The 133,954-nt window shown below is 42.5% G+C and overlaps 4 protein-coding genes across 26 annotated transcripts; all 4 read right to left on the bottom strand.

Annotated features, from left to right (window-relative positions):
* Window positions 1–21,943: 21,943 nt before the first annotated feature.
* Window positions 21,944–40,984, bottom strand: cers2a (ceramide synthase 2a). Of its 4 annotated transcripts, none has more exons than XM_020500662.2 (12): window positions 40,751–40,984; window positions 40,484–40,621; window positions 34,223–34,405; window positions 33,848–33,965; window positions 33,459–33,577; window positions 32,879–32,936; window positions 32,682–32,732; window positions 32,303–32,395; window positions 30,114–30,242; window positions 29,718–29,824; window positions 29,220–29,373; window positions 21,944–23,824 (listed from the first exon to the last, which is right to left on the bottom strand). In XM_020500662.2, exons 3-12 carry the CDS (start codon window positions 34,402–34,404, stop codon window positions 23,675–23,677), a joined length of 1,161 nt encoding a protein of 386 aa, XP_020356251.1. In that variant the 5' UTR covers window position 34,405; window positions 40,484–40,621; window positions 40,751–40,984; the 3' UTR covers window positions 21,944–23,674. The 4 variants fall into 4 exon arrangements, with proteins under 4 accessions (XP_020356251.1, XP_020356250.1, XP_020356249.1 ...); XM_020500661.2 differs by having other exon boundaries at window positions 40,770–40,984; XM_020500660.2 differs by having other exon boundaries at window positions 40,484–40,984.
* Window positions 40,985–48,497: 7,513 nt separating this feature from the next.
* celf3a (cugbp, Elav-like family member 3a) lies at window positions 48,498–110,186 on the bottom strand. Of its 18 annotated transcripts, none has more exons than XR_004202825.1 (16): window positions 78,785–79,117; window positions 71,959–73,878; window positions 70,118–70,726; window positions 69,319–69,590; window positions 68,677–68,759; window positions 54,079–54,127; window positions 53,255–53,383; window positions 52,930–53,009; window positions 52,601–52,744; window positions 52,251–52,386; window positions 51,904–52,044; window positions 51,629–51,688; window positions 51,413–51,517; window positions 51,077–51,220; window positions 50,143–50,859; window positions 48,498–48,876 (listed from the first exon to the last, which is right to left on the bottom strand). XR_004202825.1 is itself a non-coding variant. In XM_031788510.1 (16 exons), exons 4-15 carry the CDS (start codon window positions 69,461–69,463, stop codon window positions 50,732–50,734), a joined length of 1,344 nt encoding a protein of 447 aa, XP_031644370.1. In that variant the 5' UTR covers window positions 69,464–69,590; window positions 70,118–70,726; window positions 71,959–73,878; window positions 78,785–79,117; the 3' UTR covers window positions 48,498–48,876; window positions 50,711–50,731. The 18 variants fall into 18 exon arrangements, 9 of the variants coding, with proteins under 9 accessions (XP_031644370.1, XP_031644372.1, XP_031644371.1 ...); XR_004202827.1 differs by having other exon boundaries at window positions 53,255–53,380; XR_004202826.1 differs by having other exon boundaries at window positions 70,122–70,726.
* A 7,481-nt stretch (window positions 110,187–117,667) lies between these two features.
* On the bottom strand, window positions 117,668–122,536 carry LOC109903758 (uncharacterized). Of its 3 annotated transcripts, none has more exons than XM_031788506.1 (5): window positions 122,409–122,536; window positions 120,773–121,134; window positions 120,499–120,653; window positions 120,241–120,385; window positions 117,668–120,116 (listed from the first exon to the last, which is right to left on the bottom strand). In XM_031788506.1, the coding sequence occupies exons 2-5, from the start codon at window positions 121,130–121,132 to the stop codon at window positions 119,700–119,702; spliced, it is 1,077 nt and encodes a 358-aa protein (XP_031644366.1). In that variant the 5' UTR covers window positions 121,133–121,134; window positions 122,409–122,536; the 3' UTR covers window positions 117,668–119,699. The 3 variants fall into 3 exon arrangements, with proteins under 3 accessions (XP_031644366.1, XP_031644365.1, XP_020356258.1); XM_031788505.1 differs by lacking the exon at window positions 122,409–122,536 and adding an exon at window positions 122,237–122,344; XM_020500669.2 differs by lacking the exon at window positions 122,409–122,536 and adding an exon at window positions 122,024–122,263.
* A 6,739-nt stretch (window positions 122,537–129,275) lies between these two features.
* On the bottom strand, window positions 129,276–133,923 carry mrps21 (mitochondrial ribosomal protein S21). The gene is made up of 2 exons (XM_020500670.2): window positions 133,792–133,923; window positions 129,276–129,846 (listed from the first exon to the last, which is right to left on the bottom strand). Exons 1-2 carry the CDS (start codon window positions 133,872–133,874, stop codon window positions 129,666–129,668), a joined length of 264 nt encoding a protein of 87 aa, XP_020356259.1. The 5' UTR covers window positions 133,875–133,923; the 3' UTR covers window positions 129,276–129,665.
* Between the last annotated feature and the right edge of the window lie 31 nt (window positions 133,924–133,954).

Raw genomic sequence — 133,954 nt, 5'->3', positions numbered from 1 at the left:
GAGTTGCTGGGGTATCACTAGAGCCTGAGGCTTCACTTGGGACAACAGTTACAGTAGGGGTGGTCACAGCTAAAGAAGATGGCATGCTCTCCGTGTCATCTGCCATGTCATTGTACTAAGGAAGAATGAGAGAAGAGCATGTCAGGAGCATGGCCGAGACCACACACGTACAAGTGTGTGTGTGTGTGTGTGTGTGTGTGTGTGTGAGAGCACATTTGAATCCTATCTGGCTTAGTTCTCACATCTTCTGTGTCACTGTCTGTAGCTGTGCCTTCTTCAGGAGCAGCAACTGAGAAAAAGATAAGAGGTGGAGGAAAGAATAAAGCAAAATGGATTGGGATTGAGGGTCACGCCAAAGACTGTGTTCCCATTCAAACAACATCTCCCTCAATCCCAATCCGTTTTGCTTACCCTTGCTTTCCCTTCTGTCTTTTGTGCTAGCACTACACAGCCGATTCAAATAACCAACTCAGCATCAAGCTTTGACTATTTGAATCAGCTGTATAGTGCTAGGGTGAAAGACAGAACGTGTACCCAGGGGGAGGCCCCAGGATAGAGTTTGGGAATAGCGGGAGCCAGGTTAACGAGGTTTACCGGCCAAACCCACTGCCTTTTCCCGGGATAAATAACTGAATAATTAGTCAATTATTTATGTGAACAGCATGATTAAATGATATGCGATGTTTAAACCTGGCCTCTCTACGACCTTTCTATTACCGGGCGGCAAGGTAGCCTAGTGGTTAGAGCGTTGGACTAGTAACCGGAAGGTTGCAAGTTCAAACCCCCGAGCTGACAAGGTACAAATCTATCGTTCTGCCCCTGAACAGGCAGTTAACCCATTGTTCCTAGGCCGTCATTGAAAATAAGAATTTGTTCTTAACTGACTTGCCTAGTTAAATAAAAGTAAAATAAAAAATAAATAAATACCTGCATGATCAATCATCAACGCTCAGGGCGGGGACAGACAGCGCATCTCAGTATGGAGTCCAGTTCACAATGCATGCAAGATTTGTCTTGTGACAGGTAGGCCTACATAGGCTAGCCTATGCTGTAGTTCACAGGAGGCTGGTGGCACCTTAATTGGAGAGTGGCTGTAGCAGAATCAGTGGAATGGTATCAAATACATCAAACATGGTTTCCTTGTGTTTGATTCCATTCACTCCAGACATTAAGAGGCAGCCTCCACTGCTATAGTTATATGAAGGACAGAATGCGTGTCTAATTTACAAATCTCCGTCTGGCTTTTGGAGGGGGCAAATTCATTTTTGTGTAAAGATAAAACATTTGCAGGTAAATTGCAGGTGCAGAGTTTTAAAAGAGCCTATCACTCGAATATTTTTGCTCTAAAATCAACTCCTGCAGACAGCCAGCCACGTGACTCACTATCTAAAGCAGGCAGACAGGCATTCAGTTACTGTTTAATTGAACAAGTGACCTAAGCTACTGAGCGTGGAATCGTTGTTGTTGCCAGATGCGCCGGATACAGTATATCAGAAACGGCCACCCTCCTGGGCTTTTCAATTTAATGTCTTTGGCATCATTAAATTGAAGACTTATCTTATCAAATCAATTCTCTGGAATTAAAATTACGTGATTAAACTAACTACATGTAAATGTAGTTAACTAGGAAGTCGTGGCCCCAAGGAAAATCTTCAGATGACAAAATTACAATTTTCCTAATATAACTCTACAGATTATTTTAATGTCTGATTAATTAGTCTTCTAATTAAGGAATTATTCTTTACCTCACGTTAGTCTCATTCCAAACGTCGTAAATTGTTGGTTATCTGCACGAACCCAGCCTTCACTATGAATCATCCATACATCAATTGTCTTAATCATTTATTTACTAACTAACTAAGCACAGAAATGCATCACCAAACAGTAGATATGGTTACAAGGAAATGATAGGGGATGTTTCCTAGTGGGCTAAGCCGATATGGCGACTTGCTAGACAAAGGGAAGTGGGTGTGGACTGAAAAGGGCGCGAAAGACAAGAGTCACTACACAGTTGATAATTATATTGATTGAAATGCTAATCCTTTGCACATGAACGCTCACTCATTTGGGAATAATTGCAATCAATATATATTTACGCTCAGTGTGTCGTCGTCAGCTCTGTTGGAATCATCCGTCTTTCTGTTAGAAAGTTCATCCGCTTGTCTCTCCATCTGCTTCCAAGGAGTCTTACGTGGTTAGAATGGATACTTCAGAGTCCCATTCAGAAATGTTCTTATAGAATACATGTTTCGGCGGCTGTCCGTCTTCACATTCAATGGTACATAATTCCTAGCTGCAGACTAGTAATTAGTATCGAAGGGTTGCTCTTATTCTGTTGGAATCGATAGTCTCAGAGTTAACAACAACCATTACAACCTTAGCTTATACTGAGATTCTTGTGGTCTCTACTCAACCTTAGCTCCCTCAGCTGAACGAGGTAGGCATGGTCTAAAGGGAATTCCTTCAGGTGGGGTTTATATTCGTAACAGTAGAAAAGGGCTGTCCCATGACGCCAGATCAATGTCTTTGCTCATGGGAAGGGCCAATGACAAAAATTTATAAGGGATACAATTCTCTCACATTAACGGTTTAAAATCACATGGCACAATTTCACAAATAGTTTAATCTTTACTCATTCATTTTATACAATAATTAGATGCAAGCCTCATAATGGAGGCTCCTGTATAAACAGAGTTATGGTAATGTGGCTGTATCGTCTTTCCTGAGGTCACAATCATAAAACAAAACGGACCGGTCGTAGCTGGTTTCTCCACCGACCGTTTACACATTCTCCAAAATAAGGATATTGTTCAGTTCCCAAGTTCTGTGATGTAGAAGAAGTTCCTTTGTTCTACTATGAAACTGCCTGGCCCTGAGGAGAGTCTCCTCATGGAATGTATGACCTAAGACAACAGAACCTGGGTGTAGGGGGAAGAGAGAGGTGGTGACAGAGCGGGGGAGGGTACTCGCTATGCCCAAAGAGGGCCACGTCATGACAACAGTGTCTTGGGTTTACAGAGAATGGTGCGACAAACAAAAAACATCCAGTCAGCGGAGTTCTGAGGGGCAAAAACAGCTTATCAAATCAAATTTGATTGGTCACACGTGTTTAGCAGATGTTATTGCGGGTGTAGCTAAATGCTTGTGTTTCTAGCTCCACAGTGCAGTAATATCTAACAATTTCACAACAATCCACACAAATATAAAGTAAAGGAATGGAATTAAGAATATATAAATATTTGGACGAGCAATGTCGGATCCGCATAGACTAAGATATAGTAGAATAGAATAGAGTATATACCTGTACATATGAGATGAGTAATGCAAATATGTAAACATTAAAGTAGCCAGTGTGCCAGTGATGGCTATTTAACAGTTTGATGGTCTTGAGTCTCTCTGTCCCAGCTTTGAAACATCTGTACTGACCTCGCCTTCTGGATAATAGTGCCGTGAACAGTGGTGATGTGAACAGGCAGTGGCTCGGGTGGTGGTTGTCCTTGATGATCTTTTTGGTCTTCCATTGCTCATTGATGAGAGGTCGAAGGAGAATGGCAAGTATCATGCAAGCTAACAGGAGGGCCACAAACGGACAAATAACATGGCTACAGTGGTGTTGTGGTGTCGGAAACCACAACTCGTCGATCCTTGTCACAGATAGGCAATTGCAGCAGACGACCACACCAAATTCCACTCCAATCAGCTTAAAACAAGAAGCGGCTCCAGTGGGCACACGATCAACACTGGACATCTGAGGAGTGGAAAATCATAGCCTGGTCGGACGAATCCTCTGGTGTTAACGGTACAGGCTGGTGGCAATAGTGTACTTGTGTGAGGAATGTTTTCCTGGCACACGTTAGGTCCCTTGATACCAATTGAGCAACGATTGAATGCCGCAGCATATCTGAACATTGTTGCTGACCAAACTCAAGAGCATCTTTGATGTGAGATGGAAACAGGTCTTGAAGGAGTTCCCACATATGCTGAGCACTTATTGGCTGCCTTTTGTCCACTCTGTGGTCCATCCCCGAGCTGAAAAGGTAAAAAGCTACAGGGAGACATCACGGACAGCTGATCGTCCTCTCAGTGGCAGACCATGTGTAACACCTGCTCAGCATCGGTACATCTGAAAATCACACCTGCCGGACAAGTACAGGATGGCAACAACAACTGCCCGAGTTACACCAGGAACACACAATCCCTCCATCAGTGCTCAGACTGTCCGCAAAAGCCTGAGAGAGGCTGGACTGAGGGCTTGTTGGCCTGTTGTAACGCAGGTCCTCACCAGACATCACCGGCAACAACGTCGCCTATGGGCACAAACCCACCATCGCTGGACTAGACAGGCCCGGCAAAAAGTGCAATTTGCTGACGAGTCGCGGTTTTGTCTCACCAGGGGCGATGGTCGGATTCACGTTTATCGTCGAAGGAATGAGCGTTACACCGAGGTACTCTGGAGCGGGATCGATTTGGAGGTGGAGGGTCCGTCATGGTCTGGGGCGGTGTGTCACAGCATCAATCAAACTGAGCTTGTTGTCATTGCAGGCAATCTCCATGCTGTGAGTCACAGGGAAGACATTCTCCTCCCTCATGTGGTACCCTTCCTGCAGGCTCATCTTGACATGACCCTCCAGCATGACAATTCCGCCAGCCATACTGCTCGTTCTGTGTGTCAGTGTTCTGCCATGGCCAGCGAAGATCCGGGATCTCAATCCCATGGAGCACGTCTGGAACCTGTTGGATCGGAGGGTGAGGGCTAGGGCCATTCCCCCCAGAAATGTCCGGGAACTTGCAGTTGCCTTGGTGGAAGAGTGGGGTAACATCTCACAGCAAAAACGGAACAATCTGGTGCAGTCCATGAGGAGGAGATGCCCCTTTCAATACGTTTCTACACTGAGTGTACAAAACATTAGGGACACCTTCCTAATATTGAGTTGCACCCCATTTCACCCGCAGAACCTCGTCAATTCGTCAAGGTATCGACTCTACAAGGTGTCAGAAAGCATTCCACAGGGATGTTGGCCAATGTTGACTCTGATGCTTCCCACAGTTGTGTCAAGTTGGCTCTGATTGAGAACCATACCAGGCCAAACACAGAAATAGCAAATCATAGAAAAACTAACATAGACAACCCACCCAACTCACACCCTGACCATACTAAAACAAAGACATAACAAAAGAACTAAGGTCAGAACGTGACAGTACCCCCCCAAAGGTGCGGACTCCGGCCGCAAAACCTGAATCTATAGGGGAGGGTCTGGGTGGGTGTCTATCCGCGGTGGCGGCTCTGGCGCGGGACGTGGACCCCACTCCACCATAGTCTTTGTCCGCCTCCTCAACCGCCTCTGTGGCCTCTTTCGAGCGGTGACACTCGCCGCCGACCTCGGACTAGGGACCCTAGCAATGGGTCCCAAATGGACAGGAAATTCTGGCAGCACCAGACAGGTGGGAGACTCCAGCAGTGCCAGAGTGAAGGACGACTCCGGCAGCACCGGAGTGACGGGCGGGTCCGGCGGCTCCTGGCTGACGGCCGGCTCCGGCGGCTCCTGGCTGACGAGCGGCTCCGGCAGCTCCTGGCTGACGAGCGGCTCCGGCGGCTCCTGACTGACCGGCGGCTCCGGCGGCTCCGGACAGACGGGCGACTCCGGCGGCTCCGGACAGACGGGCGACTCCGGCGGCTGCGGACAGACGGGCGACTCCGGCGGCTCCGGACAGACGGGCGACTCCGGCGGCTCCGGACAGACGGGCGACTCCGGCGGCTGCGGACAGACGGGCGACTCCGGCGGCTCCGGACAGACGGGCGACTCCGGCAGCTGCGGACAGACGGGCGACTCCGGCAGCTGCGGACAGACGGGCGACTCCGGCAGCTCCAGACAGACGGGAGACTCCGGCAGCTCCGGACAGACGGGAGACTCCGGCAGCTCCGGACAGACGGGAGACTCCGGCAGCTCCGGACAGATGGGAGACTCCGGCAGCTCCGGACAGATGGGAGACTCTGGCAGCGCTGGACAGGTGGGAGCACCTGTAGGGAGGAAACGGAGAGACAGCCTGGTAGGGGGGCTGCCACCGGAGGGCTGGTGCATGGAGGTGGCACCGGATAGACCGGACTGTGAAGGCGGACTGGAGGTCTCGAGCACCGAGCCTGCAAAACCCTACCTGGCTGAATGCTCCCCGTAGCCATGCCAGTGCGGCGAGGTGGAATAGCCCACACTGGGCTGTGCTGGCGAACCGGGGACACCATGCGTAGGGCTGGTGCCATGTAACCCGGCCCGAGGAGACGCACTGGAGACCAAATGCGCTGAGCCGGCTTCATGGCACCTGGCTCGATGCCCAACCTAGCCCGGCCGATACGATTCGCTGCTATGTACCGCACCGGGCTATGCCTGTGCACCGGGGACACTGTGCGCCTCACGGCATAACACGGTGCCTGCCCGGTCCCTCTCTCTCCACGGTAAGCACGGGGAGTTGACGCAGGTCTCCTACCTGACTTCGCCACACTCCCCGTGTGCCACCCCCAATACGTTTTTGGGCTGCCTCTCGGGCTTCCAGCCGCGCTGCCGTGCTGCCTCCTCATACCACCGCCTCTCAGCTTTCACTGCCTCCAGCTCTGCCTTGCGGCGGCGATATTCCTCAGCCTGTGCCCACAGGGTCCTTTGCCGTCCAGGATCTCCTCCCATGTCCAGGAGTCCTGAGATCGCCTGCTGCTGCTGCCCGTTACCACGCTGCTTGGTCCTTTGGTGGTGGGTGATTCTGTCACGCTCGTCCTCTTCTTCTGACGAGGAGTAGCAAGGATCGGACCAAAGCGCAGCGTGGTACGTGTTCATGACGATATTTATTCAACTCAGAACACTAAAACAAAAATAACAACGAGAATGATACGAAACGAAACAGTCCTGTCTGGTGACATACACAAAGACAGAAAATAATCACCCACGAAACACAATAGAAAACAGGCTCCCTAAATATGGTTCTCAATCAGGGACAACGATTGACAGCTGCCTCTGATTGAGAACCATACCAGGCCAAACACAGAAATAGCAAATCATAGAAAAACTAACATAGACAACCCACCCAACTCACGCCCTGACCATACTAAAACAAAGACATAACAAAGGAACTAAAGTCATGCAAAAACTTTATTTACAAAAGGATAGAAAGGAACAGTGCAACTCAGCTGCCACTGTGGAAATTATTTGTATTCTTTCCCCGGCGATAATCTTGGATTATACACTGGCCTGCGTAGGCTTAGCCTACGGTATAAGCTATTTCTGCTGCATCTCCCAAATAAACCAAAGTTTGTTGCTAAGTCAAATGACATCCCTCATTTAGGCTATCTTTTCATAAAGCTTAGGGATTCCTGCTGTATATCTTCAGCATGGTGAGTAGCAGAATGTTAACTCTCTCCAGCACATGGTTTGTGAGTGCCTCTTTTTTTGCGTGGTACTTTCATCTTAGTTGGTTATCTGTTCCTCTTGATAGGTGGAGGTTGAGATGGCACCATAAGGGTCCACCACTGTCTGAGCGCAGCGCACCACCGTCAGCAGCAGGAAGAAGCAGAGGAGGGCAAGAAAGAAGAGAGCAAAGCCCAGGTCAACGTCCACCTCCAGCATGGACATAGAAGGAGCTGGCTGGTGCTGGTCCATGTGGCTGATCAAGGTAAGGCTCAGTAGTAGCTTGAGAGATGCTCGTGAGCTTGTGTTGCAGATCCTGGATGAACAGGATAAATGAAGACAACAGAGACTTAGCTGCTTTTCCTATGACTTGTCTTCCAATCTACGAGATCAGTTGCCAGGTAAGTTAAAGTCTTCTCAGGTAGATATTGTCTTGTCAGGAATTTGCAATGTAATTCATATGATTGTATGATATCTCATTAAAGATCCAAGTTAAGTCTTGTAAAGTGAGTCACTTGCAGCATAAGTGAACTCCACATTGGGCCCCAGCCCAGCGTGTGTCCTCCTGTGAGAGAGGAAATATCATTATCAGCCTAAACTTAACCAAACACACTCCCTGGCTCTGAGGTGTACATGTACCCTTGTTAACGTATTGCTCAGAGAATAAACAAAGAAGACATACATACACTCATACAAAAATGTTGCTCTGACCGAGAAGAAATAGACAACAAAAAAAAGAAAACTGGCCAGTACAGCACTTTGTATTTACGAGCACCCATAGGTATTCCCAAAATCCCAATAATGCTTAAATGTGTTTCTCTTTTCAATATTTTGCATACACGTTTAAGACAAGTATTGTTTATTTTAGCATATTTGTGGGTTATACATCACACAATTTGAATACATTTCACATGAAAGTTCATAGCTGTTAATACGTTTAGTTTGTGTTTTCATCAGTGCTTGACATGGACTAAAATAGGTGCCGGTACTGTTTATATTTAGGTGTAGGAGCTCCACAATACTTTTGAGCTAATATTCTTTAACAGGGGTTCCCAAACTTTTTCACTCGGGACCCTTCCAGCATATGGGAACATCCTGCATTTTGCAGTTTTAAAGCATATTTTCTTGTCATTCTTTACATTTTTTCATGTCTAATGTATTCATGTGATATTTGAGTGACAAAAAATTTACAACTATCTACGGGCTAAAAAAACTACATAAATAAACGTTAACTGACATGGGCTATATGATCTGGAGTTATAAATAACTCTCTAAAGGTATGCAATGACTAACATGACAAGAGGAACTGATGATGCACTACCTAATCCGGACTAAGTTCCTTCATTTTTTAAAATACAAAATTAAAAAAATGGTGGGGGGGGGGGGGTGCACCCCACAGTTTGGGAACTACTGTTCTATAAGAGGAACAGGAGCTCAAGCAGTAGAACATTTGAGGTGACGGTACTCAGCTCCAGTGAGCTCTTACCCATGTCAAGCACTGATTTACACAAAACAGTAAAAGTACTTAGCAGTAGTCTTATAATAAAAATGCACACATATGAAAATCTCTAACTGTGGCAAAAGAGCAATCGAATGGACTCAATTAAACAACAGACTAAGCTACGCACATACCACTATATATACAAAAGTATGTGGACACCCCTATTTCAGCCACACCCGCTGCTGGGAGGTTTATAAAATCGAGCACAGTCATGCAATCTCTGTAAACAAACATTGGCAGTAGAATGGCCTTACTGAAGAGTTCAGTGACTTTCCATGTGGCACCGTCATAGGATGCCGCACACAAGCCCAAGATCACCATGTGCAATGCCAAGCGTCAGCTGGAGTGGTGTAAACTTGCCACCATTGGACTCTGGAACAGTGTAAACACATTCTCTGGAATTATGAATCATGATTCACCATTGGACGAATCTGGGTTTGGTGGATGCCAGGAGAACGCTACCTGCCCCAATGCATAGTCCCAACTGTAAAGTTTGGCAGATGAGAGTAATGGTCTGGGGCTGTTTTTCATGGTTCGGGCTAGGCCCCTTAGTTCCAGTTGATTAGCATTCATGGAAATCTTAACGCTACAGCATGCAATGACATTCTAGATGATTCTGTCCTTCTAACTTTGTGGCAATAGTTTAGGGAAGACACTTTCCTGTTTCAGCAAGACAATGCCCCCATGCACAAAGCGAGTGAATTGGAATGCCGAATGCGACCCAGGCCTAATCGCCCGTATCAATGCCCGACCTCACTCTAGTGCTCTTGTGGCTGAATGAAAGCAAGTCCAGCAGTGGTGTTCATCTAGTGGAAAGCCTTCTCAGAAGAGTGGAGGCTGTTATAGCAGCAAAGTGGGGACCAACTCCATATTAATGCCCATGATTTTGGAATGGGGTGTCCACATACTTTTGGTAAAACAAATACAATCTCCCAATTAAATTCAAATGAAAGAGCATAATTCCCTATGAATCTGAATAACATAAAACATTGATTATTACACATTGTTCACTACGGTTTGAGTTTTTCAAACCGTGCTAATGATTTAAAACTCACCATCCTCTCACCATCCAGTTTTATCGATCTCCCTGTTGTTTCACAGAACCTTTCCCTACCTGTCTGCACCCCTTTTAACATGAGCCACCCCCACCGTCAAGCGCCCTCATGTATCGCTCCCTTTGAGCTCCCTTCTTAAGTTCTCTTATTGCTTTTTCTTACATAACACAGCCCTGAGTCCTCTATTACAAATCTCTTCATCCTCCCATCCTGTCACGATCAGAGGAAAAATGAGCACCCCACAAAATGCTTCTCTACACATACACATGCAGACACACACACACATCCGTGGGCACATGCGACCTCCCCTTGGCACTAAAGTCTTCATAAATAGTTTAACAGGAGTTGAATAACAGTCGCTGCAGTTCACATGTGAATCAAACACCCCCGTCCTTTGTTTCCCTGTCAGAAAGACCTTAAGCCTGGTTTACCTGCTAGACTCGACACCTCAATAACTCCAGCCACATCAAGAGTCAACGCATGTGCCTTCATCATGGAAGGGTTACTAATGAGGCAGGGAAAGCTTGACTTGAATGAAGGCAAAGATTGAGGAGGAGCAAGAGACAAGAGGCCTGGCGTTGGAAATGCGCTAGAGAGAAAGACGATACACATGAGCAATTAAATTCTGTAGCTGGGGGCATGACCAGGATGAAATTGAGATTGCTTCAGTGGAAGCGATGGAGATTGTTTCAGTTAGGCTGCCAGTCAAGAGGAACGATATACAGTAGAGGCTGAGGGTGCAGGCGTAAAGTGATCCCGATCCTATGCAATTAACTGAGGCCTTTAGGCTGCAGCCAAACAGAGGGAGAGAGAGGAAAGAGACAGAGTATGGTATCTACATTGAACAAAGATATAAACACAACTTGTAAAGGGTTGGTCCCATGTTTTGGGGCGGCAGGTAGCCTAATAGTTGTGCTTCTACACCTGCATTGCTTGCTGTTTGGGGTTTTAGGCTGGGTTTCTGTACAGCACTTTGAGATATCAGCTGATGTACGAAGGGCTATATAAATAAATTTGATTTAATAGTTAGAGCGTTGGACCAGTAACCGAAAGATTGCTAGATCGAATTCCCCAGGTGACAAGGTAAAAATCTGTCATTCTGCCCCTGAACAAGGCAGTTAACCCACTGTTCCCCAGTATCTTGTCATTGTAAAATAATTTGTTCTTAACTGACTTTCCTAGTTAAATAAAAGTTAAATAAATAAAACATGTTTCAAAAAAATCCATGAGCTGAAATAAAAGATCCCAGAATGTTTCCATATGCACAAAAAGCTTACTTCTCTCAAATTTTTGGCACAAATGTGTTTATATCCCTGTTGGTCAGCATTTCTCCTTTGCCAAGATAATCCATCCACCTGACAGGTGTGGCATATCAAGAAGCTGATTAAACAGCATTAATATTACACAGGTGCAGCTTGTGCTGGCCACTCTAAAATGTGCCGTTTTGTCACACAACACAATGCCACAGATGTCTCAAGTATTGGGGGAGCATGCAATTGGCATGCTGACTGCAGGATGTTCAGTAGAGCTGTTGCCAGATAATTTAATTTTAATTTCTCTACCATAAGCAGCCTTTCAACATCATTTTAGAGAATTTATCAGTATGTCCAACCTATCTCACAACCGCAGATCACGTGTATGGTGTCATGTATGGTGTCATGTGGGCAAGCGGTTTGCTGATGTCAATGTTGTTAACAGAGTGCCCCATGGTGGTGGTGGGGTTATGGTATGGGCAGGTATAAGCTACAACAAACGCAATTGCATTTTATTGATGGCAATTTGAAAGCACAAAAATACCGCGACGAGATCCTGAGGCCCATTGTGAGGCCGATTTAAAAAAAAAAGGTATCTTTCAGTACCAGTTAAAAGTTTGGACACGCCCGTTCATTCCAGTTTCTTTATTTTTACTATTTTCAACATTGTAGAATAATAGTGAAGACATCAAAACTATGAAATAGTCAGGCAATCCAGGAACATTTCAAGAACTTTGAGAGTTTCTTCAAGAGCAGTCGCAAAAAACATCAAGCGCTATGATGAAACTGGCTCCCATGAGGACCGCCACAGGAAAGGAAGACCCAGAGTTACCTTTGCTGCAGAGTGAACTGCACCTCAGATTGCAGCCCAAATGAATGCTTCACAGAGTTCAAGTAACGGACACATCAACATCAACTGTTGAGAGGAGACCGTGTGAATCAGGCCTTCATGGTCGAATTGCTGCAACGAAACCACTACAAAAGGACACCAAATAATAAGAAGAGACTTGCTTGGGCCAAGAAACAAGCGCAAGGGACATTAGACCGGTGTAAATCTGTCCTTTGGTCTGATGAATCCAAATTTGAGATTTTTGGTTCCAACCGCTGTGTCTTTGTGAGACGCAGAGTAGCGGGTCTGAGTTGCACCCCCCTGTGTATATTGCTATTTTTTACTGCTAATTACTTGTTACTTTTATCTCTTATTCTTCTTTTTTTTTAACTGCACTGTTGGTTAGGGGCTCGTAAGTAAGCATTTCACTGTAAGGTTGTATTCTAAGTAAGCATGTCCCGATCTTCAGGAAAAAGTTTGACATTTCACCTGGATATCCCTAATATGATGACTGAGGTGTACAACATAGAAGCTTATCAGACCCTCTTACTATGCTTCTTCACCTGAGATTGGCCCCCGATTGCTAATCAATAAGTTCTCCATTCTCCAGGCTCCGCTTTGTCATCAACATGGACAACCTTGCAAAGTGTGACATTTATCCATCGTGATTTTCCCTGGACTTTTACTGCTGACCTCGTTATAGGTCCCATTTTGGTCCTAATGTGTCTGGTACATATTTTGTTTACCATCATGGGTAACACTGAAAGCATACCTTGAGTCTGTGTAGATCTTAGCTGTTTTTCCTTCAGCCTGTTTGCATGCTTCTGTCAAAGCCACCAATTCCGCAACCTGTGCTGATGTTCAGGCAGGTTATGGTGGAAATTACTAGATTATGTCATAATACTATTAATTCATCAAATGGTTGTTTTATGCAACAGAATAAGGGGTTGTTAGAACGCTCATCTGTGTGTGTTCTACTGAGGATGGGCCTCTGGGAGATAACACTGACAGGAGATTTACGAGATTTACGCATTCCAGAGCATGATTTAATGTTTAAGTTCTATATGGTACCAGGAAGAGATGACCCCAGGGCCAGACCTTGGTCTCTACACAAAGAGTACTGTTTTTACAGCAGAAATCTCAACCATACAAATTTCAACCTATTTTTCATACAAATCTTAACCTTGTGACCCATTCTATACATCTGTTGTTCGTCATGTAGGTTGAAAGGGGTGTATCTTGGCTATAAAATACCTATGTACTTTTGTTTTGGGGCTCTCAATGAATCATCTGAGGGCGATTTGTCGACCAGCCATCGTTATCGTAGAGCACTCAATCAATAGATTCTATATGTGTGCATTGTATTGACCTGCTCCCTTATTAATAAGTGAATAAAGATTTAAGTATAACTCTGACTTGTGTGATAAGTTTGTCTCTCCTCATTTGATAGTAAAGAAAATACCAGAAATTGACCAGAAATCCCGCAATAATGATATACACCAGGTTTCTCTTCTGCTGAACGAATCATGTTGTTTGGTTTCACTCGGAACCTGCACAACAGCCGGTTTATCATGTTGATTGATGTCTCTGTCCAGTTGTGACAACCTGTCGATGATGTCACCGTAGTTTTGTCTCTCCCAATCAGTAGTTGTGGAAACAAATCATCATGTATGGATTGTATCAACTGATGGGTGATTGCCCCATTTTTGGAGGAATTGAGTGCATCTTCATCTTCCATGTCAGGTAACCCATTGTGTCTGACCACCTCTGCTCTAAACCTTTCTTCAAATTCAACAAACAGTTATTTTGGTTTTTGGACACATTTGGTTATCTCTCCCTAATTGGTGGTTGCATTGGTCAGAACCTTAAGGAAAACATGTATGGCTCTCCATCCATCGGCCACATCTTGCTCTTCACCACCGACAGCTCCATAAACCTTTTCTTCAAGTACGCCAAGTTCACGGTTGTTCAAAACAAAGGCTAATAACTGTAACCCATCATAAGGATTTAGATTGTAGAGTTTCTTATATCGCTGCAAATGGTCCCACGTCTTCATACCCACGTCTCGTGGATGCTTCAAAGTCTTTGACCATTCATCCAACTGTTTTGGAGATGCTGATTTATGTGTGATTACTGTCACTGGAGGTCTGGCTTTACTTCCTTTAACAGCCTGTGTTCTGGTTGGCCTAAGACAAAGTTCGTCACCGCTGTCAAAATCGGTTTACTCAAAGCCAGGCTGTGCTGACCAGATGCTTGAAACCTGATCTGCCTTGTGCAGTTCAGTGTGAGGATAGATGGAAGGAACAGATGGGGGTCAAGTTTGACTTTTTCACCTGTGTCTCCTGCAATAGTTGAATTTCTCCTTTTAAGGATTCTATCTGTTCACTAAGAGCTCTCAAACTCTCTTTATCTCTCTGCAATGTCAATGAGTTAGACATTCTTTGTATTTTTCCCCAAGCTTTTTGTATATCAGACAGGTTCCATATTTGTCAACAATGACAGAATATTTCTTTATTATCTCTTGCCTACACTCCACTACTTTGTAATGGTTCTTCACATCCCTAGACAGTGAATTTAAAATATTTTTTATGTTCACATACGGAGCAGCCGTTCCGCCCTTTTCCAGAATGGGTTTCTCACTTAAAAATGGCATTACATTAACTTCAAAAGTTATTATCTATATGTTTATTTAACCCCAATATATATATATATATATATATGTGTGTGTGTGTGTGTATAACCCCTTGAGGTCTCAAACCTCATCTTCTAGAACACATTGTTTCTGTAAGGCCTGGATACCCATAAAACTTGCGTTCACTTCAAAAGCTTGTTCAATGCTCACAAGGCTTACATTTCCCACACATGTAAAAATCGCTACTCAACTAGCAACTCACTTCTATGCAACAAGAAGGTTTCACACCCAAAAATCAATTATGGCTTATTGAACTGACAGGGCTTCAACAAAGGACTCAAACCTTTAATAGAGGACCCAAACCCCTATACATCACAGATACAGTTGAAGTCGGAAGTTTACATACACATAAGCCAAATACATTTAAACCCAGTTTTTCACAATTCCTGACATTTAATCTTAGTAAAAATTCCCTGTCTTAGGTCAGTTAGGATCACAACTTTATTTTAAGAATGTGAAATGTCAGAATAATAGTAGAGAGAATGATTTATTTCAGCTTTTATTTCTTTCATCAAATGTGGGAATGCCCAGTGGGTCATAAGTTTACATACACTCAATTAGTACTTGGTAGCATTGCCTTAAATTGTTTAACTTGGGTCAAACGTTTCGGGTAGCCTTCCACAAGCTTCCCACAATAAGTTGGGTGAATTTTGGCTCATTCCTCCTGACAGAGCTGGAGTCAGGTTTGTAGTCCTCCTTGCTCGCACACGCTTTTTCAGTTCTGCCCACAAATGTTCTATAGGATTGAGGTCAGGGCTTTGTGATGGCCACTCCAATACCTTGACTGTGTTGTCCTTAAGCCATTTTGGCACAACTTTGGAAGTATGCTTGGGGTCATTGTCCATTTGGAAGACCCATTTGCGACCAAGCTTTAACTTCATGACTGATGTCTTGAGATGTTGCTTCAATGTATCCACAAAATTTTCCTCCTCATGATGCCATCTATTTTGTGAAGTGTCCCAGTCCCTCCTGCAGCAAAAGCACCCCCACAACATGATGCTTCCACCCCCGTGCTTCACGATTGGGATGGCGTTCTTTGGCTTGCAAGCCTCCCCTTTTTCCTCCAAACATAATGATGGTCATTAAGGCCAAACAGTTCTATTTTTGTTTCATCAGACCAGAGGACATTTCTCCAAAAAATACAATCTTTGACCCCATGTGCAGTTGCAAACTGTAGTCTGGCTTTTTATGTCAGTTTTGAAGCAGTGGCTTCTTCCTTGAAGAACGACCTTTCAGGTTATGTCGATATAGGACTAATTTTACTATGGATATAAATACTTTTGTACTTGTTTCCTCCATCATCTTCACAAGGTCCTTTGCTGTTGTTCTGGGATTGATTTGCACTTTTCGCACCAAAGTACGTTCATCTCTAGGAGACAGAACGTGTCTCCTTCCTGAGCAGGATGACGGCTGTGTTGCATACTATTGTGTGTACAGATGACCATGGTACCTTCAGGCATTTGGAAATTGCTCCCAAGGATGAACCAGACTTGTGGAGGTCTACAATTCTTTTTTGAGGTCTTGGCTGATTTCTTTTGATTTTCCCATGATCTCAAGCAAAGAGGCACTGACTTTGAAGGTAGCCCTTGAAATACATCCACAGGTACACTTTCAATTGACTCAAATTATGTCAATTAGCCTATCAGAAGCTTCTAAAGCCATGACATCATGTTCTGGAATTTTCCAAGCTGTTTAAAGGCACAGTCAACTTAGTGTATGTAAACGCCTGACCCACTGGAATTGTGATATAGTGTAGTCTGTAAACAATTGTTTGGAAAATTACTTGTGTCATGCACAAAGTAGATCAAATCAAATCAAATGTATTTATATAGCCCTTCGTACATCAGCTGATATCTCAAAGTGCTGTACAGAAACCCAGCCTAAAACCCCAAACAGCAAGCAATGCAGGTGGAGAAGCACGGTGGCTAGGAAAAACTCCCTAGAAAGGCCAATACCTAGGAAGAAACCTAGAGAGGAACCAGGCTATGTGGGGTGGCCAGTCCTCTTCTGGCTGTGCCGGGTGGAGATTATAACAGAACATGGTCAAGATGTTCAATGTTCATAAATGACCAGCATGGTCGAATAATAATAAGGCAGAACAGTTGAAACTAGAGCAGCAGCACAGTCAGGTGGAAGTTGAAACTGGAGCAGCAGCATGGCCAGGTAGACTGGGGACAGCAAGGAGTCATCATGTCAGGTAGTCCTGGGGCATGGTCCTAGGGCTCAGGTCAGTTGAAACTGGAACAGCAGCATGGCCAGGTGGACTGGGGACAGCAAGGAGTCATCATGATAGATGTCTTAGACGACTTGCCAAAACGATAGTTTGTTAACAAAAATTTGTGGAGTGGTTGAAAAATGAGTTTTAATGACTCCAACCTAAGTGTATGTAAACTTCCGACTTCAACTGTACGTATCACTCAAAGCATGCGCTAATTTGAACTTGATTTGGCTCTTTTAAATGGCATAGGTCTAGACTCACCCAGGAATATGATATGCCATCAATCAGGAGATTAAGAGTTGACACCCGTGGTGGGTTGCGCTCAGCCCTCTCTCTTTCCCCTGGATCAACACACAGTTGATGAGTTTTTCACCAAAGGGACAGGATATAATTTATAACCCCCAACCCTAGCCTGTGGTTGACCAATTAGAATTCCTTGCAGTAAAATTGGACAAATGGCCAAATAACAAGTATCCTGTTTCAGGCCCAATGTAGACCATTTAAATGAAAACTTGCCACATGTAGCTATGAGTCCAGGACTGAAACCCCTACACAGATTCTAAACAGATGTTGAACTGAAAAACAACTTTTCCATTGATCGTCAATTCCCTATTGACCTCTAGTCCTCTGCGTTGTGTATTATCTTAAAATATTCTTAAACTACTTTGAAGAATCTGAACTATAATACATTTAGATTTGTTTAACACTTTTTTGGTTTCTACATGATTCCATATGTGTTGTTTTGATGTCTTCACTATTATTATACAAATGTAGAAAATAGTACAAATGCAGAAAAACCCTAAAATGAGTTTGTGTGTCCAAACGTTTGACTGGCACTGTATGTATTCCCAGTCATGTGAAGTCCATAGATTAGGGCCTAATGTTTTTTTTCAATTGACTGATTTCTGGATATGAACTGTGACTCAGTCAAATCAATGAAGTTATTGCATGTTGCGTTTAAATTTATTTTTTGTTCATTATAGTTTCATTGACGTATGGATAAGAAAATCATTGAAAAACTATATTCTTCAATAGTTCAACCACTATCTCTTGACTGGATCTGCATCTACTCAATCTGCCACTCAAATGCTGACAAGCTTTTCAAACTTGACTGTACCATTGTTAGGCAAGTCTGAGGATCCAAAACGTATCTTACAGTGGGGCAAAAAAGTATTTAGTCAGCCACCAATTGTGCAAGTTCTCCCACTTAAAAAGATGAGAGGCCTGTAATTTTCATCATCGTACACTTCAACTATGACAGACAAAATGAGAAAAAAAATCCAGAAAATCACATTGTTGGATTTTTTATGAATTTATTTGCAAATTATGGTGGAAAATAAGTATTTGGTCCATAACAAAAGTTTCTCTCAATACCTTGTTATATACCCTTTGTTGGCAATGACAGAGGTCAAATGTTTTCTGTAAGTCTTCACAAGGTTTTCACACACTGTTGCTGGTATTTTGGCCCATTCCTCCATGCAGATCTCCTCTAGAGCAGTGATGTTTTGGGGCTGTTGCTGGGCAACACGGACTTTCAACTCCCTCCAAAGATTTTCTATGGGGTTGAGATCTGGAGACTGGCTAGGCCACTCCAGGACCTTGAAATGCTTCTTACGAAGCCACTCCTTCGTTGCCCGGGCGGTGTGTTTGGGATCATTGTCATGCTGAAAGACCCAGCCACGTTTCATCTTCAATGCCCTTGCTGATGGAAGGTTTTCACTCAAAATCTCGATACATGGCCCCATTCATTCTTTCCTTTACACGGATCAGTCGTCCTGGTCCCTTTGTAGAAAAACAGCCCCAAAGCATGATGTTTCCACCCCCATGCTTCACAGTAGGTATGGTATTCTTTGGATGCAACTCAGCATTCTTTGTCCTCCAAACACGAGTTGAGTTTTTACCAAAAAGTTATATTTTGATTTCATCTGACCATATGACATTCTCCCAATCTTCTTCTGGATCATCCAAATGCTCTCTAGCAAACTTCAGACGGGCCTGGACATGTACTGGCTTAAGCAGGGGGACACGTCTGGCACTGCAGGATTTGAGTCCCTGGCGGCGTAGTGTGTTACTGATGGTAGGCTTTGTTACTTTGGTCCCAGCTCTCTGCAGGTCATTCACTAGGTCCCCCCGTGTGGTTCTGGGATTTTTGCTCACCGTTCTTGTGATCATTTTGACCCCACGGGGTGAGATCTTGCGTGGAGCCCCAAATCGAGGGAGATTATCAGTGGTCTTGTATGTCTTCCATTTCCTAATAATTGCTCCCACAGTTGATTTCTACAAACCAAGCTGCTTACCTATTCCAGATTCAGTCTTCCCAGCCTGGTACAGGTCTACAATTTTGTTTCTGGTGTCCTTTGACAGCTCTTTGGTCTTGGCCATAGTGGAGTTTGGAGTGTGACTGTTTGAGGTTGTGGACAGGTGTCTTTTATACTGATAACAAGTTCAAACAGGTGCCATTAATACAGGTAACGAGTGGACAGAGGAGCCTCTTAAAGAAGTTACAGGTCTGTGAGAGCCAGAAATCTTGCTTGTTTGTAGGTGACCAAATATTTATTTTCCACCATAATTTGCAAATAAATTCATTAAAAATCCTACAATGTGATTTTCTGGATTTTTTTTCTCATTTTGTCTGTCATAGTTGAAGTGTACCTAATGATTAAAATTACAGGCCTCTCATCTTTTTAAGTGGGAGAACTTGCACAATTGGTGGCTGACTAAATACTTTTTTGCCCCACTGTATCTGCCCACTAGCTTATCTTTACACCACTTATGTGCGTACTTAAACCAAAGACTGCTGGAGCCACCACCACCAGAGACACGTTACTCTTCTCCTCCTTAAAAGGAGAAGTAACATTTGGTCATGTAAACAAACCATGAATAACATGGCCAAAGGCATATTCATTCATATGCCTGAAATATCAAAAGTACAAATATAGTAGGTAGAAAAGGGAGAAGCCCCAAAAGTGGCAGCCATGTTGGCGAATAAGTGACCTCGTCCCCAGGCTCAATTGCTCCTGCACGCAAGTTTGACAGAAAACGAGAGCCGGCTGGAGGACAAAATGAGTGAAAAAGATCCTTTCATCCACAAACCTGTATGGAGGATGAGTAAAAGAAGATGGGGATGCTAGATGCAGCAGTAATCGTTCACTAAGAGCCAATTTATGCTTGATCCGAAAATGTGGTCGGAAGTGCCCGTATGGATGGTGTGATGCAAGTGCGGCATCTCCCAAAGCACTCAAATGCCAAATTGAGCTCCGTACTGCATCGCTGAGCGCCTCTCAAATTTTACATTTTGCGGAGGACGACGTTATGTCCGCATTAACATGATTGGTTGACGGTAGGTGAGGGCAGAAGGTCCTGTATTAACACTTTACATTTTTTTAAATTTTATTTCACCAGGTAGGCTAGTTGAGAACAAGTTCTCATTTGCAACTGTGACCTGGCCAAGATAAAGCATAGCAGTGTGAACAGACAACACAGAGCTACACATGGAGTAAACAATTAACAAGTCAATAACACAGTAGAAAAAGGCATGCAAAAGGCATGAGGTAGGCGAATAATTACAATTTTGCGTGATAAATGTGATAAATGATCAGATGGTCATGTACAGGTAGAGATATTGGTGTGCAAAAGAGCAGAAAAGTAAATAATTAAAAACAGTATGGGGATGAGGTAGGTAAAAATGGGTGGGCTATTTACCGATAGACTATGTACAGCTGCAGCGATCGGTTAGCTGCTCAGATAGCAGATGTTTGAAGTTGGTGAGGGAGATAAAAGTCTCCAACTTCAGCGATTTTTGCAATTCGTTCCAGTCACAGGCAGCAGAGAACTGGAACGAAAGGCGGCCAAATGAGGTGTTGGCTTTAGGGATGATCAGTGAGATACACCTGCTGGAGCGCGTGCTACGGGTGGGTGTTGCCATCGTGACCAGTGAACTGAGATAAGGCGGAGCTTTACCTAGCATGGGCTTGTAGATGACCTGGAGCCAGTGGGTCTGGCGACGAATAAGTAGCGAGGGCCAGCCGACTAGAGCATACAGGTCGCAGTGGTGGGTGGTATAAGGTGCTTTAGTGACAAAACGGATGGCACGGTGATAAACTGCATCCAGTTTGCTGAGTAGAGTGTTGGAAGCAATTTTGTAGATGACATCGCCGAAGTCGAGGATCGGTAGGATAGTCAGTTTTACTAGGGTAAGTTTGGCGGCGTGAGTGAATGAGGCTTTGTTGCGGAATAGAAAGCCGACTCTAGATTTGATTTTCGATTGGAGATGTTTGATGAGTCTGGAAGGAGAGTTTACAGTCTAGCCAGACACCTAGGTACTTATAGATGTCCACAATACAAACTCACTTCCTTGACAACTACCTTCACAACAGCTTTGCACTGCTCCACGAAGCGCAAGAAGTATGAATGCCCTATCACTGTAAATTCTTCTTGCGCCTCGCCGAGCAGTGCAAAGCTGTTGTGAAGGTAATTGTCAAGGCAGTGCGTGTGTTTATACAGGACCTCCCGCCCCTCACCTACTGTCAACAAATCATGTCAATGCGGAGCACTATGGCGCCCTCCACATTGTTACAACATTTGAGAGGCGCACAGCAATGCGTGCCCCTTGAGTCGCCACAATTGCTTCACCTCAGACAACACTTTTGGACCAAGCATAAATTAGCACTTAAAGATTAGTGTGTCTTTTACTGCCAACAGACTCTGGGGGAATCTCAATTTCATACTCTTCACATCTCCTCTTTCCCAAAACCCATTGGATGAGAAAGCAGGAGGTCCCTGATCTTTCCTCCAATGGGTTTTGGGGAGGCGAGGAGAGAGGACCAGAGTAGTATGATATTGAGATTCTCCCATTGAGACTGCCACGGTATAATTAGCATGAGGAATGGAACACGGATGGGAGCATTCAGTCATCTACCACTTAAAAAAATACTTTTCAATGTTTGTACTTTGAACCAGGCAGCACACAAAGCGTATTCATAAAGAAATAATCATAGGAAACAACCATTTAAATCAAGAATAACCTTTATCTTATATCTTTGCAACATGTCAAAATAAAAACACTGCAGTAGGAGAAAAGCTGTTTTTTGGGAAGGGGGACCATATATGCAACATACAAGATCATTATAGGGAGTGGTCTTTACGTTGAGACGTGAAGAAGTGAATGGGAACAAAGGCCATGTTACAGCATTGTAGGTAGGTCAAGTTGCATGCCAAATGGTATACCATTTCCTATGCAGTGCACTACCTTAGACCAGGGTCAAGTAGTTGGAGAGTTTGACAAAAGGAAGGTGAAGAAATTCACAAAAAGTGCAAGATGGTAGACAGAAAATGTTTTTTTTTTTCAAGTAACAGATAGCTAAGGCACTTGCGAAACTAAAACATGCAAAACATACTTGTGTCCCGTTTTATTAAAGCTTCAATAAATTTAATGAATTGAATCAGAAGCGTTAAAAAGAAATTGAAAAGGGCTCCTTTGCACTTGTGAACATAATGAAATAAATAGGAAATTACCTGTAGTGTAATTGTAAACCCCAATCATAATCCAATTCACTCAAATACAGTATGACCTGGACGTTCATCTTTCTTTATATTGGGTCTATGCTGACCCATAAAGTACATCTTTGGACGAATGGGCAGGAAAAATACTGATTTGAATGAATTCATTCTCCTCCAGTCCGGTTGAATTAAGGGTTGGACTGGTTTTGGTAGGTTTCTGGTTGTCTGGATTAGTGTCTGGACCTCTAAAAAAAGATTAACAAAATAAAATCCGATAACTAAAAAGTTGTTTTGAAAACATTTTTAAAAAGTATTATTTAAAGCCATGTGATTCTGCTCCCCAAAGGCCATTGCATTTGGAGACCGGCATTAACGAAAACAAAATATTCACACAATGCAAACCGAACTCTCTAGATTTTCTTTAGACAGTTAAAACTTAATTAACCACCATATTCCCCCCCCCCCCCCCCCCCAAACAACATTTAAACCAAAAACATTAACACATTCCAGGTTGAATAGGAATGCCATGGCAATAATTGTAGCGACTGCTCCACTGCAATCCAATAACAAAATGGCAGGTGAAAAAAAATATATACATTTTCCATTATCACTACTGTATGCTTCAGTGGTCTGACATGGTGACTTGAACACTTTCACAGACCTGTACCAAGCTGTGGTCATTAAGAGAACCTCATCTCTCCTGGCAGTGTCAGGTGGTGGCGCGCTTATTATTTGGGACGGGAGTCAGCGTACAGAGAAGGCAGCGTTTGAACATTTGAACAGTCGAGCAGTACGCCGAGCGTTAACCAAGCATGCAAGAAAGGAATGCCCCGTGAACAACGATTCGTAATTGAGCTATCCATAACGCAGGGTGGAAAGCCGCGAGTAGGGCTAGGCACCTTATTGAATGATTAGCAATATAAGGACTAGAGGGACGGATAGAAATAAAATGGGGAATAACAGTTTGTTGCTAAGGCACAGTTTAACCATGTGTTTGGCTCTATTGCCATCTTTCCTGTACTCCCCATCCTCTCCCTCCAACTAGTGTGATCTACAGAGCAGTGAAACCCATCCAGCCCATGTAAGGAGTGTGTCCATGTGATCTTTAGCATTATTTGTGTATATATTATTCAGCGGAGTGTGTGTTTGTGGCCTTTCCACCAGCAATTCTGCCTTGCTGTAGCCTCTTGGACTAGGCCACCGTTGCAGACACATCCTCCTTGGTGTCTCTGTAACAAATCAATCCGTTTTGCTGTGGTGGTGGTTGTTGTTAAGCACCGTGTGGCCATTGCCATTCTGTACAAAGCCGTTTTTCGTTTTCTCATGGTCTTCTTCCTCCTCGTCTGAATCAGTCTCTTCCCTGTCGCTCCTCTCATCTTCAACGATATCCTGATGGGAGAGAGAGTACATTTAAATGTATAATTTAGCAGACGCTCTTATCCAGAGCGACTTACAAATCAGTGAATTTAAGTTAAGGTCGAGGATCAGACTTTTCTGGACCCCGCTTCCCGGCAACTGGGGATCCCGGGGGTTCTGCACATGTGTGGGATTCTTTACTTTGCGCACACTCTGTTCTACTCGTTTGTGTCAAATCGGAGGGCCTGTTGCCCGGACCTCTGGCAGTCTATGGGCGCCACAGGGTTCAATTCTCGGGCCGACTCTTTTCTCTGTATATATCAATGATGTCGCTCTTGCTGCTGGTGATTCTCTGATCCACCTCTATGCGTAGTCACTTTACAAATGACCTCGACTAACCTGTACCCCCGCACATTTACTCGGTACCCTCTGTGTATAGCATCGTTATTGTTGACATTTTCTTGTGTTACTTTTTGATTGTATACTTCTATTTTTTAAACTTGAGTTTATTTGGTAAATCTATTTCTTGAACTGCATTGTTGGTTAAGGTAAGGGCTTGTAAGTAAGTATTTCACGGTAAGGTCTACACCTGTTGTATTTGTGACAAATGAAATCGGATGGCAAGGAATAAGTTAGTCCTAAATAATTCAAACACAAAAAGCACTGTATTTGGGACAAGTCATTCACTAAACCCTAAACCTCAACTAAATCTTGTAATGAATTATGTGGAAATTGAGCAAGTTGAGGTGACTAAACTGCTTGGAGTAACCCTGGATTGTAAACTGTCATGGTCAAAACATACAAAAGTAGCTAAGATGGGGAGAAGTCTGTCCATAATAAAAAAGTTGCCTTCTTAACAACACTATCAACAAGGCAGGTCCTACAGGCCCTTGTTTTGTCGCACATGGACTACTGTTCAGTCGTGTGTTCAGGTGAAGATAAAGGTAAAGATGGATTTAGGAAAATTCCAATTGGCTCAGAACAGGGCAGTACGGGCTGGCAATTAAAATGTACACAAAGAGCAAACAATAATATGCATGTCAATCTCTCATGGCTCAAAATGACTTCTTCATTGACTTGTTTTTGTAAGAGGTGTTGACAAGCTGAATGTACCGAGCTGTTTGTTTAAACTACTAGCACACAGCTCGGACACCCCATGCATACCCCACGAGACATGCCACCAGAGGTCTCTTCACAACCCCCAGTTCCAGAACAGACTATAGGATGTGCACAGTACTACATGGAATTCTATTCCACATCAGGTAACTGATGTAAGCAGTAGAATCAGATTTAAAAAACATAAAAATACATATTGGAACAGCGGGGACTATGAAGAGAGACACAGGTACAGACACATTGTAATATCGTTGCATGGCGGTATTATACATTGTAGATATGTAGTGTTGTAATAAACGTTATAGGATGTACTGTTTTATGTGTGATATAAGTGTCTTAATGTGTTTGGACCCCAGGAAGAGTAAACTGCTGCCCTGGGGATCCCAAATAAATACACAACCGTGTGCTTATTCCACATGAATTATACTGTAATTTTAAAGAAGGATTAGGGAGGGGGTCCTATACACAGACAGAGAATGCAACATAATTGGAAAATGTAAAAAACTTGCAGGGCTGAGCTTGCTTTATGTGCATAGTCTAGTCCTAATTAAAAAATATACTCAGTCTGTCATCTAGTGTTTATTGATTAATTCAAGTTAATCATTTTGTATTTAAAAAGTGTAGGTAGCAGATATAAATATATAAACCAAATTTCATCCCATTCACACAAACAAATGGCCTATAAATACACAACGTTAATGCTTTGTTTAACCTGCCCAGAGGGACAGGGCGCATAGTAGGCTAGACTATGCAGATGCTGTTGTTAGTAGCCTACAGTTGATCAGACAGAATAATCTTATTGGTGTTTCCATGCAATACAGCATGCCAGGTTGCTGATGTTTAGGTGTATACTGCTACCAGGGCTCTAAATTAAACATTTTCATTGGTAACACTGGTTCTCCCAACATTAAAAAGTTGGGAGCACCAGAAAATGTTTTTTTTTTTAAAGAGCGACTGCCCCTAAAAAACAACGAATCCCTTTGAAAACGGCCTATGGCTTCGATATGAGTCAAACATTTAATCTGGTGTCAAAATTTACTACAAAGTGTAAATAGGATAATTTTGGCCATAAAGTCTTGTCCAAAACAGAGTTTGGAACCTCAGTGCGTCACAACGAGTAAATTAAGGTTGGGTTTGGATTACATTACATGGTTAGAGTTTGTTGGTCCCCAATGGTGGGGAGTATACCAATAGCTAGACCATAGACTGCTGGTTATGCATATTTTTTATAATCATTATCTCGATCGCTAGCATAGCTGACTTTAGCTAGCTAACTACCAACTAGTTAGCAAGCTAGCCTACCTCAATACAACTTGGATTTGGCTTGGAAACACGATAACATTTAAAAAGGTGGCAAATAATGAGTAGAAAAACCTTGTCATGATTTTGCCAGGTTGACTTTAGATGCAGTAAGTCTTTCGCTAACATTAGCTAGTAACAGTAATGGCATCGCTAAAGTAAAATTGTTGACATAATGTTTCCTACTAATTATTTGCATACTTTAGCAAGGTCATCATATTTCCATGCCACTATAAAATGTGTAATTTAGACAAAACATTCACATTAGCCTCCGAGGTGAGTTGCAACCCATGTCTAGGGCATAAATAAATATTGGATGCAACTATGATGTAACTAGCTAACATGTCTGACTACAACAGTGTACTAACTATCAGCAACAAACCAACCCAGGACCATCGCAAAACATGTCACAGTTGGTTGCATCGTCAGCGTCACCGGCCTGAATTTTCCAAACAAGATTACGTTATTTCTCAAGCTGTGTTTATAGTTGAGGGATGATGACAAATCATTGACCCTGATTTTCTGTTAGATAAAGTGCAGTTGGGTGCTAGACTGATCCCCTGGTCATGAACGGATGCCAGGACCTACCAGAAAGGCGCAAAGGTGGGTATCATGTCCAGCAATGTGATTGCAATGGTTTAACTACCTAGAAAAATCATTCCATTCACTGTTCACTTGCTATTTTCACAACTTGTCAGGCAAGATCTCAGAATAAAAGTGTAATGCGACAAAGTACCCTTGTTACACCTCCTCTGTCGCCAGTCTCCCTTGACTCTTATGAAAAGGACACGCCATCATGAGGCCTCTGATAGTGACCCGAGTTACTGCCCTATGGGTCAGATATTTTGACCTAGCTGGGCTAGAAACAATCCGTTTTTGCTGTAGTAATGGTGCAGCCATGACAATTGAATCTTTATACTCTTGTTTCTCTAGGGCACTCAGAAACAACAGTACTAAGCGAAGCCTTATCACAATAATTATTATCTGGGAGATGTTTTTCCTCGTCGCACAGTGGTCCTAAAATAAAACTTGTGGTCGCACAGCAAAATTTTGGTCACACTTTAGAGACACTCGCAAGACATTTACGTAAGAGTTGTTGCTTGTGTTTGTTGGGAGTGATGCGTTATCACGCTTGCTAAATAAATACCGAAGTGTACAATGCCTTGAGCATTGTGCCTGGGCCGTGCAACTTGCGATTTCCGTTAATCTGATTGGTCAAAACACGCAAAGAGCCTGCAGCAGCACTCCGATGTGAAGAACAGAGAAATTGTGCACGAGTTGACAAAAAAAACAAAAACACTTTGCATTGATATTTGAAACGAAATCATGTTCCGTGGCAAATGCCACGTTTTCAGGCGGCTCTGGATAGGAGTGGAACAAAAAGGTAGGTGCTCGTGCATTGATAAGCACACCAAAGACGCCATTAACGATTAGTAAAATAAAGACGGCCCTTCAACAAGCCTATTTCACACCAGATAGCCTGCTGAATTTGCAAGATACATTTCATTTCAGCACAAAGGAAAGTGTTGCACTGACTCGCCAATGGATCGATGTGTCAGCATTCTCTCAATGAAGAGTTTTGTCTTCGACTAGACACGTGCGACATGCCTGCTAGTAAAAATTAAGCACCGAAATAGCAAACATAGAACAGATCTACCGCTTCTTAGACTTGCTTTCAATGAGAATGGCAGATCTATAACACACATTACACATTATGTGAATTTGGTCGGGTCACCCAAAAAGCTACAAAAAGCTGCGACTAAGTCTTACACAAGTTTAACTGTGCTTGAAGTTTCAAATGGACTCTGTCATTCCTAAATGTGTAATGTGACAGGTATTTTAACAAAAAAAAAAAAAAAAACATTGACTAATAAAATATTTAAATCAGTCGTCCTCAAATATAGGAGATGATGACGCAATCTTTCTGAGAGTTAGCCTGCCCGGGAGTAGGTTCGTTCTGAAGGATTTGTTTCCATAGAAATGTATCTGGTACCAGTTATCCCGAGTCAAACTCAGAATTTACCAAAGTTACCAAGCTAACTCCTCAAACCACGTACGTAGTATAGGGCTCTGGACTAGGCTCAATCCGTGTCCAGGAAACCGCCCTATTTGTATTTATTATGGATCCAGCAGCTACTCTTCCTGGGGTCCAGCAAAATTAAGGCAGTTTATACCATTTTAAAAACATTACAATACATTCACAGATTTCACAACACACTGTGTGCCCTCAGGGCCCTAATCCACCACTACCATATATCAACAGTACTAAATCCATGTGTATGTATAGTGTGTATGTTATCGTGTGTGTGTATGCCAATGTTTGTGTTGCTTCACAGTCCCCGCTGTTCCATAAGGTGTTTTTTAAATCTTATTTTACTGCTTGCCTCAGTTACTTGAATTGGAATAGAGTTCCATGTAGTCATGGCTCTATGTAGTACTGTGTGCCTCCCATAGGACCTGGGGACTGTGAAGAGACCTCGTGGCATGTCTTGTGGGGTATGCATGGGTGTCCGAGCTGTGTGCCAGTAATTTAGACAGACAGCTCAGTGCATTCAACATGTCAATACCTCTCATAAATACAAGTAGTGATGAAGTCAATCCATCCACTTTGAGCCAGGAGAGATTGACATGCATATTATTAATATTAGCTCTCTGTGTACATCCAAGGGCCAGCCGTGCTGCGCTGTTCTGAGGCAATTGCAATTTTCCTAAGTCCTTTTCTGTGGCACCTGTCCACATGACTGAACAGTCAAGGTGTAACAAAACAAGGCAGGTCCTACAGGCCCTAGTTGATAGTGTTGTTAAGGCTGCAGAGCATCGCTTTATTATAGACAGACGACTTCTCCCCATCTTAGCTACTACTGCATCAATATGTTTTGACCATGACAGTTTTACAATCCAGGGTTACTCCAAGCAGTTTAGTCATCTCAACTTGCTCAATTTCCACATGATTTATTACAAGATTTAGTTGAGGTTTAGGGTTTAGTGAGTGTTTAGGCTTGTGAATACGTACGTTTCCAGGCAGAAACTTGATGGCCATGCGCAGGATGAGGACAGCCCAGAAGATGTGCAGACACTGCAGCACTAACAACAGCCCGTTGAAAAAGTAGAATCCAAAGAAAGGGGGATAGATGGTCAATGGGTACACCCACGTAGTATGTAGGATCCTGGGGTTAAGAAAGACAGATCCAGTCAATAGAGATCTGCATGAGCAAGTCAAAAGCATTTTGGCAAAGACTTAAGTAAATCACTAGAATGCATTGCATCCTGTACAATTGATAATTGAAAAAAAATGCCAGAAAATAATACTTTACACTAAAGTTATGGGTGCTTTAGACATACGGAGGCAGTTTCCCCAGACACATATTCAGCCTACTGCTGGACTACAAAGCAAGCGCAACGGAAAAGCTCAGTTGAAAATGCTTTTTAATCCAGGTTTAGGCATAATGCATGTCCGGGAAACCCTCCCCTAGGATACAGAGAAGTGTCATCCAAGATCTGAGCATCTTACCAGAAAGGGAGTATGACGAGGCGGGTAAGGATGAACACAGCTGCAAACAGAATGAAGATGTAGTTGCAGGTCTTTCTCCATTCTGCATAGTTGAACATCTTTGCTGACTAAAATGAACAGCAGAAAGGGAGGGGGGGGGGGTGAGTTAAGTATTCAGTTGCCGCTTCCTATATTCTCCTCTGGATGGCAGGCTCAACACTATGACCAGTTCTGTGAGAGTAGACATTATGTGAGCACCATTTATGACTATAATACAATTGTAATGGCCTTGACTGTCCATATAGTAATAACATTCCTCTATACTTATTATGGAATGGATATCGTTTCTTTAGGTTTGTAATGGTGACATTGTATTGTAGGAGTAATAAGATTGGGTATGGGGGGGGGGGGCTGTACCTCCAGTAGGTAGTCTGAGGCATCGTGCACCAGCATGATCAAAGTCCCGGCACGGATGTAGTTGACCAACCAAGAAAAACTGATCAGCAGAATAGTGGCCACATGGTGAACAATCTGCTCCTTAAAATCCTGGAAGAGAGAAAGGGGGAGTTTGTCAGTTACGCAAATGTTGTGTTTACTTTGTGCACTGAACATCAGCTTGAGTCAGTCAATAACAGGAGGGGGGGGTAGTTGTTCACTTTAAAATCTTGCTGAAATGTGTTCTAGTTCTGATGGATATGGCATCAGGGACATGACATTCCTCACTCGCATCTCTGATTATCAAGTTTATTTTGGATGCGTTGTTCTGAACGAGAGTTGTTTTAAATTAGAGCTTTAACACCGCTGAATATCAGCAAAACGTTCATAGCTTCAAATGTCTGTAGGGACACCTCTAAGCTACTGTTACAGACGCCTGGTTTCACCACTTATTGATTAATGACGGCGTAAGAGTGCGTGCATACCGATTCATCCAGTACTCACAAATGAGTGACAGGTGTCAGGTTCATTGACCCAGGTTTATTCTATAAAAACTGTCGCAAAAAAAAACAACAGCAAAAAAACATTGCGACATGTATAATGGAAACGCCATCTATAGGAGAAATGTTCTAAAGATCGACAAAATGTTACTGTTCAACGGGTGGATTACCGTTTGGTCTAACTTTCTTTGTGACAAATGATGGAAACTGTGTTTTTCAAATAAATGAGGATTGCCAAATACCTTAAGGTAGGCCTACAAGTGACATCTATAAAGCTCCACTCCACATTTAATTCTAAATGCCTACTGTTGTCAACAACAACAAAAATTCAAACTACAAAACTCAAGTCAGGACAAGGATTGTCTTTGACTTTCAAGAATGCCTGTATCGCTTCACCTTGCTTTTCTAGTTGGCTGGAAGCAAGTTCCACCAGCCAATTATTTCAGATCTAAAAAGGAGTGCAAGTTTCACCATGGCATTGGTTGTTGGTATGTTGGCACATGATAATTATTTGAATATGGCAAATTGCATTCTAACAATGCTGGCTTTTGCGGGCTACCTGAGACATTAAACAGTTGGGGGAAGGGCATACAGACTGTCGCCAATTTATTAAAGTGCAATTTGCCTAAATTGATCATGGAAACTCTTAAACCACTTAGTTTTTAATTCAACCATTTTTTTTGTTGGTGGGGCTGTGACATGACATCCAGCTGTTTTTATTGACACAAGAGACGGTTCAATGGAAACGCACCGTAGCAGGCAATTGTAGAATGTATTTTCTATGAAACCTTTTCAAATGTCGACAACAACAAAAAATCCCTGGACAACTTACTGGAAACATAGCTAATGCGTGCATGTATCCATGTGTACTTTTCCTACTTACAACTGAACTAAAGCGTCACCCTAGCCATAAGCTTGAGGCGGGCACGAAAACTAACAAGTCCAATTTGGAGTTCCACAGCAATTATAGCTAACGTAACGACACAAATGTTCTGCCAACCAAGTCTCTAAAAGCATTGTTTTTGGATCAGCCCTATTCATTCCTTGTGTCTGTCAAATCAACCGACAAACAGGACTGGATTTTAGTCTTGTCTGCTGACTGTTTGAAGAGTTGCCACTTTCCATTTGGGCTCACCAGCTGGAAAATAAATACAGCTGGAGAACATGGTCAATCACTCTCCACTGCGATACCTTTCCACAATATGCCGGTCACACATTAACCCACAAATGCCCGAGACCAGCATCTCAAAACTCGGTCCTCGGGAGACCCAAATAGGGGGGGGGGGGGGGGGGAAATCTAACACTACATAGACGATTCAAAGCTTAATGACTAGTTGATTATTTGAATCAGCTGTGTAGTGCTAGGGGCAAAAAAAAATATATGTGCACAGAGTTTGAGAAACCCTGTCCTAGACACACACCCCTCCCTGCCTGAGACATGCACACAACAGGGAAGAGAAATTGCTTGCAACTGAAACTACAATCATTTTTGTGGTGAACCAAAGGTCATATAATTTAGTTGTGATACCCAAACTGACATCTGCCGAGATGTGGTTAGCTCTGTCGCTTATCTCTCTCTCTGGCCTCCGCACAAAGATAAGGTCTATCCAGTTGCCATTCTAATGGTACGCATGTAAAATTGTCATTGTTTCTGAATTTGGCTCCACTTACTTTACGCTTGACATCCGTTGCCACACTGAAGAGCAGCGATATGTAGAATCCCAGCTCGATCATGTAGTACCAGTACTGAGAAGGCAGCAGTGGCTGTAAGAGGGAAGAACAAACATTTGATCTAAAAAAATATATATATTCTATTTAGCAGATACTTCTATCCAAAGCAACTTAAAGTAGTGCATGCAAACATTTGTGACATTTATAAAAAAGGTGTCTAGAAATGCCAAGCTGTAATCATGTACTGGAAACCTTCATGTTTTCATGTTTGGGATTGTCCCGAAATGTGTCAGACACAGACTTTGTAAAGATTTGTAGACCAACTAAACATTTAAAACCAACTGCGATTTAGAGACCGACAGTCTTACAGTGTACATACCAGCGTGGGGAAGCCATTCCACATCTCCTCCATGTCATAGAACCATGGCTTCTGGGGAGAGATTCACATAGGTGAGGATTTCAGTCTCAAACCAAAACACAAAGCACAAAATGGCACACGCCAGAACAAAAGGTACAAAAACAGAGGCAAAGCATTGCTAGAGAAAATATATACCGACGGTAAATCACGGTACTCACGTCAATTAGGGCACACAGGCCAGCAATGAAAGCAAGAAGGTAAAAGGTAAATCTCCAACTGTAAGAGAACGCACAGAAACCCCATATGAACAGAACACAATTTCACACAGCTTACAACATTGTTACATATACACACACACACACACACAACTGAGACACAATACAAACGAGGGCTCCTTCAAAGACAAAGTAAAGCATAAGCTACAGCCACCTGTAAAACTATAGGTGGTTGTAGTTTGAGCAGGTGAATATGAAAATACAGGCAGATCACAATAATCTTTTACAGAAGGCACACTAACATGTTGCACAGTAGAAATATGCCCACGTCGGAAATAAAGGATTGTTTTGACATTCATTAATTACGTGTCGGCAGGTGCAAGTTCCATTCAACCATGTTCACCTGCTCCTAACTGCTGTTGCTAACAGCCCTGCTACTATTCATTTCAGTTCGCAGTACTCTACTTTCTTTGCTTAAGACAATTTATTTCAACCATATTCAATACAGAAATGAGTGTAGCCTACATCTCGGATTGTAAAAGCACAAAAGTATTGTGGGTTTCCACTTGGCTGCTGTGGGTACCTGGCTTCCCGGAACTTCTTGATCTGGCTGGGCCGTTCCTGGTTCCTCCGCCGCCGGAACCACCTCTGGACCTGCCGCACCGAGCAACCTGACTGCTTAGTTAACTCCTCCACTGAACTCTGACAGAGAGAGACAGGGGTTATAAGGGCAATATAGCGCTAATGTATCTTTAATTGTATTACTGTAAAATGTGTTGCGATTTTAAATAATGGTTGATTTAATGTAGCAATTGTGCAGGGATTTGACTTAGGAGTTGTGTGAACTACTGAACTGAGTGGTCACTTGGATTTGGTCAATGGAATTGTATGGTAGTTTCCTACATGGAGGATTAGGGAAGGAGTTGACGTTAAACAACGTTATGTAGCATTATAGCGATGCTGTCCAATTACCTGTGAGGGGAACTTCGATGCATTGCAGAAATAAAATTCCAGTGTGGTGTTGGGAGCAGTTCTGACACGAGGTTTCTCCCTCACTCTAAGTAAAGAGGCGAGTTTAACGGCCACGGTCCTGGATAGTCATAGAGGAGGCAAAGGAGGAGAGGAAATTGTGGTTAGGGACTGTAAATCAGGTCTGGTTGTTGTTGTTGCAGTGAACACAAGTCAACAAGGCTAGATGAACAAGCAAATGAGCAATACAGGTTAAAAAAACAACAGCAGCAAGCTAATGAAACATAGCGAGGCCACTGCAATGTGAAGAGAGGGAGGTATTGGTTTTGTCCTCAACATTTCGGGATGCACATATCGTCTTGGGCCTGGAGTACTGACCTCTCAAATATCTGTCGGATAATCAGGAAGCATACTGCAATAGGGAAGATGACCCAGAGATCACTTCCTTTAGCGAAGACTAGGCCATCCCGGTCCTTGAGGTCGGCCCAACCCAGGCCCGCAGGGAACCACAGCCGGTCCTGCCAGACCCAGTCACTGAGCTCCCTGAGCCAGGTCAACATTCTGAGAAAAAAGAAGAGAGATATAAACATGTAAGAAACATTCAGACAAATGGGGTGAAGGCCAAAGCCTTGTACAGTCTGACAGGACATTTCTTTGGTAGATCCCATACCAAAATGAAAATGTCAAATTATTCAATGAAAGAAACGCTGCCGCAAATATTTGTAGGGAAAGTACTATTGCGTTTGAAGTTGCACTATGTAGATATCGCTCTGCCATTTACTGGTTGCTAAAATTCTAATACTTCACCTCATTTCAGTTTATGTGACACAATAAGGTAGTATAGAGAATGATTGTACCACTGTGAAATATATTTTCCATAACCAAAAATATTGTTGTTTCAGCGGTTGTACAAAACTGAAAGTAAAAAGACAAAGACAAAACTTAAGAACTGGAACTATAGAAGTAGCTCACATAGAACAGATCTACAGCTTCTTAGACTTGCTTTCAAGTAGAATGATTTCACATCTCAATATGAACTTGGCCGGGTTGGCGAAAAAATGACATATTGCTACTTTAAATTGAGGAGGTTAAATATCATTAGACAATAGGTCAAAGAGGACTACTATTTGCATCCATAATTTGTATGTGACTATTTGTGATGCGATTATTATGCCATGTTGATCTTGGTGTGCAGGTGCGTCCATCCAGATTTACATAGCCATGAAAACATGAGCATCAACACATCCAACAATGCAATGGCCTGGTGTGTAAGAACTTCAAACACAAAGAAGAATATATAGTTGCTTCAAACACCTACAGCAGGACTTCCTGACATTCCCCAGATGAATCCATTAGCTAGCTGAATTACAAGCTTTGACAGTGCAGAGCAGCTCTTGTGGCAGAGATGCAGCCATTGATACTAGTTGAGTGGGCAACATGCAGTGTAGGCTTAATTACAACACAGGCAATGAGATCTGCTGTGAAAGGCTCTCAGAGCCACTACGACATCACTGCTACTCATTACTGGCAGGTTTTGAATGCGTTTTCTTTAGTCACCTGTGGACGCTAGTTTTGTTAGAGACGGCATGTGAACAAGAAGGCCTGATTCTCAATTTACTGAAGCACCTTTGTATTTTTCACTTACGATGACAGTTCTTGGTACTAAAGGGTTAAAGAGTATTCGCATAGGGAAGCCTCAGTGCCAGCTATACTAGAGATACTTCAAACAAACCAGTCACTGTGTGACAGCACCGCTCTTTGCGGCCCGCAAATAATTAAACATGTTCAATGTGGTTTAAATAATGAAAAAACAGTGTTGGAGAAGTGAAAGTGCAATATGTGCAACGTTTAAGTTCCTTGCTCAGAACATGAGAACATACGAAAGCTGGTGGTCCCTTTTAACATGAGTTTTCAATATTCCCAGTTAAGAAGTTTTAGGTTGTAGATATTATAGGAGTATTTATCTCTATACTATTTGTATTTCATATACCTTTGACTATTGGATATTCTTATAGGCACTATAGTATTGCCAGCCTAATCTCGGAAGTGACAATTTCCCGAGTTAATATTGCCTGCTAACATGCATTTATTTTAACTAAATATGCAGGTTTAAAAAAAATAGACTTGTGTATTGATTTTAAGAAAGACATTGATGTTTATGGGTAGGTACATTGGTGCAACGATTGTGCAATTTTTCACGAATGCGCTTTTGTTAAATCATCACCCGTTTGGTGAAGTAGGCTGTGATTAACAGGCACCACATTGATTATATGCAACGCAGGACAAGCTTGTTAAACTAGTAATATCAAACATGTGTAGTTAACTAGTGATTATGTGAAGACTGATTGTTTTTTTACAAGTTTAATGCTAGCTAGCAACTTACCTTTCCTCCTTGCTGCACTCGCGTAACAGGTGGTCAGCCTGCCACGTAGTCTCCCCGTGGATTGCAATGTAATCGGCCATAATTGGCATTTAAAAAATGCTGATTACCGATTGTTTTGAATAATAAAAAAATCGGCCATGCCGATTAAATCGGCCAACCTCTATTTAGGAGTACACCACATCAGTCACTGGCTGTGTATCGATGACGTCGTCCCCACAGTGACCTTGCATACATACCTAGGGATGCACGATATATGAGTGAGAATATCAGAATCGGCCGATATCAGGCATTGGCCCGATGTCTAGTTTAACGTTGATGTGCAAAACAGATGTCAAAGCTGACGTGCATACCTATATAACACACCTAGATGACGTAATGACACCACACAAAATACTGCGCTACACGTGCAACACAGCATTCCTAACCTAGCCCACAAGGTCTGCGGTGTGGATCGATTTTGACGTTTCAAAGGAAGATAACAAAAAGGCCTTATGCAACATTTGTGCTGCTATTATTTCCCGAGGGGAGAAAGTGATCTTTCAATACCACAAACCTAATTACTAATTTGAAAGTGCATTACACCCAGACGTTCAGCTACTACTTAGAACAAAAGCAGAAAAAAAACTAAGTGCACACTTCCAACAACTAAACAAGTTCAAGTCGAGCAGTCATTTGAAAGAGTAAAATTTTGTATATTTTTTTTATCCCGTTTTCTCCCCAATTTCGTGGTATTTAGTAGCTACTATCTTGTCTCATCGCTACAACTCCCGTACGGGCTCGGGAGAGACGAAGGTTGAAAGTCATGCGTCCTCCGATACACAACCCAACCAAGCCGCACTGCTTCTTAACACAGCGCGCATCCAACCCAGAAGCCAGCCGCACCAATGTGTCGAAGGGAACACCGTGCACCTGGCAACCTTGGTTAGCGCGCACTGCGCCCGGCCCGCCACAGGAGTCGCTGGTGCGCGATGAGACAAGGACATCCCTACCTGCCAACCCCTCCCTAACCCAGGCGACGCTAGGCCAATTGTGCGTCGCCCCATGGACCTCCCAGTCACGGCCAGCTGCGACAGAGCCTGGACTCGAACCCAGAGTCTCTGGTGGCACAGCTAGCACTGAGATGCAGAGCCTTAGACCACTGCACCACCCGGGAGGCCGGAACAGCACTTTTTACAAGATGGAGAGCCGCTGGAACAAAAATTTGTGCTTAAAAACATGAACACAACTGACTCGAGAAATAAACTTATCAACTGCGTCTGCAGCAGACGTGATACCCTCTGTCATGGCATTGAAACGCCTGCTCAACAAAACTGGAGATAAACCGTGGGGTTAAAACTTGCAAAAGTACTCTACTAGATGCCGTGAACAAGCAATTTAGTGGCATTCTCTCTGAGCCTCTTTACTGTGTTGCCACCATGCTAGATGCTAGGTACAAGGACCGCTACTTTGATGCAGACAACAAACAGGGTTTACGTGAAATGTTAGCCAGAGCTGGACAAGATAAAACAGACACCGTGACATTGCGCACCGAAGAAGAGGACCCACGACAAGAGGTCACGGACGGACAGGGCTGAAACTTCACCGATGAAATCATGGTTGAGAATGAAATTACTGAACAAATGAACAACGAAACAGCAAGTAAGTGAAAGACATAGGTTTTGTAATGGGGACATGCACTACTGTTCAAAAGTGTGGGGGTCACTTAGAAATGTCCTCGTTTTTTTAAACAAAAGCACATTTTTTGTCCATCAAATTGATCAGAAATACAGTGTAGACTTGCTGTTAATGTTGTAAATTACTATTGTAGCTGGAAACAGCAGATTTTTAATGAAAAATCAGAGGCCCATTATCAGCAACCATTACTTCTGTGTTCGAATGACACGTTACGTTAGCTAATTCAAGTTTATTATTTTAAAAGGCTAACTGTTAGCACAGTTGAAAACTGTTGTTCTGATTAAAGAAGTAATAAAACTGGCCTTCCTCAAACTAGTTGAGGCTCTGACTTAGAATACGTGGACAACTACAAATACCTAGGTGTCTGGTTAGATTGTAAACTCTCCTTCCAGACTCACATTAAGCAGCTCCAATACAAAATTAAATCTAGAATCGGCTTCCTATATCGCAACAAAGCATCCTTCACTCATGCTGCCAAACATACCCTCGTAAAACTGACCATCCTACCGATCCTTGACTTCGGTGATGTCATCTATAAAATAGCCTCCAACACTCTACTCAACAAACTGGATGCAGTCTATCACAGTGCCATCCGTTATGTCACCAAAGCCCCATACAATACCCTCCATTGTGACCTGTACGCTCTCGTTGGTTGGCCCTCGCTTCATACTCGTCACCAAACCCACTGGCTCCAGGTCATCTACAAGTCTCTGCTAGGTAAAGCCCCGCCTTATCTCAGCTCACTGGCCACCATAGCAGCACCCACTTGTAGCACGCGCTCCAGCAGGTATATCTCACTGGTCAGCCCCAAAGCCAATTCCTCCTTTGGTCGTCTTTCCTTCCAGTTCTTCCAGTGCTGCCAATGACTGGAACGAACTGCAAAAATCTCTGAAGCTGGAGACTCATATCTCCCTCACTAGCTTTAAGTACCAGCTGTCAGAGCAGCTCATAGATCACTGCACCTGTACATAGATGGGCTGTTTACAGATGAGCTATCTACCTACCTCATTCCCATACTGTATTTATTTATCTTGCTCCTTTGCACCCCAGTATCTCTACTTGCACATTCATCTTCTGCACATCTACCATTCCAGTGTTTAATTGCTGTATTGTAATTACTTCGCCACCATGGCATATTTATTGCCTTAACTCCTTTATCTTACCTCATTTGCACTCACTGTATATAGACTTTTGTTTTCTTTGTTCTACTGTATTATTGACTGTATGTTTGTTTATTCCATGTGTAACTCTGTTTTGTTGTATTGTGTCGAATTGCTATGCTTTATCTTGACCAGGTCGCAGTTGCAAATGAGAACTTGTTCTCAACTAGCCTACCTGGTTAAATAAAGGTGAAATAAAATGTTTAAAAAAACAAAAACTGGAGCATCAGCATTTGTGGGTTCGATTACAGGCTCAAAATGGCCAAAACAAAGCACTTTCTTCTGAAACTCGTCAGTCTATTCTTGTTCTGAGAAATTAAGGCTATTCCATGCGAGAAATTGCCAAGAAACTGGAAGATCTCGTACAGCACTGTGTACTACTCCCTTCGCAGAACAGCGCAAACTGGCCCTAACCAGAATAGAAAGAGGAGTGGGAGGCCCCAGTGCAGAACTGAGCAAGAGGACAAGTACATTAGAGGGTCTAGTTTGAGAAACAGACACCTCACAAGTTCTCAACAGGCAGCTTCATTAAATAATACCCGCAAAACACCAGTCTCAACTTCAACAGTGAAGAGGCGACTCCTGTTGTATTAAGCATGCATGTGACAAATAAAATTTTAGTTGGATTTGAAGTTAGTTAGGTAGCCTAGGAAAACAAAAAATAAAAGCATGTACTGTATGACAGTGATTTTACCCACGCACTGCTACTGCTTGTTATAAAGACAAAATGACACATTTGTTCACAAAAAAACATTATTTTCACATATTATTGTTATTTAACACGGTAAATCATAAGAATTAGTGGTTTGTGTGGAACGCCGCACAATCACATCCATCTCAACAAGATTTCCGTAAACTTTCTCTGGGGGTGTGGAACTTTTTACGTTTCATCATCAGTAATGTTAGGCTATTTACTCCGAAACCATGAACGCTCAAACGAAGGACATCCAAAACATTAGTTTAGACGCCTTCTTGTTTCCAATCGGTGTTATTGTGCGATTGTTCATGGTTTTGTTTCAAACCATGACCTTCATGTATTGCCGTATTCCTAAACAAACGTCATCACCGTGAGATCAGACAAGATCAACCTACACCTATTCGGGGAAACTTGAATTGATTGGAGTTTCGGTCGTCATTCTGAATAGTTTGTGAAAACGTTCAAATATGTGTGTTGCACAAGCCGGATCCAGTTGGACCAGATCTCTGATTTCACTTATTAATTTAGCCTACATCCGCTTTGCTCCGCTTGAGGATGGGTGAATATAGGCGCATCTTCCGTGACCACTAGCTATCCAAGGTTGAGTGAATCTGTAAATACTAAACAAGGCGAAGTGATAACATTGCCTGTTTTGAAATGTCAATTGTAAACAGAAACAAAAACCGGTATCACATCTAATTAAATATAACGGTGGGCAAATTTACCTTCTGATCTTACACACAGGTAGGCCTGTTCACCGCGCGGTGTGAAAAGCTGGAAACTCCTACCGTCCCTGGAATATTGAAGAGTTCTGTATGTCCCCTTGTAGAATAATCACTTCTGCTCTATACCGAAGACGCCACCTGAGAGAATCCAGTATGTTGATGAAAATGGGCTGCAGTCTGATTTGAATATTATTATCCGGCCTCTCGATCTCCACCAATTCTCTGCATTTTCGATAGAAATGTAATACTTCCCCTTGTAGCACTTACCCCCGTCTGAAAGACTTACTTTTCGTTGGGATGAGGGCCCGCATATAACACAACCAGCAATTTTACTTTTCCGTTTGCTCAGAGCAATATGACAAATGTTTGCCGGGAATAGGCGTCTGTTATCCCGGTTTCTTAGTTGCCCAAACCGAATGGAAGTAGAAGATGGTAGAGTGGGAGGGGATCAAACTGTTAAGTGACGTTTTACGCCGTGTGAAAAGGCTCCGGCGTGTTGGAACCAATGTGTATAAACCCTGTATAATCCCTGGATGACTGTTTTGAAGCTACCCGCAGCCATCTTGGTACTCCTCCTTTGTAAACATTTATATTTTGGAAGCTATTATAGAAATGCATTTATTAATGTCTACATTCGTTTTTCACACGTTCATTTTATTACAGACATCTTAATGCATACTTTTACATTATATGTGAGCTAAACATAAAAATACAAATTAAGATAATTTTTTAAATTTTAAATCGTTTAAGGGCCAATCAGCAGTTGAAACAAGAACAAATTGTTTCCCTGCCACTGTTTAAGTAAAAGGCTGAGGGATGCGGCTGGAGAAATCGAATCATTCTGAAATTCATAGACAGAGCTATGGATGCAAGGTCTATGGACCCATGATGTTACTGTTACTGTTCCATTAATTCCTATAGAGAACAGGAATGAATGGAATTCTACAGTATTTCAATTAAATGTTTCAAGGTCATAATTACATGTATTTAAGTATTTGCGTTGTAGTGGGGACAGTACATTTTTTATTGAACCTTTATTTTACTAAGCAAGTCAATTAAGAACAAATTCTTATTTACAATGACAGCCTGCCTACCAAGAGGCAAAAGGCCTCCTGCGGGGACGGGGGATGGGATTCAAAATAAAAATGTAAGACAAAACACACATCATGACAAGAGACACACCACAACACTACATAAAGAGAGACCTAAGACAACACACCATGGCAGCAACACACGTCAACATAGAATAGTAGCAACACAACATGGCAGCAGCACAACATGGTAGAAGCATTAACATGGTACAAACATTGTTAGGCACAGACAACAGCACGAAGGGTACAAAGGTAGAGACAATAATACATCAGAATATATCACATTAGTACTAATTTAAAAAAAGACTAAAGAAACATTTATCATATTTCTTCATTTTTTTTTTGCTAAGCTCACATAATATAATTTCAAAGTATGCATTAAGGTGTCTGTGATATAATAAATGTGGCAAAACGAATGTAGACATTAATACATTCATTTCTGTAGCTTCCAAAATATGTTTTAGAATATTGGGGGAGTGCCAAGATGGAGGCACGTCAAGATGGAGGCATAACGGCTTCAATACAGTGCCCCCTATCAGTCATCTGGGGTTTATAGAAGTTATTGGTTAGGATGCCAAGCCCTAGCTCAGTGAGTGATGGTGGCTGAAATAGTCCCAGTTCACTGAACTGTGTTAATGTTATCTGCAGATCTGCTGAGAGTCTATGGGGCTGACCTGAAAGAAATCACTATAGAACAAATTGTTGGGGTTAGAGCTAAAATTATTCAAATTTTTAAACAAAATGGTAGCCTATTATCTAGGCTGCATTAGGAGTGATAAAGTTAGTTAGATCCCCGTAGGCCTACTATGTACAGGGTTTTAGCTTAGGATGGGTTATGGATAGGGGAAAAATGTTCAACTTTACTTGACAATACTTCCTTATTTCTCAACTTGGAAGGCATCGGTATCTTATAAACTTCTTTTTTCCCAGTAGCAGGTGGAACTCCGATAACAAGGAAGTATACTAAATCCACTTTTTGTACTGACTGAGAAATGCTTCCTGCATGTGTAGATCTTGTTTGTGTTGTTTGGGTCACACTGTGTGACTAGCTGTCATCTTCTCCTACACGTGACATTGTTGCTTAGAAACGACTAGTTCCAGCAAAGATGTTGGGAAAGGCAAGATGTCTAGCAGCTAAGATGGTGAGGAACCTCCTCACACAGTGCAAAAAGTTGATTTCATATTTTATTTAATATTGTTTTTTTGGAGTTCCACCTGGAACTATAAACAAATGTTTATAAGATACCGGTGCCTTCCAAATCAAGAATGAAGTATTGCCAGGTAATGGTTGGTTGAAAATAAGTTTACCATGCTTTCATTGGACCAGCACATCGACCTCTAGTACAAACTACACTGAACAAAAATATTAACGCAACATGTAAAGTGTTGGTACCATGTTCCATGAGTTGAAATAAAAGATCTCCGAAATGTTTCCATATGCACAAAAAACTTAATTCTCTCAGATGTTTCCACCCGTTAGTGAGAATTTCTCCTTTTCCAATATAATCCATCCACCTGGCAGCATGATCATTACACAGGTGCACCGTGTACTGGGGACAATAAAAGGCCACTCTAAAATGTGCAGTTTTGTCACACAACACAATGTCACAGATGTCTCAAGTTTTGAGGGAGTGTGCAATTGGCATGCTGACTGCAGGAATGTCCACCAGAGCTGTTGCGAGTTAATTGAATGTTCATTTCTCTACCATAAGCCACCTCCAACATAATTTTAGAGAATTTGGCAGTACGTCCAACCAGCCTCACAACCGCAGACCGTGTGTATGGCGTTGTGTTGGGTGTTGGGGAGCGGTTTGATGGTGTCAGCGTTGTGAGCAGGGTGCCCCATGGTGGCGGTGGGGTTATGGTATGGGCAGACATAAGCTACAGACAATGAACACAATTGCATTTTATTGATGGCAATTTGAATGAACAAAAATATCTTTGACCAACAGATGCATATCTGTATTCCCAGTCATGTGAAATCCATAGATTAGGGCCTAATGAATTTATATAAAATTACTGATTTCCTCATATGAACTGTAACTCAGTATGATAATTGAAATTGTGCATGTTGCGTTTATAGTTTTGTTCAATATAGTTTAGCTATAACCCTGGAGGTTCAATATGGATAGGCTAGGTCTAGGGGCAATGGGACTCTCAGTGTTGTATACCCCCCCTCCTCATTACAATAATCCTTAAATTGAGTCTTGCGTCGTTCCACCTTCAAAAAGCACAAAAAATAGGATTTCGACACCCACCATCTCAGATTGTTCTGGAATCGTTTGTTGTTAGAAACATATAAGATTAGCATTCCAGCAACGTTATTTTATTGAAATCTAATTTGATCTCTGAAAAACTAAGGTAATTGATTGCATCTAAATTGGCCATTTTAATTTATAGATTTCATAGAATATTCAATAAATATAGTATCTAACATCCAGTTTGGACCAAACGTTTTTTATAACAATAAGAAAGACATGAGGAATCCATAGGAATGGTCAAAAGCCCCCAATGGAACCCTCCACGCCAATCCCAGGTCAACAACAAGTATATAGTATCAGTTCTCTGTGTCTGACAAGTAGTATGGAGCTTCAGTTCGAAAGTATTGTTTCTTCATCCTGTATTCCCAAAGAATTGGCTGATGTTTTAATTTTTTCCTGTTCAGAGAAATTAGTAATTGAAGTTTATGTCCCATCCTACATCCCGGTGCTACCAGGTGCTGTTACTGCTATTAGGTAAAAAAAACAAAAAAACATGAGGAATCCCCCCCTCCCCTCGATGTTAAAGGGATAGTTCACACAAATTACAAAATTCAATTGGTTTCTTTAGTAAGTAGTCTATTGACAAGGTATGACGGCAACCTATGCATTGGTTTTCTTGGCCACGGCTTCAAATGCTAACTTCTTATAATTTGTGGCACAAATCTAATGCAAGTCAATGGTGTCTACATTGCCTTCTGAAAGTATTCATACTTAACTTATTCCACGTTGTTGTTACAAAGTGGTAGTAACATTGATTTAATTGTGATGTTTTGTCAACAATCTACACAAAATACTGTCAAAGTGGAAGAAAAATTCTAACGTTTGTAAATAATTCATGAAAAATAAAACACTGCGTATATCATGATTAGATGAGTATTCAACCCCCTGAGTCAATACATGTTAGAATCACCTTCGTCTGCGATTACAGCTGTAAGTCTTTCTGGGGTAAGTCGAAGAGCTTTCCACACCTGGATTGTGCAACATTTGCCCATTATTCTTTTCAAAATTCTTCAAGCTCTGACAAATTGGTTAAGTCAAAACTGTAACTCAGCCACTTAGAAACATTCACTGTCTTCTTGGACAACTCTGTTGTCGATTTGGCCTTGTGTTTTATGTTATTGTCCTACTGAAAGGTGAATTCATCTCCCAGTGTCTGGTGGAAAGCAGACGTAACAGTTTCTTTTTTATCCTGAAAACCTCCACAGTCCTGATAGATTATAAGCATTTCCATAACATGATGCAGCCACCACTATGCTTGAAAATATGGAGAGTGGTACTCAGTAATGTGTTGTATTGGATTTGCCTCAAACATAACACTTAGTACTCAGGACAAAAAGTTAATTTCTTTGCCACATTTTTTGCAGTATTACTTTAGTACCTTGTTGTAAACAGGATGCATGTTTTGGAATATTTTTTATTCTGTAAAAGGCTTCCTTTTCACTCTGTCAATTAGGTTAGTACTGTGGAGTAACTACAATGTTGTTGATCGATCCCCAGTTTTCTCCTATTACAGCCATTAAAAACTCTGTTTCAAAGTCACCATTGGCCTCGTGGTGAAATTCCTGAGCGATTTCCTTCCTCTCCGGCAACGAAGTTAGGAAGGACGCCTGTATCTTTGTAGTGACTGGGTGTGTTGATACACTATCCAAAGTAGAATTAATAACTTCACCATTCTCATAGGGATTTTCAATGCTGTTTTTTTTAACCATCTACCAATACAGTGGGTACCCTTCTTTGTGAGGCATTGGATAATCTCCTTGGTTTTTGAGGTTGAATCTGCACGTGAAATTGACTGCTCAATGGAGGGCCCTTACAGTTAATTGTATGTGTGGGATACAGAGATGAGGTAGTAATTTTAAAAATCATGTTAAACACTATTATTACACAGAGTGAGTCCATGCAGCTTATTATGTGACTTGTTAAGCACATTTTTACTCCTGAACGTATTTAGGCTTGCCATAATAAAGGGCTTAAATACTTATTGACTCAAAACATTTCAGCTTAATTTTTAATTTGTAAACATTTCTAAAAACATAATTCCACTTTGACATTATGGGGGTACTATGTGTAGGCCAGTGAACAAAACAATAATAAATAATAATTTGCACTTTAATACATTTTTAAATTCAGGCTGAAACTAAATGTGGAAAAGTCCAGGAGGTGTGAATTTCTGAAGGCACTGTATATTAGCTCTTTCACGCTCCATGTTCAAAACATCCTAAAAGTATCTAGAGTGCCTTCAGAAACTATTCAGACCCCTTGACTTGTTCCACATTTTGTTATGATACAGCCTTATTCTAAAATGTATTACTTTAAAAAAAAATCCTCAGCAATATACACACAATACCCCATCATGACAAAGCAACAAAAAATTGAAAAAAAATACAACAGAAATACCCTATATTTACGTAAGTATTCAGACCCTTTGCTATGAGACTCGAAATTGAGCTTGGGTGCATCTTGTTTGCAATGATCATCCTTGATGTTTCTTCAACTTGGAGTCCACCTGTGGTAAATTATATTGATTGGAAAGGCACACACCCCAGTTGACAGTGCATGTCAGAGCAAAAACCAAGCCATGAGGTCAAAGGAATTGTCCTTAGAGCACCGAGACAGGATTGTGTTGAGGCACAGATCTGGGGAAGGCTACCAAAACATTTCTGCAGCATTGAAGGTCCCCAAGAACAGTGGCCTCCATCATTCTTAAATGGAAGAAGTTTGTAACCACCATAGAGCTGGCTGCCCAGCCAAACTGAGCAATCGGGGGAGAAGGGCCTTGGTCAGGGAGGTGACCAAGAACCCGATGGTCACTCTTGACAGAGCTCCAGAGTTCCTCTGTGGAAATGAGAGGACCTTCCAGAAGGACAACCATCTTTGTAACAGTCTACCAATCAGGCCTTTATGGTAGAGAGGCCAGACAGAAGCCACTCCTCAGTAAAAGGCACATGACAGCCCGCTTGGAGTTTGCCAAAATGCACCTAAAGACTCTCAGACCATGAGAAACAAGATTCTTTGGTTTGATGAAATCAAAATTGAACTCTTTGGCCTGAATGCCAAGAGTCACATATGGAAGAAACCTGGCACCATCCCTATGGTAAAGCATGGTGGTGGCAGCATCATGCTGTGGGGATGTTTTTCAGTGGCAGGGACTGGGAGACAAATCAGGATTGAGGCAAAGATGAAAGAGAGCAAAGTACAAAGAGAGATCCTTGATGAAAGCCTGCTCCAGATCGCTCAGGACCTCGGACTGGGGCGAAGGTTCACTTTCCAACAGGACAATGACCCTAAGCACACAGCGAAGAAAACGCAGGAGTGGCTTCGCGTCTCTGAATGCCCTTGAGTGGCTCAGTCAGAGCCCGGACTTGAACCCGATCAAACATCTCTGGAGATACCTGAAAATAGCTGGGCGAGTTGCTGCACCATCCAACCTGGCAGAGTGTGAGAGGATCTGCAGAGAAGAATGTGAGAAACTCCCCAAATACAGATGTGCCAAGCTTGTAGCGCCATCCCTACGAAGACTTGATGCTGCAATCGCTGCCAAAGGTGCTTCAACAAAGTACTGAGTAAAGGGTCCGAATACTTATGTAAATGGAATATCTTTTTAAAAAAAATCTGTTTTTGCTTTGTCATTGTGATATCGTGTGTAGGTTGCCCCCCCAATTCAATTTAATACATTTTAGAATAAGGCTGTAACATAACAACATTTGGAAAAAGTCAAGGGGTCTGAATACTTTCCGAAGGCACTGTAAAAATGGAATGTGATACTCAATGTTACTACTCAATGTTAGCATCTGAAACCAAAGCATTGGTAGTTGTCTGTATATAGGGTAAGGAATCCAGTGTAATTTCGGAATTTGAGTGTACTATCCCTATAACATTGAGCTTTAAATAAATTACATTATAGCAGGAACAGCACGATCTAGTGGTCAGAACCTGGTAACATCAGGATGAAGGATGGGACATAAACCTAACAACTTGAATGACTTTCTCTGACCAGGTAAAAAAAAAAGAAAAAAAAAAGAAATGTGGGGTTGATTGGTTATGCTTTCATATGACAAGCAGGCTTCAGATATTTACTAACAGTGTAGTTTCCTACAGTAGAGTGAAATCCAGGAAAAAAATATTTTGGGGTATGTATTTAAAAACCCACTGCTCTCTGTTGCACATCAATGCATATCCACATACGGACACATCCTTTTCTAAATTTTAATTTATTTTTTCTTAAAGACATGTTTTAAAACAGCAATTGTAGGGAATAAATAATTAAACAATGATTTTTTGATAATTACATTTATGTAATTAAACATTCTACAATAAGTTTATCCATAGTCTTGTAGACCACAGGAATCTATTTTCTAAAATAAAATAAAATGAAAAAAAAAAAAAAAAAAATCCATTAACAAATAAATTAAATGTAAAAAATGTAGATACAAAAATTCCACCCAATTACCCTCCCTCCCACCATTATGCCAATACCAGTAGTAGTGGTTATAATAACACATTTTCATTATTTGACTCCATTTAAAACAAATATATGTACAGTGAGAAGAAGTTGATTTTCTTCCTGTTTAATTACCCCTTCTATCATTTACTTTTAAATAATAAACTAAATCTACATACCAAATCGACCAATGGTAATTATACAGAATATTCTTTTTTTTCCCCCGATAAAGGTTACCATCCCACTTCTTCAACCCCAGACATTGCCCTTCCCCCTTACGTTATGGACCACAAACCACACTATACAGTAAAACCCTGTTCAGTAGAATAAGTGATATGCTTTTTCATGTAGACCTTGTAGCTGACAATACAGTTTGTACATAATATGACTGAATTCAGCTGTGGAATGGTATGTGTACTCAACCACCCACCACACGTTTGTTATTTTGTTGTTACAGATTTTTTTGTTATTGTTGCAGATACATATATTTATCATATTTTTCTGAGAAGTGTTGTTGCTCCCTGTGCTATACGGTTGGCGAAACAACCAAAAAGGCTGGAACGTCCCAAGCAGTTTCTTGATAGAACTCTTATATCTTCCCTGGGGAAGAGAGAGACAGAAAGAGAGGATGAATACAAAGAAACACAAATATTAAAATCGTTTAGATGAGCATATATATGGAGTATGTTGACACTCTTTGGAAGTATGGGAAAAACATCTGCAAACACGTTGGTTACACATATCACATGGATGTCCTCATTGATAACTACACAAGCACGCCTAGTGTCCATGCAACTCATACAGTGACAACCATACTGCTGCATTGGTGTGCATTTCTTAAATATTTTGTTGTATTGTTTTGGCAGGCAAATAAATGTCAAAACATGCACAAGAGGAATTCTGGGCGGTGTGGTTTTTGTATCTCTTCGTAATACTCTAGTCTAATGTTAAATCGCATTGACCAAACAATTGAGTCAAAGGAGATTCAAAATTCTTCTGAAATCATTTTCAGAGATAAGAGAATGTTGTTGTTTTTTTAAAGCTGTTATGTCAAAGGTTCCACATGAGACCGTAGCCTTATGGCTTTACGTTTGATTGGGAAATCGAAGTAACCCAGAATTCCTACAGATTAATGCTGTTCCTCAGTCAGCAGCACATGTGACATGTCACAACGACAACCATACAGTTTTACCCAAAACCCTCACATGAACGGTATCTCACGTGGTACACATACAACTACACACACACACACACTACTTTATTTATGAATTAATACACACAAGTACTTTGTGTGGATCCGCACACGCACATAGCATCATTATGTCACTAACTTGCACTGTAGGTCACAATCAGTCATACCAAAAACAAACAAAGTTCAGGCACTAAGTCACTTGGATTCAATTACGACTGCACAAAAACCCTGCACTCACCAAAACTAAAACAGCGACCAACTAAACATGGGGGATATGTAAGAATGATAATCATGACAAACAAAAGGAAACGAATCAAAAAACAAAATCCAAAGAAAATATTTAGATACATGTTTGATTTACGGTTAATGCTTAATATTGCTCTGTGCAATGAAATAGATATACTACAAAAAATATATAATAGCCTGTCATGATAATCAATTGCTTACAAAATCTGAGGTACAGTGACAGTAATTTATCAGTGTTTGTAAGGATAAAAACAGGACAAAATAATAGAGGAAACTCACAACGCACCAAACACAATTCATGGTCGCCACAGCAACTCGCCATGCAGTTGAGCATGGTGAATAAAGGCAACGGCCAAAAATAAAATAGCTAAATGGCAACCATCACAGGCAATATCGCCACAGCAACCAACACAGGCCAATTAACTTACAACGCTGTGAGAGGAAGGTTTTTTTTAGCGGTTGCTAGGCAACCATAGCGACGTAGTCTCCACGATATATGTATGGACAGGACAGTCTTGAGTGTGGTATGATGTTTTTTTTCTCAGGAAAATGACATGACACAGCACAAAAACAATAAATAAAAAGTAAAAAAATAAATTAATGACGTATAATAGTTATTGTCTTCAACCTAATCATACAACACGTGTTAATGAAACATTTGTCTGGACTATATTAAATCTGCTTTTGAATAATGAAACATGTTGTCAATCCATTTGTCACGGCATTGGTATGGCCTTATCTCAACAAACCAAGTAGTCCTATGATTGTGTCTAAATGTAATGTTTTAAACAATTACTGCTTTTAGTAGAATGTCACCTTACTCTTGTGTGGATCTGGTTCACTTATTTTATCCCAGTTGATAAGTCATTATTTTAATACTGAGCTTCCACAAAATTTTCACAAATGATCCCATAACCTACCTTTCACAGTTTCTCACTGCCTGTCAGTCCCCCTGACCCTCTATCTCACACCTCATTCTCATCCCCCCTTGCTCACCTTCTCATCTCCCTTGCTCATTTAGTAGGGTCGGTTGGCATCCTTGGGCCTCTTGAGCTGCACCTTGAGCCTCTTCATGCCAATCTGGAAACCATTCATGGCCTGAATTGCCGTCTGAGCACTGGACGGGTTGTCAAAACTCACAAAACCTGAAGAGAAGCAAACAGAAGCAAAACCTTATGGCCAATTCTGTGAAAGTATTAAACTACGAGAAGGGAGTATAATCCTTCCCAGCACTGCCTCCTCCTCATAATTTACTATGTTCTCAATGTGGCACACTATTCCCTATGGGCCCCGGTCAAAAGTAGTGCACCACCTACGTTATGGGGTGCCATTTGGGACACATCCGTTGTCGTCGTTACTCACCAAAGCACTTGCTCTGATTGGTGGCACGGTCAACAAAGACCTTTGCTGAGATGACGTTGCCGAAGGGGATGAACATTTGCAGCATCTCAGAGTCAGTGAACTCCTGAGGCAGGTGATAGATGAAGATGTTACACCCCTCAGGACCTGAGAAGAAGAAGAAGAAAAGAAGACAGTGGAAGGTTAGACCGTCAAGGCTCCCTGAGGGGTTCTAACGTGACTTGAGATGATCAGGATGAGGTAGTGATTTTAGACTGTCTCGCTCTGTGGGAGAACCAACATTGAACATAGTCAAAACGAGAGAATGCATAGAAGGGAGGACAAGTAGGTAGAAATCACCTTCTCGTTGCTGCAGTTGCTGAGGCTGCTGATGTTGCTGTGCAACCATTGTGTGTTGGTGTGGGAATGGCTGCCCCACCATTCCATAGGCAGAAGGGTAGGTTGCTGTGGGTGTGTTTGCATAAGTAAACATTAAGGACTGTTGAGAGGGCATTTCAAACCTAAAATTCCCTCCAGGAAATTTTAAGGACTCAAATGGACTCACTACTGTCCCACCTGTGTAGTGCTGCATCCCAGCGTACGCTTGCTGAAGAGGATCCAAAACTGGAGTTTGAGCTGAGAGAGAGAAAATCAAAGAAAAACAACAGCTCGATTTATCAACTGCTATACAAACATGCTTTTTTGGCGGGTGCTTACATGCTCTAAATGGCATTTGGTGCCGTGCAACAGCGTACACCCTTAGTAAACAAACAAACATGCTAGATAAGATAATTTGCTTACATTTTCATAATGATACTCTGATGGAAGCAAAGTCAGAGTAAGTGAGATACCTTGGTAAGAATGAACTCCATTGGTGTACAGGGTTTCAGACACTGACTGTCCATTGGGTGGAGCTGGGACTGGAGGGTAGCTGAGTGGTGGAGGCAGAGCAGGCACCGGTGTGGCTGCCATGGTGGGCGGAGTGCTGGTACCTGCACAGGACGACCGTTCAGGGGACAGGCAGACACGGTTAAACAAAACGCAGGAACAAATGCAATAAAATGGAACCAAAAGCAGACAAAATGGGGCCAAGACTTTATAGAAATGAAACGTATATAAAGAGAGAAACTGAGCCAAGCAGAGAATCCCGTGGGAGGGGATGAAAAGTGGCAGAGGATGGCAGCTTGTTATTAAGTACCTGAGGAGGTAGTGAGTGATGCGATGGGCGTGGCAATGAGGCTGCTCGGGTTGAGGGCAGCCAACTGCTGCATGGTGATGGTGGACACAGGAGACAAGTACGCCGACTGGGCCACCAGAGCCTGCTGCTGCACCAGCTACAAAGAAGAAAAAAAGCGAAGGAGTCTCATTCACCGTCAGGATCACATCCCAAATGGCACCCTATAGTAGTGCACTACTTATGACCCGTATAAGAAATATCGGGTGCCATTTTGGGGTGTAGCCATTCACCACCAGTGTGTTGGCTTGAGTATTATGCTTGGTTGGGGTTCAGTACTATAATGCTTGGGGTTTAGTACTACTAGTACTCACTGCCTGTGTGTAGGCATTGTAAGCCCCGAGGTGTAAGGTCATGGGACTGATGACCCCCAGCTGGGACGCCACCTGCTGCATGCGCCTTATCCCTCGCTCCTTCTCAGAGTCGGCGAACTTCACCACCAGGCTGGAAGAGGCTCCCTGCGGGAAGAAAGGGGGACATTACACGGTGAAAATTACACACGTCACTGTACCAAATTACCTACATCACTGTTAACACAAGGACTGAGGAGCATACATTGTCTCCACTCCTATAAACTATAGTCTCTATGTCTAAATGACTGCTTTGGAGAGTGTGTGTGTGTGTGTGAGAGGGACTGACTGACCGGTAGAGTGCGGCTCCCATGCAGAGTGCTGATGGCTGCCGCAGCCTCTGCATTGTTCTGGTACTTCACAAAGGCACAGCCTACAAAACATGACACATCGTCAAACCCTGGCCTCCCCTCGCGTGACACGGCTACGGCCTACAAAGTGCATCTCACCATCGGCACTTCATCAGTTATAACCACGTCATGAACCGTGGTCCACAAAACATTCACTACGTCATCAATCACAACCCATAAACTGCGTTTCCGCATCATTACCTATGATCTATAAAACATATTCGATGTAAGGCTAAATGCTGCAGCGGTCAGTAATGGTGTGAGCTACCTTTGCTAGTGCCGTCAGGGCCGCGGAGCACGGTGCACTCTTCAATGTTCCCAAACTCCTCAAACATCTTCCTCACGTCCGCGTCAGACTGCTGCTTCCCCAGCATGCCCACAAACAGCTTCCTGTCTTCTAAGGGGAAGATGAGGTGAGGGGCCAAGATAGAAACGCAGAGAAAGGAATTTGGACATAGAGTGATGGGGGGGGGGGGCAGAGAGAGTGGTTGGTTGAGGGCAAGGATAGGCAGAGGCAAAATTGAATGATTATAATTGAATTATTTAATTGTTTACATTGCTTCATAAGCCCAATGTGTGTTAATCGATCAGCTAAATTGTTAGGCATTCATGTAGGATGTTACAACATACAGTATGTTGATGCCTGTGACTATTGTGCTATAACCCTGCTATATACAGAAAAGGCCACCAGAGTGCAGTATCAAGGAAACGTGCTGCATAAAAGAGCACGATCTGGCTGTGACTGGAATGCTCCTTCGTCATCCACTGTTCTGTATGCTCGGTGACATAATGGAATACGCAGTTGGTTGAAATCCTTATAATTACTTTCTCTAGTCAGGCACTCAAATATTAAAGTAGTAGCATTCTTGAGTTACTAATTTTTCTAGAGGTATGGTTTAGAAGCAGGAGTTGCTCAGAAGCAGTGACGAGTGGCTATTTTTGTTGAAGCTGGGTGGAAGCTGTTTCAGGCTTTTGTCTTCAGACATTGCAGTTTGTTTGAGACAGAGTGTTGTTTCAAAAAGGGTAATATGTTAGACAGGTGTTTGAGAGGTGTTGTTTGAACAGGTGTTGCTATGGACGGATGTCTCTTACCCCCTCTGCCCTCGCTGTCTGCTGGCTTCACTTGAATGGGCCGGTTCATCTGAAATAGAAGGCCCACATTACATGGTCAGTAAGTAAGTTGCTCTTATCCCAGGCACATCCATAATTAAGCAGATGCTTGTTTAGTTGCATATGTACTGTACATACATGCATATTGTGCATATGTAAGTAGAACACAAGAAAAAGAGCTGGAATGTGAGCTGGCCACTCCCTGGGCTTCTGATGAAGCCCTGATGAAGCCCTGCCTCGCCCCATCACCCTCCTGGTTTACTGCTCTCCTTCTCCTCTCCTCTATTCCCTATCAATTATATTCCCTCCCAGAGTCTGTCAGTGATACTGTTCAAGATCTCATTCACTTTTCTTGTCCCCCTCCCTCTCGTCTCTCAAACTCCCTTATCTAATCCTGTCCTCTATCGTTTCTTCTCTCCCTATCAGGCATTTAAAAAAAAAAACAGGAAAAGCACACACCCACGCGGGATTGGGCAAGTGATAAGATTAAGAATGCTCGCCGGCTAATCTGGATTACCAAAGCATGCTGGATTAGAATGGTGAAAGATTCTGAGCAGAGCGAGAGGGGGAAGGATCTGTAGAGGAATGGATAGAATCAGAATCAGACCAGAATGAGGAGAGCGCAACCAAAACAAAGTAAGAAACAGACCAGAATGAGGAGAGCGCAACCAAAACAAAGTAAGAAACAGACCACCTTTCACACGTCATCAAAACCCAGTCCGCAAAAATGACTTCACAACAGTCGTGGACCACGAACACAATCCTTGTAATGATTAGGCGTAGCTAGGCATTTCAATGCTCTCTCTCAAATGTTTTGTGATGCAGTGAGAAGGAGAGCGGGTGGAGGGTGCAGAGAGGAAAGGGATTGGCGAGCAGAAAGGAGCAGGGAAGAGTGACAGTGTGTTACCGCTGGCTTAATATAGGTCTTAATTATGGAGCTGGTGACATTTGAGCTAGTCACTGATCCCAGTCTCTGATTGATCAGTTGTGATCAGTCACTGGGAGACAGTATTGATCAGTGCTGGCCGGGCCCTTGCCACCTGCATGCACAAACACCATCACCAGCAGGCCTGATGTTTTCTGATGGAGAATGAGCCATTGATTACGACAAAGAATTCGATGACCGTGTGGATTGAGAAGCATCTGTTTACCGGGAAGGAATGAAAGCAGTAATTCAAACGCATGTGAACGTGGTGAATGTTTCCGGAAGTCAGTAAATAGAATAGAATTTTCTTCTCAGAGGTGATGTTTTTCTACACGCCTCAAAATGTTCGATAAAGTCACCTACTAAATGAGTTAATTTAATTTGCATCGGGTTAAAGATTACTGTATTAAAACACACAAAACCAAAATATAATGTCTTAGCCAACACTTGGACTTCAATGACAACCTCATGACGCAACAATTGTTTGATAGATTGTTCGTATAAACCCGTCTCAAATCGAATTTCAGGATATTATAACAGCCTGGATAAAACAGAGTATACTTCATATAAACGCTAGGTTAGTCTATCTATGACTTGAGTGCTACCACGGTTACGATAAGGAGAGTAGAAGCAGAGCAGATGGCACAAGAGACAGGAATTAAGAGTATACAAGAGCAAGGCTTGGATCAGGGTGGAGGCCATCGAGGCAGTGGCACTCGACATCGGCACGGCAACCAGCCCTGCTCCTCTGACAAAGTCTCCACCTCGCATTGCGGTCACCATGACACCCTTGTGATGAGATCCACAGCAGGTAAACAAGGTTGCCCCGAACAACGCGCGTAGGAGAGGGGAAAAAACGAATGACTAAAGGGTGGTACTAGGTTGAGAGACATTGGGATTATTAGGATGTGTATGTCGCGGGGGAGAAAGGATGCTTGGGGGAGAACTGGAATTTTAGGGACAAGGGGACATGGGATGGTGCCTGTTGCATTTAACTGCTGCCACAAGGGCAGATACTGTGGGGACCAAGAAAATGTCTCCACCTATTCCACTGTGCGAGCCGAGCCACTTCATACTTTTCCTCTTCTATATTTTCTTTGCAAATCAACAGGCTCATTTAAAAACAAAAAAAAACAGCACAGACAAAATACAGCCAAAAGGCCAAACCGGCCGTATCTGTGACCCATTTTATCTCAATGTTAATGTTGCCGTTTTTTTTTTTAAATCGAAAGCTACAGTGACCTTATGATTATTTCTCAAACTCTACAAACACAGTGGCACAAACACAAATGTCCACACAGGCAGTCTGTAGACACATGCACCGTCTGTCCATGGCAGCCTCATATGTATAAACACTCTTGCCTACATTGATGTGAGCACACACACAGTTAATTTTTCCCCCTGTGATGCCAAAAGGGATTTCGCTAGGATTACAGTATGAGATATTAAATCCATAGATCATCCAACCAAATCACAGCAAGACCCCTCCCCCACACCTGACCACATCCCCTCAATGCGCACACACACACACGCTCATATTTATAGAGGAGCGTGAATGTGGGATGGGAGATGATAGCAGAGACAGGGTGTGTATATCCCTGTTAATCACATTCTTCATCACATTTCTCTCCTCTCTTGCCCTCTTCCAAACCAGAGGACAGCTCATAATCTCTGTCCCCTCCACTCACTCACTGTATCAATAAGCCCCAAACAGGCTGCAGTGAAGAGGGTGACACATTTCTCTCTAATTCAAGTCCATTCTGCCCGTCTGCCCGAAAAGCAGTGACTGAAAGGTAAATATATCAGCGGAGACCATCTCTGTCTCTCTCAAGAGTGTGTACAGGGAGGGTGGGAGTGAGGGAAGGGGGGGGGCACAAAGACAATTTTCCCTTTCGCCTCCCTCCGCTCCATCACACAGCGCTGGTCATTGCATCGCGCCGGTTACCTAGCAACCTGGCATCCCTCGTCCCCACTGTCTCCTGGCAACGAGACCTGCGACTATAATCAACCCCCCCCCCCCCCCCCCCCCCCCCCATCACACACATACACCAGAACACACATCTGAACATGTACAGAGATAATTACAGAGCACAGAAAACACACAGGTGGAGACATAGGCTATATCTCTATTCGCAGATGCAAACAAAGAGAAAGAAATCTGACATAGAAACACACTCAGGCACACAAAGAGATAAACAAAGCAACAAAGGCAGGCACAGAAAAAAAAGGTACAATCGCAAACACAGATGGGAAATCTCCCTACGCGCACACACACATCAACAATCTGTAATCAATGAGCAAGCCTGTCTTCAGTATGTCACTGCTGGTCATGCTTGGCCTGTTTACACATTCAGCGCTCTCTAGGGTGGGGTCATACATTGAAATACAACCGCGCTGCTTTTCTTCGTCCGAAGATGCAGAGTATATCTCTAAAAGTAGAGATATATACGGAAGTAGGTACTGTACAGTCAGAGGCGAGTTGATTCTGAATCGTCAACCATTTTCTCTGTGCATAATGTTGGAAGTATATGTTAACCATATGTTATGTTTGTCCATATTGCACAGGGGTAAAAAAACTACAATTGTGGGAGCTGGACTTGTTTTCATAGAGCTGCGTCCTAGTTTTTTTATTTTAGGTTTAGTCAGTTTAATTCCACCTAAGTGCGATATATATATAGATGCATGTCCATCAGATTAAACGCTGGCCCTGCTCTGTGCGCCTGAGTTCACAGAGCCTGAGGAGTTGTCATAAGAGCCCCTTTCCACTCCACATACACGCACACACACTCGTACCCCCCACCCCCCGACAAAACACCATCGTTCTCTGTAACAGATGTCTGTATTTAAGCTGATAAACGTACTGCCTCAATGCACCCTCGTCCCACAACCCCCACTGACCCACCCCCCCCACCCGCTGCTCATGTCAAACTTTCATTAATTTCTTACCCCATCCCCCCCCCCTCCTCCCCACCATTCATCCAATTTCTCTTCAATTCACACCCATTTACCCTCCTCGCAAATTTAATCTATTCTACATTCATCCCTACAGTCTCCCCAAGTGACAGCTGTTGAGTCTTTCTACAGTGTGCATGACATCTGTACTATCCCTTGGCTTGCACACATTGATATCAGCCCGTAATTATATGCATACATATGCAAATGTTCACACACACTTTAATAGATCAATCAGATAAGTGTGCTCAGATATGCACTCGTTATAATAATCATCCCTGGTCAGACTACTCACTGCTTTTAATGCTTACACACAGCACATAGAACAAATAGGTGCCACAGACATACTGTGTGTATATACACACACACACACACACACACACACACACACACACACACACACACACACATTGAAGTCAGAAGTTTACATACACTTAGGTTGGAGTCATTAAAACTCGTTTTTCCAACCACTCCACAAATTTCTTGTTAAACTATAGTTTGGCGAGTCGGGTTTAGGACATCTACTTTGTGCATGACAAGTAATTTTTCCAACAATTGTTTACAAACAGATTATTTCACCGTATCACAATTCCAGTGGGTCAGAAGTTTACATCCACTAAGTTGACTGTGCCTTTAAACAGCTTGGAAAATTCCAGAAAATGATGGCATGGCTTTAGAAGCTTCTGATAGGCTAATTGACATAATTTGAGTCAATTGGCGGTGTAACTGTGGATGTATTTCAAGGCCTACCTTCAAGCTCAGTGCCTCTTTGCTTGACATCATGGGAAAATCAAAAGAAATCAGCCAAGACCTCAGAAAAAAACTTGTAGACCTCCAAGGTTCATCCTTGGGAGCAATTTCCAAACGCCTGAAGGTACCACGTTCATCTGTACAAACAATAATACGCAAGTATAAACACCATGGGACCACGCAGCCATCATACCGCTCAGGAAGGAGACGCATTCTGTCTCCTAGAGATGAACGTACTTTGGTGCGAAAAGTGCAAATCAATCCCAGAACAACAGCAAAGGACCTTGTGAAGATGCTGATACAAAAGTATCTATATTCACAGTAAAACGAGTCCTATATCGACATAACCTGAAAGGCCGCTCAGCAAGGAAGAAGCCACTGCTCCAAAACCGCCAATAAAAAGCCAGACTATGGTTTGCAACTGCACATGGGGACAAAGATCATACTTTTTGGGAGAAATGACCTCAAGCATACTTCCAAAGTTGTGGCAAAATGACTTAAGGACAACAAAGTCACGGTATTTGAGTGGCCATCACAAAGCCCTGACCTCAATCCTATAGAACATTTGTGGGCAGAACTGAAAAAGAGTGTGCGAGCAAGGAGGCCTACAAACCTGACTCAGTTACAGCAGCTCTGTCAGGAAGAATGGGCCAAAATTCACCCAACTTATTGTGGGAAGCTTGTGGAAGGCTACCCGAAACATTTGACCTAAGTTAAACAATTTAAAGGCAATGCTACCAAATACTAATTGAGTATATGTAAACTTCTGACCCACTGGGAAAGTGATGAAATAAATAAATAATTCTCTCTACCATTATTCTGACATTTCACATTTTTTAAATAATGTGGTGATCCTAACTGACGGGGATTAAATGTCAGCAATTGTGAAAAATTGAGTTTAAATGTATTTGGCTAAGCTGTATGTAAACTTTCGACTTCAACTGTATGTATGTATGTACACTTCTCAAAAAAATAAAGGGAACACTAAAATAACACATCCTTGATCTGAATGAATGAAATATTCTTATTAAATACTTTTTTCTTTACATAGTTGAATGTGCTGACAACAAAAATCACACAAAAATGATCAATGGAAATCAAATGTATCAACCCATGGAGGTCTGGATTTGGAGTCACACTCAAAATTAAAGTGGAAAACCACACTACAGGCTGATCCAACTTTGATGTAATGTCCTTAAAACAAGCCAAAATGAGGCTCAGGAGTGTGTGTGGCCTCCACGTGCCTGTATGACCTCCCTACAATGCCTGGGCATGCTCCTGATGAGGTGGCGGATGGTCTCCAGAGGGATCTCCTCCCAGACCTGGACTAAAGCATCCGCCAACTCCTGGACAGTCTGTTGGTGGATGGAGCGAGACATGATGTCCAAGATGTGCTCAACTGGATTCAGGTCTGAGGAATGGGCGGGCCAGTCCATAGCATCAATGCCTTCCTCTTGCAGGAACTGCTGACACACTCCAGCCACATGAGGTCTAGCATTGTCTTGCATTAGGAGGACCCCAGGGCCAAACGCACCAGCATATGGTCTTACAAGGCGTCTGAGGATCTCATCTCGGTACCTAATGGCAGTCAGGCTACCTCTGGCGAGCACATGGAGGGCTGTGCGGCCCCCCAAAGAAATGACTGACCCACTGCCAAACCGGTCATGCTGAAGAATGTTGCAGGCAGCATAACGTTCTCCACGGCGTCTCCAGACTCTGTCACGTGCTCAGTGTGAACCTGCTTTCATCTGTGAAGCGCACAGGGCGCCAGTGGCAAATTTGCCAATCTTGGTGTCCTCTGGCTAATGCCAAACGTCCTGCACGGTGTTGGGCTGTAAGCACAACCCCCACCTGTGGACATCGGGCCCTCATACCACCCTCATGGAGTCTGTTTCTGACCGTTTGAGCAGACACATGCACATTTGTGGCCTGCTGAAGGTCATTTTGCAGGGCTCTGGCAGTGCTCCTCCTTGCACAAAGGCGGAGGTAGCGGTCCTGCTGCTGGGTTGTTGCCCTCCTACGGCCTTCTCCACATCTCCTGATGTACTGGCCTGTCTCCTGGTAGCGCCTCCATGCTCTAGACACTACACTGACAGACACAGCAAACCTTCTTGCCACAGCTCGCATTGATGTACCATCCTGGATGAGCTGCACTACCTGAGCCACTTGTGTGGGTTGTAGACTCCGCCTCATGCTACCACTAGAGTGAAAGCACCGCCAGCATTCAAAAGTGACCAAAACATCAGCCAGGAAGCATAGGAACTGAGAAGTGGTCTGTGGTCCCCACCTGCAGAACCACTCCTTTATTGGGGGTGTCTTGCTAATTGCCTATAATTTCCACCTGTTGTCTATTCCATTTGCACAACAACATGTGAAATTTATTGTCAATCAGTGTTGCTTCCTAAGTGGACAGTTTGACTTCACAGAAGTGTGATTGACTTAGAGTTATATTGTGTTTTTTAAGTGTTCCCTTTATTTTTTTGAGCAGTGTATGTATGTATGTATGTATGTATGTATGTCACCTACAAACAAGCAAGATTTCTGGCTCTCACAGACCTGTAACTTCTTCTTTAAGAGGCTTCTCTGTCCTTCACTCGTTACATGTATTAATGGCACCTGTTTGAACTTGTTATCAGTATAAAAGACACCTGTCCACAACCTCAAACAGTCACACTCCAAACTCCAAAGACCAAAGAGCTGTCAAAGGACACCAGAAACAAAATTGTAGACCTGCACAAGGCTGGGAAGACTGAATCTGCAATAGGTAAGCAGCTTGGTTTGAAGAAATCAACTGTGGGAGCAATTATTAGGAAATGGAAGACATACAAGACCACTGATAATCTCCCTCGATCTGGGGCTCCACGCAAGATCTCACCCCGTGGGGTCAAAATTATCACAAGATCCCAGAACCACACGGGGGGACCTAGTGAATGACCTGCGGAGAGCTGGGACCAAAGTAACAAAGCCTACCATCAGTAACACACTACGCCGCCAGGGACTCAAATCCTGCAGTGCCAGACGTGTCCCCATGCTTAAGCCAGTACATGTCCAGGCCCGTCTGAAGTTTGCTGGAGAGCATTTGGATGATCCAGAAGATTGGGAGAATGTCATATGGTCAGATGAAAGCAAAATATAACTTTTTGGTAAAAACTCAACTCGTCGTGTTTGGAGGACAAAGAATGCTGAGTTGCATCCAAAGAACACCATACCGACTGTGAAGCATATGGGGGTGGAAACATCATGCTTTGGGGCTGTTTTTCTGCAAAAGAACCAGGACGACTGATCCGTGTAAAGGAAAGAATGAATGGGGCCATGTATCGTGAGATTTTGAGTGAAAACCTCCTTCCATCAGCAAGGGCATTGAAGATGAAACGTGGCTGGGTCTTTCAGCATGACAATGATCCCAAACACTTCGTAAGAAGCATTTCAAGGTCCTGGAGTGGCCTAGCCGTTTTCCAGATCTCAACCCCATAGAAAATCTTTGGAGGGAGTTGAAAGTCCGTGTTGCCCAGCAACAGCCCCAAAACAGCACTGCTCTAGAGGAGATCTGCATGGAGGAATGGGCCAAAATACCAGCAACAGTGTGAAAACCTTGTGAAGACTTACAGAAAACGTTTGACCTCTGTCATTGCCAACAAAGGGTATATAAGTATTGAGATAAACTTTTGTTATTGACCAAATACTTATTTTCCACCATAATTTGCAAATAAATTCATTAAAAATCCTACAATGTGATTTTCTTTCTAATTTTGTCTGTCATAGTTGAAGTGTACCTATGATGAAAATTACAGGCCTCTCTCATCTTTTTAAGTGGGAGAACTTGCACAATTGGTGGCTGACTAAATACTTTTTTGCCCCACTGTATGTCTGTATGAATGAATGAATGTATGTATGTATGTAAATCAAATCAAAATCAAATTTATTTATATAGCCCTTCGTACATCAGCTGATATCTCAAAGTGCTGTACAGAAACCCAGCCTAAAACCCCAAACAGCAAGCAATGCAGGTGGATAAGCACAGTGGCTAGGAAAAACTCCCTAGAAAGGCCAATACCTAGGAAGAAACCTAGAGAGGAACCAGGCTATGTGGGGTGGCCAGTCCTCTTCTGGCTGTGCCGGGTGGAGATTATAACAGAACATGGTCAAGATGTTCAATGTTCATAAATGACCAGCATGGTCGAATAATAATAAGGCAGAACAGTTGAAACTAGAGCAGCAGCACAGTCAGGTGGAAGTTGAAACTGGAGCAGCAGCATGGCCAGGTAGACTGGGGACAGCAAGGAGTCATCATGTCAGGTAGTCCTGGGGCATGGTCCTAGGGCTCAGGTCAGTTGAAACTGGAACAGCAGCATGGCCAGGTGGACTGGGGACAGCAAGGAGTCATCATGTCAGGTAGTCCTGGGGCATGGTCCTGTATGTATGTATGTATGCATGCATGCATGTATGTATGCATGTATATATATAATATATATATATATATATATATATATAATATAATATATAATATATATATAATACACACACAGTGTGTATGCTCAATTGTTAGTCATAAATTCATTCATTTTCAGACTATTCACAAAATAATGTGTCTTGACTCATGGCTGCGTAAATGTCAAGCTTAGTCAGACGTAAAAAAAAAAAAAGAGCGTCTATTCTTTATGAAGATCTTTAAAAAAAGAAAAAAAAGAAGCTCTGACGAAGCTAAATAAACTATTGATACTGACAAGAGCAGTGTGTACGTTCTTATTTCCTTTATGAAGACGTCAACATCTCCAGTCCACATCTCTGGATGTTTTCTTCCCTAGCACACACACTCCATCCCCCCTTCAGCAAACCATGTCAGTCTGAACACCTGCACTCCCCCCTCCCCCACAAGACACACACAGTCACACGTAGTCTCATTCCATCTCTGGAGACATATGCCCCAGCAATCTGCACACCAAAAAAATGAAGTGTATGTACAGTTCATTATTCAAAATTTGTCTTAAAATATTGGAATATCATTCACAGGCAGACTTCACTAAATCCATCGTCACCTGGTTATTTCTTGCTAATGAAGGGCAATGTCCGGTTCTGATTTCAGTGAAACATTATCATAACAAAGCACTGAAACAAGCATTTGACCCTTACCAGTGGGGATGACTATTGTGAAAGCACATACAATCTAGATCCAAAATGTAGATAAAGGGGGATCAAGGAAAGGGGATATATAGGTCATATTCAATTTGTGAGTTGGTCCTTGTCGTGTCTGTATGGTCATGTTTATCCGTCTCCAGCCGCTGTACCAGTGAAGTTGACCAGACACACTGGGATGGCAACAAAACAGAATTCAGACAGCGAGAGATCGCAGCGGGGAGATGGAGAAACAGAGGAGACAGGAGGACATGAGTACAAGACGGGAGGAGAGAGAGAGACCAGCAGATTCTCCTTTTGACACTATCCTCTGCCTCCATGTCGGTGAGACGGAGTGTCTCTCACCTGAAATTAAACACAAGGCCAGGTGCCACTCAGATCAGACCATATGTTCATCCCGCCGTCCCTTCACCCCCCCCCCCCCCCCTTTACTCCTTTTGAAATCTACTTTTTGGCCGTAGTTGTGTATTGTGAGGACAATTAAAAGCACTGACATTTCCCACCATGGTAGGCAGCGTATAGCTCACTACAGACAGAGGGATGTTGAATATAAATGCACAAGGAGAGGAGGAGAGAGATAATGACATGCTTCAGCTTTCTGTATTCAGAAGCACATTGGTGTATTCGTGTCTTACAATTACTTTCATGTTTTTTCCTTTATAGCGTCCCTGACAAGGGGATGGTGAAGTTAATTATTCTCTGGCAGTGCAGGTGCTATTAGATAACGATTACACCACAGCTGGTAGTGGGGGTGGGGATACTACTTGGGGGTGGGGTAGTCAGGGTCTAGCTAATAAGGTGGTTTTCATCATTGTGGGGGTTGGGATGGGGGACACGAGGGGGAGGTTGTTCTTGGACGGGTGTACATGGCTTAGGTGAGAAGGTCTGGGAAGCGAGTCACTGGGGAGATGGACGGGGGAGACGGGGTTTAACGACGGGGAACCTGCCTGCTGATCCTCTCTGAGAGGTCAGGAAGGCCAGACTGTCATGCTAATAATAGGATTTACAGTATATTGCTGCTAGTGTTAACTCTACCTCTCTGGCTCCCAAATGCCCCTCACTGGCAGTAAGCATTTCATTGTACTGAGTACACTACGCTGTGTCCTGGGCGAATGACAAATAAAACTTTGATTTGGCCCACTACCATCTTAAAATGGGAATACTGGTAATAAAACCCAACAAAAGAATACAACAAACCTCAATAAAAAGAGGGAGATATTGAGAGGAGGCAAGGTGAGTGGAGGAGGAAAGCAGGTTTGTCCAATAATAATTCCTAGCTGTGTTGCATATAGCCTATTTAGAGTCCCAAATGGTGGCCCCTATTCCCTGCATAGTGCACTACTTTTGACCAGAACCCTATGGGCCCTGGTCAAAAGTAGTGCAGTACATACAGTGCCTACAGAAAGTATTCATAATCCTTGACACATTTTGTTGTGTTACAGCCTGAATTCAAAATGGATTAAATATATTCTCACCCATCTATGACAGAGAGAAAACATGTTTTTAGAAATGTTAGCTCATTTATTTAAAATTAAATACAGAAATCACTCATTTAAATAAGTATTCATACCCCTTTGCTATGACACTCCAAATTGAACTTAGGTACATACAATCTCCTTGAGATGTCACTACAACTTGGAGTCCACATGTGTCCAATTCAATTGTTTGGACATGATTTAGAAAAAGAACACCTGTCTAGATAAGGTTCCACAGTTGACAGTGTGCATGTCAGAGTATAAACTATACCATATAGAGTCCAAGGAACTGTCCATAGAGCTCCGAGATATATTGTGATAAGGCATATATCTGGGGAAGGGTATAAAACAATTTATACAGGGTTTGAGTGTTTCTAAGAGCACAGTGGTGTCAATCATTGGGAAATGAAAAGAATATTGAACTTACCAGACTGCCTACAGCTGGCCGTCCAACCAAACTGAGCAACCGAGCAAGAAGGACCTTGGTCTGGGAGGTGACCAAGAACCCAATAACCACTGACAGAACTACGGAGTTCATTGGCTGAGATGGGAGAACCTGCCAGAAGGACAGTCTCTACAGCACTTTACCAACCTGGGCTTTATGGTAGATTGGCCAAATGGACGCCACTCCTTAGAAAAAGGAACATGACAGCACACCTGGAGTTTACCAAAAGGCACATAAAAGACATAAGGCAAATGATTCTGTGGTCTGATGAGACACACATTTAACTCTCTGGTCTGAATGCAAAGCGTTATGTCTGGTAAAAACCATGCAGAGCTCATCACCCATCTAACACCATCCCTACTGTAAAGTATGGTGGCGGCAGCATCATGCTATGGGGATGCTTTTCAGCAGCAGGGACTGGGAGACTAAGGATAGAAGGAACAATGAATAGAGCCAAATACAGGCAAATCCTTGATAAGAACCCGCTTCAGAGAGCAAACGACCTTAGACTAGGGGGGAAGATTTACGTTCTAACAGGACAATGACCCCAAGCATACAGCCAAAGCAACGCTGGAATGGCTTCAGAACAAAAATATTCAAGTCCTTGAGTGGCCCAGCCAATCCCATTGAAAATCCGTGGAAAGGCTTGAAGATTGGTTTTCACCGCCGCTCCTCATCTAAACTTAACAGAGCTTGAGAAAATCTGCAAGAAAGAATGGGAGAAAATCCCCAAATCCAGATGTGCAAAGCTGATACAGACACACCCAGGACGACTCAAAGCTGTAATCACCGCCAAAGGTACTTCTGCAAAGTATTGACTCAGGGGTGTGAATATATACAGAACCAGTCAAAAGTTTGGACACACCTAATAGTGAAGCGAACAAAACTATTGAATAACACATATGGAATCATGTAGAAACCCCAAAAAGTGTTAACTGTAAAATATATTTTATATTTGAGATTCTTCAAAGTAGCCACCCTTTGCCTTGATGACAGCTTTGCACACTCTTGGCATTCTCTTAACCAGCTTCAAAGGGAATGCTTTTCCAACAGTCTTGATGGAGTTCCCATATATGCTGAGCATTTGTTGGCTGCTTCTCCTTCACTCTGCGGTCCGACTCATCCCAAACCATCTCAATTTGGTTTAGTTTGGGTGATTGTGGAGGCTAGGTCATCTGATGCAGCACCATCACTCTCCTTCTTGGTCAAATAGCCCTTACACAGCCTGGAGGTGTGTTTTGGGTCATTGTCCTGTAGAAAAACAAATGGTAGTCCCACTAAACCCAAACCATAAGGGATGGCGTATCGTTGCAGAATGCTGTGGTTGCCATGCAGATTAAGTGCGTCTTGAATTCTAAATGAATAACAGACAGTGCCATCAGCAAAGCACCCCCACACCACATCCTCCATGCTTCACGGTGGGAACCACACATGCGGAGATTATCCGTTCACCTACTCCGCGTCTCACAAGACACTGCGTTTGGAACAAAAAATGTCAATCTGGACTCATCAGACCAAAGGACAGATTTCCACCGGTCTATTGCTCGTGTTTCTTGGCCCAAGCAAGTCTTTTCTTATTGGTGTCCTGCAGTAGTGGTTTCCATGAAGGCCTGATTCATGCAGTCTCCTCTGATCAGTTGATGTTGAGATGTGTCTGTTACTTGAACTCTGAAGAATTTATTTTCCAGATTGACTGACCTTCATGCCTTAAAGTAATGGACTGTTGTTTCTCCTTGCCATAATATGGACTTGGTCTTTTACCAAATAGGGCTATCTTCTGTATACCACCCCTACCTTGTCACAATACAATTGATTGACTCAAACGCATTAAGGAAAGAAATTCCAGAAATGAACGTTTAACAAGGCCCACCTGTTAATTTACATGCATTCCAGGTGACTACCTCATGAAGCTGGTTGAGAGAATGCCAAGAGTGTGCAAAGCTGTCATCAAGGCAAAGGGTGGCTACTTTGAAGAATCTCAAAAAATATATATATATTTTGATTTGTTTAACACTTTTTTGGTTATTACATGTGTTATTTCATAGTTATGTCTTCACTATTATTCTACAATGTAGAAAATAGTAAAAATAAAGAAAAACCCTTGAATGAGCAAGTGTATCAACTTTTGACTGGTACTGTATATAAATGAGATCTGTATTTCATTTTCAATAAATTTGTAAAAAAAATACATGTTAAACATGTTTTCACTTTGTCATTATGGGATATTGTGTCTAGATGGGTAACAACAAAATGTGGATTATGTCAAGGGGTATGAATACTTTCTGAAGGCACCGGAGGCAATAGCATTCGGAACGCAATACTCGTCTGTTTCTATAGAGACTGCCGAGAGAGAGTGCCTGTCATGTCACATTCTGCTCCATAAATGTCACTTGGCAGCACACCTGCTGCCTGGTTATGCTAAACAAGCTGCTCTAACTTTGATTTCGAATGTGCGGGACGCGAGAGAGGGCAAAGTAACTCCGGCATGCCCCTAAGCTGTCACTCCCAACCCACCAAGACGTAGGATGATGACTAAGACGCTGACTGGATGCGTCATGTATAGGGACATATAGGAAAGCTGCCCCTGACCTTCCTCTTGGGCAAATCAACTCAAAGGGAAGTAGAGCTCACATGTCAGAGTGAGTTATTTTTTTCTGTGGCACACTGTTGTGTCTGTGTGTGTGTGTGTGTAGTGCAGTGAGGTAGACTGCCACTTGTTCCGCCTTGTGCTCATGGGAATGGTTGCGTCCCAAATGGGACCCGATTTTCCTACGTAGTACTAGTGCACTAATTTTGACCAGGGCCCATACGGCTCTAGCCAATAGTGCACTACATAGGGAACAGGATGCCATTTGGGACTCGACCAGTGTGTGCTGTTGAACGTCAGAGAGAGCACTCACCCCTGGTAGCGTCTTCTGCTCGTGCAGTGCATTCTGGGCCTTGAGGGCAGACTCTCGTTCGCAGTATGTCAGGAAGGCACAGCCTGGTGGGAGGATTGAGGGTTCATTATACCATTAAACAAAGATCGGTGCATAACACTAGGTCTATAAGTGGAATGTATTAGTTTACCATGATGCAACAAATGGGCAGAGAGAAAATGCAGCAGGTTGCACTGTGACTTTTAATATTCTGTTGTATAAAATAAATGAATATAGGCTACTAAGCCTATGGAGGGGAGAAGTTACATTTTCTACAATGACACCCATTCCCTATATAGAGCACTACTTTAACCAGAGCCCTATGGGCCCTTGTCAAAAGTAGTACACTACATACAGAATAGGGTGCCATTTGAGATGTAACCATTGCTTCAGCTGGTACAACCACAAAGACAAGCTGGAAGGTGCACTGATGAAACACATTTATTGCTGGCCAGAAAGGACTTAACTGCCAGTGGCCATGCACCTGTTACATAGGTCTCGTAGCCTAAATATGCTCAGTCATATAGCCTAAACAACGTCTGACAGCAGGACTATGTATTGTAACTAAGTATTTCCGTGCGCTCTACAGCCTAGCCTATACAGTGTTGTCTCCTCTCCCCTTACCTTTGTGCATCCCCGTGTACTTGTCCTTTATCACTGTCAACTCATAGATTTTCCCGAACTGTTCGAAGATCGGTTTCAAGTCCTTCTCCTCAAGATTTCGGGGTATCTGCCCAATGAAGAGCTTGATTGCGTCGGCCTCCTTCATTGACACGGTGTGGGAGCGGGGATGTGCGCACCGAGGACAGACACTGGAAATGTGGTCAGAAGGAGCGGGGAGGACCTATAGATCTTCGGACAATGTGGAGATGACGGGCGAAGGTTTCAACTCGGTCCTGGAGACGAGGAGAGCGAGGGAAGGTGTTTAGAGCACAACGACAGAGGAACAGATGAGAAGAAGAGGTCTAGTCTAAATTATTCATTTATTCTTCAAATGCATAGCTACTTTCATTTTCTTTCAATGTTTTGAATAGCAGGAGCTATCACGGTCATCGGTTGGTATAGCCATGCAAAACATATTGGAATGTTGCAATTATAAATGAATTGCAATGGTTTTCCCTGTAATTGTTTGTAATCAGTCCCCGCACCAAAAATAAATAAATCGGGAAATTGATGAGCTGATAACCTATTTTTAGGTTCTGACTAACATCGTTGTTTACACGGGTAAATTAATGTAAATAAAAATACATCGAAGTACTCCTTTGTTCAACCCTCTATGGGTCTAAACTGCTTGTTTAAACCCATAGGCTATACTGTCACGTTGTGTCAACGTATGGCCTGTTTGGTCCCTTTGTCAAGATGGGGTGACGATAACAATGAATTGAACATAATTGTACATACGTTAAGAGAACAAAATCCTCACCTACTATTCCTCCTTGATCCTCTCTCCTTCGTCTCGCAGTTAGTTGAGAGCAGAATCACCCGTTCTCCTCTGTCCCTTGTCAAATAGGGTTTATTTTCGGTTTCTGTCTATTCTCCTGTTCAATTAAATTTGTCTAATGTAGGACCCCTCTGAATCCGTGCCTTGACAAGTTACCCCCAAAAGAGCGCACCGAACAAATCCAAGCGACGACGTCCTTTATCCATAAACATGAGCGTGTGATGCTTTATCTCGTAGTTTTGATTTGTGGTATGTGTACAAACCCGGTTTTCCACTAAATACACACAAAATTGGATTTTCGAAAAAAAAATGACAACCTCTTTGGGATTTCTCAAGCGGTTTGTGGTTATAATAAAAGGCTCCCTATGATCCAACACAGGAAATGGTAGACTATTGCTGCCGCTCGCTCCCGCGTTGGCTGGCTCTGTGTACTCCGTTGCCTTTGACGTCGTAAACCGGTGTCTCCCTCCCTGTCGATCTATATGCTCCCTTAGGTTGTAACAAGCCGTGATGTCTGCCGTTAGGAAGCGTCTAAGAATTCTACCAGGACTGGTCTTAAGACGACATTTCCTCCATTCTCATTTTTTTTGACTGTGAAGAATGAGACAACATAATGATACAACATCGATTACTTAATCATATAATACTTAACATTTATTGGACTAAATTATACTTTTGTAATCTATGAGAGGGATTTTTGGTTTTGACATGTTTTCGTCCTTCATTTCAGCCATGCACTTTTTGACGGTGCCTGACATCAAGGGATGCAAATCTGTCTTTTGTTCTAGTAGTGAGAGCTGACCGCGGTGCTGAAATGGTTGTAGACGCGGTCACTGACTGAAACTTCGATTGACAAAAAATAAAAACATAAATCTCTTTCAAATTTGACATATGTCATAAGTCATTTGAATGGTTCTGCTGCACACACCCACTTTACACACAATGAGCGAACATGTAAACAATAGGCCCACATGACAGCATTCACTTATGCGCACATACCTAATCATGGCACTTCAAATAAACACGTACAGTACAACATTTTCTCACAATGAAAAACAGATAGTTGTATGAGCTCTTGCCTAAACCCCCACTGGGTTTATCCCAGTTTTAAATAGCCAGTGGTGTTTTAATCTTTTTTTCCCCTCAATATTTATTGTACCCAACCCAAACCATTTCTTAAATTTGCCATCTATCATCCCTCCTTAAATCATGTCCCCACTTCCATCCCTAAGCACATGCATGGACTAAGAACTTTAGACTAAACTTTAGAGTTTCTTACTCATCTTGATGATACAATACAATGGTTGACATTTAGAAAATAGTTGAAATTGGCAGGTGATTATTTCAGATGGTGCATGTCAATTGACAAGAAGAAGAAAAAGTTAGGCTTAGGGCTTGACTTTTGCAGGGGCTCACTGAGCCGAGTACCTGCACCTCACATTTTCTACTGCTTGATGTCAGCGGTGACATTCTCAAGATAGAACACTTTCTGTAAAATGTAAAAGTGTGATCTATCCAACGAATATGATGATCCTATCAACACAGTTGGGAGTACCTAGACTGTCACTCACTGTGCCTCATAATGCATCAACAATGGACATGTCAGTTTAAGGTATAAGCAAAAGATACAAGTAACTGAGCAATAAAAAGAGTTATGATAATACATATTTTATTGTGTAAAGAGAAGCATACATATTATTGCTTTTATTTGAATCAAATCTGTTAATTAAAAATACATGGTTTAAATGTACAGAATTTTCCAAAGTAGAATACTGTGTGTGTGTGTGTGTGTGTGTGTGTGTAAGTAAAACAGAGAGCTTAACCTGTCTGGTCTCATGTTTGCGGCACCAAGCTCACTCATTCTGGCTGTACTTCCTGTCCCTGGCTAAGTGACATGTCCTTTAGCCGTCTCTCAACCACTCTGCTCCCCTCTGGTTCTCCTCCTCACTTTGACCTCTCTCCTCAAGAGACATTCAAAGAGATGGGACAAAGTTACACACAGCAAATCAGTCATAACAATACAGCCAGTTGGCTAGTTGAGCTTAGCAGGTACACATTAGGCTCAATGTGTCCCGAATGGGCCCCTATTCAATTTATAGTAACCTCATTACTATTGGGCACATCGCATATGAGCCTAGGATATCAACGATGCAAAGTGGGCCTAGTGTGAATGATCATGCAATTCTATGTGAGTGACTTATTGAGTAAAGTATTTGTCATCATTTAACTTGAGCGAATCACACGACCGCAAGGCGTTGCTCCAAAGGGAGGCATGACCCGGGCAGGAACTTGTGCCAGTGTGCTAGCAAAAACAAAACTTCCAGCTTGCTAATTAGCAAAGAAAATAGCTAGCTAGCCAGCCAATGGCTTCACAGAGAAGAAAACCTACACCATTAAAATCTGTGGTCGATGTGTGTCGCATGGGGGGACTATCGCAATAAGAGTTACAATCTCTTTATTGCCAAGACATCAGACCGATACAACCAAAGATTGACTATTATATTGACAAGATAGTAGATATACCACTCCAACAATGGAAATACATGGAAGGCAGGGGGGGAGGAAGCGAGATCAGGTGGGATCATTCTAGCCAATGAAAAAGGAGATAAGTGTGTGAAGAGGCCATAGAGCTAGACAGAGGACTCATCTTTGTAGCTGTGCCATTATAGCGCCATTGAGGCAATCTTTATTGGCTCAGAGGATTTCCCACCCATGGTGGAATTGTGGAAGCCTTCAATGGCTGTATCCATGTTAAAACGGTGAGGGCAGTAAACCATGTTAAAACGGGTTATGTCCATGATGACTCCACTAGCTCTATGACAACAGGCACTACTACGATATAAAGTACATTTGTGGTCAAGTTGCCGAAATGCCATTCGTAACAACCTAACCATTACTAGACTTACATTAGCTCAAATAAGCCTCAAGTAGCAAATTAGCAATAAAAAAAAAATTGTTGACCAAATTCGACACTCCATACAAAAATTACTCAACTTGTGGGCTTATTTTTCGTGGACAGATTTTGGGAGGATTCAAATCTTTCGCTTCGCCTCGTCCTCTCTGATACGACAGAGGTGCACAAAGACACATGGAGGAAGCTGTAGGGGGAGATGATTGGTTGGTAGATTAAGCCAATGCCTATCACGCCGGGAGATTCACATCTTTCTTATTGGCTAACGAATGCTTAGTTTGACGTATTGGTCCACTAGACCTTCCATGCATTTGGGCAGAAGTGTCTGGGAATGAGGTTACCTATATAGTGCACTACTTTTGACCGGGGTACCATTTGGGAAGCAGCCTTAGTCAATCATACCACCACCCTGACAATATCATTGTGGTTCTTCTCAAATAAGACACATTGCACCACTAGAGGGTGCTTGAATAACTACGTACAGTATCTTGACTTAAATTGTTTCAAATCCGTGGAAATTATCAATAAAATTACTTTCTTCAACTAAATTATGGCCAACACAAGGCCAGTCATACATGGGAGATATCCCAGACACAGATTATGCCTAATCCTGGACACACAAGCATTTTCAATAGAGATTCTCACTTGAGCTAGAATTTTAGACCATGATTAGGATTTATCTGTGTCAGAGAAACTCCCCTGTATTTAGTATTTCTTTGGCGGTGTTAAACGTTTCATTACCCGGGTTAGTGGACGTTGAGGAGATATCGGTCCTTGTTGTCTCGTCACTCATGCCAGCAGTTTCCCACTCCTTACACAGGTCACCATATCACTGTTAACAGGAGAAAGGAACGATGGAAAGAAAAGAGGTATTAGAACAGAGTAAGGCGAGGGAGAAAAAAAAAATTCTATAAAGCACCTAAAATAGAACAATACACGATAAATGAAGCTAACCATTATCATAGTACGGGCAAATGCTCAGATCCAGAGCTGGACATCACTTCACAGTTGTTTTATGAAAACAAAATCCCACAAGGTTTTTACCTTTTTAACAACCTGTAGGGCTACCTACACTATTGTTTCGTTTTTTGTCGAGACCATGGTAGGTTAACGCTGCAAGTCCTGTTTTTTTTTTTATTTAAAGTAATGTTGCTCTCATGGAATGACCTTCCATGAGCACTACACCGATAAAGGACTAAATGAAGGGCTATTTGAACATGAAAATGTCAGAGGGATGCATTTCATTTAGTTAAATTAAAGGTTAAGTAAAATATACAAAATGTTTTATTTTTTAAAACATTTTTGTTCTTTGTTTATAGGCACACTTAGTGTGGCTATAACATTCAAATATCAATTTATTTACTCCATGTTTACTCTTATCGTTTTCAATTCAACATTAGTAACGTCACTATTTTGTCGGATATTATCCTGTACCTATATTTGTCCTATATCTTTCATCTTTGTGCGTCAATCCCTTTCCTGAATGTGCCAGCGCCTGGGCCACGTTCAGTTGCAAAACGTTCTTGAACGTTGCATATAGAAATTCAATGAATAGGACCGACTTGATTCCTTCATCTACGTGTCGGTGTAGCCATGTCTGTCCAACATAGAAATTTTCTATCTGAACGTTACGTCCTGCTGAACACGCCTCTGACCTGCACAGTTCGAAAACGCGCACACGAAAAACCTTTTTTATGCAAGGTTCTGCGCACTGATTGTACACAACTTTAAACATTCGTCAATACCTTAAAATTACAATGCGGGGCTCTGAAGATGAGCAGGGAAACGTCCCATGCTCTCGTCAGATAAGGAGGCACTTATGAATAGGCAACAAACAGTAAGCTACACGTAAACCAAGACCGTGAGATGCAAAGGAACAAACGCGGTGTGCTTTTTATTTCACTTTTACATTTAAAACACTATGCTGCGTGTCTCAAATTGCTCAGACGTTATCCGACCGTTCTTCCGATTAGCATATGTTCTTACTGCGAGACAAATGCCTATGAGAACCTTTACTGACATCTAGCGCCCGAGTTTTGAACATTGCCACGTTTGTTTGTATACAACATACACATCTACACTATGTCTAATATTACCCTACACTTTGATTACCATTTTATATAGGCCTACGTCATCCCGATTATTACTTATAGCAAAACGGAGAAAACCGTTTTCACATAGTGGTCAGGGACGACACACGGATGCATTTCGCAATATGTAAAATGATCACATATAGTTGTTGTTTTTGTGTAGCTCCCCTTACTGAAAAAATCCACAAAATTATACAATGATCTTGTCTATTTCCAATTAACTTTAAAAAAAAAAAATCAATAACATTTCAATAAATGTATTATAACATATTATTCAGTGGTGTAAAGTACTTAAGTAGTATTTGGGGGTATCCGTAATTTACTACTTATATTTGACAACCTGTACTTTACTACATTCCTAAAGAAAATAATGTACTTTTTATTCCCTACATTTCCCTGACTCAAAAGTACTCGTTACATTTTGAATGTTTAGCAGGACAAGAAAATTGTCAAATTCACGCATTTATCAAGAGAACATCCCCTGCTGCCTTTGATCTGGCGAACTCACTAGACACACATGCTTCATTTGTAAATTATTTGAGTGATTGAGTGTGGCCCTGGCTATCTGTAAATAAAATAAAAATAAAAAACAAGAATGGTGGTCTGGTTTGCTTAAGACATTTTAAATTTATACTTTCACTTTTGATAAAATATATTTGAGCAATTAGCTACTTTTGGCACAAGTATATTTAAAACAAAATACTTTGACTTTTACTCATGTAGAATTTTACTGGGTGGCTCACTTTACCTTGAGTAATTTTCTATTAAAAAAAGGTCTTTACTTTTACTGAAGTATGACAATTGAGTACTTTTTACACCACAGATTATTCCTGCATTATTTATTCAATGCCTACTCAGACATATTAGCTCTGACACAATTTCAGTGTTTGGTTTATTTTGGTATTGTAAAGAATCATGTCATAGATAAAGTATTCTATTGAAGTCATGGTCAAGGCCAGAATTTAAACCAGCACTGCAGAACTGGCTGCAAGTCATTTAAATGACAAAACTGATCAAAGCTCATCTTTTTAGTAAAGCATAAAAGCACTGCAACATTACAGAGGATCTGCAAGACTCATAAAAGCGTGTCAAGAGTAGTGGTGCTAATCTAGGATCCGTTTCCCCAGGTCCATTCGTGATCTAAACTGATTCTAAGCACTCTTAATATATGACCCCAGGCCTATAAGTACTATTTTCCATGGAAGCATAGTGAATCAGGCCATGGGTGATGGCCGTTCTCTAATAATAGTGAGCACAGGCAGAAAACTTAAACCGAAGGCAGGGCATTGTCTCGTCCTGTTTAGGTAACCTTAGAAAGTCCTTCACTAACCACATTCATTATTTAACACAAGTTAAGTTTGTATCAAGTGTCTCAGAGTAGGAGTACTGACCTAGGATCAGGTTAAATGTCCATAAAATCTTTATTGTGAACAAAAATGGCAAAACCTATCCTAAATCCACACTCCTACTCTGAGATGCTTTATGAGTAAGGCCCCCAATCTAAAAGCCAATCAACAGGTCAATCTAACCAATCGTGTATTAACATTCTGTGTCACTTGTTTTACATTGCCCTCCGTAATGTGCATTTTTTCCTTCTTTCGGCTGTATACACAAAGTTTGGATTGGAAAACAAACAATGACGATGAGGTGAAAGTGCATACTGTCAGCTTTAGTTTGAGGTTTCATCCCTATCGGGTGAACCGTTTAGAGGTTACAGCACTTTTTTTGTACATAGTCGCCCCCATTTTAGAGTCCCAAAAGTATCTGGACAAATTTACCTATGCGTATTAAAAATAGTCAAAAGTTCAGTATTTGGCCACATATTCCTAGCAAGCAATGACTACGCCAAGCTGGACTCAAATTGTTGGATGATATTTGTGTGTCTAACTATCCATAATCATGGTAGCATCCACAATGTAGAAGTGTTTAGAAACATATTGTATTCTTATTTACCATTAATTTAAATTGGGCAGAAAATAATCTGAAACAACAATAACAATAATATAATGCATCCAACAAGTTTGTAGGGTCACACATTTGATGTGATCATTGTGTGCTTGGAATATGTGACCAAATACTAAAATTGACTACTTTAACACGCATTCATTTGTCCCAATACTTTTGGTCCCCTATAATGGGAGGGGACTAGGTATAAAAAGTGCTATATTTTCTAAATTGTTCATCTGATATGGATAAAAATAACCTAAAATTAAAGCTGACAGTCTACACTTTAACCTCAGCCGTTGTATACTTTCAAATACAAAAGTGCTGGAGAACAAAGCCAAAAGTAGAACAAATTGTTCACTGTCCCAATAATTACAGAGGGCACTATATATCTTTGTGACAGGTCAGTGAATGTTTGCACTGTGGTCACAGAATGAGTCTCCTGGTGTGTCTCAACCATTTTGTATCAGGCACCAGTGGGCTACTCCTACATGGCCACGAGCTCAAATCTAATTTCTAAACCTCCCATTCTAAGTAAATGAATTACGCAGCACGTTGCATGGCAACAGATGTGAATCACTTAGGCTATTCACTTCCTACAGTACACCAGATGACTACGCACTTACATTTCTGTTAGATTTTCATTTAGTGCATGGGCATCATGGTTGGGGTCAGTTAGAACAGAAACAGAAGTCAACAAACCCAGGAAATGATTTGAATTTAAATCCAAAACATATACCATCTCCCTTTCAATATAGAGAAGTCATTGAAAATAGCTTCTCAATAATGCATTTTTTATTGAATTGGAACATCAGTTTACAACTTGAATTGACCACAACCCCGAGGGGCATCAATGTTATTGTGGAAGTGGTGATGGGAAGGAATCATGGAGGAAGAATTAAAGGCAAACATGACTCAGGCGAGAGGCATTTCCCAAGACTGAGAAAGAAAGTAACCTCCCACTGCGGTTTTCAAACTCAGGTTTTTATTAAAGCCAGTACAAGTAAAAGATAGTTGAAGACGGAAAGTGGAGTTTCTTCATCCAGCTCCAAAATGATATTTTCTTCTTTGTCGTTTAGGGGCAACAATCACACCCCCCCCCCCCCCCCCGTTTTATTCTATTAGCCCTGTGCCGGTGTCATCCTTCTCTGAGAAATGAGAGAAGTGATGACACAGCCAGTAAAGGGTTCAATCTTTCGCACTATGCACACTGAACAAAGTTTTGCTTAACAATTATAATATTCAAAGTCATAACATTTATGGAATTTATCATTGTCCCCCAGCTACACAAACGGATATTGTAGAACATAATATTACGTTTACGTTCTCTTTGTGTCTACTTACATCAAATGTAGTGTAAACAAAAAGAGACCACTTAGGAGCAATTATCTCGGCTGTTGGGATCTCGGTTAGGTCTTTGCAAAGGGAAAGTAGACCTCAACTTTTAATTGAAAAATGACAAGAGAAACATAGCAGTAACTACCTCTCTCTGACACATAAGCCTACTTTGCAAAAGAACAACGTCTTAAAATGCAGTTTAAATAATGAACAGTAGTCTTAGATGTAACTCACGCTAACGCATGCACACAAGCATATATGCAAGCTTAGAGCTAATTCAGAGGGGCAAATGAACTAAAGATTTAATGCAATGTTTTATACTCAAACAAATATGAGAACAATAATCAAACTGAATTATATATCCACCTCTTATCTTCTTTTATTCCGCTGCATCTCCGTTGTTCAGGCCGACTTCTCCATTCCCTCTTGCTCCAGATCCACGTCTTCACTCATCCTCTCTTCCTTAAGATCCTCCCAATTTACTCCTCCACTTCTCCTTCAACTGTACTCATCTATTCCTCAGGCCTCTTCTCCGCTCCCCTTATTGGTTTAAAAAGTACACCTGAAGTCTTCAGCTTCTTTCCCCAACTAATTTCTTATCCGCCTCCTCTTCTACCCCTCCATGTGTCACGTCGCCTGCCTCAATGACATTCCGGTAGACTAAGCACTAATTTGATGTGAACCAAGTCAGTTGACAAGTCAGAACCGCGGAGGTAGGTGTGGTCTTTTTGGGGGAAAGAACGGACCACCTGGCCCCCCACCTCTGGGGTGTCCACCAAAAGGAGGCCCAGGCCGTTTCCCCCTGAACATGGGGCTATAGAGAGGTGGGCGTGGGGGTCCCCGCGGGAGGCCTCTCAGGTGTGGATGGCGAGCTAGGTGGAGAGGATGGGGAGGCAGGGGCATGTGGTCAGGGTGGTGCAGGTTCATGTGAGGGGGAAGGGGGTGTCTGTGACCATATGGAGGGGAAGGGCTGCGTGGAGGGTAGTTATAGTAGTAAGGGTCTTCTGAGGGAGAGGGGGGGGGGGTGAGGCGCTCTCTGACTCTATAAGGATAATGAGGATCGTCTACAGGTAGATGGTGGAAATCATCTGGGTGATAATAGCGATCATCTGGGTGACAGAGATCGTGAGGGTGCCGGCGGAGGTCATCGGGATGGCGATGGAAGTCGTCAAGGTGATGCAGGTTGTCAGGCTGACGGAGTAGATCGGCGTGGCCGTGGAGGTCATCGGGGTGACGACGGAAATCGTCAGGGTGATATGGGTCATCTGCATGGCGATGAAGGACATCTGGGTGACGGCGAAAGTCATCAGGGTGATAGGGGTCACTGATAATCACCGGACCACCCAATGTACTGACGCCCGCCCTGTCATCCTCAATCTCAGGGTTTGGTGAAGTTGCCTCCACAGGCACCATCACAGACGCGGGCGGGCCCTGGTAGTCCTGCAGTGGGGCTGGTATCCCAGGGAAGGGCGGTGGGGGCAGCTGGGGAATTGGGGGCAGAGGGCTGTTGAGGAAGCTTGAGGGGTTGGCCCCCTGCTGGAAAGGCAGAGCATGAGGATCCCTTGTTTGGTAGGGCTGCGTCTGCCCCTCCCCCTGGTATGCATACAGTCCTGACATGGGGGTTTTGCCATCTCCTGCACCTGAGGCAGCCATGTTGTGGTTGCTGGGATGCAGGGCCTGTCCCTCTGGGTAGGGATTACCATACCATCCTCCTTCACTCACGTCAGCGTTTGGCCCTGCCGGAGGCCCTCCTGGTGTGTTACTGAGTAACCCCTCCCCAAGGGTTGGGGCTGACACCTGTGTCGTGATGGGCTGGTAATGGGCCATTCCAGACTCTCTGAGAGAAGGAGCTATTCCATGCATCTCTTCCTTCCCTTCATAAGGCAACTGGTGGTACCCTTGACCATTAGGCGCTCCTGGATGTAGTCCTAAATGGCCATGAGTGTTGTGGGGATCCTGCCAAGCTTGGTTATGGCAGGCAGTTGGAGACAGAGACAGGCTGCCATCTTCTGGTTTAGGAACCCCAGAGACATGACCTTGTTTGGCCAGGAAGGGCTCTGCTCCTCCCGGAGTGTCCATGATCTCATCCAGGGTGGGGGTGCCTCCTCCGGCCTCGTCCCGTACCGGAGTGCCCCCCTGGGTCTCTGTACCCGCTAAGGGGCTGAGGGTTCTGCCTCCCGCTTGGACGGCCACACTAGCCAAACCCAGGTTAAAGGCATTAAAGCCAGGATTACCCTGCAGGAAGCTGTGGATCTTGGACTCCAGGCTGGAAGCGGAAGGCTTTTCTTCTTTCTCCTGCCCCAGGACCGGCCCTCTATGAGGGCCGATGGCTAAAGGCATTGTGGACTGGGGAAGGGACGCTGCCTGAGGGACGGCGGTGGTGTTCCCCACTGCAGGGGCTGATGGGTTTGGTTCGAGCGTAGAAGAGGTGAGAGGAAGGCCTCGAGAGGGTGCTGTAGGGGTGGAGGCGGAGGGAGGGAGCTTGCCTGTACTGGGGGAGTTTGAGGAGAGGTTTTCCGCTGGACTGTTCAGATGAGTGGAGAGGCCTAAGAAGGAGACGTGTGTTAAAATGTGTGTTAAAATACATGACAACTATGAATAGCGAACTCCATTGTACGAATCTGAATGATTCTCACCCAATACAATAAAATTTGTGATAGCAGAATAAAGATTTACAGTCCCTGTCTGTCACCACCTTTGCTACTCAAATAGCAGTCAAGAACAACAATATCCAAAATGTGCACATCACATTTCCAAATCATAAAACTTGAGTGTCAACGTTTATGAACACTAGGTTTGATGTACAGTTCGTTATAAGACGATATGGCTCCATAACCTGGGTTGTTCTGAGCAGAATGAGCATGTTTGTGAAGACATTTGAAGAAGCACAAGCAACCGAATGCACTCACGACTCATTTCTTTGTCCAACAATTCCAACCGGTTTCTCTGATTTGCCTTGTGAAAGCTTAATGTTAAGACCGCATTTTATCACTTAGCTAGCCATGTTGGCAATATAACAAGCTTTCAAATGCCCACCTGACCCAGATTGCGATTTATAATGGACCATTTTGGATTGCGTAAATAACAACCGTAATTGTGTGATGGCGTTGATGCAAAACTAGAAGTGTGCTTGCTCTAGTTTCTCAACGGCAAAGTTAGAAGTGCTAACAAAAAAAACATTAAAGTTCATTGAAACTGCATAGGAACTCTGTGGCTACTTGGAGACACCAGTTAGTCCTCTCACTCAAATTCTTGTAATTTTGTTGCCTTATGTTGCAACAACCTAACATTTTGCAGGAATAGTCTTATGGTACTGAATGAATCCAGGGTATTTTCACATCTTGTTATCAACAAATGCGAGCAAAAGTAAAGCAAAATCAACAGTGTAATGTTTGGCTTCAGTCTTGTGTCAGGTGAACTGTTGTGTCCTCACCTTTGGACTAATACTTTTCCCATGGTCTCCAAACTGTTCTTTCAATTGCTACCATGGTTATGCCTTTCATATTTCTTCTGGAAGAAAGATTTTAATGTAGTCCTATCCATATAGGCCAATTCCCACAAGGGTTAAAGGGCAAGTCAATACAACAGCCAAGTTCTCTGGTTGAAAATACCCCTGTGTATTTTATTTAACTAGGCAAGTCAGTAAGAACAAATTCTTATTTACAATTGTGCGCCGTCCTATGGGACTCCCAATTACGGCCGGTTGTGATACAGCCTGGAATCGATCCAGGGTATGTAGTGACTCCTCTAGCACTGAGATGCAGTGCCTCTGGGCTCCCGAGTGGCGCGGCTGTCTATGTGGCCTCAATATTGGTCAGACATATTTCTTCCAGTGCCAAAATTGACTAAAAAGTGTAAGTCAGTATATTCCAAAACGGAGTTGTGAGATTTGTGTAACTGAGTTAGGCACAAATTACATGGGGTTGTACTTGGGTTTTGATTTCGATGCCCACTAACACGGGATTGTTGTGGCTAAGGAAAATTGTCATGTATGGACAAACTGTTTTGCAGATTGTGCTGTATCCTCCCCATAAAAGACACAGACTTGCCCACATTACACAGCGCCTGACTAGTTTACATAAGACAACACGTGGCCAATGTTACGTTTTTATATTTTTGTTCAGTGTAACATGTAAAGTGTTTCATGAGCTGAAATAAAAGATCCCAGAAATGTTCCATGTGTACAAAAAGCTTATTTCTCTCAAATGTTGTGCACAAATTTCTTGATATCCCTGTTAGAGCATTTCTCCTTTGCCAAGATAATCCAGCCACGTGACAAGTGTGGCATATCAAGTAGCTTATTAACAATTATCATTACACAGGTGCACCTTCTGCTGGGGACAATAAAAAGCCACTAAAATGAGCAGTTTTATCACAACACAATGCCAGATGTCTCAACTTGAGTGAGCGTGCAATTGTTATGCTGACTGCAGGAATGTTCACCAGAGCGGTTGCCAGAGAATTGAATGTTAATTTCTAACATAAGACGCCTCCGACGTCATTTTAGAGAATTTGGCAGTGTGCCCAACCGGCCTCACAAACGCAGACGTTTAACCACAGCAGCCCAGGACCTCCACCTCTGGCTTCTTCACCTGCGGGATCTTTTGAGACCAGCCGCGGATTTGCAATACCGAAGAATTTCTGCACAAATCGTCTCAGGGAAGCTCGTCTGTGTGCTCGTCATCCTCGCCAGGGTCTTGACCTGACTGCAGTTCGGCGTCCTAACCGACTAGAGAAGGCAATTGTTCACCTTCGATGACAATTTGAATGCACAAAGATACCATGACGAGATCCTCAGGCCCATTATCGTGCCATTCATCCGCCGCCATCACCAGCATGATAATGCACGGCCCCATGTCGTAAGGATCTGTACACAATTCATGGAAGCTAAAAAAGTACCAGTTCTTCCATTGCCTGCATACTCAGACATGTCACCACTGAGCTTGTTTGGAATGCTCTTGGATCAAAAGGTGTATAAAAGCGTGTTGCAGTTTCCACCATAATTTTAATTTTTTTTAAAGGATTTGTGACCAACATATGCATATCTGTATTCCCAGTCATGTGAAATCCATAGATTACCTAATTGATTTAAATTGACATATTTCCACATACGAACTAACTCAGTAAATTCTTTGAAATTGTTGCTTGTTGCGTTTATATTTTTGTTCAGTGTATGTTTAAAGAACATTTGGCCCCTAAGCCCTTTTTGGAGTGGCCACTTAGAGGTGCAGGAACTCAAGCAGTAGAAAATGTGAGGTGCCGGTAGTGAGTTATATGACCTGCCCAAGTCAAGCACTGAGGAGTTTAACTGTTTTGGGCAGAATGAGAATTGAGACGATGCACACTTACTTGTATCCCAACTGCCACTTCTTATTCGAAAAATTCTAAACCCATTCGCAAGCATCTTGTGTCCCGCCGTGCCCTGTTTTGTAACATGATTCGCTATGAAACAGACACATACTCTGGTCATAGGTAGTAGCAGTAGACTTGATAGTCTGAAGTGCACTCTAGTTTTCATGCACATTTTTGTACTTGAGAAATACCAAAATCCCCAAACAACTTAGCTAGATGCAAAATTGTGCGACTAAAACATCCTCTGCAAAAAAATCTAAATTAATAACATTTCTTTCTGACTATTCTGAGGAAGTGGTAGGCTAATAGCGGTTGCTGCTACAGTGTTTCAAGAGCGACTAACACCAGTAACTGACAGGGTACGATAACACACAATGAACCACACCACCAGGACTGTTAGTTAGTTTTTCTTAATGGGCTAAACGATGAGCTCAGTCGCTCTTTAAAATTTGCTCTACCACACGGTTTCTCACCCTTCCGCCCGCTGGCCTGCCCCTGGGATTCGGACAGTGCACCGAAGAGCTCCTCAGGAGTCATGTCCACTTTGGACAGGATGCTGGTCAGAGGGCTGGCTACCTGGGGGGCTACTGGGGCAGGAGGGATGGTCTTGGCTGGAGAGGGGGAGACCAAAGAACCACCTGGACTCACTCCTAGGGGAAAGAGTAAAATAGATTTTAATTCGTTAAAACCATGACCAGAGAGACTGTCAAAGAATACAGTAAAAAACTGCTGGTTTTATGAGTTCATGTAAGTTTTGTTCAACACCACTACAAAACATAAAATGTGCTTCTCTCTACTTCCACTTGAGCTGCAGCTGCATTGAATGAGTAGCCAAGTGTATCGAACACCCTGCGTTTTTATTATTAGCAATATTTCACTTTCTCTGGTCATATGAACATGAATTTGTGCAGATGCTGTGACCCTCGAGTTTCGCCATCAGGTGGAAGACTGTTCCCACTCTCTGGTCAGTCTCATCAAAAGAAAGGAGAGAGCAGGGACCGTGAGAGGCGGGACGGGGGGGACGAAATCCAACTGGGAAAAATAATTTTGAACAGGCATCCAACTCGAAATTCCAAGTCGGAAACTTGGGCACCTGCCTAGAGCTGCGACTTTCCGACATGAAGATGACTGACGTCGTGATTTGACCTCGTTGTTTCCCCGAGTTCAGTTGTCTTGAAAGCACCATGACCATCAGATACAGGTACCATCAGTACAGTAAAATAAAAAAGCAAATACTTGAACATTTCTATTTATGCTCAGATGTGCCTTGCAAGTGCTACACCAACTGATCGATTTTATTATCATAGCTCGAGTTTTGAAATGTAATATGGTCTAAGTAGAACAATATTGGCAGGCCAGGCATATAGCCAAAATACTGTGATGATGTAGGCTATTAGGCCAACTGCACAAACCTCATTCTGACAGAATGTTTTTTATTTGGTTAATGTTACATTTGAATTCATATTTATATATAAAAAAAATAATAATCTGAGTCTTAGATCTCAGCTTGCTTTTTGACTGCGAAAGTGATCGACTCAGAAAAAGGTTGGTGACCACTGCTCTGAATAATGGCTTCTCATTTAAACATACTTCAAGGTGTTGTGACAAATGCTATTTAACAATATAATAGTAAATACGTCTAAACCTCAAGTATCCGAAATTACGTGATCAATTGAGGTTTACCGATTATGAAAAGCAGGCAGTTACTTGCTGTATAACTCTGATAGAGCTAAAGGTGCGCAATTGTTTTGCATGGAATAATCAGAAACGTATAGTTCTGACTATGCCCTTCAAGAGGATACATTTATCACTTGAAAACAGCACGCAGTCGTCCATGGTTTTAGCAGAGCTGGGGGTCTCCTTGCCCCCTAGCATGCAAATTGAACGCTCTGCACCTTGTGGCTTTATATTGATAACCTATAGCATCTCTGAGAATAACAGTGTTGATGTCAGCGGCTAATAGGGCTGGGAATTACCAGGGACCTCACAATAGTATCCCGATACTTAAGTGCCGATACGATATGTATTGCGATTCTCACAATTCTATATGTATTGCATACTGTTTTTGCGATTCTAACATTTTGCTCCACATACACGGAGTGTAAGCTCTTTCCATGACTGACTGACCAGGTGAAAGCCATGATGCCTTATTGATGTCAGTTATTAAATCCACTTCAAAATCAGTGTAGATTAAAAAGGAGAACACAGGTTAAAACCCCATAAGGTCGATATCCGCACCCCATTGATATTAATTAGCATTAAAATAAATCCCCATAAAAATCTGCCATTTCATGCTAGATATGTTTTTTTTTGGCATCGGATCAGTCTCAATCCACCGCATCCGCCTATGTCACACTTCCGCATCTGCAGTGAAACGGTGAAAGAGCTAGAGGGGTGTTTGTCAGACCATGAGACATCCTGAAAAGCAGTCTCCTCACAAAATCGTCTGTAGCTTACAAACAGTTTGGCCTACAAACTAACTAAATGGTTAGTGGACACACTAATGGTGGTGGACCCTCGAGTTTGGTTAAGGTTTCTCCTCAGTGTGTGAGTGGAGGGAGGCTCTTGACATATTCGCTAAAGCCAACTGCTTGCAGATACAAGGCGGTTAAGGCTACCTACATTAGTGATTCTATTTTTTGTAATGTTTATTTAGTCACAAGATGAGACTTCAAATAGGCATGTGCATGTCAAAGACACTGTAGCTTACTGTTTAGAATGGTTAAATGGATATTGAAATATGTACATAAAAAAAAACACAAAAAAAAACAGTAGGCTATTCTGGTTAGTCAAACGCCAAAGTCCTCTGATGATACTAGTCCCAGTCCCGTGGAAATCGACATCCGTGTTTTGAGAAAAAATATCTGCGTTTCACAGGTGTTGCTCACAGTTGAAGCAAGAAAACTGACTCAATAAATTGAACGAAGTGCAGCGCATAGCCTGTGTATGATGGGTCAATATGTATCACTTATTTATCATGTCACCTTTATTTAACCAGGTAGGCCAGTTCAGAACAAGTTCTCATTTACAACTATAAACTTTCACAGTGAATGCTTTCGTTTATACGCTCTGTGCTGAACGAATTGAAAGTCGACAAGGGCGTCATAAAAAAAAATATTGCGCTGATTTAATGCAACCCTTGCTGTTAATAGATCTAAAAGCAGCATACAAAATTTGGACTTGGGAACAGGAGGGGAGATATTTGATCTTGAGAGAAGGCAATGCTCAGTTAGATACGATCTGTAGCGGTGCAGTCTTCGTCATAAAAGCTGATAGTTTTTCAACCACAAAAATATGCATCGAAGCCGAACTGAAATCTTATCGGAAAACAAGTTGGGTCGTTTTTACAGCTTTCTTTTTCCTTACAACCGGTCAAACTGATATCATTTGGACATTTTGCACAGAATACCTAATCCCTATATTTTTTCTTTATTGTATTCATTCTATCCATCTATTACATTATGTTGAGAAATGGTTAATTTAGTATTCTAAGGCAACACATGATAAGAGAAGCTACATGTAATCTAATTAGACAACTTCATTAACAATTAACAAACAAACACTTGTGAAAAGGTTAATTCAATTCTACTTCAAATTAAAATTATGCTTCCAGTCTTATTCATATTGGACATTTAAATCAAGGGTTGCATTGAATTAAATTCTGAATTGACCCTAAAATCCAGACTGCTTCCTTTATGATGCAACATCAGAATAACAGTGTTGATGATGCAACAGTGGCTGCCTGCATGTAGTGCCTTTCTGATGTTACAATAGCTGAAGTTTCTCACCTGGTTTCTTCATGACAGATGTGATGCTGCTGAGAATGGAGCTAATTTTACCCAGGTCTACATTGGCGAGGTTGCCTGATATGTTGGTTGTATGGGTCAAAGGGGTCACGAGAGCTGGGGAGGGTGTGGCCTGTGGAACAGACTTTGCCTGTGTGGCCAGTGGCGGTTGTGTGACAACAGGCACAGGAATGGGGACTGGAGCTGGGATGAGACATTCAACTCGCTCCTCAACTGAAAACAGAGGAAATGTTCAATCAAAACAGCTAAATTGCAACACAATAGAGTCGTACAGGTATAAATGAGGCACATGAAACTACTACACTGAACAAAAACATATCCCCAACAAGTAAAGTGTTGGTTTCATGAGCTGAAATTTTCCATACGCACAAAGCTTATTTCTCTCAAACGTTGTGCACAAATGTGTTCACATCCCTGTTAGTGAGCATTTCTCCTTTGCCAAGATAATCCATCCACCTGACAGGTGTGGCATATCAAGTAGCTAATTAAACACCATGATGATTACACAGGTGCACCTTATGCTGGGGACAATAAAAAGCCCCCTAAAATGTGCAGTTGTCACAACACAATGCCACAGATGTCTCAAGTTTTGGGGGAGCATGCAATTGGCATGCTGACTGCAGGAATGTCCATCAGAGCTGTTTCCAGAGCATTTAATATTGATTACTCTACCATACGCCGCCCTTAACATCATTTTAGAGAATTTGGCAGTACGTCCAACCAGCATCAGAACCACGCCAGCCCAAGGAGTTATTTCAGTCATTAATAAAGCCCTTTTGTGGCGGAAAAAATGCATTCTGATTGGTTGGGCCTGGCTCCCCAGTGGGTGGGACTATGCCCTCCCAGGCCCATCCAGGGCTGCATCCCTGCCCAGTGATTTGGAACCCATAGATTAGGGCCTAAAATATTTATTTATTTCCTTCTATGACCTGTAACTCAGTAAAAATCTTTCAAATTGTTGCATGATGCGTTTATATTTTTGTTCAGTATAGATCCTGTCCCTTAACCACCTGCACCCCATCTATGCTCTGCATCGCATGTCATTACCCTCACCTATGATATTGACGTTCTCTGCCTCCTCATCCGAGAGCTCCATGTCCTCCACGTCGCGGTTGTCTGACTCCCCTACGGTGAAGCCCTGCTCGGGGGAGCCACCAGGGGAGGACAGGGGGCTTGGTGCTTCCCCTAAAGTGATGTCCGCCTCGTCATCCATGGCCAGGCCATCCAGGTCAGAGTCTGGGTCAGCTAGGCCATGGAACGGGGACTCTGAGCCATTGGGAGAGGGGGCGTCCATCGAGGGCGAGGGGATGGGCGACTCATCCAGGTCTGGTAAGGTGGCCTTGAGGCTGTCCAGCTTACGCTTGAGGTGGGACACCCGGTTGGCAAACGTCTTGTAGGCCTTGGGAAGTAAAAAAAGAAAAGAAAAAAAAAAGAAAAGCTCGAACACAAAAAAATCTATGCAACTCGAGTCTTACTACCAAAGCCCTCCACTAAAACCAAAGAAAATCTCTTTCAACCTTTCACAACAACAGATAGATACAAGGCATTAAGGACACCATCTCGTACACTTCATGGCGAGGCCCCAAAATGTCCTACCTGGAAGCCTGTGTTTAAGACATACGGAAGTGGATGGCGGAAAATGTTTTAGTTTTAAACTCAGACAAACGAGAAATTATAGTTCTAGGTCCCAAGAAACAAAGCGATGTGCTATTTGATCTGATAATTAATCTGAAGTACAGTCACCTCAAATCAAACGGTTTAGGACCTTGGCATTACTATGGACCCCGATCTCTTACGACAAACATTCCTCCCCCCCCATCATCGTAACACTGCAAAAATCAGAAACTTGTTGTCAAAAAAGCTCATCCATGCTTTTGTCACTTCTATATTAGACTACTGAAATGCTCTACTCTCCAGCTACCCAGATAGAGCACTAAATACACTTCAGTTAGTGCTAAATACAGCTGCTAGATTCTTGACTTGTTCCTGTACCCATCTCTCCGATTTGGTCCTGCGGTAAATACCTACACGTATGCCAACAAATACCTACACGTATACAAGACGCAGGCCCTAGAATTTCTAAGCAAACAGCTGGAGGCAGTGCTTTCGCCTATAGAGCTACATTTTTATGGAACTGTCTGCCTATCCATGTGAGAGACGCAGACTCGGTCTCAGCCTTTAAGTCTTTATTGAAGACTCATCTCTTTAGTAGGTCCTATGATTGAGTGTAGTCTGGCCCAGGGGTACGAAGGTGAACGACAAGGCACTGGAGTGACGAAACGCCCTTGCCGTCTCTGCCTGGCCAGCTCCCCTCTCTTCACTGGGATACTCTGCCTCTGACCCTATTATGGGGTCTGAGTCACTGGCTTACTAGTGTTCTTCCATGCCATCCCAGCCCTTTTTGCTATAATCTACTTGAGTGGGTTGAGTCACTGACAATCTTCCTGTCCGGTTTTGTGCTCCCTTGGGCTGGATGAGGTGGAGGAGATCTTCGTGGGCTATACTCAGCCTTGACTAAGGGTAGTAAGTTGGTGGTCTGTTGATATCCCTCAAGTGGTGTGGGAGCTGAGCTTTGGCAAAGTGGGTGGGATTATATCCTGCCTGGTTGGCCCTGTCCAGGGGTATAGTCGGACAGGGCCACAGTGCTTATCTGGTGTCCTGTGTGGGCTTAAACTCTCTCCTGCTCTCTCAACTAGGTCAACTGATTATGACTTTTCAACGCCGATACCGATTATTGGAGGACCAAAAAGCCGATACCGATTAATCGGCCGATTTTTATTTATTTATTTGTAATAATGACAATTACAACAATACTGAATGAACACTTATTTTAACTTAATATAATACATCAATAAAATCAATTTAGCCTAAAGTAAATAATGAAACATGTTCAATTTGGTTTAAATAATGCAAAAACAAAGTGTTGGAGAAGAAAGTAAAAGTGCAATATGTGCCATGTAAGAAAGCCAACGTTTCAGTTCCTTGCTCAGAACATGAGAACATACGAAAGCTGGTGGATGCTTTTAACATGAGTCTTCAATATTCCCAGGTAAGAAGTTTTAGGTTGTAGTTATAGGACTTATAGGACTATACCATTTGTATTTCAAATGCTATTAGATGGTCTTAAAGGCACTTTAGTATTGCCAGTGTAACAGTATAGCTTCCGTCCCTCTCCTCGCTCCTCCCTGGGCTCGAACAAGGAACACAACGACAACAGCCACATTCGAAGCAGCGTTACCCCATGCAGAGCAAGGGGAACAACTACTAGAAGGCTCAGAGCGAGTAACGTTTGAAATGCTATTAGCGCGCGCTTACTAGCTAGGCATTTCACTTCGGTTACACCAGCCTCATCTCAGGAGTTGATAGGCTTGAAGTCATAAACAGCGGAATGCTTGACGCACAGCGAAGAGCTGCTGGCAAAACGCACGAAAGTGCTGTTTGAATGAATGTTTACGCGCCTGCTTCTGCCTACCACCGCTCAGTCAGATACTTAGATACTTGTATGCTCAGTCAGATTATATGCAACGCAGGACAAGCTAGATAATATCTAGTAATATCATCAACCATGTGCAGTTAACTAGTGATTATTATAATTTTTTTATAAGATAAGTTTAATGCTAGCTAGCAACTTACCTTCGCTTACTGCATTCGCGTAACAGGCAGTCTCCTTGTGGAGTGCAACGAGAGAGAGGCAGGTCGTTATTGCGTTGGACTAGTTAACTATAAGGTTAACTAACAATCGGAAATCGGCCCTAATTAAACGGTTTACCTCTACTCTCAACCTCCCTTTCTCTCGCTCTGAGCTCGCACCGCTGTCTCGAACTCTGAATGCTCGGCTATGAAAAGCCAACTGAAATTGACTCTGGAGGTGCTGAACTGTTCCCACTCTACAACCACTGATTATTAGTTGACCCTGCTAGTCATCTATGAACATGGGTAAGAACTACCTGGCCTTAATGGCCATGTACTCTTAGAATCTCCACCTGGCACAGCCAGAAGAGGACTTGCCACCGGTCAGAGCCTGGTTCCTTTCTTTTACTAGGTTCCCGCCTTTCTCTGGAGTTTTTCCTAGCCACCGTGCTTCTACATCTGCATTATTGCCGTTTGGAGTTTTAGTTTCTATAAGCACTTTGGGACTTCTTTGGGACGTAAAAAAAAAGGGGCTTTATAAATACTTTTGAATGATTTGATTCAGCTACTCACATTGGCGACTATCTTGACCTCCTTATACTGCATCTCGTAGAAAATATCTGCGTTGCCAAGAGCATCCAACAGAGGGGGCCCTCCTTTGATCTGCCGGTCAAGGAAGGCAACAAACTCCTTTAACTTCGCACTGCCATCCTCAAAGTCCTTGGAGTGCCTCTTTCCTCCTGCCTTATCTGAATGGGTGGTTGATTTAGAGAGAGAAATGAAAGAAAAACACACAACCTTGATCAGTCTACAAACTACTGTTATCTCCTCCTGGGCTAGAGTGGCCAGACAGGGGTCAAGGTTTCTTTCAGATCTGTAAGAGATGCCTCATGCCTTTTCCAGTTACTGGGCCAATGCTCATTGACAACATTTCAGGAGGATGTGGGCCCTGGTCAAAAGTTGTGCATTAAATAGGGATTAGGGTGCAATTTGGGACAAACAGCATCAATGCTCATGGATAACTTTGCAGCAGGTTGTGTGTTAACCTTAAAACCTTTGGCTATTGTTACCTTTCAGTCTCTTGAGGGCCTCAGTGCTGCAAACGTCCACCCTCATGGCTGCCAGCTGTTTCTCCTTCAGTGACACCTCCTCCACAGAGCTGTGGTACTTAGAGAGGTGATCTATGAAAGCCTGGGGCTGCATGACAGGACAGTCAGAGTCACACCACAATACATAGCAGTTTTGTGGCTGGCAGTTGTGTGGCCTGATTCCAGTCAGGGTTCTATTTCAACTCAACATAGTAGCTTTGGAGTACAAACATTTACTTTAAGTATTTACAGTTCTCATAGTACAGTAGTTAGTTCATTTGGTAGGTTTTGGTATCAAGAGGATATGCAGTTGAAATCTTCTGAATACACAATTGGATTAAAAAAAGAAAACAATCAAAGAATTCAAAGAAAAATATAATCTATCCTGAACAGTGGGTCGTGGACACTTACGACAAATTCAGCTACAATCTTAGATTGAAGAGCAGCCTTAGGGTTGACTGGAACTGAAATTACATAAGAAATGACTATGTTAACATAACACACAAGCATTGAACTGCACAACAATAAACATGATGCCAAATTAAATTTGACATTTGTGCAATTTCAAAAGATACTTCATGATATTCAAAAGAAGCAGTATATCACAATGAACTCCGCTGGTGGTACATGTTTGGCACAGATTTACTCACCTTTAGGTGTCTCCACAGCAGCAGGTGACTCTTCTTTGACAAGACTGGACCTCAGCTCAGCTATAAGCTGCTCTGTGTACACACTCCTCTCCTCCCAGATGGTTAATATCCTGTCCACCGACTTCATCACCTTAGAGTCTCCGACATTACTGCAGGACAGGAGAAGACAGAATAGGTCATCACTGACATTGCACTGATGTGTAAAGTGTCAGTGTAGCCCTGACCAGCATATCAAACCTTTTTTCCTATACACTCAGTGTTCAGTTTATTAGGTAGTAGGTACACCCATCTAGTACCGTGTCGGAACCACCTTTGCCTCCAGAACAGCCCAAATTCTTCGGGGGATTAACTCTACAAGGTGTAGGGAGGAATAGCATTACGCAGTTGTGGCAGATCTGACGGTGGTACATCCATGCTGCAAACAGCCCGTTCCATTCTCATACCAAAGATGCTCTATTGGGATTGGTCAGCAACAATGTTGAGGTATGCTGCGACGTACAGTGGGGAGGACAATTATTTGATACATTACATGCTTTGTAAGTAGGAAAATCGGCAGAGGTCTGTAATTTTTATCATAGGTACACTTCAACTGGGTCTTCCAGCATGACAATGACCCGAAACACACAGCCAGGGCAACTAAGGAGTGGCTCCGTAAGAAGCATCTCAAGGTCCTGGAGTGGCCTAGCCAGTCTCCAGACCTGAACCCAATAGAAAATCTTTGGAGGGAGCTGAAAGTCCATATTGCCCAGCGTCAGCCCCAAAACCTGAAGGATCTGGAGAAGGTCTGTTTGCAGGAGTGGGCCAAAATCCCTGCTGCAGTGTGTGCAAACCTGGTCAAGAACTACAGGAAACGTATGATCTCTGTAATTGCAAACAAAAGGTTTCTGTACCAAATATTAAGTTCTGCTTTTCTATGTATCAAATACTTATGTCATGCAATAAAATGCTAATTAATTACTTAAAAATCATGTGATTTACTGGATTTTTGTTTTAGATTCTGTCTCTCACAGTTGAAGTGTAACCTATGATAAAAATTACAGACCTCTACATACTTTGTAAGTAGGAAAACCTGCAAAATTGGCAATGTATCAAATACTTGTTCTCCCCACTGTGTGTTATTCAAATTAAAAGCCCAATGAAAAAGCATTACACAAAGGCGCGTAAACTCCCACCGCTTGTGGGACATTTTAAAAGAAGCGTATAAATAACAACTGCACGAGGACAGACAGTGACTGACACACACTTAACAGTTACAAATAGTAGCCATCTAGAAATAACACAAAAATGAGTTTCTCCAAAGATTTCAAAGAAAAGGGAAGTAGACAATGAATGTAGGGTGTTCCAGCAAGTGTGGACATCGAAATATTTATTTGAGGTATCAGGGAAAGCTGTGTGCTTAGTGTATGAAGATAGCATCGCTGTCTTGAAAGACCACAACTTGTCCAGACACCTCCAGACAAATCATGCAGAGAAATATAGGATGAGGTCTTCTGAAAGGAGGGCAAGTGCATAAAAAGAGTTGCTTTCTCAGTTGCAAAAGCAGCAAGGACTTTTCACAAAACTGCATTCAGCAAACGACGGAATTGCGAGAGCTAGTTATGTACTGCCCCACAAAATTGCCAAACATAGCAAGCCAGTTGCTGAGCACATCGCAGAGAATATGGAACAGTTGAAAGATTTAACCTATTTCTCCTTGGCCCTGGATGAGAGCAGCGATGTACGTGACACGGCACAGTTGTTGATATTCTTACAAGGCATAACCCCAGACTTTGAAATGACAGAAGAGCTTGCTTTAGTGCAGTCAATAAAGAGCACATCCACAGGGAAATATTTATTGGAGGTGGTTAATAAGTGTGGGGCAAAGCTGGGACTGAGTTTTGAAAAGTTATCAAGTGTGACCACTGATGAGTGCCCAAACTTGACAGGAAAAAATGTTGGCCTTTTGAAAAGGATTCAAGATCAAGTAGCTGAGCTGAAGCCAGATCACAAAATGATTTTCCTGCATTGCATTATTCAACAGGAGGTGCTCTGTAAAGGTGTTCTGAAAATGAGCCATGTTGTGGATACAGTCACTAAAGTGGTAAACCTCATAAGAGCAAAATCTTTCAACCACAGGCAGTTTGACTCACTGTCTCTTCCAACAGAGTCGGGTCATGCAGATCTCCCCTACCACAAAAAGGTGAGACGGCTGAGTTTGGCGAAGGTGCTTAAAAGGGTGTGGGACCTGAAGTCGGAGATTGCGGAGTTTTTGCAAATGAACGGAAAAAGTGGTTCTCCCTCAACTGCAAGATAAAACATGGTTGGCTGATTTTGCTTTCACAGTGGACATCATGGCCCTCATGAATTCAAAACTATAAGAGAAGGACCTTTTTGCACATCAGATGTACAGCCTTGTCAAAGCCTTCAAGGGAAGATTACTCCTCCTGACCCACCAAGTAGAAACCAACAATCTCACCCAACTACTGACACTACTAGTCTGTTCCCTGTCAGACGACCAGCGGGAGAAGTATACATCCCTGCTGCGTGCTTTGAACGGTGAGTTCTTTCGTCATTTTGAGGATTCCAAAGTGTTGGAAAATGACATGCTGTTGGTTTCCTCTCCCTTCACCGTGGATAACACTCCCACTGACCTGCAACTTGAGCTTATCGATCTTCAGTCTGATGCAGTGATTGGAGAACTATTCAAAACAATGTCGCTCACAAGGTTCTATGCATCTCTCGAACAAAACTACCAAAGATTAGAAGTCATGCTCAGAGGATGTTTGTACTGTTTGGGTCAAACCATGTAAGTGAACAGACATTTTCAGTGATGAAATATAACAAGGCACAGATCATCTCTTACTGACTCTCACCTTTCAGCAATCCTGCGCATAGCGACGTCAAACTATACCAGACTTTACTACTCTAGTCAATGCCCAGAGACTTCACTCCTCACACTGATTGAGTAGTTTATATGGAATGTTGAGCGCTCTTTGTTTTTGTGCATACCAATTAAGGATAGGGGGCAGCATTTCCACTTTTGGATAAATAGCATGCACAATTTCAACTTCCTGCTACTCATGCCAGGAATATATTATATACATATGATTGTATGTGTGGATAGAAAACACTCTGAAGTTTCTAAAACTGGTTCAATCATGTCTGTGACTATAACAGAACTTATGTAGCAGGCAAAACCCAGAGGAAAAACGGTTCAGAATTTTTGGGGTTTTTGCCTCTGACCGTTCCCTCAGTTCTCTTTGCCAAGGGATATTTGATAGCGACCATTTTACAGTTCCTACGACTTCCACAGGATGGTCACCAGTCTTTGGAATTGGGTTGGAGTTAATCATTGGTGCAACGAAGAAGAGGCACATCCTGGAACAACGTTACACTGTTGAAAGTTGCGCAAGAGGGAAAAGGGGGCATGTTTTGTTTACTTGCTCTATTGAATACAGATTGCCCAGGCTACAATTTGATCGATTATTAACATTTAAAAATACCTAAAGTTGTATTACAAAAGTAGTTTGAAATATTTTGGCAAAGTTTATAGGCAACTTTTGAAATGTTTTGTAGGGACGTGTTTTGGCAAGCTGTTTTTTTCCGGATCAAACCTGCTTTATAAATGGACATTTTGGGTATACATGGACGGAATTAAATCGGGGAAAAAAATACCAATTGTGATGTTTATGGTACATATTGGAGTGCCAACAAAGAAGCTCGTCAAAGGTAATGCAGGTTTTATATTTCAGCATTTTGTGTAGCGCCTGCTACGCTAGTTATTTTGTTTACAACTGGTTCAGGTGGGTGCATGCTATCAGATAATAGCTTCATGCTTTTGCCGAAAAGCATTTTTAAAATCTGACATGTTGGCTGGATTCACAACGAGTGTAGCTTTAATCGAGTATCCTGCATGTGTGATTTAATGAAAGTTTGAGTTTTATAGCGTTTTATTTGAATTTGGCGCTCTGCATTTCCCGAGGCTATTGGCCACTTGAGACGCTAGCGTCTCCCCTATCCATAAGAGGTTTTAACAAGAGATCTGTCCGTGGTGCTGAACGCAGTGTACCTTTCCCTTCGTGTCGTTCATTGCATGTAATAATGAAAATACCTACCAAAAGGAGACCATGGATGTGGTTTATTTCTGTGCATGTTAAAAAAGTCAAATAAGTAGCATATCTGGACTTAATTTACAGTAGATATGTCAGTCAAGTCATACACATGTATAATCCTGTAATACGATTCGGGCCAGTGATGGTAAAAATATATTCTAAGTGTGGTCCTCCATGGAAAATACTTGCCCAGGCCTGCCCTAGACACTGTCAATGCTCGTCTGCCTGCTTTATATAGCAAGCCACGGCCACGTGACTCACGGTCTGAAGGAGCGATTCATTTTTGTGAATGGGGTGGTGTACCTAATAAACTGCATGTATAGTGCTCGACTTTTGATCAGAGCTAAATGGGCCCTGGTTTAGTAGTGCACTATAAAAAGGGAATATGAAGCCATTTGAGACACAGTCATTGACTTGTATGGTGGACAAACAAAAACATTGTAGACATTAGCTCTGACCATGTGGCTTGCGCCGGGCTGAAGTTTCCCCATAGGTACAGTTTCAGTGTTTTTATTGCAGTCATTTAAAATTATTCGGGGTGTATTCAAGTTACGACTGCCATAGGGAGGAAAACAGGTATTCTGACAAGCAGTCAAGGCACAACAATTCTTGCTGTTGCAGGGGAAACAGCTTTTCATTCCTACTTTATTTCTCAACTCCTAAATATCCTCAAACTGCACTATTTTAAAACATGGAGTTTATAGCAACAGCTTGGTTAAGCACATTATCGCTCTGCAATTCACTTCGAGTGGATAGGGGAGAGGGGGGCTAAATGTAACACGCCTGTTGTAGTGTAACTTGGGGTAAACCACCACCCTACTCCTAAATCATTTTTGGGGGAGTGACCTAAATTTTGATGAAAAAGATTACTGCTCTTGCTCTTCTAAAAATGTAAAGTTTTGGGGGAATTTTATTGGACATGAAGCGCTTTCTGTGAGAAGTACGGGCAAGGGGCGTGTTACCCAGGGTGGCGGTATACCCCAAGTTACCCTTACAGGTAGGCCTACATTAGAACACTGTGTTTATGCAAGTTTTCTAGAAACAGGACTCCCAAGAGATCTTTTCCCCTCACTGCTACATTTTGCCCCCCTAGAAGACACATCTATGATCTGCTAACTCTCCCTCAATACTAACCTTAACCATTAGTGCATAACCGACCCATGATCAGCATCTAGGGACCACTTCAACTAACACAGTGTGGTTTACTCACTTGACCAGTTGGAAGGCCTCGGGGAGTACGTCGGCGAAGGCAGTACGGTAGACGATGGCATTTCTCCTCTTACAGTTCTGAATGACATCGTTGGCGAGGTAGAACAAATTGAGCCGATGAGAAGCCTCAGCTGCCAGGAGAAAATAGCAGGAACAAGGGGGAGGGAGAGAGAAAATAGTTGAATTGTAAACCACACAGTGGTGGGACTGTAAAAATAGTTACAAACAAAATACTATACAATTTCATGTCTAGCCTTTCAGTACCCGACACTGCCACTACTACAGCATTAGGCTTATACCGGTAACTGCCAAAATAAAGGCAAAACCAACAAAGTCTCTTAATAGGGCAGTGGGCCACCACGAGCCACCAGAACAGCTTCAATGAGCCTCGTCATATTTTCTACAAGTGTCTGGAACTCAAGCAGTGCGGCTTGGCAGGGCTCTGGATCGTTGCCTCTCCCAAGTCCGTAGGGGAGTTGCAGCGATGGGACAAGACTAACTACCAATTGGATATTACGAAATTGGGGAGAGAAAAAAAAGGGGTAAAAGCACAAGAACAAAAAATAACAAAAACAAAATGGTCTGGATGCGACACCATTGTTCCATAAGAAATTCCATAATAGGAGTTTCATTGGTGGAAAACGCAGTCTCAGGCACCACTCCTCAATCTCCCATAAATGTTCAATTGGGTTGAGATCTGCTGACAGACGGCCATGGCATATGGTTTACATTGTTTTTATGCTTATCAAACCATTCAGTGACCCCTCGTGCCCTGTGGGTGTGGGCATTGTCATCCTGGAAGAGATCACTCCCATCAGTGTAGAAATGCTTCACCATAAGTTGAAGATGATCACTCAGAATGGCTGTGTATTTACTGGCGTTTACCTTGCCCTCTAAGGGGTTGAGCGGACCTAAACCTTGCCAGGACAATGCACCCCACCTGATATCAATTTAATTAATATACACATCATATACTGAAGTCTTTCCTTAATTTTGTCAGTTACCTGCACATTGCCTTCTTGTAACCGAAGGGTAACTTTCCTGTGTTTCGTACCAACTAGGATACTCTTCATCCTGTCCTGCATGGATTGACGCCATGTTTTGGGAGGTTTAACTCAGATGCAGGCCTGAAGCCTTACCTTGCACCGGGTCCAAGATACCCTGGCCTAGGGCGATCGAAAGTGGAACCCCAGTCTAAAAGGCAGTGACAGTTTTTCCCAAGGCCAAGTAGGCTCTGGGCAAACACCTCAAAGGGTCATTGGAGCCACTCCAAAACAAAATGTGAAAAGCATAAAACAGACCTAAATATTTAAAAACGACAAAACAATGCTTATTTTCCCTGCTTTCCCCTCGTCAAAACTAATCCCAACTTGCCAACAATACATTTAGCAGGTGATGACGGCATCATTGTCACCGATACTGTTATGGTTGGATAACACCAATTGCACCATTGCAAATACAGGACAAATCCAAACGGTCTATGATGCCAATGTAACATTTTTTTTTTTTTTTTACATTTTCACACAAGAACCAAGATTACATTTGTTCAAGGGTCTCATTAGCATTCAAATATTTTCATAAATATATTACATTTTTTATCAGGATGGGAAAAACTCAGTTAAACTTAAAACGACTGAAACCAAATCTAAAGCATATAGAAAAGGATAAATGGACCTATATACCTATACCCCATAATGATAAGTATTTATAGAAGCACCTTTTTGGCTTTCTGGGAAAGTCTAAGAGGTTTCCACACCTGGATTGTACAACATTTGCCCATTTTTCTTTTCATGCATACACATAACATGATGCAGCCACTATTATGCTTGAAAATAATGGAGTGGTACTCCGTAATATGTTTGGGGCAAATCTAACACCACAACACTATGTATTCAGGCCAGAAAGTGAATTGCTTTCCCACATTCTTTGCAGTATTACTTTAGTACCTTGTTGTAAACAGGATGCATGTTTTGGAATATTTATATTCTGTACAGGGTTCCTTTTCACGCTGTCAATTAGGTTAGAACTGTGGAGTAACTACAATGTTGTTGATCCATTCCCAGTTTTCTCCTATTACAACCATTAAACTCTGTTTCAAAGTCACCATTGGCCTCATGGTGAAATTCCTGAGCGAATTCCTTCCTCTCCGGCAACTGAATCTTTGAATCTGATTCTGCATCTTTGTAATGACTGGGTGTATTGATACACCATCCAAAGTGTAAGTAATAACTTCAACATGCTCAAAAGGATACGCAGTGTCTACTTTTCTATTTTGACCTCGCTACCAATAGGTGCCCTTCTATGTAAGCATTAGAAAACCTCGCTCTTCTTTGTGGTTGAATCGGTTTCAAATTCACTGCTCAACTGGAGGGATCTTGTGTAGGGTACAGAGATGAAGTAGTCGTTCAAAAAATCATGTTAAAGTGGGACAGGATTTTCAACGCAAAATCTTAAAATCTGTTCATATAAACCCACAGAAAGAACAGCCCTTTTTTTTTATTTTTTTTTTACATTTTCTGACAAGCGCACACTTGGACATGGTCATTTTCGCGTTTTCATAAATTCATAGAACGTTCGGGAATTACGTATAGTCAGGCATTTGTGAAAATTCTATAGCAATATAGTGGGAAAGCAGGCGTGCGTTTGGACAATTAATACACATCAGTAAATAAAACGTCTGTCCTGTCCAGGACTGTATTCTACCCAGACAGGTACGCCAATCAGAGCAACAGTTAGGCATATGCTAAAAAGCCATTTGCCACACGGGGGTGCCATCTTTCACTTTGAACTGTAGGTTTACAGGCAGTAGCAACCACGCGACTTTAAATCATGAGAACGCATTCTCCCTTGCCCTCCATTTGGCAAATTTCGCCATAATTCTAGCCTGTCCTGCTTACAAGCAAAAACTAAAGCAGGAAGCATCAATAAAAAAAAGTTGTCAGATGTAGCAGGTGCTAAGCTACAGGACTATTTTGCTAGCACAGACAGGAATATGTAACGGGATTCTCCGATGGCATTGAGGTATACACCACATCAGTCACTGGCTTTATCAATAAGTGACAGTGCACCACAGTGACAGTACATACACTACCGGGCAAACGTTTGGGGTCACCTTAGAAATGTCCTTGTTTTTTAAAGAAAAGCTATTTTTTTGTCCAATAAAATAACATTAAATGGATCAGAAATACAGTGTAGACAATGTTAATGTTGTAAATGACTATTGTAGCTGGAAAACGGCAGATTTAATGGAATATTGACATTGGCGTACAGAGGCCGACACTCCTGTGTTCTGATGGCACGTTGTGTTAGCTAATCCAAGTATATCATTTTAAAAAGGCAAATTGATCATTATAAAACCACTTTTCAATTATGTTAACACAGCTGAAAACTGTTGTTCTAATTAAAGAAGCAATAAAACTGACCTTCAGACCAGTTGAGTATCTGGAGCATCAGCATTTGTGGGTTCGATTACAGGCTCAAAATGGCCAGAAACAAAGAACTTTATTCGGAAACTCTTCAGTCTGTTCTTGCTCTGAGAAATGAAGGCTATTCCATGCGAGATATTGGCAAGAAACTGAAGATCTCATATAACGCTGTGTACTACTCCCTTCACAGAACAGCGCAAACCGGGATGCTAGGCAGAGTTGCAAAGAAAAGGACATCTCTTAGACTGGCCAATAAAAGATTAACCTGGGCAAAAAAAAGACACTGGACCTCTGCCTAGAAGGCCAGCATCCCAGAGTCACCTCTTCACTGTTGAAGTTGAGACGGGTGTTTTGCAGGTACTATTTAATGACGCTGCCAGTTGATAACTTCTCAAACTAGACACTAATGTACTTGTCCTCATGCTCAGGTATGCACCGGGGCCTCCCACACCTCTTTCTATTCTGGTTAGAGCTAGTTTGCACTGTTCTGTGAAGGGAGTAGATGAGAGCTGATGTGAGTAAGACCTTTAAAGGGTCAATATTCACAAGGCCAGGCGGATTACCAGGATGTCTACTCCAAGCATGCACTGACCAACTGACATTTTCAACCTGATCGAGTTTGTAATAACAACATGTTTCAAGCATTCAACCATAGTCCCTGTGCCCAAGAATGCGAAGGTAACCTGCCTAAATGACTACCGGCAGCGATGAAGTGCTTTGAAAGGCTGGTCATTGCTTATATCAACAGCCTCATCCTGGAAAACCTAGACCCACTCCAATTTGCATACCGCTCTAACAGATCCACAGATGATGCCATCTCTATTGCACTCCACACTGCCCTTTCCCACCTGGACAAAAGGAACACCTATGTGATAATGCTATTCATTGACTACAGCTCAACACCATAGTGCCCTCAAAGCTCATCACTAAAGCTAAGGACCCTGGGACTAAACACCTTCCTTTACAAATGGATCTTGGACTTCCTGTACGGGCCGCCACCAGGTGGTAAGGTTAGGCAACAACACATCCGCCACCCTGATCCTCAACATGGGGGCCCTCAGGGGTGCGTGCTCAGTCCCTTCCTGTATTCCGTTCACTCATTACTGCATGGCCAGGCACGACTCCAACACCATCATTAAGTTTGCCATGACTACAACGGTAGGCCTGAACACCAACAACAATGAGACAGTCTATAGGGAGGTCAGAGACCTGGCAGTGTAGTGCCAGGACAACAACCTCTCCCTCAATATGATCAAGACAAAAGGAGATGGTTATGGACAATAGGTAAAAGGAAGACACAGCATGCCTCAATTCTCATCAACGGGGTTGTAGTTGAGCAGGTTCAAGTTCCTTGGTGTCCACATCACCAACAAAGTAACATGGTCCAAGCACACCAAGACAGTCATGAAGAGGGCACGACAAAGCCTAATCCCCCTCAGGAGACTGAAAAGATGTGGCATGGGTCCTCAAAAGGTTCTACAGCTGCACCATCTGGTTGCATCACTGCCTGGTACGACAACTTCTCAGCCTCTGACCGCAAGGCACTACAGAGGGTAGTGCGTACGGCCCAGTACATCACTGGGGCCAAGCTTCCTGTTATCCAGGACCACTGTACTAGACGCATCAGAGGAAGTCCATAAAAAATTGTCAAAGACTCCAGCCACCCTAGTCACATATTTATTTGCTACTGTATTGGCAAGCAGTACCGGGGCACTAAGTCTAGGTACGAGAGCCTTCTAAACAGCATCTTTGCCAAAAGCTGCAAAATACAGCTGAATGGATTTATGCAAATATGTAAACACCACAGGAGCCTTACATTTGAGAAAGTCACAATCCTATTGATAAAAAAAATAAAGGTAGGCTCTTTCTCCATCAGTTGCCGATGCACATGAATAAGATTAACAACTAATGCTAGCCAGAGTGAGATGAGCTAAAATCTAAACGAGGGAACATAAGCTACACTCTCTCAAACGTGTTCAACTAGTTGGCTGTTAAAATTGATAAACAAATGGGGAAATAGTAGCCTGCTAGTCCTTCTGCAGCTTGCTCACCAATGCATGCTTGTCCCAACCAAAGTTGACAATGGGAACTTGTCTGCCCACCCATTTGATCGATGCCAAATACATTTGATAGACAACTAAGATATGCTAACTGTGGATAACAGTTCAAATTCAGCATAGCTCGCTAGTTAGCGAAACAATTTACATTTCTTGCTACCTAACCAAATGGCATTTTAAAACCCTCTTATAAATGTTGGTTTTGAAGCATAAACTGGGATTTTTTTTGACTGATATGATTGTCTGTTTCATACCTGCAAAGTTGTTAAAACTGTCAGTTCCACTTTAAAACACTATTATTGCACACTGAGAGTCCATGGAACTTGTGACTTGGTAAGCACATTTATACTCCTGGACTTACATTATTTAGGCTTGCCATAAAAGGGGTTGAATACTTGACTCAAGACAGAACAACTTAATTAATTTGTAAAAACACTGACATTATGGGGTACTGTGTGTAGGCTAGCGACAAAAAAAATCTCAATTGAATCCAGGCTGTAACAAAATTTGCTAAACGTCAAGGGTATGAATACCTTCTGAAGGCACTGTATAAACAGTCAGGGGAATTGACAGTTCCTCCAGTATTCCGATCAATTTTTGGCTAAATCAATACTTCCCTGCATATTATGTGAGTGCCTGCTCATTTGACCAATCACTGCATTATTTCCACATAAAAAAAATACCAAGAATTTTTGCCCGCACATATCGCATAAATATCCCTACGAAATCCTGGAGGAATTATTTAGAATTGTGGAAATTGGTTCCTGTTTCAGTCATGTCTTTGGCCAAGTTCGCATTGGTCAAACAAAAACACACAAATGATTGGGGGGCACTATTTGTCAACCACAATACAGGTCAAGGCTGCATACTGCAATTGGCGAGAAGCAACTGAAGCGACTTGAAGGTGACTTCATCAAACTGTATGACCTTAGACCACATGGTTTTTGTAAAGCTCAGTAAAAGCTGCAGTCAACATGTCGCAAGACGGACCATTTTTATAACCATATTGCAACACTTTGAAAGCTGGTGATCAACGATGGTCCGCTTGAACACGACCAATAACTTATAGTGACATTATAAAGGCAGGTAGCCACTAGTGATGGGGGTCTCTCACGTCCCTCTGCAGCAGACACACACCGAGTGTACAAAACATGAATATTGAGTTGCACCTAAGTATCGTGAGGTCCCTGGCAATTACCAGCCGTATTAGCCACTATGACATCAACACTGTGATTCAGACGTCACATACAGCCAGGCAAGGCACTTAGCCACGATAAGATCATCAACACAGGTAGTCATATAGGCTAAAGAGGGAGGCAGTTAGCCTCTATTAGCCTACATCAACACGTTTATTCTGTCACGCCCATAAAAGGTAGACACTATCAAATTTTTTTAATATATTTTTTTGCGATATTCCAAATGCATGTATATGCATTTATTTTTTATTAGGAGTGTTTATGTCCGCTTGCTCTCCTGTTGTATTTTTGGTCTCTTCTCCACGCACCATCCCATTTACGCCAGAGATCTGTAATATAATGACGAGATGCACGTCTCCGCCCTAACAATGGGAGGCAGTTGTCCAAAAGTCTGGAAGGCAGGCGACAAGCTTAGGTCCAAAATAAGCCCATAGAAACGCATGACTTATTTTGGACCACTTGTCGCCTCTTCCTCTATGGTTTACACACACAAGCCTCACGCCTGCCTCTCACTCCAACAAAGTTGAGATCACATATTTCACTCTGACAAGCGGTTTCAACTCGCTATTTGAATTTGGTCCAACAGAATCTGTCATATGGATACCAAAACACATCGAGACATTTTTTGACTGTGATAGAGGATAAGTTACCCTTTTTATGTCTCAACTACTCAAATTGTGCACAGAGCAGACACTACTAAAACGAGTGTATCAATGAATATTGAACAAAAATATATGCTCAGTTTATCACGCAATGCATTGGGGTACCGCTAGCAGCATTTTAGCCAAACACTTATACTAGCTGTCTAGTCTTTCATTAAATGTGCAATGACCATAACATACAACTTGTTTTCATTCTTAAAAATAAGGTAGGCCACTTGAGTTCAACATCTGAACAAAGTGGACAGGCTAACATGCTTTGCAAACAGACAGAATGGTGTGTTCATAATTCAACTGTTCAACCTTGTTAGTTAGCAAATAAATCCAAGTTAGCTGAACTGGAAATAAAGATTAGCTGGCTTATCACTAGCACGTGGGCTTGAGATTTCTATTTAACTAGGCAAGTCAGTTCAGAACAAATTCTTATTTACAATGACGGCCTACCCCGGTAGGAATTAAGTTAGCTAGCATGTTATGCTAGCGAAGACGCTAATCGTTTAGCTAGCTCACTTCAGCACGCTAAATACATCGCTCTGAGTCTGGCTTGTACTGGCAGGAGTATGGGGTAATGTTAGTTACAGTATAGTGAGGGTGAATTAAATTATTCAACATCTTGCTAGCTAGCAACATTAGTGAAGCCAGCTGCAGTCACATTTTGGCTACCTAGCAACATGACATAATTATAAATTATCTGGAAGCAGTGGAAACAACTTGAGCTAGGCCAAGTCCAGCCCAACCTGGGTTGGTTTCAAAGTGCCAATGGAAGAACCTCTAAGGGTTTCAGGCCTACATGGTTCCTTAAGTAAAATCTCCACCACCCGGGGCACCAGGCCATGCAAAACAAACTCGCCCTTTAAGCCTACATCATACCATTTTTAAGCATTGCCAACATCAGCTTCTGGTGCTGAAAAGGCAGGAGCACCAGCAAACAATCATGGTGGCTGAAAAACTCAGAGCTCCGCCTCCAAGGCAATCACAACAACATCCTGATACTTATCTAAGCCTGGGTGAAAATACCTAATTCACTGCTGTAGTAACAAGACCAGGCATACCAACCTAACACTGTACTCTTCCTCAGGCAATAGGTATAAACTAACAGGAGTAATTAGCAGGCGATTCATTTTGGAGTGAGTGAACAATCACTTGCTCCTAAACTAAGTCCATGAAGGAATCACACAAAGACCCATTCTCCAAGTTGCACGGCAATACACCTTTAGCACATATCGGCTGTGGCTTGGCCCTTTAGTGTAGCCTATGAATGATCGATCAGCGTAATAAAAGCCCATCACCGTTGATTCAGGTTCTATCAGCATTTGTCTTTGAACAATGCACACAGAATAAGCCTAATTAAGCTTTAACACCTCAATGAACTCAATGAGGGGCTGCTATACACAACTGGCATTGCAAAACACAGGGCCCGCCGCCTGACTGGATATTACATCGTTGAATTTGAGTGATGCTTGAATCTAGTGCATGTGTAGTGCTGTGAATTCATAAAAAGCATAAAAGCATTGACCATGGTACAGTAAAGTGGACGAATATAAAGCACAATGAACCAATCCATCCAGTGGATCCTTCACAACCACCAACATATTTAAATATTATGAGGTGTGTAATAGTCTCCCCCCCCCAGGCTTTCACAAGCAGTACCTTGTTCACTCTCACAATCCCCTATTACAACACAATCACATTTTTAACTCAAAGAAAATTACCTTAAAAAAAGGTGCAACCTGCAGTTGCTACATCAATTTGGGGACTTATAAATCTATGATATGTAGACCTACCCATTGATTCTTGAATACCTATAAAAAAGCCCCAATGGGCTTAGTTCAACGGTCATACCCCATTAGAACCCAAAATATAAGCTCCCATGTTTGTAAATGTAAACCAACTATACCTCTTCAAAACTAATGCTATGATGGATGGTCAGTACTTTCATCCATAGCTTTGTCTATGAATTTGAGAGTGGTTACATTTACCCAGCCAAATCCATCATATTTTTACAGAAACATTGGCCGAGACAATTCTTGTTATTGTTTCAACTGCTTATTGCGGCTTTAAAAACTACACATGAACAGCATCAAACAGTCATTTAAAGTTACATGCTGACCAGACCAGTCACGCGAGCATGTTGATTTTGTCCACCCACAATCAGGACACTCAGGTTGAAAAGTGTCAACGAAATCTGAACCAATTATATTAATTTGGGGACAGGTTGAAAAGCATTAAACATTTAAGGCAATTTAGCTTGCTAGCTTGCTGTTGGTAACTAATTTGTCATGGGATAAATACATTGGGTTGTTATTTTACCTGAAATGCACAAGGTCCTCTACTCCGACAATTAATCCACAGATAAAAGGGTGAACCGAGTTAGTTTCTAGTCATCTCTCCTCCTTCAGGCTTCTTCTGACTTTATATGGCGGTTGGCAACCAACTTTAAGGTGCATTACCACTACAAACTGGGCTGGAGTGTGGGCCTCAGTTCATCTTTCAATTCACCCATATGGGTATACGCTCCTAAAAACCAATGAGGAGATGGGAGAGACGGGACTTGCAGCGCATCGCAAATAGAACCAAGTTCTATTTTAGCGCCTGGCTAAGCAGATTCTCGTTGACGCGCGTGAGCAGTGTGGGTGCAATGATTGAATAACATGTATGGGTACATTTATTTTGCAACGCGAGCGGTGAGGTCAGTTACGTTATTAAGTCCCGCCTCTCTTATCGCCTCGTTGGTTTTTAGGCACATAGACCCACATGGGTAATGGTCAAATGAACTGAGGTCCTCACGCCAGTCAGCAATGGTAATGCACCTTAAAGTTGATTGCCAACCGCCATATAAAGTCCAAAGAAGAAGCCCGAAGGAGGAGCGATTACTAGCAACTAAAATCAGATTTAACTGTGTATTAATTGTCAGAGTAGAGGTCCTTGTGCATTTCAGATAAAATAACAACCCAATGTTTATATCCTATGATAAATTATCTAGCAACAGCAAGCTAGCTGTTACCATAAATGTTTGGTTATCAACCTGTCCCCAAATTAATATAGTTGGTTCAGACTTTGTGATTTTTCAACCTGTTAGTCCTGATTGGAGTTGGAGGACAAAATCAAAATGCCTGCGAGCTGTCTGGTCTGCATGTTAGGCATACATTACTAATAACTATACTCTTTAAAAAATATATATAAAAAAAGTTTCTAAAACAACGCACATAACATAAATATGGACTACCAAAACTTCACTGTCACTAACAAAAAAAGCAGAGGAAAGCATATAGCAAAAGCAGCACGGCATATTTCCGGTCTCCGGGAGACCTGAACAGCAATACATTCAGGCATCTTCAATTATCGTACACAAGCACTATACACTCCCTATAGGCCTACAACAACTGAAGCTCCCAAAATAGTTGGTCATTTCCTGGGGTAGGCTAGTCTGCTCCTCAAAACGTACCTATTTTTATTGTGCAATAACTCCCATGTAGTTAACAGGAAGTTACAGTAAACTCAATAACATAGTATATTTTATAAACGTGTAGGCTAATTACTGAACTATTTATCTAGCTAGTTGCATGTATTTTGATTGTTACTGTTTGACACATCTAAGTCCAACTGATTTAAGGTGTTAAACCAAGGATGGCAAAGGCTTCAAGAAATTTGACAGTCTTAACAGAATAATACCTAACGTTAGCTAAAAACTTAACACTAACGTTAATTCTATGCGTAGAATACTTGCTCAATAAAGCCAATGTTTGTCAACAAATGACCAGACACGTTATAAAACATTTGCTAGACATCACAACTAGTAAAGTTAGTGATAGCTGACTGACACTGCAAGTCAACATTAGCTAACTTTTTAACTAACTAGTTCCACATAGGCGCACTCCCGCGTTACTTAACGTTACCCAAGAAGCTAACTATAAAGATACATTACATGATTACATTTGACATGAAATTCCTGTGTTGTGCAACAATGTCACTAACTAGATACTGTTAACATTCGCTAAACATAGCTAGCTACTTACGTTAACGTATGCAGCTAACAGTTACCTAGTTAAAATTAACTAACCTAGCAATATAACGAGCGCTAAGCTTAGCCAGGCAAATCAGCTATCGTTAGCTAGCTAACATTAGCAACTCACATTTCCTCAACCATTTAATCCAGTAACGCACGATAAGGCTGTGGTATTTCTTGTTCTCAATGCACCAATTTGATAGTCCTTGAATTGATTCCATTGTGTTCGACACTCCTTGAAACCGTCGGTCCAAAGTTGACTCCAGAGCCACAGGCAAACCACGACTTTGGCCGCTTGACGCGCCTGATCCTGCAGCCATCTTCGGGCCTTGCACTGCCAAGCCACACATAAAACAATGAGCCAGATATTTCAGCGGATGTATAAACGTGAAGCATCCGTTTGGCGTCGATTCCACTCACTACCAAATATGTTGATGAGAGAAAGCCCAATGGCCGGCAGTAGGAGAAGATGGCGCGAAATTCAACAAAATGTCTCGTCGATTAAACATTTCATTTAATTTCTATTTCCAAAACTATAATCTGTAACAAACAGATTGGACTGCGTGTTGTAGACTTCACCCTTTGCCAAAGTTTTTTTAAGTGCAAGGGGGAATTTAGTAATTGCACACGCGCACTTCATAGAGTAGGCGTTCCCTAACGGAAATATACAAATAAATGCTAGAACGCGCCAACATGATCTCACTAGCTCGTGCTTGGCTCTGCCCACCTCCTTGCCTGTTCTGCGCACTTTGATTAATTTGCTCCAGTTGGAAACGACAGGGTATTCTTCTTCGATGAGGTCCAATAATTGTTGCATTACGCCACCTACTCGACTGGAGTATAACTCCCTTATGATTTGCTTGAAAAAAACTAAACAAATACCTTACCAAACACTACACTCAGAAAAAAATATCAAAATATACCATACTCCACTACTTAAATATATTTAGTCTTACTTCAGGCCAACAACCTGAAAGGAAGAGACACCACCACTTAACAAATCAAATCAAATCAAATGTATTTATATAGCCCTTCGTACATCAGCTGATATCTCAAAGTGCTGTACAGAAACCCAGCCTAAAACCCCAAACAGCAAGCAATGCAGGTGTAGAAGCACGGTGGCTAGGAAAAACTCCCTAGAAAGGCCAATACCTAGGAAGAAACCTAGAGAGGAACCAGGCTATGTGGGGAGGCCAGTCCTCTTCTGGCTGTGCCGGGTGGAGATTATAACAGAACATGGCCAAGATGTTCAAATGTTCATAAATGACCAGCATGGTCGAATAATAATAAGGCAGAACAGTTGAAACTGGAGCAGCAGCACAGTCAGGTGGAAGTTGAAACTGGAGCAGCAGCATGGCCAGGTGGACTGGGGACAGCAAGGAGTCATCATGTCAGGTAGTCCTGGGGCATGGTCCTAGGGCTCAGGTCAGTTGAAACTGGAACAGCAGCATGGCCAGGTGGACTGGGGACAGCAAGGAGTCATCATGTCAGGTAGTCCTGGGGCATGGTCCTAGGGCTCAGGTCCTCCGAGAGAGAGAAAGAAAGAGAGAAGGAGAGAATTAGAGAACGCACACTTAGATTCACACAGGACACCGAATAGGACAGGAGAAGTACTCCAGATATAACAAACTGACCCCAGCCCCCCGACACATAAACTACTGCAGCATAAATACTGGAGGCTGAGACAGGAGGGGTCAGGAGACACTGTGGCCCCATCCGAGGACACCCCCGGACAGGGCCAAACAGGAAGGATATAACCCCACCCACTTTGCCAAAGCACAGCCCCCACACCACTAGAGGGATATCTTCAACCACCAACTTACCATCCTGAGACAAGGCTGAGTATAGCCCACAAATATCTCCGCCACGGCACAACCCAAGGGGGGGGGCGCCAACCCAGACAGGATGACCACAACAGTGAATCAACCCACTCAGGTGACGCACCCCCTCCAGGGACGGCATGAGAGAGCCCCAGCAAGCCAGTGACTCAGCCCCTGTAATAGGGTTAGAGGCAGAGAATCCCAGTGGAAAGAGGGGAACACACCCTGCAACTCTTATGATGTCAAGTCTTGCACACTCAAATACCTCTTTGCAGCACCCACCACAACCTCTATTTTCTGTGACTTGACATTCCCTGCAGTACAGTTGATAACCATTGCTATAAATGCCAAAAATCCAATCTTACTGAAACATATATCACTTGTTGGATCTGTACTGGTACAGATCAACTACTCATACCACTCCTCTCAGGATCCCTCCCACTTGATCCCTATTCCTATACTTTCTTTCCTGGCTCAGCATGACAACTTCTGCACTAGTCTAACCCTGAAAACCTCAACCTGCCTCTGTTGCACGGGACCCCGCCCATGGAGTGGCAGGTAGCTTAGTGGATAGAGTGTTGGGCCAGTAACTGGAAGGTTGCGAGATTGAATCCCCGAGATGACAAGGTAAAACTTGTCGTTCTGCATCTGAGCAAGGCAGTTAACACACTGTTCCCTGGGCACCGGAGACGTGGATGTCGATTAAGGCAGCCCCCGCACCTCTCTGATTCAGAGGGGTTGGGTTAAATGCAGAGGACACGTTTCAGTTTAATACATTCAGTTGGACAACTGACGAGGTATCCCCCTTTCCCAATTAACACGTACCTACTTCCCCCAACACTACACATTCCTTTGTCTCATGCCCTTCTGAACACATCTCACACTTAGGAACCTCCCTCCTACATACTACTGTCACATGCCCTTAAGCTCGACACCTGTAACATCGGAATTTGGGGCGACATTTTGGAAATTGGCTGCCGCCCTCCGGCGCCCCTGATTGGCTACTAGACCGCCGGGGGTGAGTGGAAATAATTTTAGCTAAAAGTAAGCTACAGAGATTTGCAGAATCTGTCCCACCTCCTCAGCTCTTATGAGAAGTCGCATGACAGCCTAGAAAGTTTCCAGAGTGGAAGGAGCTGGAGATCAGGCTGGTGTCCAAGCAAACTATCGATGCCCAAGCCCAACGGGCTATTGACGGAGAGACTCTCCACTGTCAGCAGGTGCTGCAGAGGCTCATAGCCTTGATACGCGTAATGGCCACCCAGAACATTGCACTATGTGGGACCACTGACAGGCTGAACGAGCCAAATAATGGGAACTTTCTGAAGTTTGTGGAAATTCTGGGTATCATTGATTTGATTTCAGGACCATGGACAGTTACCGAGAGAAAACATTGATGACTGTTATGCAGCACAACAGCAGAGGAAAGAGGTCACTCTAGGCGGGCCACAAAATTAAGAAATGCTGAAATGTATATTGGACAATCAAATTTGATATTTAAATAAACAAAATTCGTTAAGGCTGGGTCATTGACCGAAAGCTTATTTTACACAGCTCCAGCGAAACTAGGCCCTACATGCATTTATGAAAGATTTTTGTCTCACCTAGGGTGGCGGAACGTCCAGGGCCCTGATAACTTACAGTTGAAGTCGGAAATTTACATACACTTAGGTTGGACTCATTAAAACTCGTTTTTCAAACACTCCACACCTTTCTTGTTAACAAACCTCTTGAGACTAGGGGGCAGTATTTTGATGTTTGGATGAAAAACGTACCCAAATGAAACTGCCTATTTCTCAGGCCCAGAAGCTAGAATATGCATATAATTGGTAGATTAGGATAGAAAACACTCTAAGGTTTCCAAAACTGTCAGAATATTGTCTATGAGTATAACAGAATTGATATTGCAGGCGAAAACCGGAGGAAAATCCAACCAGGAAGTGCTGTTTTTCTGAAACCTCTCTGTTCCATTGCATGCCTTCCCTCCATTTAAAGGGATATCAACCAGATTCCTTTCCCTATGGCTTCCACATGGTAACTGAGTGAGGTTTGCAGGCCTCCTTGCTCGCACACGCCTTTTCTCTCTCTTGCTCGCACAGACCTTTTCAATAATGTGTTGTAAAAACAACCTAAGGATTGATTATAAAAAATGTTTGACATGTTTCTACGAACTTTAGAGATACTATTTGGAATTTTCGTCTGCCCGTCGTGACCTGCACAAGCCTGTGGATTACTCAACAAAACGCGCCAAACCAAATGGAGTTTTTTGGATATAAAAATAATCTTTATCGAACAAAACGAACATTTATTGTGTAACTGGGAGTCTCGTGAGCGCAAACATCCGAAGATCATCAAAGGTAAGCAATTCATTTTATTGCTTTTCTGACTTTCGTGACAAATCTACTTTGCTGCTAGCTGTTTGTAATGTTTTGTCTGCTGAGAGAGCTGTCCTAACATAAACGCTTGGTTTGCTTTCGCTGTAAAGCTTTTTCGAAATATGACACGCCAAGTGGATTAACAACAAGCTAAGCTGTGTTTTGGTATATTGCACTTGTGATTTAATGAAAATTAAATATTTTTAGTAATTTAATTTGAATTTGTCACTCTGCAATTCAGCGTATGTTGACGAAAATGATCCTGCTAAAGGGATCGGTGCGACAAGAAGTGTTAACAAACTATAGTTTTGGCAATCTACTTTGTGCATTTCCAACAGTATTTGGAGTATTTGGCTAAGGTTATGTAAACTTCTGACTTCAACTGTATATATCCTAACATCACTTTGTTGGGATCTCCACTCACCCCACCCTGTCTGCGTTGCACCAAACAACTAGCATCACAAACACCAGGAATCTTAACCTTCAGTTGGTCAGCATTCACATTTACCGTTACCCCGGTAATCACTCCTTTCAGTGGCACCCATTTCTTGAGAGCAAAACAATTCACATCACTTGCCCTCGGAGCAAAACAATTCACATCACTCACCCTCGGTGCAAGCCTCGGACTCCAAGAACTTCAACACACCTACTTCCTCCGATACTTCACCCTCATTCACTTCCATTTCTCCTCCTGTCTTCAATTCACTCTGATTACAATTTCTACCATTCTTCTTTAACAAACCATCTCTCCTTTTCTCACCATTTTTAATCGACTCAAGCTCTTCCTCCCTGTCTCTCTTAGACCTCCTCTGCCTCTCATTTTCCCTTAATTCCTCCTCCGTATTCCAAGTATAAGTCTCCTTATGGTAATACTGCACTTCTCTTGACATACACTACCGATCAAAAGTTTTAGAACACCTACTCATTCAAGAGTTTTTATAAATGTTTTACTATTTTCTACATTGTAGAATAATAGTGAAGACATCAAAACTATGAAATAACACATATGGACTCATGTAGAAACCAAAAAAGTGTTAAACAAATCAAAATATGTTTTATATTTCAGATTCTTCAAATAGCCACCCTTTGCCTTGATGACAGCTTTGCACACTCTTGGTATTCTCTCAACCAGCTTCACCTGGAATGCTTTTCCAACAGTCTTGATGGAGTTCCCACATATGCTGAGCACTTGTTGGCTGCTTTTCCTTCACTCATCCCAAATCATCTCAATTTGGTTGAGGTCGGGGGATTGTGGAGGCCAGGTCATCTGATGCATCAATCCATCACTCTCCCTCTTGATAAAATAGCCCTTACAGAGCCTGGAGGTGTGTTGGCGTCATTGTCCTGTTGAAAAACAAATGATAGTCCCACTAAGCCCAAACCAGATGGGATGGCATATCGCTGCAGAATGCTGTGGTAGCCATGCTGGTTAAGTGTGCCTTGAATTCTAAATAAATAACAGAGTGTCATCAGCAAAGCACCCCCACACCATAACACCTCCTCCTTCATGCTTTACGTGGGAAATACACGTGTGGAGATCATCCATTCACCCACACTGCCTCACAAAGACGGCTGGAACCAAAAATCTCCAATTTGGACTCAGACCAAAGGACAAATTTCCACCGGTCTAATGTCCATTGCTCAATGTAGAAAATAGTACAAATAAATTGAAACCCTTGAATTAGTAGATGTAGTAAAAATGTGAAACTGTAGTGTACATGTTCTTGCCTTGTCAAGGGATGCCATTTAACCGGCTGTCACAATCTCCGTACGATCAGCACGAACTCCCAGGAAGCAGCTGCTTCGTCTTGATGTTATTCTTTATCAATTGCTGCCGCAACGTTTTTCCATTTCAAACAAGCGTGCTCTCTTTCTCCCGGGTTCCTCGATTCGCTTGCTCAGACCCTGTGCCCCTCCAACGACAGGGCCTGGTCTATTTTTGGTTAGTTATAAAAAAGTATGGTGCAGCGCTGGTTGTATGCATAAATCAGTTGCTATTGTTTTAACAGTACATAAAGTTATTTCAGTATTTACTAAGGATAGTATTTATTAATGTCCTTGCTTTTATTTCAACAAATTGAGCAACAAAGGAATTTATCGAGTTTCTGTCTTATTATAGTTGGTTGGTCGTTACAAGAAACCTAAAAACGGACTAATGTGAATGTAGTGCCACCCTGTGGCTAAATAGCTGCAGTCCTCCAGCTCATCATTGTATGTCACTAAAACCGCACACAGGCCGCAGGGAATCTACCTTCAGGAGGCCCCACCACCCGGAAAACAGCCAACTTCCTGCAATTCTACACTTTTGCCATGGGCAGACAGAACAATGTACAGTTTTGTAGCTAATCTCATGCTATTATACACATTTTGCCACATGCAATCTGGAGGGGCCCCCAACCGACATGTTCATACTCTATCAGGGGGAGGCCTGAACTCAAGGAGGCCCACAGAGGAGAGTGAGTGGAGGGTAGCCTGTTGCGCAAATGAGAAAAGTCTATCAACTTTGCTAAAACTCCCTTTCCTTTCCTCCTTTTCTAGCTTCCTTTAATTTCCTCCTTTCCTAATTTTCCTCCCCTCATTTCCTTTCCTCACATCCTTTCCTAGCTCCCTTTCCTTTCCTTCCTTCCTAGCTTCCTTTCCTCCCCTTCTTGGCATTCCATACTCCCTTTCCTTTCTGCCTATCCTAGCTTAGTTTCCTCCTTTCCTGTCTTCCTCTCCTCCTTTTCTTAATGTCTTTTCCTTCTTTCCACAATGGATAATAATCGTTTTTCTGTCATCGTCAATGATTTTAATGGCATTATACTGTATCCACATGTGTGGTTGTATTTGAAAAAAAAATCTAATCAAAAAGCTATGAAAGGAGTTAGGAAAGGAGCTAAGGTAAGGGACCTAGAAAACAAGGAAAGGAAAGGGAGCTATGAAAGGAATGAGGAAACTGAGCTAGGAAAGGAGGTTAGGAAATGAAAGTAGGAAAGAGAACTATGAAAGAAAAGATGAAAGGGGGCTAGGAGAAGAGGAAAGGAAGCTAGGAAAGCAAATAAGAAAAGGGATAGTAGGGAAGTAAGCTATTAAAGGAGGAAAGGGAATTTTGCTAGGAGAGGAGGAATGGAAGGTCAGAAAGGATAGGAGGAAAGGGGCTAGGAAGGGAAAGGAAGAAAGAGAACTAGGAAAGGAGGAAAGGAAAAATAGCTAGTAGCTAGTTAATAGTATAGGGTTTAAGTGAAAGGACACTTTTAGTGACAGGCCATGCTGCAGGACTGCAGCTGGATACTGTAGATTTGCTCAGGCTTTAAATTGCCTATCCACAGTTGAAACAATATACTGGAGTAATTTACTGGAGTACAAACATTGGTTTAAAACAAGCTTATATTTTAGGTTCTGATGGGGTGTAAAGCCCATGAGGCATTTAAAAGTTACATTCTTCAAGAATCAATGGGTATATATAATTCATTTATAAATCCCCAAATATAGCATCTGCAGATTGCCCCTTTAATCCATCGTTGAGATGAGTACAGGTGACTGACGCTTCAACTGATGTCTTCCTCTGAAAGAAGTAGGACGAGTACAGGTGACTGACAGCTTGACATCAGTCACCTGCACTCATCCTAACAATGGAATAAAGCTTCAGCAAATAAGAAATGTATCTCTGCATTTTTTGTTGAGTACTCCCAACTCCTTCCTGCCTCAAATTACCAGTTGTCCTTTTGGAAGTTTTTCTTGGTAGGCTATTTTGTTGTATTTTTGTCATTGTTGTCAAGCACCCCTTCTACTTTCTTGCTGTAGCGCGGAGGCCTACCTGAACTCTCATTTAGCAGGGCCACAATCAATTCTACATCAGCTCAGATGTTCGGGGAAATAATTTGAATGTATGTGTCAGACGTCAAGTTCTGATGAACCAACACGTTACTTTATTTTAGCAAAAAGGGTACAATTTATCAAAAACAATATAGGTCTCAAACTATTTTATATAAAATATTATGCACAAGTACATTGTGTGTAACCAAAAAACAATTATATTATGTCCAACCCAAAAATGTGATGGAGGGTGTTGGGTAAAAGGTAGGAAGAAAAGAGGCAAAGGAAATGGCTTGAATAAAGGAAGATAACATAAAACAGCGAAGTATCCTTCTCAGCCTAACCATTTGTCCTCTTTTGATAAACAGAGAAAATGTCCAAAACATAGGCCCTATTTATTTGGAAATGTACATTTTATTTCGATTTTTTTTAATGTAACACTTTAGTCATTTAACAGACACGCTTCTCCAGGCGTTGCAAGCACCATGCTCTACCAACTGAGCCACACGGGACACGATTAATTAAGCAGGAGTATTAGGCTACATACACCAAAAACATCACATGAAATTGCAATATTTCCTCACGGGAAATATCTAAATAAACAACTCCACAATTGGCTGATGTATGACCAGCTTTTAGGAAGGGTTGTGCATTGCCTCAACACAGTTACCTGTGTTTAAAACTGCAGTGATCTCTCTCCTATGCTGTCCACGATCTGGGCCTTCCTCGGCATGGTTAGGAACAATAACACATACTACCAGCTTCAGTTGTCTGTATTCGTTTTTATCCAGAAATCTTCTTTAAATTGGTAGATCAAGACAGTACCCAGTTATTCTTGGTTTCCTGCCTACTCCCATCGAGGTAGTTACAATTCAAGAGAGACTCTCTGAAAGTGGCCAGGGATAAAGTGGCATTCAACATGAATGATATTTGCTAAGCAAAAACATTGTGGTTCAAATGGCCTAATGAAATATTTTTGGGGGATTTTCTCCCAATCTAATAGAAACCTTCCTAGAAGATAGATTAAAAAGTAGGTGTTTTGCATCATCACAATAGTAACATTTATCAATAAATGTAAAAAGTAAAATACCCATGTGCAAATCGCTTTTGGGCAGTGTATTCCTCAAAATATTTGTATTTTCACACCATAGAAGAATAAACCTGACATCAAATGTATCAAAAAGTAAAGGGGTGGCAGGGTAGCCTAGTGGTTAGAGTGTTGGACTAGTAACCGGAAGGTTGCCCCCGAGCTGACAAGGTACAAATCTATCGTACTGCGCCTCTTAACAAGGTACAAATCTGTCGTTCTGCTCTTAACTGACTTGCCCAGTTAAAGGTAAAAAGATGATAAATGTATACTATCAAATAAATAAAGTTATAAAGCCAATTAGAATGTAATAGGGAATCCCTGGCTCTAGTCTGCATCCAGGTTTTTCAGAACAGACCCATTCCAACAGACCTATTTTATGAGAAATACAATAACATAGTTGTTATTTCTCCTCTTTTGTAGTTTTTAATAGTTGCCTTTATTCCAGTTGTATGCTACTGGTGTAGTTAGTATTCATGCTGAGGTGGATTTAGTCAATAGTTACATTAAACTGTGTAATAAATAAATGGCTTTGGTTTAGTGCCAGTTGTATGGCATGGTTTACAATCAATGAGGTGGTATAGCAAGCCTTATACATCCAGCTGCCTTTTTTCACTGTGCTGCATCAGCTAAAGGATTAACAGGTTCTTGTATTGTTTTTCATTGTATTGTCCGTGTTTTAAGATGTACTACTATTGATAACTTTATCATACCTGTGAGTTGATGTTAGGTTAGAGGTCAATCTTTTTTCAGTGTATGGTATATTTAATGTGATTGGACTGTATGTCTATTTTTGTTGACAAGTCTAAAATAAAATAAAAATGTAACATACATACATATATATATATATGTTTTATTTATTACTAAAGACTGCTTTATCATATCAACCATAAAAAATATTCCCAGGTAAATTTCAGTTAAAAAAAATTCAAAAAGAACTCTCCAACACAGACAAAAGTGGATGAAAGATGGTTAAAAAAAAGGTGCAATGAGTTCAGCGTTCAGTTTTATGTCCACTTTTATGTGTCTGTGCTTCTACTCCGGCTCTTGTTTCATAGACCTTAGTAATGTGGGGATAGATTGACTCCTCCTTTGGATTCCCACTGATGTAATATTGGTCTGTGTCTTCACTGTGCCAGGCCCGCTGTGGCACCTCCGTGGCTGATGTCCATGGAGGGAGAGCTGATGTGAGTGAAAGACCAGATGGGTGGAGGAGACACGGCTGTCTTGTGTGGCTGGGCTACCACATGCAGAGCAAGGTGAAATTTCAAGCCTCTTATTTCCCTTTCTTCTCCTGCTGACAGTCAGACATGACGGGCTATAAGTGTCTGTGCTCAAAAGGCTAAAGTCTTGTGAGGTCACTTCCTGGTAGTTGTCCTCACACTGCAGGCGCTTGCAGCTGGGTGGGGCGGCACTGGGGAAATCAGAGTCCAACCAGCTAAGCTTGCGCTTCTGATGGAGCAAGAGTGAAGAAAAACATAAATTAGATACAAGTCTTACATATTATAGATTGCTGTGGGAATCATTATGACAATTACATATTAAACAGTGATAGCTAGAGCAGTAAGAGACCCACTTTGACTGGCATACACAGCTGATTTTGGTGCCATCGTGGCGGAAGACTGGGTGTGGGGTTCTGGGTGGCAGCGACAGGGGTCACATGGGGGAACCACATCTTCAGCATCATCTCTACCTGCAGGAGGGTGCGGAGGAATTTTTCTCTGGAAAAAGAGGAGTACTGTCATTAATAACATGTTACGACATGAAACACTTAAAGTAAATGTGTGACTACACCATAAGTTCCTGCTCGCTATACACATGATGGTTTGCTTACCCCATGTCAGGTTTCTGAAGAATACCCAGGATCCTCTGTAGTCTGTCGATGGCAACGCTCGACTGGAAACTGCTAAGACCTCTCTCAAATCTCCCCGTCTTGAGTCCATTCAGAAGCTCCAACAGGGGTCTGATAAACTTTTGTAGCTCTGAACACTAGGAGAGAGAAGGGAAACAGAAAACATCAATATCTTCTGTCTGATAATGTCCCTGGGTGAGAAAATCAGTAACAAAGTATGTTTAAATCAGTCTTTTTTTTTATTTTTTAAACTCACTTTCTGAGCAAAGGCCAGGTCTCCTTGTGTGGTCTCCTCTGTGCTTTCCTTTGTGCAGAATGCAGCACTGCAAGAGGAAGCCACCATGGATGGGTAGATGTTGGTGTGGGGAAAGCATTCCGCTTGTCCACTCCCAGCCATGGACCAGTGTAACCTAGGGGCTGCCTCGCCACCCCCGGCCAGGGGGAATGTTACTGAGCAGGTCTTGCCACCCCCTGAGCTATCTCCCTCGCTTTCGGAGGTGAAGACATCAATGTCTGCCTCGTCCTCCGTCACGTCGCTCTCGCTGAGGAGGAAGCTGGGGGTGGAGGAGCGGGAGTCGTAGGACGGCCATTTGGTGGACATGCTCAACAAATGCATCCCTGGAGAGAGAGAACATACCAGGTCAGTCCCAAGGGATATTACAATTAGTAATAGCTGATGTAGAGTTAACGGTGACCTAGGCATTACAACAAGTCTGGCATGTAGTAAACCCCCCCTTTAACAAAATGACAGTCATAGACATACCTATATCACAATTTAAATGTTTTAAAACGATCAATAAAAAAACAATAACAAATCAAAAACAATAACAACGCAAATTCATGGGTTTCACGTCACGTTCCAGAATACTAGTAGGTGTGTCCCCTAATAAATATTCAAGAAGGAATGCTGTTAGTCACTGATATTGGTTCAAACTCCACGAGCTGTTGCGTTGCTATCTATACATGTGATCGTGTGCTGTGTGGAGGGGTGACGCACCCTGTCCAGTGGGATTTGGCTGTATCGCTCTAGGATTTTATGTCAGTTATTAGTTACATTTCAAACATCTGACCATTTTAACATCAAACTAATTGACTACCCTGAAACAAAAGGCCAGAGGCTGCATCACACTACATTGTTTCACGAATTATAAAGTTGTCAATGTTCATTGAACGCTTCTCATAAATCCCCTATGCCTTTTCTTTAAATACTTACTGTATTCAGTTATTAAATAATATATAGATGACATACATAGAGAACTAAAGCCATGAACTGATTCCAGGTTGGTTTGAGGCGTTAACCAAAGGAAGGTTCGGGCTAGAGCTGGAAAAGCTGATCCTGAACCAGCGCATACTTCAGGCACAACCAATAATGATTTTACTATTTGCTTAATTATTGTAACCAACAGAGCACATTTGACAGTTCAAATCGAGCTTAAATAGGACTGGGGTAAAACATCTCTAAAGAAAAACATAAGGCACAGTAGGCTATAGCCGATATATCTCTTACCTTTTAGGATGAAGCCGATATCAAAACAATCAAATAAAACAGTCAAATTGATAGCAGATATTCAACAAGTTATTTCCTTCTCCTATTGCAATTCTGATAAGATCTTATTTTAAAATATATATGACTACCCCCATGTTGATTGCGCGCTCTAGTTGTAAGAGTCCTCTATTCTCAACGTCTCCGTACTGTTTCCTCCTTTCAAATTCCGTTTACCTTTCAGTGCTCAGTACAGCGAGGGGCAACATGTGAATTGCTACCATGCGCTACACGTGCTGAACTGTGTGCACGGCCGCGATTGGTTAGCACTTGGTAAAAAAACGCTCTCATTGGTTGAGAATATAACCACTCAGTGACTACATAAATACTGATTGGCCCAGTAACTTACTTGTCACGCTTTTCTCTCACTGCACGTGTCAGACGTGTGGAAAGGCTGTGGCTGTATCGTCAGCAAGGAAAAACACGAGGCAGTAACCACACGGTTTAAATAGTGTGGCTGAGGTGTCCTGCATTATCATAATGTAAGGCTAGTGATTAGGCGGTACTTACGGTTTCGGAATCCACTGTGTAGAACACGGGACAACAACTGATGTCATCAGCTATGGATCAGCCTGATGATGATGCACCAGAGCTGGGGCAATAAATAATTGGATAATGGTCGAGTTAGGGTGGCTACCAACTAAACTCAGCAAAAGAAGAAATGTCCTCTCACTGTCAACTGTGTTTATTTTCAGGAAACTTAACATGTGTAAATATTTGTATGAACATAACAAGATTCAACAACTGAGACATACACTGAACAAGTTCCACAGACACGTGACTAACGTAAATGAAATAATGTGTCCCTGAACAAAGGGGGTGTCAAAATCAAAAGTGTCAGTCCTGTCTCCCTGTAGCGCTGTCTTAGACGTCTCATTAGTACAGACATTGCAATTTATTGCCCCAGCCACATCTTCAGTCCTCATGCCTCCTTGCAGCATGCCTAAGGCACGTTCACGCAGATGAGCAGAGACCCTGGTTCTCTCTCGTTTGGTGTTTTTCAGTCAGTAGAAAGGCCTCTTTAGTGTCCTAAGTTTTCCTAACTGTGACCTTAATTGCCTACCGTCTGTAAGTTGTTAGTGTCTTAACGACCGTTCCACAAGTGCATGTTCATTCATTATTTGTGGTTCATTGAACAAGCATGGGAAACAATGTTTAAACCCTTTACAATGAAGATCTGTGAAGTTACTATTTTTACTAATTATCTTTGGAAGACAGGGTCCTGAAAAAGGCACATTTAAACAGAGTTTAGTAAAACTGTCATGCATGTTTACTCCCCATTTAGTTAAAGCTGCAATATGTAATGTTTTGGACAACCTTACCAAATTCACATAAGACATTTTAGTTATAAATATGTCATTCTCATTGAAAGCAAGTCTAAGAAACTGTAGATCTGTTTGATGTGTTTTTTTTCTATGCTCCCCGTTCTTAAGTTTCTAATTTTTTTATTACTTTCGGTTTTGTACACCAGCTTCAAAACAGCTGAAAATACTATATTATGTTATGGAAAATATATTTCACAGCGGTTTAGACGGTACAATGATTCTCTACACTCCGCTTGCTTGTTTTGTCACAAACTGAAATTATGCAACTATTACAATTTTAGCAAGAAGGATATGAGTGATTTAGAGTAGATCATGTTTTCCCAGGTAAGCACAACGCAGTCAGGGGTACGCCAAATAAAAATGTGATTCACATTTAAATATACACTGCTAAAAAAAATAAAGGGAACACTTAAACACAATGTAACTCCAAGTCAATCAAACTTCTGTGAAATCAAAGGAAGCAACACTGATTAACAATACATTTCACATGCTGTTGTGCAAATGGAATAGACAACAGATGGAAATTATAGGCAATTAGCAAGACACCCCCAATAAAGCAGTGGTTCTGCAGGTAGGGACCACAGGCCACTTCTCAGTTCCTATGCTTCCTGACTGATGTTTTGGTCACTTTTGAATGCTGGCGGTGCTTTCACTCTAGTGGTAGCATGAGACGGAGTCTACAACCCACACAGGTGGCTCAGATAGCGCAGCTCATCCAGGATGGCACATGAATGCGAGCTGTGGCAAGAAGGTTTGCTGTGTCTGTCAGTGTAGTGTCCAGAGCATGGAGGAGCGACCAGGAGACAGGCCAGTACATCAGGAGACGTGGAGGAGGCCGTAGGAGGGCAACAACCCAGCAGCAGGACCGCTACCTCCGCCTTTGTGCAAGGAGGAGCACTGCCAGAGCCCTGCAAAATGACCTCCAGCAGGCCACAAATGTGCGTGTGTCTGCTCAAACATCCTGCACGGTCAGAAAGACTCCATGAGGGTGGTATGGGGGCCCGACGTCCACAGGTGGGGGTTGTGCTTTTACAGCCCAGCATTTGCCAGAGAACACCAAGATTGGCAAATTCGCCACTGGCGCCCTGTGCTCTTCACAGATGAAAGCACGTGACAGACGTGACAGTCTGGAGACGCCGTGGAGAACGTTCTGCTGCCTGCAACATCCTCCAGCATGACCGGTTTGGCGGTGGGTCAGTCATGGTGTGGGGTGGCATTTCTTTAGGAGGGCCGCACAGCCCTCCATGTGTTCGCCAGAGGTAGCCTGACTGCCATTAGGTACTGAGATGAGATCCTCAGACCCCTTGTGAGACCATATGCTGGTGCGGTTGGCCCTGGGTTCCTCCTAATGCAAGACAATGCTAGACCTCATGTGGCTGGAGTGTGTCAGCAGTTCCTGCAAGAGGAAGGCATTGACAGTCTGTGGTGCAACGCCACGTTGCACCACAGACTGTCCAGGAGTTGGCGGATGCTGTAGTCCAGGTCTGGGAGGAGATCCCTCAGTAGACCATCTGCCACCTCATCAGGAGCATGCCCAGGCGTTGTAGGGAGGTCATACAGGCACGTGGAGGCCACAGAGACTACTGAGCCTCATTTTGACTTGAAGTTAATAAGGACATTGCATCAAAGTTGGATCAGCCTGTAGTGTGGTTTTCCACTTTAATTTTGAGTGTGACTCCAAATCCAGACCTCCATGGGTTGATAAATTTGATTTCCATTGATAATTTGTGTGATTTTGTTGTCAGCACATTCAACTATGTAAAGAAAAAAGTATTTAATAAGAATATTTCATTCATTCAGATCTAGGATGTGTTATTTTAATGTTCCCTTTATTTTTTTGAGCAGTGTATATATTTTTTTCTTCACATTTTCAAACAGTACATTTATATTTCCAACGGGCTATACGTACATTTGGGCGAGTTTTTTTTCTCGCCTGAGTATCCTCATTTCACTGCCAAAAATGAAATTCAAACATCTTGTATTCAGCGAAATAACAACAATGTCAAATACAGGTAGCCTAGTCAAATAATTAACATCCAATCACATTAACCGTTCCTCTCTCACGGGAAACCTTCACTCTTGCGCAGACATTTAGAATCGAAACATGACCATTTGAAAAATAAGCCACTGCAGTTTTTTTTTGCAAGAATGAAGACGACTTTCGAGTAGTAAGACATGTATAAAAGCAACAGCTTGCATGATGACGAGTTTCTCACACGACTGGCCTATCTGGGTGATATTTTTTCTCGCCCAAATGATCTGAATCTAGGATTACAGGGAATCTGTAACTATATTCAATGTGCAGGACAAAATTGAGGCTATGATTAAGAAGTTGGAGCTCTTTCCTGTCTGCATTAATAACAAGGACAACACACAGGTCTTTCCATCATTGTATCATTTTTTTGTGTGTAAATGAACTCAAGCTTACAGACAATGTCAAATGTGATATAGCGAAGCACCTGGGTGAGCTGGGTACGCAATTACGCAGGTTCTTTCCCAAAACAGACGACACAAACAACTGGATTCATTATCCCTTTCATGCCCTGCCTCCAATCCACTGGATTGGTCTGTGCTCAGAGTATCCTGCCTTGGCAAATCGTGCTGTTAAGACGCCGATGCCCTTTCCAACCTCGTACCTATGTGAGAGTGGATTCTCGGCCCTCACTAGCATGAAAACTAAATACAGGCACAGACTGTGTGTGGAAAATGATTTAAGACTGAGACTCTCCAAAACAACCCAACATCCTTTCAAGCACACCCTTCTCATTAACCTGTGGTGAGTTATTCACAATTTTTGATGAACAAATAAGGTTTAATATGTAAGACGGCTAAATAAAGAGCAAAATTATGAATTATTATATTATTATTTGTACCCTGGTCCTATAAGAGCTCTGTCACTTCCCATGAGCCGGGTTGTGACAAAAACACTCATTCGTATGTTTTACAAATGTATCTTATAGTGTGTGTGTGTGTGTGGCAGGCTTACAATGACAACAACATTTGAGAGTGCGCTAACCCTGGTGCTAGAGGGGGTACGCAGCTGGATGTTGAATGTTTGAAGGGGTAGGGACTATAGAAAGTTTGGGTACCACTGGTGTAGATAAATTATACCCTATAATAGCCATTGACATTTGTTTGGATGACCCAACCATTCCTAAAACATATCATCTGATCCAGAAATTAACAGGCCTAATTAAATCAAGCAATTATATTTGGAGGTCCTTCCACAATGTTGTTATGGAGCGTTTACAGACATACTCAATCTCTCTCTATCCCAGTGTGTTGTCCCCACTTTCTTCAAGATGTACACCATTGTCCCTGTACCCAAGAAAGTGAAGGTAACTGGACTAAATGACTCATCTCGCCCTGTAACACTCACTTCCGTCATCATGGAGTACTTTGAGAGGCTTTTTCTTTCTTTCAATTAAGCCCTAGACAACCAGTTGTGGAGTTCCTTACTAACTATCAAACTTAATTCATCAATCAAGTACAAGGGAGTAGCGAAACAGACTCCGTGGAGGACTCTTGGTCCTCCACGGAATGAGTTTGACACCTGTGCCCTAAACCCCCTACAATTTTTATCATGCCCCAACAGATCCATGGATGAAGCAATTGCCCTCTCCCACCTGGACAAGAGGAAAACCTACGTAAGAATGCTGTTCATCAACTACAGCTCAGCCTTCAACACCATAATGCCCTCCAAGCTCATCACTAAGCTCGTGGCACAGGGTTTGAACCCTGCCCTGTGCAACTCGGTTATGGACTTCCTGACGGGCCGACCCCAGGTGTTAAAGGTAGGCAACACCTCCGCTACGCTGGCCCTCAACACGGGGTCCCCACAAGGGTGCGTGCGTGCCTAGCCCCCCCCTGTACTGCCTGTTCACCTATGACAGAGTGGCTACGCATGTCTCCTAATCAATCATTTTGTTCTTAGACGACAATAGTGGTAGGCCTGATTACCAACGACGACAAGACAGCCTAGAGGGAGGACAACCTCTCCCTCAACGTCAACAAAACAAAGGAGTTGATCATGGACTTTGGGAACCAGCAGAGGGAGCATGCCCCGAAAAACATTGACTGGGCCGGAGTGGAGAGGTTGAAAAGCTTCCAAGTTCCTCGGCGTCCACATCACTGACAACCTGAAATGGTCCATGCACAGACAGTGTGGTGAAGAAGGCCTAACAGTACCTCTTCAACCTCGGGACTCTGATGAAATTTGGCTTGGTCCACCGAGCCACCGCCTGTTCACCCCGCTATCTATAAGTTAGAGACAGTACAGGTGCATCAAAGCTGGGACAGAGAGACTGAAAAACAGCTTCTATCTCCAGGCCACCAGACTGTTAAATAGTCACCACTAGCTGGCCTCCACCCAGTAACCTTCCTTGAATTTAGTCCCCGTTACTAGCTGGCTACCATCCGATACTCAACCCTGCACCTTTGAGACTGCTGCCGTATGTACAAAGTTATTGACCACTGGTTACTACAATATAATTTTACACACTGTTTTTACCCACTTCAGATGCATATACTGTATTCTAGTTAAGGCTCATCCTATATAATTACTGCTGCACACACCTTTTCTACTCATATACTGTCCATAATGTCTATACACATATACAGTACCTTCAGAAAGTATTCAGACCCCTGGACTTTCTCCACATTTTGTTACATTACAGCCTTATTCTAAAATAGATTAAATCATTTTTTCCCCCTCGTCAAGGCACTAGTTATATTCCGGACTCTGAGATTACACATTCTAATATTTGTTAATTATTTTCTTTAAATGCTTTTGATTTGCGAACATAAGCATTTCGCTACACCTATGTTAACATAAGCAAAAAATATGTATTTAACCTTTATTTAACTAGGCAAGTCATTTAAGAACAAATTCTTATTTACAATGACGGCTTACCCTGGCCAAACCTGGATGACTTTGGGCCAATTGTGCGCCGCCCTATGGGACTCCCATTCACGGCCGGATGTGATTCAGCCTGGATTCAAACCAGGGACTGTAGTGACGCCTCTTGCACTGAGATGAAGTGCCTGAGTGGCGCTGTGTATGTAACCAATAATATTTTATTTGAAACAATAAGAATATCAGAATTTCAGGCAATTTCTTGAGACAAGTGTATCATGAGACATTGCTTGAAATGAGTGGCCAACATGTTGTAGATTTAACTTTTAAACAGTCTCCACAATTTATATTATGGTCTATCTATAGCCCGCTTTCCAAAATCATTGATTCTGACTTCCGCCACTTCTCTATTGGAGATAGGTCAGCTGCCATCCAAAAAACTTGCAAATCCATCATAGATCATGTATTGCCCTACTCCACAATGCCAAGATGATTTGCTCTGGCCAGCAACCTCTGCAGAGCAGCAAGTGCTTATGCTTTTATGGGCGCAAGAGCACAAGCTCACATTTGCAGGGCCCCCATTTAGAGAAACCAGTGGTTGTGACAACCCGTCCGTAGTTTATGCATCTCTGGCAAAGAATGGGCTTAAATGGACCGTTAAGGGGTGCACTATATAGGAAATAGGGTACAATTTGGGATTAAACCAATGTCTTAGGAGACTGATATTCTGCTGTCATGCATAATTACACTGTTGTTCAAATTCTCCTTTTAAAATGTTACATGATAAAATGAATATATTGTTATCAATTTGCAACCTAATCTATAAATTAAATTATCGATAAATTGTTTGTTCATTCCACAACAAATGCCATTCTTTTTTACAACTCTAAAAAGGTTGAATAAAGGACACTTTCATTTATAGAACATGGCTTACCTCAAAAATAGTGCAATATGGCACAAAACTAATGAAAATAAGTGGTGTGAGCAAGCTAAATTGGTTAATTTAATCTCAGAAACAAACGTACTAGAAACAAACTTACATAAATGAGAGAATTTATTTAACTTCAGTATTACCACAACTTTTGATCCAGGTGCTAAACATCAATTTGGCTTTGTGTCTAAAATGTTAACAATAGTTTCATGGAAATAGTTACTGTCAGGTTTCATACGAGAATGAAGGTTTCATTTCTCAAACAAGACATAGACATGCTCGCCTCTGGCACGCCGCGTTATAATGAACAGGGAAAATTACCATTCAAAACCGAAGATATCATTTTGACGATAAACAATTTTTCAAAGTGTCTGCCACGAATCCTAACCCTTTGGATTGTGGAATACAAATCTTGATCTTCCATCTTGGTAGTACTAACTCAGTGAGCTCTTACTCCTAACGGTCCTCTTCACACAGACGAACATAGCCCTCCACCTAGGAACCGACCCAGGGGTCTTGTCTCTGAGTCCGGGAGATGAAGGAGATCTTCCTGGCCATTTCAGAATGATAGATCCTCTTGCAGTTCTCATAGTTCTCTCGCTGCCTGCGCCGACAGGGCTTCTCATAGTAGCGCTTTCGTTTCACCGTTTCGATAATTCCATCCACAGACAGCACTCTTAAGGGTGCAAAATGAGAGAGCAGAGAGAAATGGGTTAGAAGTAGGCCTATACCTGTATACCTTCCATGTAAAATGTTTTATTCTTTGATATGAGGATGTGTTAGCCATTATACGTCTCATTAAAAGGCTTATAATATAATGTCTGAGTAGTAGGAAATATTCACACATCTCAAATGGCTGTTTTTTAGTCAGCATCATGCATGGATAAGACATAAGGGGGTTATCATAGGACTTAACTAGTCTTAAAATGCAATGCATCAGAACGTTAAAGCCACAGGCTTTAGGTAAAAATAGGAATTTCTAATATGCAAGAGAGAATGGAGAGGCTTAGGAAAAGGTAGGCAACCAAGCAGGAAGGGAGAGAAAGCAGTAGAAAATAGCCCCTCCCCGATGGTAGCAATTTTGGGAGATACTGATTTGGTGATCGTGAACACAGTAGCAAGTTAAATCTTAAATTCGCTAATTTGAGAACAGGATCTGGCAGCGCTCCGTTTTGGACTGTTTCGTTCCAGAACCCATTTGCCATAATCCGGTACCTCATGTGGCATGAAAAATTATTGGGACGGTTGGTTTGCTTCTATTAAAAATGTTACATTGCAATCAGAGTTCATTCAAGTTGCCGCCTCTAATTATCATGCCCGCAAAAAAAAACAATGTGAAAACGTGCCTGATATTCAACGCTTAAAAAAAAAAATTGTGTTGGGCCGGCACGGGTTTATGTTTGCACAACATTTCCAACGCGTGGCCGTGTCGCTCACAGAACTAGAATGAGATTCACATTATTTGACGTTGCTCCCTCTCTCTGCTCTGATAGACATGAGCCTGCAACTCTTCTCTCTCCAGCTATGCACTTAATTTTCTTCCTTATAGAAGCATAGCGTCGGGAAGGGTGCTGGAGGCGCTGATGAAATGACCCCTGATGAATTGAAATACATTTGCCAAAGAATGTATTTGTATGCTGTCTGTTCAGAAACAAATTCAACAGTTCAGAACACTACACCAGGAGTAGGCCTATCATTTAGCCACAGAATCTATAGCTTTTTTTTTTCTTCAATTGCCTAGCCATGGATTGTGTTGTAGCCCAATCACAAAGCATGCCTACAGTCAGGAAAATCTTTCAGTGAACAGCATCAAATCAAATGTTATTTGTAACATGCGGAGAATACAACAGACGTAGACCTTACAGTGACATGCTTTACAAGCCCTTAACCAACAATGCTTTGAGAAGTTAAGAAAAATAAGAGTGAAGTAAAAAATGTCAAATACAAGTAACATAATTTAACAGCAGCAGTAAAATAACAATAGCAAGGCTATATACAGGGAGTACCGGTACAGAGTCAATGTGCGGGGGCACCGGTTAGTCGAGGTAACAGAGGTACATGTAGGTAGAGTTAAAGTGACTTTGCACAGATAATAAAAAGAGTAGCCAGCAGTGTAAGAGGGGTCTGAGTTGGCCTTTGATAAGCTGCTCAGGAGTCTTATGGCTTGGGGGTAGACGCTGTTAATAAGCCTCTAAGACCTTGACTTGGCACTCAGGTACCGCTTGCCGTGTGGTAGCAAAGAGAACAGTCTATGACTAGGATGGCTGGGGTCTGACAATTTTTAGGGCCTTCCTCTGACACCTCCTCGTATAGAGGTCCTGGATGGTAGGAAGCTTGGCCCCAGTGATGTACTGGGCCGTACGCACTATCCTCTGTAGTGCCTTGCGGTCGGAGGCCGAGCAGTTGCCGTACCAGGCAGTGATGCAATCAGACAGGATGCTCGATGGTGCAGCTCTAGAACCTTTTGAGGATCTGAGGACCCATGCCGAATCTTTTCAGTTCCCGGGGGGGGGGAAATAGGCGTTGTTGTGCCCTCTTCACGACTGTCGTGGTGTGTTTGGACCATGTTCGTTTGTTGATGATGTGGACGCCAAGGAACTTGAAGCGCTCAACCTGCTCCACTACAGCCCCGTCGATGAGAATGGGGGCGTGCTTGGTACTCCTTTTCCTGTAGTTCACAATCATCTCCTTTGCCTTGAACCTGTTGAGGGAGAGGTTGTTGTCCTGGCACCACACGGCCAGGTCTCTGACCCCCTTCCTATAGGCTGTCTCATCGTTGTCGGTGATCAGGCCTACCACTGTTGTGTCATCGGCAAACTTAATGATGGTGTTGGAGTCGTGCCTGGCCATGCAGTCATGAGTGAACAGGGACTACAGGAGGGGACTAGGCCGCACCCATGAGGGGCCCCCGTGTTGAGGATCAGCGTGGCGGATATGTTGTTACCTACACTGACCACCAGTTGCAGAAGGAGGTGTTTCATCCCAGGGTCCTTAGCTTAGTGATGAGCTTTGAGGGAACTATTGTGTTGAACGCTGAGCTGTAGTCAATGAATAGCATTCTCACACAGGTTGGCGTGGGTTAGCGTAGAGGCAGTTCAGAGATTAAATGGGGGGGGGGGGGTCACATTCTGGTTTCACATAATCGCGGGGAAACACAGATTGGAAAGCAAATGGCTCCTGCTGAAAAGTGAAGGCAAATATCTGTCAGTAGGCTAACAAATTCACTACATAAGCAAAAGTATGTGGACACATGCTTGTCAAACATCTCATTCCAAATGTATTAATATGGAGTTGATCTCCCCTTTGCTGCTAGAACAACCTCCACTCTTCTGGGAAGACTTTTCACTAGATGTTGGAACATTGCTGCAGGGACTTGCTTCCATTCAGCCACAAGAGCATTAATGAGGTAAGGCACTGATGTTGGGTGATTAGGCCTGGCTTCGCAGTCAGCGTTCCAATTCATCCCAAAGGTGTTTGATGGGGTTGAGGTCAGGGCTCTGTGCAGGTCAGTTAAGTTCTTCCACACCGATCTCGACAAACCATTTCTGTATGGCCCTCGCTTTGTCATGCTGAAACAGGAAGGGCCTTCCCCAAACTGTTTCCACAAAGTTGGAAGCACAGAATTGTCTAGAATGTCATTGTATGCTGCAGCGTTAAGATTTCCCTTCACTGGACTAAGGGGCCTAGCCCGGACCATGAAAAACATCCCCATTTCATTATTCCTCCTCCACCAAACTTTACAGTTGGTACTTTGTATTCGCGCAGGTAGCGGTCTCCTGGCATCTGTAAAACCTAGAATCAGTTGTCGGACTGCCAGATGGTGAAGCGTGATTCAGAGAACAGGTTTCCACTGCTCCAGAGTCCAATGGCGGCAAGCTTCAAACCACACTCTAGCCGATACTTGGCATTGCGCATGGTGATCTTAGGCTTCTGTGCGGCTGCTTGGCCATGGAAACCCATTTCATGATGCCATTCTAGTGCCAATATTTGTCTATGGCTGTGTGCTAGATTTTATACACTTGTCAGCAACGAGTGTGGCTGAAATAGTTGAATCCACTAATTTGAAGGGGTGTCCACATAACATACCTTTGACCATGTAGTGTATCATCTTCCAAATAGGCCTATTGAGTGAAGAGCATTGTTTTTCCTAAGTAAAACGAGAGAGACAGGCTTTCGCCAGGCATCGGCCATCGCAGTTGAGTGAGTTGCACATCATTGGGCGAGTCAGTGAAACTGGAAAGATTTTTTAGGACTATAATTTCATCCTCATATTGTACAATGTGTCTCCACATACCTAAATCCAATTGTATTGGTCACGTAGACATATTTTTAAGATGAGCAACTATCGTCCGTCCTTTGGTAAGTAGCCTACCGAATGGATTTTGACATTTAAGCTTGAAAAACTGGCGAACGGCGAGTTGAATGTCTGCTTCCTGGGTTTAAAGGACAATGGCCAAATTCAACGTTTACCTTATGGATTCTGTCTACACCGGAAGTCATGTCGGAATGACATTGATCAAGTTAGCTACGTTTGAACGACGATGTTCAAATAATAAACCGACTTAGAATGGCTAACATTAGTTATCTCAGTAACTTAAAATTACATGTGGATATACGATACCTATTTAGAGCCTTGTAAGCTGCATCGATATTGCCCTCTTGGACCATCACCGTCCGAGCAACGAAACGAAGGTGGTTCGCCATGTTGTGACTGATGCAGTCGTCCGGGTGGATGTAAAAGACTACAAAGTCTTATGTTCCGCACTAATATGAAATTGGAATCA

Source organism: Oncorhynchus kisutch, linkage group LG14 (assembly GCF_002021735.2).
Source record: "Oncorhynchus kisutch isolate 150728-3 linkage group LG14, Okis_V2, whole genome shotgun sequence".
In the NCBI taxonomy this organism is placed as follows: Eukaryota; Metazoa; Chordata; class Actinopteri; order Salmoniformes; family Salmonidae; genus Oncorhynchus; species Oncorhynchus kisutch.
This window is presented reverse-complemented; position numbering and strand designations above follow the sequence as displayed.

Excerpts from the sequence above, each read along its gene's own strand:
- cers2a (XM_020500660.2), bottom strand. The coding sequence starts at position 34,404 with ATGTTGACCTGGCTCAGGGAGCTCAGTGACTGGGTCTGGCAGGACCGG. Across the intron at positions 33,966-34,222 it reads ATCCGACAGATATTTGAGAG|GACCGTGGCCGTTAAACTCG; the intron begins GTCAGTACTCCA and ends ATGACTATCCAG. Across the intron at positions 29,374-29,717 it reads CTCGTCATACTCCCTTTCTG|GATCCTACATACTACGTGGG; the intron begins GTAAGATGCTCA and ends TCTTAACCCCAG.
- celf3a (XM_031788507.1), bottom strand. The coding sequence starts at position 69,463 with ATGAAGGAGGCCGACGCAATCAAGCTCTTCATTGGGCAGATACCCCGA. Across the intron at positions 53,384-54,078 it reads AGACAGCGAGGGCAGAGGGG|AAGACAGGAAGCTGTTTGTG; the intron begins GTAAGAGACATC and ends TCTTCCCCTTAG. Across the intron at positions 51,689-51,903 it reads TGGAGTTCATTCTTACCAAG|CTCAAACTCCAGTTTTGGAT; the intron begins GTATCTCACTTA and ends TCTCTCTCTCAG.
- LOC109903758 (XM_031788506.1), bottom strand. The coding sequence starts at position 121,132 with ATGCATTTGTTGAGCATGTCCACCAAATGGCCGTCCTACGACTCCCGC. Across the intron at positions 120,654-120,772 it reads ACCTGGCCTTTGCTCAGAAA|TGTTCAGAGCTACAAAAGTT; the intron begins GTGAGTTTAAAA and ends TCTCTCTCCTAG. Across the intron at positions 120,386-120,498 it reads CTTCAGAAACCTGACATGGG|AGAAAAATTCCTCCGCACCC; the intron begins GTAAGCAAACCA and ends CTCTTTTTCCAG.
- mrps21 (XM_020500670.2), bottom strand. The coding sequence starts at position 133,874 with ATGGCGAACCACCTTCGTTTCGTTGCTCGGACGGTGATGGTCCAAGAG. Across the intron at positions 129,847-133,791 it reads GCTTACAAGGCTCTAAATAG|AGTGCTGTCTGTGGATGGAA; the intron begins GTATCGTATATC and ends TGCACCCTTAAG.